A 133,027-nucleotide genomic window follows, 5' to 3' on the forward strand; every position below is an offset into this window, starting at 1 on the left:
GATCACTCCGACAGCATAACACTTCAGTCATTGTATACCTACTCTCTCACCCTAAACTTGTAGCGATCTTTGTATACTTGTACTACTACTGGGGAGGGTTGATTTTAACGTTTTTACGAACAACTTTCATTTCCATGCTGTCGTAGCGTGTGGTTGATATTTGCGATTTTGTCACTTACCAACCTGTTTCATGTTTTCTACCTTTAACACTATATCATTTTTAATCATGACGAAGTAACATAATTGAAGATTTTGTTTTGTTTTTGCTGCTTTCGACTTCCATAGTCAATAGCTCTATTATTCGAATTAAATCCAGTTTGGGTCCGGCATGGCCAGGTAGGTAAAGGCGTTCGACTCGTAATCTGAGGGGTCGCAGGTCCTTGTCGCACCAAACGTGCTCGCCCTTTAAGTCGTGGTGGCGTTATAATGTTACGGTAAATCCCGTTATTCGTTGGTAAAGAGTAATCCAAGAGTTGGCGGTGAGTGGTGATGACTACCTGCCTTCCCTCTAGTCTTACACTACTAAATTAGGAATGGCTAATGCTGATAACCCTCGAGTGGCTTTGCGCGAAATTAAAAACAAACAAACAATTCCAATTTGACAAATTTTCGTTACGCTGAGGCTAATTCGCGTGCCTTGTAATTCATTTTGAGTGTGGTAAAGTATATTCTTGTAGAAGCGTAAAATCTTTTAAAGTGTTCAGCGCCATAGATTATTTTGATCGTTTTATGTCGTGTTGTTGACAGTTCGAGAAATATGTTTTAAAACATCATTTCTACACATGTATCGAATATAGTGTTTGTTTGTTGAAGTTATGTTTACATTATAAGGTAGGATTGTGAGGTTCAGATATTATCTAATATATTAAGAACGAGGAAAGAATGTCACGTGTAAGTATTGATTTCAAGCAAGAATCTTAAATTGTAGTATATTCGCCTTAGGTGTTTTAGTATTGTACGATTTTGCTTATAAAGTTTAAAGACTCAATCTGTTGTCGCATATCTCAAACTAGGCAGGGTTATGTTCTCTCTAATTATTCTTTATATCGGTCGTTACATTTATAGAACATTTTTGAGTGGTTTTTGGCGTCAGCGCTCTCCAGATTAGTTTAGGCAAGTAAGTTGTGAGATGCCTGTATGTTTTCGATGCGCCATACCTGTCAGAATGCTGCACGGCGGCGCATGTACCCAGCTTGAAGGGCATGTTGTCCAGGAATAAACGTTCTTTAAACACGTTGAATAATTTTCCTTCGAATCTTTTATAAAGGCTTTTAAATTTTCACAAATTTTTCATTGTCTGACCGATTGACAACAGCGCCACCGCGCGCAGCTTAAGTCATAAACCAAATAGTCAAAATCAAGAGATGCGGGGCTGAAAATAGACAACCCAATGCACTGAAGACTACATTCTCATCTGATTCACGATTAAAACAAAATATGTTTCCTAACTTTGCGTATTTTTGTTATAGTTTTAATTTCGGTTTTAAGTTTTTTTCCGAAAACAAACAACTACACACTTAAGGAACGGCGACCTTAATATAGTTTCTTTTACCTCTCCATTTTTCTTAATTTTTGCCCTTTTTTGTGACTCAAAATGTTTCTCGAATTTTCAAAATATCAAAATTATTCCTGTTACTTTTAGGTACTTTATAAAACTTACCTCTGACTTAAGTTCTTTAACTATTTATCGTGGTTTTCTACAGTTGTCACGAATCATGATGTGTCAACGCCCAAATTAATCTATAAATTAGTTTATTTGTACGTAATCTGTGTGTTTGTATAAATCAGTTTTAGTAATTACCTTATTTCAACTAGTTATAGAGAGCAAAAACGTATTAAAAATGTATGAACTTTGGGCTGTTACGTTTGCATTTGCTTGTAAATTTATTTTCAGGCGTCCTTGCATTTGCAAAGAGAGAATAAGCGTGATTGGACTGTGTATTAGAGTTAAGTGTACCACCTGTTTTTGCAGGCACTTCTTATGATTGCAACATTGTAGCTTGTTTTAATTGTATTTTTTATCCTTATGAATGTGGTTTTAAGTTTACTTTTAAAATATTAGGGCTGCTGTTAACACTCTCCTGGCCTGGCATGCCAGGTGGGTTAAGGCGTGCGACTCGTAATATGAGGGTCGCGGGTTCGCATCCCCGTCGCATCAAACATGCTCGCCTTTTCAACCGTGGGGGCGTTATAATGTCACCGTCAATCCCACTATTCGTTGGTAAAATAGTCCAAGAGTTGGTGGTGGGTGGTGATGACTAGCTGCATTCCATCTAGTCTTACACTGCTAAATTCAAGGCGGATAGCGCAGATAGCCCTCAGTAGTTTTGCGCGAAATTCAAAACAAACCAAACAAACACTCTCCTTTAAAAAACTTATTACTTTGGTTTTTTTGCCGCGGCTTAGAGGCATTGGAATGGTTCTGGTTTTGTTGTTATTGTTTTCAAGTACAAACGTTTAGCTCATAGTTCCGTCATCTCTTGACTGATTTGAGATCTAATGACAGTTTTAGATTCAGGACGTCAAACAGTTTTGAAAGATGTATTTGACTACGCCCTTTTCCTCGGCGATTACTCAATCCAGCCGTACAATGATTTGAATTTGACGGTAGGTTAGAGATTATGATGAGTGATAAAATCGAATCGGGTATACGCCTACGCTTGATATTGATGACACACAAAAATATAGCTAATAGAAAGGAGGGAAAAATGTTTCGTTGATTAATTTATTCTAAAAGAATGTCAAGTAGATAACGCACCATACGAATGTTTGTATAACGCTTAGCTAGCTTTAAAACACCCGAGTATGGGGTGATATTATCAGTTATATCAGTGTTTGATAAAGGAACTTAGTGTGATATATAATAACTTTTACTCTTTAAGATTTATATCTACGTATGAATTTTGGGTAATTCCCAAGCTTCTAAGGAAATGTAGGTTTGAAGAGGTGGAGAAATATTAATACAGGTAATGCAGTATAAAACTATACGCCAGGGGTCGGCAACCTGCGATCCTTAGTCCCCAAACGAAGTATCACATCCACTCGGGTCGCGGTGGTCCTAAAAAGGAATTCAAGTTTGTAACTCTATCTCAGGCCTGATTTCGAGCGACAAACAGCATTAAGTCACCCACTAATCACTGTGTCCTTTGTGACATGAATATTACTTTAACATTATTCGTAGTTCATTGTGTTTTATTACTGTTGCCTTCATTTATTAACTACAGAGATGAATGTGGCTCTATTCACTCACAGACACGGCCTCTGGCCCTGTGTAGAAAGAGGTTGCTGACCTTGCATTACGCTAGTAATTAAGAAGCAACGTGTAGATAGATATTTATCAGAATTTTTTTAATTTCATAATATTTTTATCATTTATTTCCTGCTCTTGGCAGTAGCCTTTTAACCCTATCCATAATGAAAAACAAATGTTTTTTCGTGAAAACAACATGTAGAGGTGGCTGAACTTTGTACGATACACATGTGAAACACTGTGCAAATCTTGAGTTATAACAGCGTTTTTTGGCAAAATGACAGTGATAACGTGGAAGATATGCAGAAATGTTAGAGGTGGAAATTCAATTTGTTATATATATCAGTTCATTATATTTTATAACGAGCAGTTTTAATATTGCAATCTTAGTCTTCGGTGTTGAAGACTGGTAACATTTTACCCTAACCGCTCCCTGTCGTAAATTTAATGATGTGCCATGTAGTTCACGATAATTTGAAATCTTAAATAACGACTAAGAATCTGCTGTCAATGGAGCGCTTATATGCAGCTAAAATTGATTTTAGCGCGAGTTTTATGAAACTTGAGTTTTGTTGAAGGGTGTAATTTTCTTAAATTACACAGTTCATCAATTTATGTAAAATATGTACGTGAAGATTCTATATTGTTTTATTGCAACTCTTTTTCAGCATTATGTTTTAATTGAGATAAAACTAACTAAATCAGTTGTTAGAACGTTAGTTTTACACGATTATCGAGAGAACAAATATTTTCATACAGCCACATCTGTCGTTGGAGCAAGTAAACTTTGTGTCAGGTTAGATTTTCAATATTTCAAATTATGGCTGTGTAAAAAAAAAATTCAAGTTTACCGTTTATATCCTATTTATATTGATTAGGAGGTCTTTTATATCTGATTTCAAATCAGAGGTCAATAAAAAAGACCTGGCTGCAGTGATTTTGGGAGACAAAAGGCAGATCTAAATATTTGTTCACAGCGACACGAAGACTGAAATTACAGGATTAAGGTGTGACGAATGTAAAGGAAAAAAAAAAAGTTCAGGTTACATGATTTTTATCACAAATGTTTGTTCCACACTTAGCCAGCTTCTTGCGCTTGAACTTATGGTATTAGTACCAGCTGTATTGCGTTAGTACATTAGGGCAAGCGACTGTCGTTTTGCAGTAAATCCCCAAACAAAAACGGTCTTCTCACTGTTTATGTTTCAGTGAAAGTCTGTTCGTATTGTAATGGTTGAAATTAGTAATTATAGAACGTTGAATATTTTTAAGAGAACACAATCTAGCACAAACAGTATACAAACATTTGTAAACAATGCGTAGCTTTCCATATGACTTTCCAGCGTAGTCGTTATTTTGAATTGAGTTAGTTATTGGGTGATTCAAAAGAGTTCTATTTAGATAAACGTCACACGCATTTATTAACATGCTTTAATAATTCCCACAGCGTTGGGTCTACTCCACTTTGAATTAGCAGTGGAATCAGTGTACGTTTATAAACGCATTCTTCTGAACTATTTGTGTCTCAATTTGCTTATGAATTCTTTAAATTTTTTTTTTTTTTGTTACAGGTTAAATATAACGTGAGTTAAATACATTTACATTCATAAAATGTCCCCGATGGTACAGCGGTATGTCTTCGGATCTACAACGCTAAAATCAGGGTTCAATTTTCCTCAGTGGACTCAGCAGATAGCCAGATGTGGCTTTACTATCCTCTTCAAAACAAGAAACGCAAAAGGGATATTTTTGTTATTTTAAAGAGAAATATATGTAATAACGTTACAAGCTCAGAGTATGTGATGTTACACGTTTTAAGGTACTGATTGTCAGACCAAAATGACAATAAAAGTTGTGCACTTTGAAAACAGAGGAAAACATCGGTTTTTTCGCCAAAACGCATTCGTGTCCAATAAATTTGTTTGAGAGATCTGCATGTTCTGCAAGTGCAACATGTGCAAACTCCTATAAAAGTGACGGGTTCTCGGTTTCCCTTAGCTCAGTGTTAAGCCACCGACACGCAATACAGTTACGCCAAGACTGACTGAAGCACAACGCAACAACGCCATTGGTCGGTGGAAGCAGGCGAATCTCGATCAGATGTTGCCAGAGCTGTGAATGTCCACCCAAGCACCATCACAAGGCTATGGATTCGTCACCAACATTATGGATCAACTCGTGACCGTCCACGATCTGGCAGGCCTCGTGTGACCACGCCCGCATAAGATCGCAACATCCGGTTACGTCACCTTCCGGGATAGGACCATCACTGCGACGTCTACTGCCTCAACCATACCAGGGATGCGTAGGATTTCCGATCAGACCGTACGCAACCGTCGACGAGATTCTTAGGCCCCATGTGCAACCCATCATGGTGAACGTGAACGACGTTTTCAACATGATAACGCCCGTCCTCACAGCCCGACTCACCACTGTCTTCGTGAGACACCACAACATCAACGTTCTTCCTGGCCCTCCAGATGACCAGATTTAAACCCCATCGAACATCTTTGGGACGAGTTGGACAGACGTCTGCGACGGCGACAACCTCAACCGCGAACTCTACCTCAGCTTGCAGCAGCTTTGCAGGCTGAGTGGACAGCCATTCCACAGGATGTGATTTGTCATCTCATCGCTTCCATGGGCAGAAGATGCCAAGCAGTTATTGATGCTCACGGGGGGGCATACTTGACGTTGACGTTGAGTGACGTTAAACTTCATCTAGTGAGCGTGGACTTCGCCCTTGCAGACTTTGGATGTTCAGCAGTGAATGTGCAAAGTTTCACACATGTCATACATACATACCGGAATAAACTTGTTAACAATTTGTCTCATATTTTGCCTTTTGTTTCTTTTTTTTTTTTGAAGAGTATATAAAAAAACACAAACACATAAGAATGTTTAAAACATAGCTAATTTTACTACCTACTTCTGGGGCCCTCTATATTTTTTAGAGAAAATTAATAACTACGCCAGATTTATTTGGTGAGTTGTTTACACTAACTTTAACTAACATGAAAAATAACATAACATGTTACAAAATATTGGCCCTACTAGTGATGCATTGCGCAAAAACAAGTTTGTAATTTATAGAGTAAATCAAAAATGTCAATGGAATGTACTCAGTTTCTTTTTATTCCTGGTATGAAAACTGTTAAATATTAATATAAACTTTATAATTTGTCGTTGTAGTAGGTGTCGTTTGTGTGTTATGTATTTGTGTTGAATTTAAAGTTTTAAAATGAAGTTTCGAGATAGTTTAAAATCTAGTGAATGAAATCAAAGTATATGTATGTAGTAGTGTGTCTGCTATTGTGAATGCCATATCCTGTGCGGATGAAGCTTTTGCCCGTTACAAAGGGCTCAACAAACCGACTGGGATATGTAGATGAAATAGTAGAGGAGCCATTTGTATTGTAATTCAACTTCGTGAACAACTCAATAGTGTAAACTAGAATAAATAAGCGAAGTGTAAATATTATTAATTTATTTACTTAAAAAACAAAATTATAGTAATAATTAACACTGTGTTATATATTGTTAACACAAGTTGTTTATTATTTTATTACGTTTACTTGAAATAACTTTGCTGTCACTCAGAAGAGCCGGTGAAACGGCAAACTTGTCTTATAACCGGAGCAGGCCGAGTAACCACGGCGTCAATGGGAGAAAACTGCGCTGGTAATTTGAAGAATTATAAGCGAAAGCAAAGAATACCTGTTATCTGTCGTAACTATTGTCAGCCTGGCCTTTCACAAAGAAATAAGTAAATCGGAACCATGTAATTGACATGATAAAAAGCAATGGATACGATGATGAATAACATAGTGTTTTACCTTTTATTACTCTGACGGTAGTATTTCTGTGTATGTAACCTGGTTTATGCTCTAATTTCATTTTAAGTGTATTTATTACTATTTTTTAGAATTAAAATATAAGAATGTTTCTGAGAACTGAGCGATTTTCTATGCTCCTCAGTATCGATGTGACTATGGTTTTTCAATAAAAAAAACTTTACGTAATGGCGTGAATTGAAGTGTGTTGTGTTATTTATAACAGACATTTGTTTAAAATATTGACTTCTATATTGAACATATATTACTTTATGCTCTAATTTTTGACGTCGATCACAGTAACACGACAAAGGTTTGTTGTTTTTTTGATACCAAGCTTAGACTTGGCAGCCTTTTCATTTACTGGCCCTAAAATATACATGCTTATAGTCTGTAGGAAACTCTACCATGAATAACTGTCACGTGAAGTTTCGCGTTTATTTGTAGAGCAGCAGAAGTTCAAGCCTTGGTTGTGCAAAGTGTATAGTGCAGTTAGTTTTGAAATTTCTGTAGATGCATTTGTTATTTATGGAACGAGAAATTTAAAATATCTTACGGTGTTCTGAGAAACATAAACGGCTTTACAGTTACGTAATAAATGATTTATTTGTTGCAACAGGTGCAATTGGCAAAATTAATTTTGTACCTTTAAGAGCAAATTAAAATCGCAAGTGCTGAGGTTACTATTGCTCAAAGGTTCTTGGGAAGGCAGTTAATATGGTGTTTCCATGGTATCTATTTCGTTCATCCTATAGTGTTAAGTTACATTTTAAGTCGATCAAAAAGCTTTACGTATAAGAACAGGGCTACAGTAGAATTAAATGGCTAGCCGTATAAAGATGTGGTATTATCGCAAACATATATTTTAAACTAATATTTTAATCTAGTTTTTAAAATACACGTTTCGATGGAAAGTGAAACAAGTAGCAGGGTGAGGTGGATTGAGATTTATGTAGGTGAATCATGCATTGTGTGCACTGGTAAGTAAAGCGTGTCACGTTTAAAAATCAATATATGAAACGTCATCCTACCATTTTAAGAACCGATCAATACAGGCGTGAGAAACAGTAGCTTGAACTGCAATTTTGCATGCATCTCCGATCTGTGGTTTTTGTCTCTAGGAATAAATTACGTCATTAGAGGGAGGGGATTCAACCATTCATGGAGTTTCACATAAGATCAGGACTACAGCTTTTCTAAGAGCTCAGGTTATTAGGCCCTCTTGTGCGAAAAGTTCTTTTTACTACATATGTATTCTATAGAACTATTGGTTGCAAAACCAAACGTTTCATGATATGCTTTAAAGGTTTGTTTGGAAACAATTCCAGTTTATTTTAAGCACGTCAAAAGTTGTATGAAAAATAAATGTGATTGATGAACAGCCCTTTAAAATTCACAATTTACAAGCACCTACAAAATACAGTGCAGACTAATGTGATTTGTAATTATTACATTCTTTTGTTTCTATCTGCATTTTGAATTTTCATTAATATAATTTTGTATAGCTTAAATTTCACATCAGATTGTATTTTGAAATCCAGATCAGTTTTAATTCATGTAAAGAAATGAAAGAACAACTTATTTCACAAGTTTTGTTACAGTGAGGAAAATATTGTGTTGAACTGTGTATAAAAGCCAATTTTCACTTCACAAGTTGTGTAAGGGTAAATATTTTTAAACATTGTTTTATATAAGTTAGGGAGTTAAAATTAATTTTTGTCTGATATCAGTTATTCTACACAAACATAGTTTGTAAAGTGGTTAATAAATTATGTAAATGTCAGTAGATTTAGATTGTACAGGAAAATAAGAATCTAAGCCACTTTCAGTGTATATACAAGTAGGAAGAAAAAAAATCTAAAATTAATAAACATATTTTACTGAAACCTTAACCAATTCTATAAATTTGATACAAATTGATTGTCTATTATTATAAAAAAAAATGATGGAAATGAAAGAGTTTGCAAAATGCAAGGGGAGTGAAATGGAGTAAAAATTAAATGTGTATATTTATATATGTTTTAATGAACCATAGATTTGGAAGAAAAATTGTTATTAAATGACCAGTGTGATAAGATATGAGATCAATGGCCCTTTTTGTTTTGCAAAATTTGTCTTATGGGAAAAAATATAAAACTTGAGAAGATTCTATTATGAAAAAATACATTAATATTTAAAGTATTTTTGATGACATCATCTGTGAGGACTAACAGCTATATTGTTACAGTATAGCAGACATAAGTTATATCTCCATGAAGATCATTTGTAAGTAAGCTTTATGTATATTTTAACACAACTTTGAAGATCATAGACCTCAGAGTTCAATGGAACTGTTCTTGTTGATAAGAGTTCAATTTGAGCCCACAGAGCTATTGGCATCTTCTTTTAGTTAAAGTGGTTACTACTGTTTTATATTAACTTGAATAATGTATGAAGATATTTTCATCAAACTGAAAATGCTGTTTACAATGGATAGTAGATCATAACTGCTGAATAGGTTTTAAAATACTACATTAGTAAAATGTAGAGTGTACTTGTTTTCTTTATTAAAGTAGTTTGAAATTTTTGCACTGAGAGCATAACTGAGGTTATAAATATTGTATAAAAATTATGTGTATGTAGATATTCTAGTTTTTATTGTATTTCCTGACCCAGAACTTCTGAAAGTAGTTTTATGTTATTGTGAGGCTATTTTTGTTTTACAATATTTAATTAAGATTGTTTTATATATATATAAGATTAAAAATAGTTTTTACAAAATTTCTTATTGATATGGAAAAACTTAATTTTAAGTGTTCATTATTTTAATTACTTATAAAAGCTAACTACCTATGTAGATCAGCATTAGAATCTAACATAGTAATGAATATTGCTAATTTCATATTTTATCTTCATATATGAAAAATCATATAACTTTGTAATGATTAAAATGCATTATTTGCAAAATTTAGTTAAACACCATTTGGATAGTAAAACATTTAGTTTAAATCTTAAATTGCTGTCTTGTTCTATACCCAGTCTTAAGTATATTTAATGTTGCTACAGTGACTTTTCATATTGAAAAGAAATTGTAAGTTCACAAGTTTTATTATCTGTAAATGTATATGTATACAGTCAAGAATTTTAATTTGTTTAGGAACCAACTCATTTTAAAATGCCTTATTTTTATGTTTTGAATATACAGACTTATAACACAGATAAATGTAAAAGTTTTTTAGAATGCATTATTGTACAATATACTTTCAATAATTTATGTATTGTGTTACTAATCACCACTTTAAGTTTACCAAGAAATGAAAATGCTATGTATTGTATCTTGTGAGAATCCACAAATGCAAAGTTTAGTGACAAAGGCTGTATATGTGCTCTAGGTGACAGTTATATGTACACAAGGTTGCTTTCTTGGCGTATCTAGACAATTATTGCAGACCTAAAACAGCTAGAGATGAAATGGGTATCCATATGAAGATATACCAGTCAAGCCATTGAATGAATAGCCTATATATTTCTGTTTAATTAATTTATTGAAACAGGCATTGGAAAACTCATCTTTATAAACCAGACAGCTCTGTGATTTTGACATGACAGCTTATTAGAGCATTTTTGAATGAAAAAATATGCTGCAGTGCTTATTGTCAAAATGCTCAGTCATGTGATAAAACATGGTCAAATGTGGTGACCTGGACTGTAACAGTGTGGTGAAAGTCCAAGAGTTTTTTAATGTACTCAACCTCTGTGCAGTGTTTAAGTTGTATTGTAGGTATTTTTGTATCTACTTGTAATTTTCGTGATGGTGAAGTATTGTACATACTTATAAATGTAATCTACATACTGGTATTGTATGTATTTTAAAATGTATTTTAGTTTTAAAAAGAACTGTTTTTGTATTACATACTAAATATCAAAACAATAAGCTCAGTAAACTTCAAAAATTGAAAGAAGGAAAATATAATTTAATCTTAAATCTGTAATTGAGACTTTCAATACATTAAAATTGTGGAAGATGATTTTTTATTTTTTGACATATTGGATACAAAATATTTTTATTGGATTTTGCAATGGAAAATGAAAGGAAAAATGTTATATTTTCAATCACAAATCATAATTTAGATATATTCTGCTAATAGAATCAATGTTTTCCAGCAAAAGCTACTTTCAAGTGGTTTTAAATTATAAGTTTATATAATAACTGTTATGCTTGTCTTTTATAAAAAAAAATTTTTCCTCAAAAGATTATTGTATCAATGCCTGTAAAAAGTTGATTGTATTAGATAAATGCACTTTAAAATAAGCTCAAGGTGTGTGTGTGTGTGTATATAGGTAGTTCCTGCCTGCAGTTGCTTAACTATACTTTCTCAGCAAGTAACCATAGGTAGGCAAATAAGACAACAATAATAATGCTTTTAAAGAAGTTACTGTATTGAAATATTTTGTGTTTTTACAAAATGAAATATTTGCTTACAATTCAAAAAACAAAAACACAAAACAAACCATGCAAGAATAAATTAAGTGAATTTGAACCAAACAATTTATAATGTAATGAATTCATGTAAATACAATCCTCATATGTATTTATAGTATTTGCATAATTCATACATCAGTAACTTTGAATTATATTAAACTATAAAGTTGGTCTTGTCTTTAAATTATATGTTCAGTAACATTTTAATCTATCATTAGGTGTTTGAGAGAGTCACCTAACCACTGAAGTAACAAATATAAATTACACTCTATCCTGCTTTAACTTGAGTTTGAATGTTAGATAAGTATTGATTTCAGCTTCATATATTCAGGATGATGTGTTAATGGTGTAGTTTGAGATTTGAGTTGGCAGTATCAAAATTAATAATAAATATATTTCAAAATGAATAGTAAATATACTAAGAATATGTGTAGTTGCTTTGGAGTGTTTGGACACCTTTGGTATTTTTAAAGGTTTTCAACTTGTGTTGCACATCATCAATGTCCTAGTTGCAAACATTCCCAGATAATTTTAATGATAAACTTCAGATCCTGTTATTTTTTTGTATCATATCAACTAAGGTAGTATTTGTGTATGTATTTCTTGTGTGTGTATGAGTGCATATGCACCAGACTTTTTCTTGGATCACCTTTAATTTATCAACATTGACATATTTACTTCTTATTGGACTCATTTACTTTGGTGCCTTGTCTTTATTGGGATTATTAAAGATAACTGAATTTGCTGTATTGTAGTCATTAATATCTAACTAAAAGTGATGAATAGATAAATCTATCCTGTAAAGCATAGTTTTTCCATAAATATTTGTTTATGAAAACCAGTTTGACCATAGTGATAATAATGTTTTACTCATCAGCAAAATAAGTACTTAAAAGCTTCCTGATTACATTAAGTACAAGTTGATTAAATCTGAAAATGCCAAATCAGTTTAATTTCTTTGAATATTGTGTCTTCTATTAATAGCACCAATAAAATATGAGAATCTTCACTGTTTTGTAAACTGATAACTGTAGCTACTTACATTTCAATGATTTTAGTTTTGTACGCATTAACTACGCTTGTATTGTGCACTTCTTTGTACAGAACAAAGTATTATTATTTCTTATATTTTCTCAGTGCCAACCCAGAGCAGCTCCATGAATTTACCATGGACTCTGTAAACCAGTCTGAAGTTTTTTCACCTACAGGTAAACCTCGAGTACTTATGTTTAAAGATGTCACCTTAAATTCAAGTAAGATACAAGTTAGCAGATTAATATGATGACAAAAACTTGCATTACTTGTATTCCTAGTGATAAAAAATAACTCTTGAAAGTTAATTTAAGATAATAATTATGTTAAAGTATTGTATATTTTATATTCATTTAGTAGTGTTTTTTTTGTGTTTTTTTTTGCACATTACATCAACAGAACTATGTGAAATAATTATAACCAACTGATGTGCTTGATGAACAAAAGAAAATTTACGTTTTAAGAGTTCAAAAATTGGATTCAGGTAACAAACTTTGTTCAGGTATTGACAAAAGTCCATGGAACAGTCCAGTATGTTTGGTTATTAGCTATTGTTTTGGTTTTGTCTTCAATAGTTAATGCTTTTTCCATTCTTGGAATATTTTGAAAGAGTGATTCTTGAAATATTATGTGTATAAAGGCTTGATTTTCTGTTTGTTTGTGCTAAATTAATATTTTTCTTAGACATAAATGTACATGCATTATAATAATTGTAAGTTATTGTGAGATTCATTCTTGATACATATATAGATAAGAAATGTAGTACAATGTTATAATTTGAAATTCATTTATTTAATTTTTGTGTTTAAATTGGAAGGTTTCCGTGTATTATGTATATAATTTGTAGTTGTTTATTATATTTTAATTTTTTGTTATTATTTTTTCTTCAGCAAGCCAAAGAGGTGCCATTCTATCCCCTGTGCGAGCTAGAACAATGAAAGAATATGATCAGGTTGGTTACTTCAATTTGTATTTATTAAGTTGTTTTTTCTATCACTTTTCATATTTCTGAATAAATCATATTTGTTTTATCCTACAACTTTCAAGGTAAGTGTAAAATATTTGTACATGTTTTAGAAGGTGAGAAATGCTGATTTTATTAAATATTTCTTTTTTTTTTCTTATTACTGCTTTTTGATATATTCTATTTTCAGTTTACTGGATATTGATAACAAAGACATGAAGCTGATTGTTAATAGAAAACAAATTTTTGTGTTAAGCTTTGTTGTAATTACTTTTCCTTACTCTAAAATGTATCAATATCTGGATGTGAAGGAGTCTCCTTATTTTGCTTTGATTATCTGAAAACACATTTGTATTCTTGATACTGTATCAAAATTGAACTTTAACACTAAGCTTTCAATGCTGTGTGGTCTTCTCTGTAGCTTATAAGGCAAAACTAGTTATATAGTATTATAATTTATAAGTAGTGGAAATGTTTGCTGTCTTTTGTTTGTTTTATATGAAGTATGATTTTGACAGTTTTGTTTAAATATTTTGATTTCAAACTTATTTAACTTTTTACAGCAAATAGCAGACCTCCGGAAAGAAAATTTCAATCTGAAATTGAAACTGTATTTTTTGGAAGAGAAGATGGAGAAAAAATATGATGGTGATGATAAAGAGCTCCATAGAATTGTGAGGATATTTCTTTAACTTGTCAACATAAATTGAATAGTATATTGAATATCCATTTACTTATAGAAATTTTAAGTTCAGTTTTATTTTTTAGAAGAAGAATTTTAGAAATTATATATTCTCAGAAGTTATAACTACATTTTGGAAATATTTCTCAATACAATTAAACTTTAAATATGGGTGACAGTTATTTTAAGATTTTTGAAGGAGAGAATATATTTTAGAGTACTCAAATGGTCATTAGGATATTTTGCTTTCTAGGAAAAGGGACTTTTATGACTTATTTCTCATATGCCAGAAATAGAATAATAGTGTTTTACAAAATATTTTATGTTAATGAGGAATAATTATCAGTAGCCATGTAATTTTAAACTGTATTACCATATTGTAAAGAGAAAAATACTGAAGCAAGATTTTATGACATTACTGCTGGGTTAAATTTACTAGAAATAGAGTATATACACAATTTGAAATAAGTAGAAAGAAAAAAAATAGCTTTGTATATGTAAGTTTTTATTATTTAATCTTAGTTTCTTACACCATGACATGTGACAAACTTTTAACACACTGATTTGTAGGGACCTCTGTATAATCTACAGATGCAATGCATGCTATCAGTAATCAAGCATGACTTACCATAATTGTATTACACTTGCATTACTTGTTACTTGCCTTTACATGTATAAAACTGCAGAATAAATTTAGCTTAATTAAACTAGAATGAAATCATATCAGCACTGGAACTTACCATGTGTGTTTTATTTTGCACAGTATCAGTTTTATAAAATGATTAGACAGCAAAACACTATAACATATGTGATTATAATTTTGTTTTCTTTTATTTGAAATTACCATGTTTTAGTGTAAAATAATCTTTGACAGACTCAATATTATTGACAATTGTTATATAATCAACTTAAACCGGATCAAGGGTATTTGTAAGTTTGTGGAAATGCATTGCATTTAATATCTAATGTTAAAGCTACCTTATCTTCTAGAGTCAAATCTGTTGACTCTAAACATAATACAGTGTCACACAAGAAAAATCATGGTTACAAAAGGAGTAAAAAAAGTTAAATACTTCAAAGTTTGTTTACATTTTGTATTAGTGCACAGATTTTGTTTATTCTCATATATGCTTTCTTGAGTAACTAGACAAAAAGAGTGAGACTTGCATACAGTATTATGACTAATGCAAAATCTTGAAAAGAGAGAGGTGATTATAGAGTATTAAAACTAGTACTTAAATTCTTGGCTTACCAAAATGATGCCTTTACTGGAAGCTAAATATTTAGACCCACAATGACCCTATTGCCATGGGTATCCTTCACTGCACATGACACAAAATTTTAGTGCTTTACTTTCAAAATTTTATTAAACTATTATTTGTTTGTTATACCAATTAAAATAGCATAAATTATTAGCTAATAATCCATATTTTAGTAGCATGTAAGTTTCAAGTTCTTAACTTTGCAAGGCAATATTTAAAAATCCTGAATTTTCCTAGTGTGACACATGTGACATATTTTCTCTTAGCATGTTATTATCCCTATTTTACCCACCAAAGTTAATGACTGCCTTGAATGCATTTGCAATGAATTTGGTTGCATGGGTTAAAAGTTATAAAAAATTTTGATGTAAGAGAATTTGTCTAGTTTCTGCATGTTATTAATCTGTTTTGTTGGATCTGTTATTTAATTAAAATTATGGTGCATTACTATCATCAGCATAAAATTTATGATTAACTCTCTTCAAAAATCAAGAGCAAGAAAAACAAAGATTGGTTAAGTATTTCTATTTCTGTTTTGTATCTTTTTTTTTTATGTATAATTACAAGTGTAACCAAAATGTAAAATAGGGATCCTTTTAAGTTAAGTAAAATAAATGATTTTAGTATAATAAAAGTTTCACAAATCAACATGCAAGCAGCTTGTAGTAGCTTGAGAGTAATGTAATTTGTTAACATAATGTGAGTTGCACATACCTGTGTGGCTTACAGCTTATAGTGGTGTGAATAGTAGTTGGACACAATAAAATGTAATTATAAATAGATGCATACTGTTAAAAACCTAGAGATAATTATGATAAATGAATGTAATTAACATGTTATAATTTGAAGTCATTTTAGAAAGAAAAAGTTTTTTATTTAGATTTTTTATGTGTGATTACAGGGCTGGTCAAATTGACTCATTTCACTTTGAGATAAGGTAGAGAAAAATAACAAACTATTAAGTTTTACTTTAAAAATTTTAAATGCATTTAAGAGGTTTTAGGGATTACACAAAAGTAGTATAAAATTTTGAGGTGAGTAAAGTATTTTTAATCTTAACATAATTACTTTTCATGTAGAGTATTCAAAGTAAGTACTCTATATTCATGAACAAATCTTTATTTTAATAAGAATACTTGAATAAAAAGTGTATATTTTTTGTATTTGAAAGATTGGCAAATTTTGTGAAGATATATATACTCTGTATTAATTGAAAAAAGACTTAATTTAAACAAGTACAAAGAGGCCAATGGTTGGTGAATCAGACAAGTCCATACTGAGCAAGTTATCATTAGAGAATAATAGTTTTAGCTGGGGACAGCTCAATTTTAGGATTATAAGAAGGTCATAGACTCATGAAATATTCTCATTAACCTGGACAAGTAATATCAACTTATGCATTTTATTATCTAAAAAGATCACAGTAATAAACAACAATAAGAAAGCAAAAATTGAAAAAGTAATAGACTAGTTATAAAATTAACTTGTATCTAACCTTGTTTTTAATGTTTCAGCTATCTAGTCTAGGTTATCAAAATACACAAAAATGTCTTTAATGGGTATAGTAATTTGTTTGTTTTCTTTACTTGCATTGAACTCTGCATTTTTATTTGTAACTTTTAAAATTAATTCTCAACTGCTAAAGATGAAATATGTGGACATATTGTAAGTGGCATTTTGTTTTGTAACTGTTGCATGTACATATCTTACACTGTCGTAAATGTATTAATAGAATCATTTACCAAGTTCGTTATTAGGTTTTATCCTAGACATAAAGATTGAAGTTGAGGGGTTTCATTTTTCCTATTTCACAACTAAATATAATGCAAATAGAAAAATGTATATACACATAAAGTTAAGATTAACTTTATTAATGCAGGCCAGTGTGATGATAGAAATTTGACTTGGTAATAATTTATATACAGATGGTTTTATGTCATGGATGAAAAAAAAGCATTATGATATAGTATTGCTACAGATTAACTGTTCAAGTCTTAGTTTTAGAGACAGTTGTTGGAACTAAAATATACAAAGTTATTTATGGTAAATTAGTATTAAGTATTAATGTCTAAAATAACTTTAAAGTTATTTTGTTAAAACTAGATGTTTACATTATTTTTCAGAATATAAAATTGCAAGTTGATGTAGAAACTTTACATAAAGAACTAGAGCAGAAACACAAGCTTTTACAAGATGCTTTGTAAGTATGTTTCTTTACATACTAATGTTTGTTTCTAACAAAATATTTAAGTGCATTTTTCAAGAAATCTGTACAGTGCTTCATGATTATTATTAGTTTCACAATATGTAAATGCATCATTGAATTTTAACTGTTTGATACAGTTGTTAAAATGAAAACTGTTACCCAGTTCTTTAGGTTTAAATTTAACAAGAAACTCAAAACATTCATTTTAGAACTTTGAGGTACACCTGATACTTGTATATTGGTAACCTTGTGTCTTCCTTGAATATTTTTATTTTATATGTGTTTCAGTTAATGGACGGTTTACATGTAGTTTTTTCCATTTTGTAACAGTTAAGCATTCAGTCCTTTGTGTATGTATTATGAATATGTTGTTAATTTGTATTTTTACTACACTAATTTTGAACTGAATGTGTGCCACTATTTTCTGCTTGTATATTGCTGTAATACATTTTAAATATCATCTTAATAGCCTAGCATGTGTAATAATATTGGAAAAACTTGATATCTTAATCTGTTTTAAAATAATGTTTTTTACAAGCAATATATGTCAGCAGGGTTTAAAATTTACCATAGAATGGTTGTTTTGAAAATAGAATGTAACTTAATGTGAATGAAGTGGGTTACCAACTTGTGTGCATGTAAGTTCCATGACTGAGATTTTCCCTACATATTAAAGTAACTTATTTTGTGTGTGTATGCATAATTGGCAAGTCATAAAATTAAATGCCATTTGTTGTCTACAACTGGCAAGAAGTGATGTCTAAATATTGCTTGTGATCAATCAGAACAAACATGAGTAGTGGTGCTGAACTTAATATACATACTACCAGATGAACTTTAACAACATGCTGTCATCCATGAAGTTGAAGAAGAGCCATGTTGAAAAATAAAAGAACACATCGATGGATTTCTTTATGAATACTATTGGAAATAGAGGAGTAACCATTTAAAAAATAGTGAATTAATAAAGAATTTGACATGATAACATGATCCATGTGCATGGAACATAAAGATATGTATTATACTACCAGCAATTGTTTATGACTGTGTCTAGGCAACTGGGAGGTATATGTAATTGGCTAAAAGGTATGACCTAAGAATACTTGCAATGTTTTTTGACTGATATCTATTTATTACTGTCTGAAAGTTTACCCTATGTGAATAAAGGCATACTTAATTTTATAAAGAAAGCTAGGCTTAAGTCCACACTGCCATTTTTGCTCAATGCACTGATTTTTTCTGTATAATTATTTTCAAATTTGTGCAAGATTTTGTGTATTAAAAAGAACCTACAGCTGTCTTTTAATTCTTTATATGATTTAAACATTCTTTTCTAAATAAGACACATTTTCCTTCTTTCTTCATGTAGGCCTACATTTATATTTGCTTGCAAACTACAGTACTTGTACTACTCAGGTAGGTGGTTTTCTCTCAGTTGCTTCTTAGAAAAGCAAGTAAAAAATGTTCTGGTGTAACTAAAATGTTAAATCTATTTGTGGCAGACACAAGTACCTTGTTATGTTTTGTTTTTGGTAGTTTCAAACCCTGCATAACTCTTTGTAAAATATTTTGAGATAATTGTGGTATGATTTTGGTTATGATTTTATTTTGTGATAAAGTGTTTGATTTTAATTTTGTGAGGGGACTTAATTGGTATCTTAACTCTCATGAAATAATCATGCTTATTTCAGGAAGAGGCATATTTACAAAAATCATTTGTGGAAAAGCTAATTTTATGTGTGATTTTAAGATGTTTCTCACATATGAACACCTTGACTGTTTATTGTATACATTATGTTGCATTTCATTCATAAATAATTGCAAGCTGTTCAGCCGTTTTGTAGGGATTATAGTTGTGAATGGAGAGTATATTTGGTACATGTATTTTCTTAACATTTTGTTTGCTTTTCTTTTGCAACATTACAAACTTAACTACTGTTAACTTATGTTTATTTTAATAAATTCAAAACTAAATGTTGTCACACAATGTTATGATTTAAAATTATTAATTTTGTTTTCTTGTATTAGCATGTGCTTGGAAATAAATATTAAATATAAACTAGTTTGTAAACTATTATTTATATTGAATTTTACAAGAGCATAATATTTGACATGATTTCAGTCTGCTGCAAACTTTTGATATAATGACATGCTTATAAGGTTGTAAATTCAGTGTATGAGGTATTTAACATTGTAAATAGTGTTATTAACCATCACATTATAATGCCCCACAGCTAAATGGGTGATTATATTTCAACAATGAAGTTTACTATCATGATTTGGAAATTTTTTGTATCAAATGTCAGAATCACCATGCTGTACAGTTCTGTTAATATTTACTAACCTTTTTATAGTTATGCGTGTAGTTCTAATGTGGAAAAAATTGATTGAAATTTGTAGTTTAAAACTGTACATGTTTTCATATTTCTGTTTCTTCATTTCCAGGCATATAAATAATTACAAAGATCAGTGTTAATACATTTATTGCTCTGGTTAACTGTCTAGAGAAATAAGTAAAGCATATAAACTTTATTTATTAGGGGGACTTTAGAAAAGTTAGAGCAAAATCACAGGAGAGAAATAGAAGAACTAAAGGAAACAAACAGTGAAGAAAAATGTGACAAGGGAAATTGATAGCTTTAGAAAAGTAAGTCATTGCTTCTTGATTCCTGCCTTGGGTTTATTTTCTGCTAGTTGTTTTGGCATCACTTCATAATTAGGAAAGCTGAATATTTTGGTTTTGATGCCTTGAATAAGCCTTTTATTTCAGATTGATTGACCCATCCAGTGGCTCAGTGGGAGGTCAGAAGGCTTATACTGTTAAAACCAGATTTTAATACCTGTGAGCGGAAGAGCACAGAATGCTCATCATGTAGCTTTAGGCTTAACAATAAAATAAGAATTTTATTGATTGGCAGGAATGTTATTTGCAGTTACCATTTTTTTTGTACTAATTGAACCCTGTATAAGTAAAAAAAAAACAGTTGCTTTACAGCCTTGAAAATTGTTAACAAAAAATGTCTGAATTTGCTTGGTTAAATGATGTTTGAAATCTAATGTAATGTATGATTACGTTTTTTTTAAATTCATAATTAAACATTGTTCTTCTGGTTTTCTTCAAAACTCAGATGAAAACATAAAAAAAATTACACTCACTCACGTATTATTGTTTATAGGTAAGCTTTATTGACATGACTTAATTATATTTTATTAGGAACTCAGCTTGAGAAACAATTTAGAGTTAAAGAAAATGATCAGAACAGTGGAAGCTTATATGCAAGCTTTGGTTTGGAGACAAGTCAGGTAAGGCTATGTAGGAAAGGAACTACTGATTAATTGTTTTAAAAGTTGTTTTTGTAATATATATTTGTGTGTAAGTTACTTTAAGTGAATGCACATTTTATTACTTGATTAAATTTGATTTTTTGTATGTGTGTGGTAAGAATATTCTCTCATCAGGGAAAAACTTTAGTTGATGTTAAAAAATTGAAATGCTATTTTGTTTTAACATCAGTCTTAACTCCTTTGGCCAGGCATGGCCGTGTGGTTAAGGCATTTGACTCTTAATCTGAGGGTCATTCACTGGTTTGAATCCTCGTCACACACCAGGCATGCGCCCTTTCAGCAATAAGAATGTTATAATGTGACAGTCAATCCCACTATTTGTTGGAAAAAGACTAGCAAAAGTTGGCAGTGGGTGGTGATGACTAGCTGCCTTCCCTCTAGTCTTACACTGCTAAATTAAGGATGGCTAGCACAAAATAGTCCTAGTGTGCAGCACAAAATCAAAACAAACCATATTTAACCTTTTATACAGGCTTGATCACTTAACCAAACTTACAACCATCATGTAACCAGGAAACTGTACATAATATAACTTTTAATGGAGTAAGTGTACCTTTATGAAAATTATTGAGCTTTTAGTAAACATTACTAGTCTTTTACTTCAAAAATATGGTTGATTTGAATGGGATTAAAATGATTTTTTTATCATACACCTTTCATATTTATTTATTAGAATCTTCTAAGTGATTGTCACAATATTGTCAACAGTACTTTATATTTTACCTGTTATCTTTAGAATCTTATTTTCTTTGTTTTCACTTATTTTTGTTTTATTGCTGTGTGTGACTGTATCTAACTGATAAACCTACATAAAGTTAAAATTCACTTGACAAACATATATAGCTCAAGTTATATTATTGAATTAGGTGTTACATGAGCTTCTTGTGTAAATATTTGTGGAGAAATTGTATTTGATTTATTCATTTGTTTTCTTACCTAATACGTTTTCTTGTTTACATTTTAGTCACTTTTATGATGATAAATAAATTTATTTTTGCATGAGTGACTTGTTCTCATTACATCTGAAGTCTTGATAAAAATTTTTTTAATTTTGGTAGGACTGCTGTTATTACTTTACTGAATTTTTAGGTATTTCAAATATTCAACAATTAACATACATGGACCATGTTCTATAACTATTATAACATAATTTAAGTGGTTTTCACACTAAATTCAAGTGTGTTGAAATAATTCCCTCAGTTGGTTGAACTGAAGTTGATAGCAGCAATTTTTAATCTGTATGCCAGGTAATTCAACAGTTGTCATTGAAAATGAGGTATATTATAAATAAATAAACTAAATTTTCTTTATGTGCTAATAATTAATATAATAGTATAATTATCAACATATTTTAAAAGACAGTATGTGATAGGAGGTATGGCATGTAGTTTGTTTTTTATTTAGAATTAAGCACAAAGCTACACAACGGTGTCTGTGCTTGCTAACCATGGGTATCAAAACCTGCTTTTTTAAGTGTGAGTTTTCAGATGTACCACTGTACCTCTGATGGGTGGCATGTATTTGGATATTTTGTTCTATATCTAAGTTGTTTTAACAAAACTACATATCTAAACACTGCATAAATATTTAATTCTATTTTGATGATTTTGCAAAATTATTATGGATATTTATATAGTAGCGTATTACATGATCATGTACAAAATTGTATGCACAAATTCATTCATTGCTTTAAGTACATAAATTAACAATATTTGATGTAACTGAAGGAAGACAGAAGATGCAATTACAAAATAGAGTATCACCACTACAGTACAATTTAATAGCAGCAAATAAAAGAAGCTGTTGGTTTGATAAAAGAAAGGTGTCTATTAATTTCCTAAGAAACACTATAAAAATTTTTAATTCAGGTTCTATAAATATAATTAATTTACATTGTCTTATCTTGATCAGGTTTTAAGCTTTGTGTTTTCATTTAAATCTTTTAAACATTAACTTAGATGTAGTTCCTGCATTTCAAGAAATCTTAAGTTTTTATAAGTATTATATTTTTATAAACATTGTAACTGTTAGTTTTGTTTGTGTCCGTTAAATGCTAGTTTATATTTACTTTCTAGTACTTCATTCCTATGTTTTGTTTTACTCTTCTTATTTTATGTTTTATTCTTATGTTGTAATTATTACAAGATTCCAGAAGGTGTTAGATTTTAAAGCATTGTTGTTGTTTGTTATTAAACACAAAGCTACACAAAAGGATAACTGTGCTGTGCCAACAACAGATATCAAAACCCAATTTAAAGCACTAGAAGTCTGTAGAATGACTACTGTGCCACTGGGGAGGCAATTTTAAAGTGATGCTAAACATACTTTTACCTGAAAAGTCACACCGATTGTGATTTTTTCATCCATGAGATTAGTTTTGTTTTTACCAGTATTAAATGCTGTAGTCAAAGTTTTACTTTATTTTCTATGTAAGTGTTTTCACTACTTTTAGGTTTTCTCTCTTATTATTATTTCACAATAATAATGAGGTTACAAGAAAAGAAACAAAGAATTCATTATTAAACTTTATTATATAAAATATATTAATGTGAAGCTTCAGTATGTGCAATTATTAAAATAATAGACTATATACATATAGCTTGTATGGATTCTTGCAATGAATGAAAGTAAAATAAAAATAATCTTTGCAATACCAGTAGGCCAAGCAGGTTGTTTCAGAATCTGTCTAATCTATTAACCCCCTACAACATTGTACAATTATAAGCAAAAGCCATTTGGTGTGCCTAACCTAACTTTATTACTCTTTGCACTGGGAAATGAAGACTGTATTTATTTACTTTCACAGCAACAAGTGCATGCTAATGATCATGATATCAACAACAATCTTATAGTACTGCATGAACTAACTGCCTTTGGTCCCATCCAAGTCTAAACATGTGCACTGATTGGTTGAATTTAAAAATAAAAATAATAAAATGGTGCAGCATAAGTAATGTGTTGTGCAATCACAGTGCTTCATTCCTGAAGAAACAGAAAGAAGTGCTGAATATGACAGTAAAATCCTAGAAACAAAGATTGATTTTGGACTCAAATACTTCAAAAATAGTTCTAGATTCAAGTTCTATTCAGCACAACATTACACACAAACAGAATGGGAAAAAATACTATAGACCAGGATGAAGTTTTCAGTTGCCATGGTGACCTGTCACCCAGGAACTATCAATGTCTGATTTATGGTTATTCTTGTGAGGCAATTGAAGGCTTGCATGAGTCACCAGCCTCTTCACCATACCACCAACTCCATTGCATGAACTTTTCCCATGTCTGGTGGCAGAAAAATGCCATTCAGTGGACAACTGATAATCTTCAAAATAGTATCATAGATTTACAAGATTTTTAAAATTCTTGTGGCACTGTGCTTTTTGTGTCTGATTTACCTTTGTATTTATTATATTATGAATCTTAAACTCAGCCATATCTGCATAACTGTAATGCATACACAATATATTTGCATTGCCATGTGATCTAACTAGTTATGCCAATAAACTTGTTCAGAAATGAATTAATTCTTTCATGTTTCTTACAACTTAATTATTTAACATTGTGAAAGGCTGGTTAGAATATTTCAGTGAGATTCATAAAATTCTGACAGGTATTTTTCAAAATTGTATGGATATATTTGCACACAGTAACACACCTGAACTAAATATTTTTAAAAATAAAAATCGTATAGTCAGATAATACTTTAAAAAATTATAACTCAAAAAGTAAGTTGAATACCATCTTGAGTTTTTTTTTTTGTAGATCCTATTCAGAGATGTGAGAATATATGGTAAAAATCTGAAAAGGCTGAATAACTGGTGACATGGTAAATCTGTAGCCTGAAGCAGGGCTATTTTTAGCTAAATCAAAAAAAGTTGTATGCAGCTAAATTTTTTTACAGATCTAACAGACTTTTAATTACAACAATTCCTGATTTATCAACTGATATGTTATAGGAAATTTGAAAAAAAAATTCTGCTTTGTTTGATATTAAGTCTTAGAGCTATGGCTTATTACATAAACCAATGTTTTTAACGACTTTGGGTTTTCAAGTGATTTTACAGCCTCACTATGAACATCCTAAGAGAGATAAACTTGGTTTAAGACTATTTTTTTTTAATTATCTGAGATTAATTCAGTCAATGTAGCAAATTTCAGCTTTCTACCACCATTACTCTTGCAGCTTTAAGCAGCCAAAGTGGCCCAAAAATGAATTTGCTGAAAATAAAAAAAATTAATTAAATTTTACAGGGCTGTATATCAGAAACTGTTAAGAGATATTGATATAATCTTTGGCAATTTTTCATTATATGGGTAGATGAGCACATGTGAATTTTTACAAGGCATTCTGAGGGGGTCACCTGGAAAATTTTCCAAAATCTGGATGATTTGACATGGAATGACCCACAATGGGTTTATTGTAATACATGCAATGAAAAAAACAAAAAAAAAGGCTTAAAGCTTCAAAAACTTGAAACATCTTAAATGGATCACACAATATTACTACCAATAATGATCATGATATTTACACTTTATTTGGTGGGTATATTTATATAATGTTTCATTTTTCATATTGACAATGTTGATGTTATAGACTGGACCATATTGCACAACTTAGACTAGAGCTTGCTTTCTCAGCAAGCATTCTGGAAAAGAAAAATAAACAACATGAGCTACATTACATGTTAGAGCAAAAATGTTCATAATGGTAAATTTTATGAGTTAATTTAGAGCTTTCACAAAATTCTTTTATGTTTCAGATGCAAGCAGGATATTTTGCTTAGACTGCAGGAATTAATGAAATGAATGAATCAACAAATAAGCTAAAATAACAATGGGATAAATTTAGTGGAAGAGATATAGAAGTGAAGAAAACTTCCTGTGCAATGGTATCTTGAATTTTATTTGAGTTAAACTGATTAGATGATTATAATGAAAAGGAAGTTAAAAATAATAAAGTGATACTCCTTTATACCAAAACAAGAATTTTTTCCATAAAGTTGTTAAAATCAGAAATTCTGATTTATGTGTTGTATGTTAAGATGCTATTGGTATAAATGATTCTTTGTTGTAGAAAGATATTTCACATCTACCCTAAATATAAAAAAGGACTAATGGCAACTTCATGTATAAAAAATGAACTGAAAACTTAAAAAGTTAGCAACATATAAAATTTGGAGACTGAAGAATAAGAAAAGATGTCTAATCATGTTTTCTAATAAATCTTTTGAACAGAATGTTGGCAATAACATAACTATGTAAGAGGATAAGTTCCTTTACCAACAGATACAGGCTTATTAGAAAAAAGTCTTAGATGATTAGTTAAATAACTATAGTAGTTACTTTACCAAACAAACTTTGTTTGTTGTGTAAATTAATCATCCTAATGGTGTAATGTTTTTTCTGTGGTGTATTCATTTTATTGTTCACATAAAGTTAAAAACTCTTGCATGTGGATGATAGGAAACAAAATAATTTTTTTCAGGTTTCATACATATATTTAAGTAACCAAAAAATAACAAGTTACTTCATTGATACCATAGAATTCAATTATAATTTATCAAGTTTAATAATTAAGCTGTATTTGTATCTAAGAAAATATGAAATCAAAAACACACTAAAGACTCAACTTACCAGCTAAAAGGTTTGTTTTGAAAGACAGAGAGGATGCTGTTATATTGAAAATAGCTGAGAAAATCACTAATGGGACATTCAGATTAGTTATTCACATGTCATATATAGAAGTGTATATAAGGGACCATTTCCAAAAACAGAAAGAGGTGAGAAGAGGTCACTGTGTTTGATTTGCTAAATATAGCAAGAGCTAAGCAAATAGAAAAGATAAAAGGTTTTTTATTTTATATTGTAGCTTTTAAATGTTAGTAATTCAAGTGTCTAATTCATACAAAACTACATACTTTGTATTTTAACATCACAAACATCTAATCTGAGCCACTACTGCATTCGATGTTTAGATGTGTTTAATATTTAATTTCAAATTAGGAAGTTAAATAATGTATAATATGAAACTTTGGATCATAATTTGCAATTTCATACAAAATTTAAAAAAATAAATTCATAAAATAGTAGTTCAATAAAATTTTGAATACATGTCAACAAGTGTGATGACCCATCAGGAAAGGGTCAAGAAATAGTGATGTAAGTAAAATAATTATCCTAATATAGTAATTTCCTGTGGCATTTTTCCTTTTTTTAAATTTTATTTCACATTCAATTAAGAATAGTAAAGTGGGAATAAAAAGCATAAAAATTATCTTAATTTTGAGTAAACTTCAACTTCAAAAAAATTTATTTCACCAATAATTAAATGTTTATATTTATATATTTAAAAAATGAAATATTCAGAACAACATGGAGACTCAAGGGTGAAGTAACAGCAAAATCTTGTATGTAAATTAAATTTGTTAGTGTATCAACTTAACACAATACAAAATTAAAGGCATTTATAGTGATATATATTTCTGCAGCTTCTACAACTAAGATTACAATAATTCGGTTACCACTAGTCACAAGATGGTATTAAAGAGATCAAGTTACAACACAAGCAATGTTGAAACAGAAAATTAAGGGTTACAAAAAAATAAAGAACCATGAGCATTACTCACACTTTAGTTTAGATTCCTTATCTCCTTTCACACTAAACTGAGACACACCTTGAATAAACTCTAAATAAAAAAAAATCATTAAACCAGTAATTACTTCTAATATTTAATTTTTCTTAGTCACATACTTAAATTACACTGTGGCCTGACAAATCATTTACATGTGAATGTTCAAGTAAGAGAAGATAAGTGTCCTTAAAACTTTATATATATTTTTTTATTAGTCATACTGTGATATAATATCACAACTATTAACGTTAAAGTCATGTGTCACCAACTTCAGGATTATAAGAAAAAATAACAGACAAAAGAAACTTCTGTTCATTCATTTATTAATTAATAATGTGAACAATTTCATGGAACTACAATATCTTAACATCTGCAAATCACCAATTAGGAAAAAAGAAATACACTAAAGATGTTTAACTTATTTGTGTTGTAAATCCAAAGATTTTCCAAACACTTTCCCAGCAGGGAACTTAATCTTTTGGAAAAATAGTCAATTATAATCACTTTGTGGATATACCACCAAGAAGTTATTATACATGTGAACCTACTTCTTTACAACCCATTTGTTCCTCCATTATAAAATGGAATAAATTGCAGACATTGTGAAGATCATCATTGTTTTTAGTGCATAAAGAACAGCTAACAGAAAAGGTTTTCACTTCTAAGAGCATTTTGCCTTTATAGCTTATTTATTAAGGTAATTTTAAAAATATAAGTTGAAATTAACTACTTGCTTATGATGAGGTAATCTAGTAAATAACTGACACTTCCTTTGTCTTTTAATCCTTTATTAACTATATGTTAATTCAACTATAATTTTCCAAAAACTTGGTGAAATATTCTGTAATCCTGTCCTGAAAAAATGAGCATACCTTTAAAATCAACTTCCCCATTACGGTCAGTGTCAAATATGTCAATTACTCTTTGCACCAATGGGTTTTGCTGAAGTTCTGGTAAAGACATAAATTCATCCACACTGAGAGAGCCAGAGTTGTCCAAATCCAATTTTCGAAATCTTTTCCCAAGTCTCTTGATTTCATCAGCATCAACTAAAATATATAAAAAAAAAGATCTTTAATCTATATTCTATAATAATAACAAAAAAGTATGTTACATGTTGGAGATTTCACAGGGATGGACTAGTATGCACTATCTTAAATTTCAGAAGAGCAAAAGATGTTTTTACAGGTGCTTGAAAAATCAGAACATTTTCCAACAGAGCATTTCTTAATTATTATAGCCAAACTTTGATACAATAAAGGAGCATATAATTGATGCTTTATTCAAAACATGGATAATGTTTCAGAGATTAAGAATGTGCATAGTTTTAACATGCTTTCAAATTCAATTTATAAAGCTACAAATAAGCAGCTCTTAGCTAAACACACTTAAACCCAAATGTGAAAGATGTTTAGAAATTATCTTGTGAAGTCTCAACTCTCTTTTATATCTAAATTCCATTGTTTGGCAATTGATTGACCAAAAGAAAATCTTGCATTACTGATGTGTTATATGAATGATGGAAAGGGTGCAGATTTGGTGAACTCAGATTTTCAAAAAGCTGTTTACAAGATACTACAAAGAAAATTAGCTAAAACATTATTGCACTACAGAGTATTTAACTGTATTAAAGGTGGTTGGATGAGAGAAGGCAAACATTGTTATTAATTCAAGTCTTCTCATACTGGATCTTTATTACTAATTTTGTGCCTCATAAAGATAGTGCTTAGGCCTTTCCTTTTCCTTAGACCAATGACACTGATAGGAAATAATTAATAAATAATTTAATAAATTATTAAAGTATCTTAACAACACTGAATTAAGGTTTTTAGCCCCACTGAAAATGTTTAAGTACTACAGAATGGCTTTGATAAATTTGAAAGTTGGGCAAATAGTGACAAATGACTTTTAACAATAGTAAGTATAAATTAATGTGTTTGGGCAACTATACTTTAAATCATGTGCTCACTGTAGACAAGAACCCACTCGATGGTGTGAAAGACTTAACACAGTGATTCAAACCATTAAAACTGTACTCTGTTCCCAAAAGTAATCAAATTTTAACATGCATTTATAGACACTGACAACAAAACAACCAAGGTAATTATCTCTTTATATACTTAAGAAAAAGAGCAAGTGATGATCTTATCAATTTTAACAGACTATGACTTATCTTATTTTAGATTATTATACAAAGTGATCATAAGTCTACAAAGTTATTGGAAATAGCCTTATTACATTTTTAAGATTACTCAAGTGATTGATAAGGTTTGCTGGTTTCTTTGTGGTGAATTCTGAAGAGAGTAGGACCCAAGTTAATAACTGTGGAAAGAGACAGTTGTACATTTATACATGGTGATTAGCTTATGGAATGAATGTTATGAAGACTGGCACTTTACAAAATTTTAAACAATTATTTCCTGAAAAATAAAAAATGGACTTTATTTTTCTTAAAGGAGGTGAGGTAAAGACAGTCTTGAAGGATTGAATGATTGCTTGTTCTCCATATGTTATACAGTAAGGTACTGCAAAAAACAGCTCACATATACATCATTCCAATTTAAAGATTCTGTCTAACAACAAATTCTTCTTTACAAAATGCAAAATATGTTTACACCTAAAGTATAAACATATAATAAATACAAGTTTAACCCTGCCTTCAGTATTTTCATAATTTGTTAGGAATGTCAATGATTACTAACAATGATATTCAGTCTAGAAAATGTGGAAAGCCTAGCCACCATGTGAAGATCCATAAATTAACAGAGCATAATAATCATAATTGCAAACTCACTTTTATGAAATGTTTGACTGGTACAAAAGAGAATAAAAATAAATGAAATAAATCTAATTTGCCTCTCTGGAGGTCAATCAATAAAAACTATGAATATGAATGACATTATATGTCAGCAGTGTGTATACATGTGCAGCACTCACAAAATGTGTATATATTACAGTATGTGTGACAGTTATGATGTAAAGTTATAATTTTCCTAACTAAAAATGTTATTTCTGATAGAGACTTAACTCTACTTACAAGATTAACTATTCCTGTTCAGTGCTGCCCTCTGTATGAAATCTTTTTCTTTGTGCATGCCACAAGCCTTCCACTACCATCCCCATTAAAATTGCAAGATTCCAACATGTCTCTTGTGCAAACCACCACACATCACATCCTCACAAACAGGAGCACAAAATGCTCATGTGACTCCCTCTACATTCCTATACCAAACTATCACTTCAAAGTTTGGCAGAGAATGTCAACACTGGAACAAATGGGAAAGAAAGGTGGAAAGTGTGAGATGAGTACCTATCAAAAAACACTTTCAGTACAGGAAAATTACAACTTCCAATCTAACACTTACTTCTTCTCACAAGATTATCTACAGTCCCACACTATGACGGAGGAGGGGTGGTCAGAGAGAATAACAGAAGTACACCCGAAAAGCATCCAAAGGATACCCTTGAAAATGAGAGATTCAGGTATGAATATCAGAAGATGGGGAAAGTATCACTTCTAAGCCAGATATACTTTTTACCCATTTGTGAAATTTGTGGAATATAAGGGTGGAAAATGTGAAGCACATCTGAGTAGGAGTTGATTAGTTTGGTATTTTATGGTGCAAAGCAACCAGGCAATCTGCACCAAACATCAGGTAAAGTGTTAAAATTATTAAAATTCATAAAAAGGAATCAAGATAAATAAAAAAAAATTCATTTCTGAATTAAAAACATAATCAGCATTAAATTCAATTTTTATATCTAGTTTACAGTAGTAAGAGAGAAACTACAGTAATACAAGTTATAAAAAACTTTCTGTAGCATAATTTTAATTATAATAACTCACCAGTATGACTAACAGGTAAGTTTAAACATCAGTATTAGTCACCTGAAGTTGGCCTTTCCAGTCCTGGTTTCGAGTTATTTGACATTACGACCATTTTCTAATTTCATATTGAACTAGTTGTACTTTAATTCGTAAAAAGGAATCATATTAAAAAAAAAGGCACAGTTAATGAATTAAAAACTTAAATGACATTAGAAAGGTCAATAGCCTTTAAAAAACTAAAAACATTTGTAAGGTGTACAGTGTCACCATCGCCAATGACACTGTCTAACATTATTAATAAACCTTGGGACAAAACGTCTAAAATGGTGCCATTGTTGAAAGTCATAATGACAGCAAAACAGTAAAATGTGGTTTTTTTGAGACCTGAATGTCACACAGAGAACACATTAGTGCAGTCTCAGATAAAAGAAACGATGAGTTAAAAAACTGTGCTCAATGCATAGTCTAATTCAGACAACTTCCTCTTTCCAATCCTTATGGAAGCAAGATGGCCAAAGTCCAATAGAAGGTTTTATTTGAAAAAGCTTGTTTTCACATTGCTCATTCCAAGTCGACTGCCAACTGTAAAGCTAGTAGAGAATTAAGCAAGTCTATGTGATTGAGGACAAGATAAATGGCATACAGTTCAGCAGTAAACAAATAAACTGTAAAGAGAATCCTGTGTGCAACCACTGAACCACAACAAACCATGGCAGAGCCCACAGAGTCACCTGATTTAAAACCATCTGTATAAACAGGAATGAAAGAATGGTTTGAGAAATGTTCAGAAAACAACATACAATACTTCCAATTGGGAGTATTTACGTTTCTCAGATGATTTAATGAAAGGTCACATTTGAGGATTATAATAAGCCATGGTGGGATGGGCTGACCAGTGGATAGAGCAATGTTATCCAAGGACAGACCCAATTCATCCAACTGCACCTGGATACTATGGCCAAAATGAACAATAGCAGATCATCTGTTCTGAAAAAGCATCACCCACTAGGGAAGGAAAACATAACCCCAGGTGAGACACTGTGGTAAGGATCAAAGTTTAGAAGCATACAGTAAACACAGTTACAAATGGCAGAGGTATAGAGGAGGTTCATGAGACTGTGTGTAAGCTCTGAAGTGATGATGAATGGGGTCCAGCATCTTCAAGGCCAAAGTCCTGGCAGAGCCATAGATCAGTATCCAATAGTCTAGTTTTGATCGAATAACAGCACAATACAACTTTAGCACAGAACATCGACTTGTTCCCCAAGTGGTAGAAGAGAGGACACTGAGGATGTTCAATGCTTTTGTACATTTGACCTGTAGCTGCTTGATGTGTGGTATATAAGAAGAATAGCAAGAGAAGCAGGAGATAGATGGTGCAGCATCTTGTAGTGCACATCATCAGGTCCGGCCGATGTACCACCAGATCAATGAAGGGCCAGTTTGAGTTCCACCAGTGTAAAGAGGCAATTATAGTCATAGAGGCAATCAGCTCGAAAGGAAAGGTAATTGCTCTGCCTGAGGCTTGATGGCTAAGAAGGTGGAGGATGAAGCAGAAGTGCTAGATGCCCAGCAAAAGCTTCCACCTAGAGTATTGGCAATGCTCCAGGCATCAGCTACTTCTTGGCCATCAGAGGGCAAGATCAAGAGGGGAACAGAATTATATTGTTCACTGACCATTCGAATCTTGTCCCATATGACTTTGGAACTGGTAGTAGAAGATATGCTGATTGTGAACTTAATCCAAGATTCCTTCTGGCTTTTATGTCTCACTAGTGACTGACTGTATTATACAGGCAGCTGCTCAATGTCATTTCTGTACAAAGAAAACTGCCGAAAGGTGACTGTATCAGCAGATTTCAGAAATGTTTCCTGTAAGGAAAGAACTACAGAATTGTCAGAAACAATCAGTGCTTTGATGTCATCCAGTTTCATTTTATTAAAGTGGCCATTGTTTATTTATGTGTAGGCAAATTGGGTGGAGAGCACTTCTGTTTTCGACCACATCTTTTTTCTTTATTCGAGGGAGGTCTGTCGACCATCACTGATTCTGCCTTGGGTCAATTTGGCAGGTCTTTGTTGTTGGAAGAGAATTCCAGCAACTGAGGACATGAACAAATGATTGTTTTGCATCTTGGGACAGGAGAAATATATATATTTGATGAAATGCCCATACCTGAAACCAAAGGTAGTGGACTTTGGGGTTTACTGGAATATATGTTAGGAATAGAGATGGGTGTTGACATTGATTCATCAACTTTTTAAACATAGAGGTCAAAAGACTTTTCATATGGTTTAAGAATGATTCTTTTGAAGGCACAGAGAGATCCATTTGCACTCCCACTATAGTAGTGGAACGAAGTGCAGCAGCATATGTCCGAGATAAAGTGGTGGACAGCAACTTTCCAGCCTCAGGGTAAGTAATGTTTTGAATCATCTTCAAATGCTGCACTTCTTTTCCTTCCAACCATTTAGGGCAAGAATGAAAGTAGGATGGGTGAGAGCCATTGCTATTCACATAACGAGGGTCCATTTCACACATCAAGGAACCACAACATGATGTCTTTGAGCGACTGAACCACTGACACTGCAAACATCTGAGAGGGTTTGAAATCTATGGCTGTACCTTAAATTAAGACAGCCTGTCATGATGGTGGTAGGTGGATACAGTGATATAAATGTTAAAATGAGAACATTGGTGGACATCATAATTCTATCTTTTGAGTGGAAATATGCCTCACTGTAGAAACTCCTTGGGTGGAGAAAACAAACAGAATCTTCAACTTAGGGATGTACTTTAAATCCCTATCAACAATAACTCCTCATGACAAATTCAAAGTAGCATGGGACATAACCTCAATGGGAATATCCCCAATCACCTTTGAATGTGAGAGAAGTTCATTGTGTTTAGATGTGGATGTTTCCACCAATGTCACCAAAGCAAAACTTTTTGACTGACTTTGGAGAGCCAGCAAGTCCTTTCTGAATAAAAAGGGAGCCATTTGCCCTAAATATTTGTCTGAAAGAGAATGTAATATGAGAAAATGAGGTACAAGTGTTACAGATGTTGAAGATTGCTGCTCAGAATCTTCAATACGTGGTTGTTCACATTATGGACCATTTTCTTCACTATTTTTTTAAAGTTTTTATTTGGGATATCCATAATAAAGAGAGTTTCCATGAAAATGATCCCACCAACTTTGGAGCCCTGTGAGAGGACACACTACAATGCCAAACAAGGACACTGCAGCAACGCCAGGGTTTCGTGAGCACTATACCCAAACACCAGCATCAGATACAATGTCCATAACACTTGTTGAGAACATCCAACACTGATACTTGGATAACCCTAACCCAAACAGACCAGCTGATTGACCCTAGGGGACCACCCCAAAACCCAAGTGGTGTGTTAGGGTTGGACCCCTCAAGCACCAAGATCCTATCCTCCCCTTCACGGGTAACCACACACGACAAACACGCGGGTGGATGTTTAGATTCAGAGAAGGTAAACTGAAAGAGCGGAACCTTCCCTAGGAGGTCCCCTCACCATGTACAGGAATCCACACTGAGGGGAAGTAGAAGAGAATATTGTAAAGTAAGTAAGTGAACCTAGCCAGTGAAAGATATTTTAGCTCAATCTCACAATGAGAAAGGTGGGTAAACAAGGATGAGCCTTTGGGTGTAGAGTGGCTAGGTTGTGGCAGAAAAATACTTAGTATGTCAACTACATTCAAAACCTCCTCATGAGGTACCAACTTCTCTGTGAGGGTAGGATAAGTATTACACAGTCTTCTCCTCAAACCTACGAACTGAGGATTAACAACTCTGGTTCCCAGATATCACTTAAGGATTAGCTCTGAGGTATTGATTTAGAAATTTAACATCTGGTATCAAAAACATGTCTATTGCATGGAAACAACCCCCCCAAATGCAGCATAGGCCAGGACTATACAAATAACAACCCCATAAAAAGAGAACATGGGACAGTCAAGGACAGAACTGTAACAGTCTTACATACCACAGTTGTGACCAATAAAACATACAGAGAAAATTAAAGGAGGAAGACAGATAACTGAAACCTGTGTGAGGACTTACGTTGATTGGTTCACTCTAATCCAAAACCTCTTCATGGGATACTGACATCCACATTACAGCAGGATGAAGGCTCCAAATCAAAGGGATGAACTGCATTCTGACATCTCACTCTGTTGTATTGGTTATCGTAAAGAGGAGGATATTATGCATCTTCGCCATCAGAAATCCCCACCTGTTTTACCCATATTGTTTAGGTTGTGATGGGCATATTTATGAAGCAAAATATTGCAAGGTTATACTCCATCAAGTGGTCATGTGGTACACCCTGTCTCCAAGGTGAGCATATGAAACCATGAAAGATAAAATGTGAGCCAATATGGATGGATAGTGCAGATTTAGAGTAACAGAATAGCTGGTCAGGCACAAATCTCACCTTTGAAGTCCATGGACTATGAGAAGAAGAAAATATGTTTTGAGGGAAGAAAATGGTTCAAATGGTAGTAAAGAAAGGAAATGTAGGACCACAGTAATATCTCAATCTAGAACAGCAGGACACCTACAAGGGTGACATATCTGGAAGTAATGTATTATCATGTTTACAAAAGAGGAAGTAAAATCCCTATCTTACTGGAAAAAATTAAAAATGAGATAAGGTCACCTGATACCTGGAAAGTAAGGAGACTGAAGACCCAAGTTGAAGAGCCAGCTTAGAAATTCCACCACATAAGCCATGGTAGGTTTTTCTGTGGAAAAATCCCTAGTAGTAGACCAACTATGGAATAACTTTCAATTGAATTGATACACCTCTAATAAAGATAGATGGATGAAATTACTAACAATGAAGAAACTCACTGTGTAAAATCAAATTGTCCCAACAAAGACCAGATAAAAAGACATGTGAAGATGCAGAATATGAAGAATGTACGATAAAGTAAAAGAGGGATGTGGAGTAGAATATCAGTCACTGTAAGCTTGTAATTCAAGGCTAATCTGACCAATAAGGAACAAGTACAACTTCAATTAACTTCAATGAAGCAATGAGAAGCACTTTGTAGTTGCATGGTAAAAAACAAGATTTAACATTCACAGATAAAAACACTGAAATGAAATGGGAAAATTAGATGACTTAAAGTAGAAACAACCAAATATCTAAAGATATATACATTCTTTTTGTTCCTAAAAAAGGTTTGTGCCAAATTATGCTTGTTTGAAAGATACTAAAAATTTAAAGAAAATATATTTTGCCAAAAATAACATTAGCAAAACTACTGTTACCTAATCTGAACTACTTCCATTTTGAAAGCTTAGGTCCTAGATGACTGATAAATTTTTCACACTTTCTGCACTGGTTTTTAAGATTTGTAACTGGCAAAATAAAACACCCAAATAAATTTGCAAATAAATATTGAAATTGAAAGTGATCAGATATATACAACAGAAAATATAATTTACATTGTAAAATGAAAAGAATTACATTAAATATTTTTTTCCAAAACAGTGTTTCACAAAAATAAAGTGAAAAAAATATTAAAACAAATTAAATAGTATTAGATCAATCATTCTCAAAACCAAAGATTCATGGTTTTTTCATGCTATTTTACAGGATTAATGGTATGAAGGAGATACAAATTTCTGCCAAGTTTTACATCTCCAAGTCAAGTGACTTTTATATGAGGTCATCAAGAATGTGATCTGAATTGGTTCCCAGTTGAGACCATTAATGTTTTGTTTTGAATGCTGCAGTAAAAAATAAAAAATGTTGGAAAACTATGCATTACTGACTTTCACCTCACTTTGCCTGACAATGTCAATACTCAATATAGGTAGTCAAAATCAATGTTGGACACTGAAGTCCACACTATCCTCTTAGTTTGTTCCCTAAACTAGCATAGTATCTTCATGGGACCATGAAGTATCCACTTTCTATTCCGTGTCATTGAGTGATAAACTGACAGTTACCAACTGGAATTGTGGTATGAATAGAAAGGAAAAGAACCAAGTTAACTCATAATCAAATAACACTGGCACAACAGGTGATACACATAGTTATTATCCATATACTTGGTGAGAAGGCTAATGTGAAGAGGTACGATCACATCAATGGCAAAATTTGCCACAATAACACAGTCTATACTAACCCAACTGATGACCTTCTCGAGCAATACTGGTGTCTCCTGTAATTTTTATCTAGCAACTTGTATGTTATTCCTATTATTACAGTTGGGTTACCAACTGGAATGTTCAGTTTCATTCCACAACCAAGATGGCTGGATTCTATGGGAATCAAAGAGTATGTGCTCATCCAGCAGCAGCAAAACTTGGCTCTCACCTTGCCACTTTCTTGCAGATGGTCTTGAACTACAGTTACCCATAATTTGCCATTGTTTTCACAGGTTAAATAAGTTGCAATACATTTCCTGAGAATAACCTCTCTGAGGCTGCTCACTTTCACAGTTTTTTCCCACACCTTGGACAGAGTAATCCCTCAGGGTCAATTCTAAGAAAAATTGAGCAACTAGACAGAAGAGAAAGAACTGTTGTGTTCCTGTTATCGATTTTGTAAGGTTTCTTCTCAATGGCCACCTACATTATTAAAATATACTGAAATGGAATGTGAGTTTTCCTCACCTATTTAAAAAAAAGGATTTTTTATGATAAAGATCAAACCATTCTGCCATTAAAGACCTGTTTTTTGCTGCCAGCTGTTTTATAGTTCCATCATAAAAAAGCATTTTTGCATGGTTTGTTGCATATAAAATTCATTCCTAAATCCTAATGATGCAATGCAAAATTTATGATTTTTTTTATTCTTATACTGTAAATAACTAAGCAGCACCATTCAAAAGTAAAACCAATGTTTCACCTCAGCATTTGTTTGCACACATACACATATATTTACAAGAATTTTCTTTACAAACAAATGAACAAATAGCAATTTTCAAATACAAGTATAATTAAATTTTATACTAGTACTCGTCATATTACAAATCATCAACAAACTGAACACTTGGTACACATCAGAAATGTCTTGTACATAATTTTACAACCAGGCTGAACAATCAACCCATCTAGTCAATCCATGATTTATCACACCTAAAACTACAATGAGACAATTTAATGAGAAAACACTTGATCACATAAAGATACAAAGTAGAGTTTTGATACGAGGGATATTGTGAACTTCCATATCCAATTCTGAATTTATAAATTAGCATTTACATCAAAGTGAGGTCAAACAATTCAAGGTCAAAGATCTGACTGTCATATTTAGCTGGAATACAAAGTGCTTTAAAACTTATGTTTTACTGTAACATTAAAAAATACATTGGTAATTTTATGTCATTGCTTTGTTTCTCTGGGAGTAATTTATGCCAAATATTTAAATACCTCTCACATAAAGACAGTTTGACCTTTAGACACGAAACTTGGCTAAACTTCGTATTTCTATAGCAAACATAACCCTATTGACTGGTATCCACATTTGAAGAGGTCAAGTAGAAACATTCCAAGAGTGATTGATTTGACATGAACTGATTAACCCAAGTTTTTCTAAGTTTCATGAAATTAGTTATATATTTCCACTGTTAGAAAACAAACCAAAACCACAGGGTATTAATGAAACCCCTGCCAAAGTTAGAAAAGAGTTATAAAATATAAAATCTAATAATATTATATAAAGAGCAATAGAAAATTTAGTTGAAATAACTTGAACTTAAACTACTCACAGTTGGAGCACATCTCCATTGGAAGTGATGTTTCATTTCCCTGTCAAAATAATAAATTACAATGTACATAAACTCCAATTAATATAAAAACATTGTTTTGGAAATAACTTAGGCACATCACTGCACCTGAGTACTTTATAATATACAGCTTTTCTGGAGTTTAGAAAATGTACAATGAAATTTCTTTACTGCTTGCATTCTTTTTGTCCAAAAATACATCATAAAAGACAATTGAAATTTGTGTTACTAATAAAGCTAAATTACACTGCTTCATTATGAGGTTAAACAACTATTACTTATTTTCTTCAAAGAAATTTTAGTTTCTTTTAGCAGAAACATTGTTAAGAAAAACACGAGAAAAATTTGTAAACATATTAAAAATTACAGTATTATGCTCTTACCTAATTTCTTAATTTATTTGTATAGCAGAAACATGTACGAGTTCCTTGATACTACTACATGCAACTTGAATTATAACAGGCTTAACAGGAAAAAAAAAAAATTCACTTCGTACAAAATACAACTTTAAATTAAAATTACCATCCATAAAACATACATTACCAGAGATCATATGGAAAGCCCCTAACTACACTAATCTTATCTAGTACTTCCACTTCATACACATTGATGGGTGGTTAAAATGGAAGTTCAATTTTTCCAAACAAATACTTAATACATATACTTCATACATCTCATTAAGACTACTGTAATAACAAAAACAGATGAAAAAATTAAAATAGTTTACACAGTTAAGCAGATGTGTGTTAAATCACTAATCTTACACTTTCATTTCACTTTTAAAAAACCTAATAGTCAGTTGTAAAAGAAACTGTGAAAAATAAAAGAACATAACTGTCTCTCATTACATAATCAAAACTCTTGAGAAGTGATTATATGTTTATCAATCAACATAATAAAATAAAGTTTCAATATTGCTATAAAACAATAACAATTTGAGATAATAATACAAAAATTACAATATGGTACTAATTTTAGCCTTCTATAAATAGTCTAAATACAGCATTATTTGGGTATATTCAGGCAATTTTTATAAACTTGGCTCTGTGTCCATTTCCACTTCCTGGGGAGTTAAAATCATTTAAAGGTGGTGCCACAAAAATTCTTACAAACTGATACAAATTGGCCACTTTGTATATGCTATTTGAAATAGTCAGCAATGAAGGCTGATTTGTATTATGGGATACTGTACTTGGGCCTTTTGTCTGATTTGAGAGTATGATATTGATGATTCTTTCCTCATCTGGTACAAACATTTTGAAAAGCTTCCTATTTCTAGTCTATCAGCAAATGAAGTCAAAACAGAAATGGAGAGGAATAAATAAGTTGAATAACAAATGTTATAGTCAATAAAAATCTTGATTATTTTTCACATTTGTTTTCTTTTGATTAGTTGTCCATGTCTAACTTGTTCCATTCATAACCTTTCCGGAACCTATTCTATTGTGAATACTTTAAACCTATCTGTTGGACATCTGTGTATCTGAATACCACTACTATAAAAGAATAAGATACACAGGTTGTTACATAACACTTAATATTAACATGAGACTATTCAATAATGGTAACAATAGAAGAAGGAACAGTATTGCTGTAAATAACATTATGTCCTTCAGAAATGTTCTTGCATGACCATTCTTAATTAAAAACTTTAAATGCATCCTTTCTGTTTCAGAAAATCATTAATTCTGATCTTAAAATCTCCAATAATTAATACTTGTGATGGTAACTCATTTCAGAAGCCAACATCAGTGGTTGAAAAAATAAGTCTTAACTGGATCCTAGCTTCTGATCTTCAAATCTTAAGCATATTGCCTATCAGCCTGTTGTCTTCAGGACAGAAAGCAATGAAAGCAGATCTATATCAGTTTCACTCAGATAACCTTCTATGCTATAATATCACCTCTTACCATTCTTTTTTACAAGATACAAAATTTAAATTACGTTAATGCATCCCTGTAAAGTAAATTTTTCCTCAGTCTTAACTTTACCCTCTATATATAGCAACTCTTCCATCCAAGTTATCATCCTAAACTAAATTTAATATAGAATTACCCCCTATATTTTGTTACCACTATCACTACCAGTTGGCTCACAAATTAATGTGCGTGTATATACATACACACACACAAACACATATAGCTCCTCAAATAATGACACAACTACACGAAGCCTTGCAACAAGATCTTTCACTTATAATTATATGCTTGGATTACTTTTATCATACCAAACGCTTGTTATGTGTTAATAATAAAATTAATATAGTTACAGTATACAACTTAAGAACTTAACTTAAAGCTAATCTCCATTTGTAATTTTATGTACTCCAGTAAATTATTTAATTAATCAAAATAAGAAATGTGTATCATTTATGTTCTTACAAATTATGAATCGTATTTAATTTACAGGACTATGTGTCTATACAATGTGTATAAAACAAGTTTACTGTGAAAACAGCTATGAAAACAAAGGAAACTTAGTTTTCGCTTAGATATATATGAAAAGAAACAAATGAAGCCAAGTAGTAGTTGAGTAACTAATCGTAATATAACCCTTAGTGATAAGTAAGTGATGTAACCTTATACGTGTTAAGGTTATTTTTAAGCTTAGTGTTAGGCTTACCATTTTTTCTAGGTCGTATTTGAGAAACTCTCACGTTTAAGTTCCAAAACTTGACTTAATTATATTGAAACGTATAAACTAAAATAATAGACAATTTTATAGTTCTCGTAAACTAAGCTGTTATGAGATTCAGAACAGCCAAATTAGCTGACCCACCAACAAATCATCACAAAAACACTTTACACAATAGGTAGCGTTGTAGAAATATTTGTCATTAAAGAATTAGATAAAAATGCAAGCACGGTTGTTTTGTTCTTTGACTAAGTTGATAAATAGATTTTTTCTAAGTTTAATTCGTAAGTTTATTTTACATGTATATAATTCTATAAATGTGTGTGCACTGTAGCTCTTGCTAGCAAAATAACCATACGACTTGCATGTATTCTAGTATTATTTATTATTTACTGTGTGAGCTGAGAGTCCTCAATTTGTTCACACGTACTTATTAATATATAACAGCGGCCAAGAGAAAAATCATTTGTTATACAAACAGTGACTAAAAGAATTGATATCAGAATGCGGAAAAGACAATCAATATTAATAGATAATAGTTTGAAACTATTTCCTTGAAGAAGAAAAAAGTAAACTCTATACTTATTTTATAATTATTGTGTAATGATGTTTGCAATTCTAGTAATGATAGCATAAGTATAAACTACTTGTTATTTCGCTGCTTTTTTAATATCAGTATTAACATTAACATACATGTAATCGTACACCAAAGCAGTCAAGTGATAAGTAACAATATCCTGGGTGGCAACATACCTTTTCTTTGCTCCAGTTACAGTAAGGAAGTATAGTTCACCTGCAACAAAGGCATTATAATAATGACAGAATAGTATTGCTATGTCACTATTGGCAGAATAGATGACAGAATAGATGATACAGAATTGTATCAAAATTATTGGGTTTGGAGTACATACAGTGTAATGCAAGAGGTTATTGTGTTAGATTCCTTGGGGCGGAAAAAATAACAGATTAACGGTTCTTGGTTATGGTAATGAAAATTGTAAGAAGAAAAAAAAATAATCTTAACATAAAAATGACCTTGCACTTAAACATTTGATTCCATGAAATCAATGACAAATCTTCAGTAAAAATAATTATTTAAAAATTTTGATTTTTGTGTAATGTTTACTAAAAGCTTCTCAGTTTGTGAACATACACATAGGGCATTCAGAGTTATGATATACTTAATTCCTGGTTCCATGTTGGTAAAAAATGTCGACTAAAATGACTAGCCCCAGATGCATAGAGTTAAAAAGAGCTATTGTTTTTTGTGATACTTTGATACTTGTTTTGAAAATTAATAGACATTTCTTATGGAAATTACCATAAATGATTAAACAATCAGGTAAGGAGAAAAGTGGAGATCAAAAGTCAGAAACGATTTTCTTTGACAGTTATTATAGCCTTCTAAAGGTCACATGAAACCAGTGCCCCCTAAATGCTATCCTAATGTTACCGTTTTATTGAAAATTGATTAAACATTTGATATTTAAGCTTTCAACATGTAAGTATTTTTTGTTTCATATTGTCTATGGAGAGTAAATACATTTAATGGATACAAAAATGATAAAACCTTCATATGCAAATCCGTACTTTTGATCCCCTCGAAAATCGCTCTGTCAGCATAAAGTGTTTATTGTTACTTATTACATACTATCCGAAAGCGTATCTGTCTAAAATATTTGGATTTTCTCTTTAAACTTTAAAAGCAGACAAAAATTGGTTTTCACTCAAATGAATCCCTGTCTAAAGCTGCCAAAAATTGAGAAAAAATCTAGCGAAAAGCAAAATAGTTAAGTAATTCAAGAAGATTAGGGCAAACAGTTTCAGCTGCTGTTTTGTGTAACCAATATGGAGGAGAGTTTATAATACTCACTTTACACAAGGTAGAATTTCATTGTGAGGTACCAAAATAAAGACCGCTAAATATAACATCAAAATGTCTATTGGAGATTCAGAAACGGTAAAATGGGAAATAAGGTAAAATTTCAAATGAGAATTATCAACTGGAAAAACACCCATCAAGAAGACAAAGTGTAGTGGAAACATTTAATGAAACAGTTATGAAGATCTAGCTAACTAATAGTGGATGTAGATTGGTAGAACCTATATGATCAAAGGCAGTTAATCTTGTAAAATCTATAGCTACATTCATTACCTGAAATTCGAAAACATACTGGCAAACCAAACTAATTGTGTTGTTGAAATGTTATATATAATTAAGAATGGAGCGACATTTTCAAATCATGGCTGACCTACTGAAACAAGATAACAACACAGTTACTTTTACAGAGAGAGAAGGGAGGCGAATACGAGAATGCATAACTACATCCTTTATATGTAATCCATTGCATGGCAAGGAGTATGACAGTATGTTCAGCATAAGAAATCTTATTATTATTAGAGCGGTGGCAAGTTTTAAATATTTTTTACGATCGTATATAACAGGCGTATGTAGTGTAATCAAAATACGAATTAAATTAATCATCTTTATGTATGGAAAAAGGCATCTGAGAGAGCAGTAGAAATTTGCAAATATCAGAAAAGAAAAAAATCTCTCACACATTACGTTAGTATGAGTTTAATTAAAATACACAATGCTACACAACAAAAGTAAAGGAAAGTAATAAATTATAGAAGGGTATGAATATGTGTGGTATTCTCAGGTTCAACTGATTTCCTCGAACACTTTAAAGTAGGTACACTTTATAATAGATGGATAGGCAAGATAATTGTGAAGTGAGTTTTATTTCAACTAAGATAACTGAGTTTAACCAAAGGAGTAAACAGACTGAGTTTTATATGTTACACAAAATGAAAACAATCCTTATTAATGTCAAAGACACAAAAAAAGGTGTATATGTACTTACGTTACGACACTGGACAGTTGACTCTTACTGAACCTGTGAATTGATTAATTGATGTATTTTCAAGTTTACGGATTACTTTCTGACACTCAACTCACTTGGGATCTCAGGTGGTATTGTTTAAAACCAAAGTTTCTTAGTTAAATTTACATACAGTGACTAGTGCTACTCAAGGTACTGCTCACCCTCATTCAGCTTTGAGGAGATCATAACCTTTAGATATCATCTGCCCTACTAGTAAAACATAACGCTGTCATCAATATTCTTACGCAACATGTAGCACTGCAGCATCAACCTCTGATTGTTGAGCAGGTATTCTCGATTTTATATCTAGACAGCAATAAAGGAACAGTTGCAATTAGAAAGAAACCAACTTAATTGGTCTCTGGATCGTGTATTATGCGTAAAATGTATAGGTTTATAACAAAAAAAAACATTTTGAAACATCTACATTAAAATGAAAAGGTAGAAATGCATGGCTGACCAACTGAAAGAAAGGAATATCACAGCCTGTATTTTTCCTTTTTCTTCTATTTCAGGCTTGTCCTAAAGATCAAAATAAAGATTAGCTTTAAAACCAATTGTATTTACACTCATAACACGGTCAAGAAATATATTAACTTTCTCTCACCCTTGTAAAAGTTCGGTTGCAAGATGGACGACGCAGCCCTTAAACAAAGAAATAAAACTCACGATTCAAAATCTTTTTAAAAATGATAAAAATGAAATAGTAAGAAATATAAGATTATTTATACACCACATATACATATTAAAACAACTTTAGACAATAAGTTCGTTTGTTTATAAATTTCAAGCACAATTACTTAAGCGCTATCTGCGCTAGTCGTCCCTAATTTAGCAGTGTAAGACTAGAGAGAAGGCGGCTAGTCATTACCACCCACCGCCAACTCTTGGGCTACTCTTTTACCAACCAATAGTGGGAATGACCGCACATTATAACGCCCTCATGGCTGAAAGAGCGAGCAGGTTTAGTGGAACAAGGATTCGAACTCGCGAACCTCAGATTACGAGTCGAACGCCTTAACCTACCTGGCCATGCTGGGCCCTAGATAATAAAATAATAAATATATAAACTAAAACGCAACATTAAAATATATTGCAAGATAAAAAAAGACATAAAGCACTGTCGGACATTTTCTATATGTTTTGGCAGTGATCTACATCACCATTATTAGAAAAAAGCAAGGCTGTATTTCTATATAAATGGATAACATATTTATAATTCATATTAATCGTAAAGAAACGTGTTTTTTTTTTTTGTGGGTGTATGTGTTTTCATACAACAAAGCCACATCGGGTTATCTGCTGAGTCCACCAAGATGAATCGAACTCCTAATTTTAGCATTGTAAATCCGTAGACTTACCGCTGTGCTATCGGTAGGCTTGAGTATAAGTAAAAAAAAAATTAATGGTTCTCAAGACAAAGTAGAATAAGATGATAAATCTTGCATCAATAGGATACCCTATGATTGTGTAGACGTGTAGAACTTTCAAATTTAGAATTAATGAACATAATAATGTTGTACATAAACGTGAAGTTAATGATTCAGCTTGTTGAACATGTAGTGAGCACTACTTATTCTGATAGTTGATATTATCTTCAATGGTTGTCATTGTTTTGGAATTTCGCACAAAGCTACTCGAGGGCTATCTGTGCTAGCCGTCCCTAATTTAGCAGTGTAAGACTAGAGGGAAGGCAGCTAGTCATCACAACCCACCGCGAACTCTTGGGCTACTATTTTACCAGCGAATAGTGGGATTGACCGTCACGTTATAGCGCCCTCACGGCTGGGAGGGCGAGCATGTTTGGCGCGACCGGGATGCGAACCCGCGACCCTCAGATTACGAGTCGCACGCCTTAACACGCTTGGCCATGCCGGGCCCATCTTCAATAGACAACTTCACGACGATTTTGTTTCTCGTTATACAAAAATGACTTAATATTTGGTACTTATTTATTAATAGTACGTTCAGTATAAGGTAACGTTCATGAACCAGTGTGATCGTGAAAAATTGTGTCAAACTCAATGGTTTCTCTGTTTTAATTTCGCGCAAAGTTATACAAGGGCAGTCCGCGTCCCTAAACTGGCCGTCCCTAATTTAGCAGTGTAAAAGTAGAGGGAAGTCAGCTAGTCGTCACCACCAGCCGCCAATTCTTGGGCTACTCGCTTTATAACGCCCTCACTGCTGAAAGGGCGAGTATGTTTGATGTGATTGGAATTTGAACTCACGACCTACAGATTACGAGTCGAGTGCCCTAACTTCTTGCCATGCCGGGCCCAAAGTTAATGGAATTTGGAGAAAGGACCCCCAGTAGCCTAGAAGTATTCCGGCTTGCAAAGCTAAAAACTGGGATTTGTTTGCCGCAGGAGGTAAAGCACTGAGGTCCTATTGTTGAGATTTGTGCTTAATTACAAAGAAATTCCACTTCAATGAAAACCCTCATTTAATTTTTACGTTTTATAACAAGACAAAATAAAGCAAACATATAGCAAAATAATTTTATTTTCAAAATTTGAAATAAATTATTTTCGATATGTGCAATTAATATATACCATCATGTTGAACTATAAAATTACACATCTACTGCTTTCTACTTTTACATGGAATTTACGTACATAATAGTAGAGACGCCATTTTTTCTGGTAACATTAAATTTATAAATATATTTCAGAATTATTTCCAGTATTTCTGTTTACGTACAAAAAATACTGCACTTAAATCATTCAGTAAGTTCCCTGGTGGGTGAAATATAATTTTGTATACTCAAAACGTTTGCATCCGAGGGTCGATTCCCCTCGATGGAGGGAACACGGATAATCAATAATGTGGATTTGCGTCAAAACAAATAAACCTTCAATAAAATGTTTTTCATTAGTCGAATTTCATGTCAAGCTAATCGCGGGACATCTGCGCAAGTCATCCGTATTTTACAAGCAGTAAAATTAAGAGAATGCATTAAGTCAACATCACTCATCACCAACTATTCAGTTTCTCTGGTCGAAAAATCACTTCATAATTCTCCCGCGACTGAAAGGGTAAGTATGTTCTGTGATGAGATCCAAATTTGTGAGCTGCAGGTTGCGAGTGGAGTGCCCAAATCACTAGGTCGTCAACAAAATTTTTAAGATACTCGTTTTTAAACATGGATTAGGCAAAAGTAACAAAATGTCTTGAAGACAGGCATGGAGAAGCGGGTATATTTACAATAAGAAAAATGTTAAACATTTGAGATTTATAAGTGAAGTTGAAGAATGAAATATGTGTTTTATGTTTCTCATTCTGATTGTTTGTTTTGAATTTCGCGAAAAATTACTCAAGGACTATCTGCGCTAGCCGTCCATAATTTAGCAGTGTAAGAGTAAAGGGAAGGCAGCTAGTCATCACCACTCACCGCTAACTCTTGGGCTACTCTTTTACCAACGAATAGTGAGATTGACCGTCACATTATAACGTCCCCACGGCTGAAAGGGCGAGCTTGTTTAGTGCGACGGGAATTCGAACCCGCGACACTCAGATTACGAACCGAACGCTTTAAACCACCTGGCCATGACAGGCCCAGGCAGTAGCATTGTTTATATTGGGGTAGATCGGAATGTTTCCTTTTATAGCAATATGTATATAATGAGTGAGCTACAAGTTCTGGGAATGTATGTAAATATCATAGCAATGTGTTTGAATTTCTTGTTATTCTATTTTTGTTTCTTTCTAATTACGTAATAACTCAAAAACCAAAACACAATTTCAAACGGAGTATATGCTTTTATAGATATTATTAACAACTCGTAGTAACTAAAACAAGTCATAATTCTTCGATAAACGATGTTATCATTACTCCTGGTCCGGCATGGCGAGGTGGGTTAAGGCGTTCGACTTGTAATCTGAGGGTCACGGGGGTCGAATCCAGGTCGCACCAAACATGCTCGCCCTTTCAGTCGTGGGGGCGTATAATGTGACGGTCAATCCCACTATTCGTTGGTAAAAGAGTAGCCCAAGAGTTGGCGGTGGGTGGTGATGACTAGCTGCCTTCCCTCTAGTCTTACACTGCTAAATTAGGGACGGCTAGCACAGATAGCCCTCGAGTAGCTTTGTGCGAAATTCCAAACAAAGCTTTGCGCGAAATTCAAAAAACAAAAAAAACAAAACAATCATTACCCCTTGAAGTCAGCTTTCGCACAAACATCTTGTGTTCCTTTAAGAAGCTTAAATCTAGGGTGAAACAGAAAGTACTAGACAATAATAAATAAACAATAATTATTGTAAGAGGAACTTTTAGCCAGTGCTGTAATATAGGGATGGTTCAGTTGTCATATTTACTGTCTTGTTTACATTGTTTTTGAAGGACTGATATTAGTCATCCCTACATTTACTTCCTTTTTAGAAAAGTTTTTTATGATATTTACGTATCCAAACCAAAAGAATGTTTCTGAGAAATAAAAAGGCATTGCAACAGACTTGCATTTTTATTCAAGGGCGAAACATTGAGATTGTAAATTAATTTTATGACATATTTACCGCCAACATCAAATGAAGTATGAACGAAGACACGAGCTTCCATGAATGAAATTCGGCGCATGCGCCTGGCTGACAGGCAACGAAGCATGTTTGCTTGCGATCAAAACATCCTCACACATGCACGCGCAGTAATTGTAAAACAAGATTCGTAGTGTTAACAAGTATACAACTTTAAAGTCGTGCCGTCATTCGACTGAATAAGCTCATGTTAGTATATTGCAGTTCTAGGCCCAAAGTATGCTGCGACAAGTAAGGTTTCAGATACATGATACAAACGTGGCTGATACTAAAGCCATCTACTAAACACAATCTATTGACAGGTTGATATGTTACTTCTGCGAAGGTCGGCGACTGTCTACTGCTACAGTTCAAACTCGCTCTTCATACAAGTGGAAAACTCAACCGAAACGAAGCAGGAAGCTTTTAAGTACAGATCTAATAGCTTGTCAGTGAGTAACGAACAGCGTGGTTCTATATGTTTCCGTATGCCACGATTTAACAGAGTCTTTTCTGACACTATAAGAGACGAAGTGTGATGGGACACTTGGGATTTTGTCACTTACCCTCTCTCTGGCTATTGGCGTGGCTGGCAGTAGCGCCAGGGCATGCATTGAAAGATTTGTGCTATTCTGCAGGTGGACTGGCAGGGATCGTGGCTGCAACTTTTATAGCCACAGTTTTATTTTGTTTCCTAGCAGTTGTTGCAGTATGGTATTTCTGGAAACGTAGAGAAGGTAAATTTTGGTTATTTAATATCAATGAAAATATCTTAATTGGTAAAATAATAATATTTTTTAGAAATAAAAATATCGTAGTTGGTAAAACGATAATATTTTATATCAATAACTATATCTTAGTTGGTAGAAATAAAAATTATAACAATAGAAATATGTTAGTTGGTAAAACAATAATAGTTCTTCCCCGCTGATACAGCAATAAGTCTTCGGATTTACAACGCTAAAATCAGGAGTTCAATTGCCCTCGCTGGACACAGTAGATAATCCAATGTGACTTTTTTATAAGAAAAACACACAGTAATATTTAATATCAATAAAAATTTATTAGTTGGTAAAATAATAAATTTAAAACGTTTCTGATGACGTTCTGGAGTTTATTTATTTTGTATCGAGATATTAGCTTCCAATATACGTTACAAAATAAAAATAAAAATGCCATAACAGTTCTAGTAATAGGTAAATGGTACCACTGAGTAAAATTCATACCAGTAAATTACTGTGTAATTTGGATTTTGAGATGCATATTTTTAACAAAGTTTTGAGATATTATTAAATTATTAATTGGTTTTAAAATACGTTACTCTTCAGAGACGACCAATAATATGTTTTCTGCATTCGTCGGTTCTGATTCAATGTTCATTTTTTTTTTTTTGGCAAATTATAACAGCTGAAAATAGTTTTACGACTGCTCACTCAATGAGCAAGACGATTACAGATTCAATGAAACTTTATCACAGTATGATTTTCACTTGTTCATATTCAGCATTAACAACATTTCTTTCACTCTTGATTTCTTTGGATAAAATGAGGTTGAAATCTGAGAGCATTTGGAAAGGTCACAATAAAAAAAAACACAGAAAAAACCTTTTCGAAATAAATTTAATAAACAATTTAAAAACTAGGTGACAACATTTCGTCTACGAATGTTATATATAGTATCAAATGAATTGTTTGGTTTCGTAATTCAAAGCCCTTTCAGCCGTGGAGGCGTTATAATATGACGGTCAATCCCACTATTCGTTGGTAAAAGAGTAGCCCAAGAGTTGGCGGTGGGTGGTGATTACTAGCTGCCTTCCATCTAGTCTCACACTGCAAAATTAGAGACAACTAGCGCAGATAGCCCTCGTGTAGCTTTGCGCGAAATTCATAAAACAAACAAACTCACATGTTATGCTCAAAATTATGTCATGTTAATTTACAGTAATTCAGAAACTTTCAAGCGTGTCCAGAACGAGCGCAGGAATTTAAAAATGGCTGCTATTTTGGTGAAGCATGTTAAATGTAAACATATTGTATAGACACCGTATTAACACGTATATACACACACACATTACTTACAAGAAATAAAGAGCTTTACACTCATTAAAATGACTAAGTCCATACGCGTAATTATTGGCCCGGCATGGCCAAGCGCGTAAGGTGTGCGACTCGTAATCCGAGGGTCGCGAGTTCGCGCCCGCGTCGTGCTAAACATGCTCGCCCTCCCAGCCGTGGGGGTGTATAATGTGACGGTCAATCCCACTATTCGTTGGTAAAGAGTAGCCCAAGAGTTGGCGGTGAGTGGTGATGACTAGTTGCCTTCCCTCTAGTCTTACACTACTAAATTAGGGACGGCTAGCACAGATAGCCCTCGAGTAGCTTTGTGCGAAATTCCAAAAACTAAAAAAACCATGCGTAATTATTGGGTGGAGGGGGTCCTGAACCTGCTTCTTCCTCCCAACCCCACCCCGTGTCGCCCTTGAGTTTATTTAACATAAAGGAAATGTAATATCAAGCATGTTATAGAGATCTGTAGACTTCTGTAACAATGCTATTATAGTTACCACGTATACACAGGCTTTGGTGCAAAGTAGTTTGTTGCATCAAACCAGTTTTAAATATGCTGTCCTATTTTAACTTCAACAAATTCTTCAACAAAATCGTAGGATTTATCTATTTTTATTTATTTAAAGCCTTGGAAATGTGATGGTAAAAATTAAAACATTATTACCATGCCAGTTCAAAATCTTAAAATTATGGAAATTTCATCAATATTTTTTCTCACATTGTCTGCTTTAAATCTTAATGTTCTGTAATTTCATGTTCGATCCCAGTAGTTATAAGTCCATCTTGTTTGTAACGTGGATGATTTCATTTAACTTTCTTTTTAATTTGTGTCAAGAAAAACTCATTTCTTCACAAGTAATGGCGATAGACAAACTAAGTAGAATTCTAAAAATGACAAATATGTCAGGAAAGAACAATATTGATCTATTCTTTAATACCTTTTCCGATACACATTTCGGATTTTTGAATACTTTTATTCCCTCATTGTGATTGAATTTGGTTTGGTTTCAGTTTTGCAAAAGCTAAACGAGGACTATCTGCGCTAGCCGTCCCTAATTCAGAAGTGATAGACTAGAAAGATAACAGCTAGTTTACACCACCCACCGCCAACCCTTGAGTTACTGTTCTACCAACGAATAGTGGGAATGACTATCATTATAGTGCCCTCAAGGCTGAAAGGGCAAGAATGTTCAGTAACAGGATTTCGAATCTGTGATCGGAAGATCTCGAGTCGGATGCCTTGATCACCACGCATTGTGATAGAACCTGAAATTAACCACACAGATCTTTTGCAGGTTGTTTTATTATCTTATAAGCTTATTCGAAGATTTGCACATTGTTACAGCAAGTCTATGGGGCTCATTTTCAACTTATCGTTGGCAATACAATACAAGAAACTGAAGAATGTGCCTTGTTCCTGTAGTTACTGGAATCTCTTTTCGGTGGATTCATTAACCATGTCAACATTTTTAGTAAAAAACTTACTTTGAAGTTTCGCGATGGACCTTGAATATAGGTTCGTTGCAACTTTTAAAGGAAAATTTTCTCTTTTTTTTCGTGAGCGAATCTGTCATTTAAAAAAATAATCAGTGGTTTACAACAGCAATAGCAGTTGTAGCATTACTTCTCAACGATAAGTGGAAGCAATTATTGATTGTTTATTTGGAATTAAGCACGAAGGTGCACAAAAGGTTATTTGCGCTCTGCCCACCTCGAGTATCGAAACCCAGTTTCTAACGGTGTGAATCCAACACTGCTATGCTACTTGGGGAGTAAGTTAAAGCAGATAAGTACAAGTAAATGGTTTGACACAAGTCTAAGGAAGTCGTTGCCTTTATGCAACTTTTGAATGCATCTTTCAATGAAAGAATTGCAAAAATATTGCATTTTATGGTAAAACAAATTTTGAACTTAACTCTCTAAATCCGTTTCTAAGGCCAATACTCTTGCCATTTATGTCGGTTTTATTCTCGTACCCGTAATATTCTAAGACAAGCGCAGTTTCCTCATGTTTTTGGTCAATATTGCTTGTAACCTTCAGCGAAATAAATCCACGAGAATTCTCATTGATATTGATCTCACCAACGTCAATTGTGGATGTTTCAATATCACTGAGAAACATGATCTATTCTGTGTAGCTTGTATCTGGACACAGTAGAGGAAAAATCGAGCTGTACTTGGAATTTTTAGCAGCAACTAACATGTTGGTCTGGATATTGTTGGACAGCAATTAAATCTGTATATTCTGTATGTTATTTTCAAGATAGTGTTATGGATCTATTGCAAAGCAGTTCTACTAATATGGTTTTTCAGGACAGGGTCAAACATGATTAGATATTTAGCCAACACCATCAGACTTTCAAGTTTGGGTGTGAAGATATTCTCATGACTTCTTCGAATATCTATTTTGTGTTCCATAAGATCCTTCTCGAGTTTTTCGAGTACGAATTATGTACTTCTTTAATTAGACAAACATTTTCCTCGTCGATTATTTGGTTCATTTTCAGTCGAGATTATTATTATTTTTACTGTTGCAACATTTTCAGATGACCTGCTGACTTTTTGATTTAAGACTGACCAAAAACTTAGAATCCTGTTTCCATTTTACGACAATGAAAAGTTAGTTTTGCCGGAAATTTTTTAGCAAAAACTTAACACTAAATTCTGTGTTGATCTTATTGTGTTGATACATCTTTCTTCATTGATAATAACACTTCAACAATTTCACTTTTTTGGGGGGGCAAGTCAAATGTTTGCAGCGAATACACTTCAATTAACAACTGTTGCACCTTTGAATTAAGTTTTTGAGAATTTAACTGGATCATCCAAATCAACTGCACAAGCATTATCACCTTCTGTTTACTTTTACACTTTAGTATTATCTTTCTTTTTGAAAGTTGAGATCTCTCCAATTTCTGATAAGGCGTAACCAGCAAATTATAATATACTGGTCACTAATTTCTTGACCTTTTCTAACTACCATATTTACACTTTATTTTATGGTTTCCTTTGCAAAACCAAAAAAAACAAAACGAAAAACTTAGGAATGAAGTCATTTTGGTTTTCCAAATCTGCTTTCCTATTGCGATCTACATAATTAGAAAGACGTACTTTTTGTAAGCTATGTTTTTCATACGTCGAACATTTAACATTTTTGGGTTATCCTTATTTTACTTGTCATATATTTTATATACTTCTCACGCTATAAAATCATTTTATAAAAATATTTTCATACTGTGATATAGGTTCAGATTGGGCTTGTGGTAGAGCCCTAAATTTTGGAGCTGGCGATCCGGATTCAACTCTGTACAATATCGCAAAATATTCGTTTCGCTTTAAGCTATGAGTGAACTATAAGGAAAAAAAAGCAATTTTTTAACACGGATTGGCTACGTTGGTAATGTGTGTTTTCTTATAGTAAAGCCACCGAGGGGAAACAAACCTGTGATTTTAGCATTACAAATTCGAAGACTTACCGCAGTACCAGAATGAGACTGGCTACCTTCCATCTAGTTACTAATTTAAAATCAGGGAGGCAGAGAAAGCCTTAGGTAGCTTTGGTTAAATACAAAAACAAAAGTACTGTGATTTTCCTAGGAAGAAAAAGAAAATTATAATTTCTCAGGCTTGTATATTGCTTATGTACTAAAGTGATCTAACTCACAGAATATCTTAGAAATCCGAGTTACGTATTTTTAATAGTTTTATTCTGCGCGCTTCTTGAAAGAAAACTTATACAACACAAGGAAGGAAAGAGATATTCTGTTCCTGTTATTTCTGGTTACTTGCAGCAGAAGTGCACAACCACGAGAAACATGATTTGTTTGTTTATTTGAAGTTAAACACAAAGCTACACACTGGATCACAGCTCTGTAAGTCCGCAAACATACCATTGTTCCTATCGTGCTACAGTTGGATAACTGCTTACTTCGTCTCTCTAATGAGGCCAGTCCTAATCTTACATACAGTATTAAAGATTAATATGCAGAAATTAAGAAACTAAAAATTCTACCACAGGGAATATTAACCGACATGTCTGGTAAATAGAAATATGAAATATACTGCTTATCCTCTTAAAATCGACAGGTACCTTTACGAATTTTACATGAAACGTTTTTGTAAGTTTTAATAAAGCTTCTTAAAACATGTTGAATTCCTTGTAAATATTTTTTACATTCATCAAATGAGTACATTCTTTTGGTAAGGAAGTGATATTTAATAAAGAGTTTCGTTATACTAGCTAGGTTCAAGTGGAATACACTATTTGTATTGTTAGGAAAATTTACACGACCTCTAGAGAAATGTGATTATGTTAAGTTGAATATAAGACATTAATGTGATCACGGATATCTTATTTTTGGTTGTGGTAACATTATTATTAAATGAAAAATTACAGAGGCACTCGTTAGAAGGCATACCTCCGCTACTCAGTGTTAATCATATTCTGTTCTAAAAAATACGAAACTGTCCGTACATCCGAAGTTACCTATTGTTACTGACCATTTTTGATAGAACAACGAGTATTAATATTCATCATAGATCCATCAAGTTTCATTAAAATTCTATCGTGTTTGACCGAGTTAGACAGAAAAATAGTGTGAAAATCAGTCTCCATGTCAATAGACAGTTTGTTTTTTTTTTTTTTCGTAAACGTATTGTGACTTTGACATTTCAAAAACCAACCACTTCTAACTAGGTCATATTCCAACTGTGTACCAATTTTTATCCAAGTCTATTCAGCCGTTTTCGAGATATTTTGCTGACAAACATATATAGAGGTGAAAACAACCTTCGGTGATTAAAGTAACAATTAGATGGCCCACGGATTTTTTTTTTTTTTTCAAATCTTGCGCATTATTTGTAGTATCATTACACAATACCTTCTGATATTCCGAATTCCGAATAGAAAAAAAGGACGTTTTAGTTAGCTTGATGAAAATGACCAAACTGTCCCTTTACCTGCTAAAATACTATTGTAAACTAATGTTACGATTTACTGCCTCATATTTTTTACGAAACGTCAGTTGAACTGTTTGGGAGGTTGGGCAAATGTTCCTACCCTAGAGCATTCATTGGCCTGCACGTGTCTCTGCATGTTGAACTGTATAAGGAAATATACTTCATTATAAAGTTCTGTGTGTTATTAACATTAAAGCTATTTTTCCTTACAAAACGTTTCTTTGTTTTTTACTTTCACGCAAAGCTACACGAGGACTATGTGCTCTAGCCGTCCCTATTTCAGCAAAGTAAGACTAAAGGAAAGGCAACTAGTCATTGCCACCCACCGCCAACTCTTGGGCTACTCTATTACCAACGAATAGTGGGATTGACCGGAACGTTATAACGCCCCCACAGCTGAAAGGATAAGCATATTTGGTGCGACGGGGATTAGAACCTGCAATCCTCATACTGCGAGTCGAATGCCCTAACCACCTGGCCATGCCAGGCCTTTTATAAAACGACTTTTCGGTTGTGCATCACATTTTGTCTAAATACATTAAGGAATTTGAGGTGTGGTACCACTACGTTAATACTAGGATTTCGAAACGTTTTTAATTTGATCAATTACATTGTACTAAGTCATTATATCACTGTATCGTGACATAAATACTTGAGAAAAACGCATGAATGAAAGCAAATAAGAATATATAATAGGTAGAACGTGTCGAAATTAGATAAAATATACACAATTGTGGTATTTCATTTATTTCACATTCTTATCTAACCACATAATACTTGGCCATTATGATATGTTCTTTCTACAAGTTATTTTAAAAGTTTACCTGTTAATACCTTCAACGTTTTTAATTAGCTATCCCTGTTTACGTATTTCTTAGCAGCAAAATCACTTTATAATACCTTTCCTTCAACAGTTTGCATTCAACATCCATGTTTTGTTTCGTTCTTTTGCAGTTATTAATAGACAAGCTGAGGTACCTGTCATTTGTCCAGGTTGAAAAAATGGCGAAATGGATGTTATGATAAATAATGCAAAATAACACAATTTAATTATAACATAACATGTTATTACATTATTCATTATTACTTCACGAAAATGCCAGGCATGGCCAGATGGGTAAAGGCATTCGACTCGTAATCTGAGGGTCGCGGGTTCGAATCCCCGTCGCACGAAACATTCTCGCCCTTTCAGCTGTGGGGGCGTTTTAAAGTGACAGTCAATCCCACTATTCTTTGGTAAAAGAGTAGTCCAAGAGATGACTAGTTGCTTTCCCTCTAGTCTTACACTGCTAAATTAGGGACGGCTAGCGCAGATAGCCCTCAAGTAGCTTTGCACGAGATTCACACAAACTTCACCAAAAGTTTTACATAAGCTTCAAGAACTCAATGTGTATGTACTTAAAACATGGTGTAGACTGTGCGACGATCAGAAAGACGTAGTGGCGAAAATAGTGGTTGGAGATGTTTTTATCACCCTCTTTCGACATATAGCTCTTTAGGTACTTTGATAATGTTTCATGTGATTAATTAATTGACTGTAGAAATGTCTTAGAAGCAGAAGTTTAAAGGTCAAGGGGGAAAGTTGAAAGTGGGTATAACTTTATCGTGGCTGTTGGAAAAGAAACTTTAAGTGCGTTTATATATTATTGCAGTAGTGGCGGCTATTTTTTTCATTGCAACCTTTCATAGAAAGTGTTAGCGCACTCTCTGATATATATATATATATATTTAAGACATTTGTGTACCCTCTCCCAACACTGTGTGTATATTGTGTTCTAGGAAATTTAATAACATTTTCTTTTGGTGTAAGGATGTGGCGCCATCTAAGAATGTAGTTAACTTTCACTTACGTCAGATATAATAAATGCTCAGTATCAGCAATAATGTGTGATGGAGGGAACTATAGATTACCAACAACATACGCTTTATCCCATACTATCATCCCACAAAACTTGGTTCAGACTGACCCAGCGATCTAGAAGTAGTTAGATAACGGACAAACAAACAGACAGACACACAGATTTCTCTGCTTTATGTGTAAAGATTTAACTAAACTCAATAAAATATTGAAAATGTGAATAAAACTTTAGAAGTTATACAGAAATTTTATTCGAAACTCAAATAAAAAAGCAGGTTCAAACATATTTATTGCTCGTGCATTTTCTTCAAATTATAAAAATGTAACATATTTTTATTAATATGAAACGACATAAACAGTACTCTTATAAATGGCATTTAAAAATAATTTTGATAATATAGCATTACACAGAAATTTTGCAATAGGTAAAAGCTTTTAGATTTCAACACTATAGACGCACAAAGATTAACATTCATCCTTGTTTATTTGTTTTGAATGTCGCGCGAAGCTACACGTGGGCTATCTACACTAGCCGTTCCTAATTCAGCAGTGTAAGACCAGATGGAAGACAGCTATTCATCACTATCCACTGCCAACTTTTGGGCTACTCTTGTTACCAAGGAATAGTGGGATTGACTGTAACATTACAACGCTCCCACCGATAAAACGGCGAGCATCTTTGGTGTGACAGAGATTCGAATCCGCGACCCTCAGATTACGAGTTGAGTGCCTTAACCACCATATGGGGCTCATTTATTCTTCACAGTCACTCTTAGTAAGCCTTAAACCTATAAATCTAATACTTTTGTTGCTTATTTCTTATTCTTTGTTCATCTTTATTTTCACAAGCAATGCAAAAACGGACATCCGTTTTCCCAAATTATATTATCCTGCTAACAGAATATATAGAATGGTGATATTTCAAAGCACGGTATAACACGAAGAATTATCGACTTCATTTTGGAAAAAAAATCTATACGAAAGTTCCTTGTAAATAACGTTTACAATATTTATACATTCAGAGACGAAGGTTAACCAATCGAATGACTGTATCCTGGACAAAAAGAACTACGTAAAGCTGACTCTGAGAAACAAAAATGACTCAGCTAAGTATAACTCTGACAGACAAATATCCGTTTTTCTTAGTGTTTCTTTTTATATTTTAAATGTAAGATATATCAGCCATTCTATATACATAACACCCGTTGTCGATTAAACCTTCATCGTTAGTCTCTCTGGAATACGACGTAGTAGCTAGACTCTACTTGTATGATTAGATGCATGAACAACGACTATTACAGTGTAAACTATCATAGATTAAGTAAGTGAAGTGTAATTACTATCAATTTTATTTAAGTCATTTACAAATCAGAATTAGGATAATAATTAATAGCACAATATACTTTATCTATATTTTATTTCAACACCATAATTTATTGTTATTATTATTATTTGAATTATCTGTGCTTTTGTTTAGAAGAGCATTTGAAACAGCAAGTTGTCCTGTTAACTGCTTGGAAGCAATGATTTGAAAATCACGATTTTCTATTGATACAAAAGTGTAGGAATAAGTTGAATCATTGTAGATTGAAAATATTTAGAATAAATAACAACTACAATAACTAATATTTGTAATTGGAATAGATAAAGTGTAATCACTTAAGTCGTAAGGAATTTAAAGAGGCACCTTAATGCACCGCTACTTTGTTTTTTAAATAATCACATAACTGATACAAGCTACTGCATAGAATAGGTGAAACATTGAAAGTCTGAAAAAATCAAGCTAGACAATATCCTGTTTACAAAGATATATATCAAGGTCAGCTCCACCAGGTTCTTGTCCTATAAGCCAGAGTCTGGTGCTAAAGGTTTTCATACCCTGTGTATGCCGTCCTTTCAACGGCAAGTGGGTAATAATGGCTTGGGTTTTAAATACATAAAAAAAAATCGGACGACAGTCGATTACTATTCCTACCATGTAAATTAATTGTTGTACAATACTGAATTAAAATACGACGTCCAAAGCTTGAAGAGACTAATAAACTAGTAAAATATTTCTTTAACAAGTAATTTAAGTAAATTATTACATATCAGCATATTTTACTGAAAGCGAACTAGTATCCTTCCCCGCAATTATAGCCAGCCGAAGTTCCAAAATATGCAATTCACATAACGAAATTTATAAACCTAGTCACTGTCAACTCTGTGTTAAACAAGTAAAATAATCGCCCCCTATAGACCTGTAGTAACCAGTGGGAAGCGATGCAAGATAATTATTTTTTGTTACTGTTCTAAACAACTACACGTACAGTCCCAGAGGGAAATCGAAAGTTTGAAGTCATCAAAACCTGTTTATTTTAGTTTATTTTGTTTTGTAAAACAACAAACGACATCAAGACTTTGTTAACAACGTGCAGTAAACAGTTAAACAGTACCTGTATATGAGGGTACAACTTCTTTCGTGGACTCTAAATACCAGTACCACCGTCTATGAAAAATATTAATTCATATATAAAAAAAGATTTGTTTTTTATGTTCACACTGGGTAACACTTAACACCACATAATTATAATTCTTATATAATCATTGGATTCATTGATAATTTTAAAGGTTAAATAATCTTCTGCGTGATATTATTTACATATATTTATACATATGTGAAATTAAAAAATTACATCCAAATGAAGCCAAATAAGCAAACAAAATCATAAGGAAGGACTGCGTTAAAACAGCAAATCCCAACCTCAGATTAATTATACTATATTGTATATGTATATATAACAAACCATTTCAGTATATGATATTTAAAAGGTTCTTGGTTTCCGTTAATAGCCGACCTTAACCCTTAAACAACGAGAATGCTGTAGGTAGCAGCATCAATTGATGATGGCTGCCGTTTAAGGGTTAACTTTTGTTTTACTAGAATGTTCTGGTTCGTTTTGTTTCATGATTATACTCTAGTAGTTTCTCGAGATGGAATAAAATATTTATACTTTACCTTTCTGATAGTGATGCTAATATATTCTGCAGCGTACTTTCATGGTGTTTTCAGATATTTATTTCACTCGGTATTGAGGTATGTTGTAGCCAATCTGTAGTTTAGTTTTTATTGATGTGTAATTCCACAGGTGACTTTTTTCATTTTAATAGTATATTTAATTATCGTTTCTAGGATATGACTTACCTCAGGCTTTTGTACCTGAATTTTTTTTTACATCACCATCCCATAGAATGTATCTGTGTAATTTACGTTGGTATGACAAATAAATGTTAAGGTCGTGAAGTAGTGACATCTGTATTATTTCTATGTCAAAAAACAAAGATAAAGATTTAGATGTATCTATTACAAATATTATGTCTATAAACTAGTATTTAATTGAAATTAAACAATACCCTAATATCTTAAATTTAAGTACCCTTTGGTTGAAGTAGACCGTAGAACTGACTGTTGCTTTCCTTTGTTTACTCCGATGCTGTGCCAAACGTGACGTAGAGGTTGACTTTCTCGGACTGTGAATCTGAGGATTCATGAATCACGATTGTTGCCACAAAAACGCGTTCCGCACTTAAATTACTGTTGGTGAGCTATAGGCATGATGATCACACAACATTATTTGATCGGTCAAGCGTAGCTCAAGAGTTGACGGTGGATGCTCTCGACTAGATGTCTTCCCTTTAGGCTATTAGTTCAAAATTTTGGACTGTTACGGACTGACAACCCTCGCATATGTGTGAGCGAACATTCTGAAACAAAGCTATGAAACTTACATTTATGAAAAGTTATCGTAATGTGTTCTTCATCAATGTGGAACAGTGTGAATAGTTTGAGAGTATCATAAGTTACATTTTCAACTCAAAAACACAAACAAACGAACATCATAGAGAAATAACATAATCCTGGTTTTGCATATATCTAGACCCAAGTTTAAAATTTCAAAATATTTTTTTGATTTACGATATGAAGAATTACTTACAAGTTTTGATACTATGGTTAACTTTGAGTGAACATTTCAACGTATAATCAGAATTGTACCGCATTTGAAGGTATTACAGATTTTCAATGCTTCTAGTTTACAGCATTTTATCAAATTGTTTTCATTGTGGTATCGTTTCATATCTCTCTGCTTTTCTTAGTTTATGTCTTTTATTCACTTATCTCTCTGTAACTCCGTTTGTGCTTTTTAAGGTTCCCGCTTTTTCTATATGATTATACAAGGTAATCCAAAATTGTTTTTTCCTCTTTTAGAATTTGGTAATTAAATAACTAAAGAAATACAACGATGTAATTTCAGCATCTTGTATCCCAACCAAAAGAGTTTTTATTGACGTTTTACCGCGTAAATTGGCAAACGTGCAAGAAAAGGCTCAATACAATGGATTAGTAAAGAGGTTCAGACACAACTTTAACTTAGACTTCTACCTTTAGGGTTATGTAAGAGACATCGTATATCGCACACCTAGAGCAAACATCACAGAGCTAAAAAAACAGGGTGACGGGCACCATCATTACTATAACCGTGTACATGTAGCAGCGAACATGAACTGAAGTCGAATGTCGTTACTAATGGTCACACGTAGAAGGCTACTAACTTGTCAATGAAAACTGCATGATTGTGTTTTTTCTGGTTACTTCATTATTAAATTCTGAAATAGAGAACATAATTTTGGTTTTTATTTATTACTTGTTCTCTGCTGCTTTGCTTACATATATTTAATATTTATAATCGTGAGAAGAAAGAAAATTCAGAACTTTCTTACTTAAGCCGTCAGATTTTGTACACTTAAAAAAAAGTGAAAACTTACGATCGGGCGAGATCCGAACACTTGATTCTGCTTATCAGACAGATGCATAATGAATATTAATTTTTAACCTGAACGGTACAATATACGAAACATAGATGAAATACCAGAAAAGAGACCTCGAAAGTTTCGGGATAGTTTTTTTAAAATTAATATTGAAGTATTAGCCATTGTAAAGGGAAGTAATTAGCAGCACCAGCTGCCACACAAGCTATATCTGGCTTTTCAGCCGAATAAGGAATTGGCCCTAAATTGTATATGTTGCTAACAGCTGAAAGTGTAAAACTTGTTCAGGAGCATACAACAGCTCGGGTCCTTTAATCTGTAACCTGTCACATAGATCATTAGTCTACACATGACCCCAATAGCCAAAGAATGCTTATCGTTTTCACATCATATTGTATGTTTGTTTTTTTGAATTTCGCGCAAAGCTACACGAGGGCTATCTGCGCTAGCCGTTTCTAATTTTGCAGTGTAAGACTAGAGGGAAGGCAGCTAGCCATCACCACCCGCCGCCAATTCTTGGGCTACTCTTTTACCAACGAATAGTGGGTTGACCGTCACATTATAACGCCCCACGGCTGAAAGGGCGAGCATTTTTGGTGTGACGAGGATTCGAACCTGCGACCCTCGGATTACGAGTCGAGAGTCTTAACCAACTGGTCATGCCAAGCCACCACATCATATTGAAAAGGGTGGAGACGTTTTGTTTAAATATGCATTGAAAATACATCATTGTTTGTCTTGTTTATACGTAAAGCAATAATGTTGATTAACTTAAGAATGTATTTAATTACATACTTAATACGTAGGTTTAAATTATGACTATCGATAACTTAATTTTTACATTTCTTGCTTTTTCTTTATCACTTTTATTCTGACTAGTTTTTGTCATTTTTAAGTTAATTTCGGTCTTATCTTTTTGTTGTTTCTCTTATTTCTCAGTATGTCTTTTCTTTTCTCCTTAGAAACGTAAACTGTTTGTCAATTTATTGAAAAAAAACCGGTTAATACTGTTGTATAACTTACTTATGATTACATTTCAATCTGAAATTACATGAAATTAAGAAAGTAGCTAGAAACTTAACAGACACAGCTTTGTTTAGGCGTTAGTTAGTATATCTAATTTTTGCCCAAACATGTGGTTATCTTGGCTTTCAGAGTTATCGATTGTCTCACTCTGTTATCTAGTTGTTATTGTGCATACTCCTACATTAGGAAACATTTAACCAATGGATGTACATAATGTACCAAATATCTATGGAAACTATGCTGTATAAGAAACAGGACCGTCAGTAATGTAATTTGACAATCACAAAGTGAATCAAGATTAACAGCCTATCATAAAGTAAAATAAATGAAAATACAGTTTAACTTTTGTTTAACGTTTTTATATTTTTCTTTATGATGAATATTATAATTTATCCGTATGTAAACAAGGCACATTTGGAATAGTTTGATTTATGATTCCCGCAAATTTTTACGGCCATCGAGAATTATTTTGTTTTGTTTTGAATTTCGCACAAAGTTAGGAAACGTTAGGAATAGGAAAAATGAGATTCTAAGATATGCATCTTGATGTGAAAGCTTCGTGTTTTGTAGATCAGCTTTTCTCGATGGCTTGAGGTGCCCCCCGCTAGTACAGCGGTATATCTCCGGATTTACAACGCTAACATCAGGGGTTCGATTCCCCTCGGTGGGCTCAGCAGATAGCCTGATGTGGCTTTCCTCTGAGAAAACACAATTAAATTACTTATTTGGCCCGGCATGGCCTAGCGCGTTAAGGCGTGCGCTTCGTAATCTGAGGGTCGCGGGTTCGCGCCCGAGTCGCGCCAAACATGCTCGCCCTTCCAGCCATGGAGGCGTTATAAAGTTAAGATCAATCCCACTATTCGTTGGTAAAAGAGTAGTCCAATAGTTGGCGGTGGTGGTGATGACTAGCTGCCTTCCCTCTAGTCTTACACTGCTAAATTAGGGACGGCTAGCACAGATAGCCCTCGAGTAGCTTTGTGCGAAATTCCAAAAACCAAACCAGGTATTTGATTTTGACTTACACTGACATGAGAAGAGATTGTCTACACCCGAAACGTCATTGGGAACTAAATTGTTTCTGTTTGTTTTGTTGTTTACTGTGGTTTTTTTTATTTCATTCTGTTTCTTAAATACTGCTATAAAAGAGTTTCAAACTACGAGATTATTACCTCAGTCTTATATGGATCGAGTTTCTACGCTTTTATTTTCAAAAGTACTTATAATTTTTAAAGGTCCGTACACTAACTACTAAACTTTCAAACTGGTGAACTTATTACACATCTTTATAATACATCATTATAATACTTATAATAAGTATTACTAAATGCAATCTCTTGATTGCTTAGCATAAGTATTGTGGTATTCTCCCGATAGTAGCAAATTGAAGTTCTGAAGAACTGTTGTACTAGCTTTTCCTTCTTACCATATGCAACTCTGATACTATTAACAGAACTGAAAGGTATAGATGTATGTCAATGCTATATCTCGGAAGAACAAAACTATGAAAGGGTGGAGTTACTTAAACAAAAACGAAACATGTACAACCCCATAGTTTGGATATCTGAAGTATTTCACAGTCTTTCACCCGGAACACATCTGCATTTTCATGGCCCAAAGCCTGCATGAGTCATGAAGAACAAACACTTAGTTGCCACAGAAATAATGCACCTGCTATTTCTCAGATCTTTATCATTAATGACGTCATGCTATTCTATCAGAACATACTGTATATTCAATAAACAGTAATGGGAAATTGACACCTTTACAAGTTAGGGGTCGTGGATGCAGAATTGTAAACGTGTGGAAGTCTAGAATACCTGAAAAAAAAACCACACATATCTTCAATTGAAAGAATATGGCTTTGTATTATTCTTTGAAACAATTTACAATCCCTAATAATATTTTTGAATCGCCGTTACAAGTCTAATAGCATTCATCTTTTTAAAGCATTTTTTTTGGGGAATTTCGCATAAAGCTACTCGAGGGCTATCTGTGCTAGCCGTCCCTAATTTAGCAGTGTAAGACTAGAGGGAAGGCAGCTAGTCATCACCACCCACCGCCAACTCTTGGGCTACTCTTTTACCAACGAATAGTGGGATTGACTGTCACATTATACACCCCCACGGCTGGGAGGGCGAGCATGTTTAGCGCGACGCGGGCGCGAACTCGCGACCCTCGGATTACGAGTCGCACGCCTTACGCACTTGGCCATGCCAGGCCTTTTTAAAGCAAAATATATAAATAATAGTTATAAAGTTACAGAAACTCTGCTTATTTGTTTAATTCTTGGGGTTCCTTGGCTGAATATTCCACTCAAACTTTCAGCTTTTAACATTAACATTTATAAGGAGTACCCTTTTTGTGGTTTTCCCTAATATAAAACAAAATTGTTTAACGCTGAATTTCTTCTACCAAACCTATTACAAAAAAACAAACAGTACAATAATTAAACATAAGATAATGATTGAAAAAGATTTGATACAACACTGTACAGCCATTAAAATAGTAATTTTAGTTATACAATTATTATAACTTGGCGTGACTATACACACGTAACAAAAGTGTTTGTGTAATAGTTACACATAATTAATTCTCAAACAGGTAAGTCGTTGAGAAAAACAACTCGCCTCCTTTCACTCCCTTTATGTTGAAATATGCTAATACTATTCGTGGTATTCCTGTTTGGATAAAAATAAACATATATTATCCCTAAATATCAAGAATATCAAATTAGCAGCTGTATGTTATGTAAATTATTCACGTGAGAAGCTAAGCTATTGATTCTTATCACTTCTGTTCTTTCCCTGACACTCATTAATCATTCAGCTCCAGTAAACTGAATCAGAACTTCGGAAGCCATAACTGAGTTTCGGAATCCTCATGATATTGAGCAAACATGCTAAAGCCAAATAAATGCCAAACAATTAGCAGTGTGTATTTTTGTTCTACATTTTTGTTTTGTTTTGAGTCCAGCCTGAACTGTAACACATCTACACTTTAATTTCCACATACATCTGATAATTTAACAAAACATTGCAACATGTTCGTTGTTTTGTCGTAATACTCTTATGGGTGTATTGATTTACATTTTAGTTCTGTCTGCCAATTACTCTATCGGTCTGGAGTAAAACAAACAACAACACAGAATAATTAAAACATCAACAAATTTTTTGAAATGCGTATTTGAAATATGTGTATTTTGAAAATCGTTCAACAAAAGGAAACACTATTTTTAGGTTGTTCTTCTCTTAAATGTTAACATGAACAAAACTATCGTGTATTTCTTACAAACATTTATACATGCACGTATATCTCATATATTTCTCCTCATGAGACTAATTTCGAACAATACTTGTGGCAAATCTACCAGTTTCTAACATTATAAACAAGATGAATCATTGTATATTTTATCCTTATAGAATTACAAGAAACAAAACATCAGCCGAGCTCAAGAGACATAGAACAAAAAGAAAAGAAGGAAGGTATATGTCGCATTTTCTGTAACATTCAAATCTCTGGGTTATGTAGAAATATAAGCTGTTTCCTAGGTTATCGTATCATTTTAATGTGTTCAGCAGACAGTTCCCTGAGTTTCCAGTCTGGTGCACAATACAACAGGAAGAACAGTCATAAACGTCCACTCTTGGCAATACATCTTATTTGCCAGCCAGGTCAGAATATCTATAAGAGGTCAACTGACCTATAGAAATTAAGAATGCAAGTAGGGCCAAACTACTTCACCAGTTTGTCAAGTAGTGTCACCTACATGTTTGGAGATAAGGTTACTTTACAGTTATCACAGAAGGTTATTATTTTAAACCACAGTACAGATTGTACACTAGAATATATAAGGCACGAGTAAACAGAATTATATCATATCAAAAATTCTTAAACTGTAGTTGTCTAAGCATTATGTATACTTCTTAAATTGTTCTTACACAACAAGATATCTAAACTATGAATCAGAGTAAATGTGGTCATCCAGACATTATGTATACTTCTGAAATTGTGTTTACACAACAAGATATCTAAACTATGAATCAGAGTAAATGTGGTTGCCTAGGTATTATGTATACTTCTTATATTGTTCTTACATAACAAGATATCTAAGTTATGAATCAGAGTAAATGTGGTTGCCTAGGTATTATGTATACTTCTTATATTGTTCTTACATAACAAGATATCTAAGTTATGAATCAGAGTAAATGTGGCCATCCAGGCATTATGTATACTTCTGAAATTGTGTTTACACAACAAGATATCTAAACTATGAATCAGAGTAAATGTGGTTGCCTAGGTATTATGTATACTTCTTATATTGTTCTTACATAACAAGATATCTAAGTTATGAATCAGAGTAAATGTGGCCATCCAGGCATTATGTATACTTCTGAAATTGTGTTTACACAACAAGATATCTAAACTATGAATCAGAGTAAATGTGGTTGCCTAGGTATTATGTATACTTCTTATATTGTTCTTACATTACAAGATATCTAAGTTATGAATCAGAGTAAACGTGGTTATCTAGACATTACCTTTGCTTCATGTAGCCTTGTCGACAGTTTATTCTTTGGCGCAATTCGATCTTCTTTAACGTGAAAGCTCTTGGAAACCCATAATAAATGTTGTAAAAAGTGAACAAAAACAATTAACAGCATTTCCATAGATATTATCATATATCATAGATTTACCTTGACATTATCATACATTTCTCACGAGTAAATTCTCTTTGTACAACAACTTCGAAGGCCAAGCACCTGTGAAAAATTACTCTTAGCTGTCTACGTACACCGACATACAAGTACAGTTGCAGACGTGCTGTCGTTTTTAGTATATATTTTAATAGAATCAACAATCATTTAATAGAATATTAAATGAATATCACAATTTTTTTTACTTATCTCAATGTCTCTTTTTTTTCTCTCCTGGTTACAGCATCTTAGATCATCGGTTTAACTTAATGTTCACGTTGCATAAGTTCAATACATTAAAGTTCTTTCACTTAACTTTCTGCTTGGTTTATAAAATTAAACTGATTTAAGTCGTTGATGTTCAGCCTCTGTATCTCTGACATTATTGTGGATTCAAGTGGTCATTCTTGTCTAATTTCTCGTCACTGAAGAGTTAATCAAAAACTCCAAACGTAAATGATCGTAACATAAAATGTTAGTCCTATATTGAACATAAAATGTTAGTCCTATATTGAACATAAAACGTTAGTCCTATATCGTAACATAAAATGTTAGTCCTATATCGTAACATAAAATCCATATTTCGTATGTGATTGATTAGATACACTCAATAACAGTAACAGATTGAGCTCTAGTTTGATTGCTGTTAAACTCAAATCCGCACAATGGGCTACCTGTGTCCTGCCTACAACGGGTATTCAAATTTTAATTTTAGTATCCTAAAGCACGCCGCTGAACCACTGGGGCAACTACTCGCAAGGAAAATTGTGTATTTAAAAGGTGTTTTAGAAATTGCACACATTTCAAAATAAGTAATAAAACATCAAAGAGAGTTCTTTTCATGTTCCATACAAAAATTAGCGATTGATAAAAAAAAAATTATTTGTGTAGGCTGAAGAAACAGAGACCTTTTAGAAGAAGTGATACTGTAGGAGATAATAGTAACATCTGCCGTACGATATGAAGAACTCTCTCCAATGCTTCACTATCTAACTATACTTTATAGTGATGGCTTGTTAGTGTAATGATAAATAGAAGACTAGAAATATTGTAACTGAAGGTACCAGTTGACTTGGAACAGCTACATACTCTTACCTAAATGAGAAATAAACTCTCTCGGAGTATGTTTAGAAAGGTCGAGAAATCCAATGACGTATAAGTAAACCTCCAAGTAACATGTAATCACCGATGTTTTACTGCAAGCTATAGATACATTTACCTATCATATCAACGAGTTTTATAATTCTCTGTAGTTTAATTGAAAAACTTTGAAACCTATAACGACTTCTTGCTTATGGTAAGATGACATCTTATGCGTTATAAAATGAAGGAGACCACTTGGTTTTGTTTGTGTTTATTAACCCTTACTTTGTTACAGAAACATTATAATAATTATTATTAACATTTCATTTGTACATGAACACAAAAGTCTCACAAACATCTCACTAATATTGTCAGCATTTAGCCTGGTCAGTGAAACTTTACCTGTCATACTGAGGACAATATAAGGTTTGTAAACATGGCTAGTTACAGTAATAATCCGAAAGTAATAAAAGGTTAAAATAACAAAAAAACATTCAGAAAAGCCCATTTCTCTTATTGGAGAACCTGGTCTCTGTAATTATAATCCACACATTGGATTGCACTAAGATTACTCCATATTACAATACTTACCTTCGTTCAAAAGAATGTGGTCTATGCATTTACAATCAACACATTGGATTACACTAATATTATCACTCCACACAAAACAATATTTGTTGTACGTTACACTGATTTTACTGAAATACAGCATGGGAAAAAATATATGTTTAGTTTTACTATAGTTTGATAACGTTTACCTCAAAACGAAGCCTTATTTAAGCTAAAATCTAGAATGATATACTTTGATGGCACAGATATGATATTCATAATATGTATCATCCTATGATGTGATTCTATAAGAGTATTTATGTTATCGATCAGAGCTCCCGAGCGAAAGTAAATAAGAGTCTATAATAATATGTCAACACACTATATCTTTTATATCCAGTGCTATTGAAGCCTTTTGTCCAATACCGGTGCTTTTCAGGCAGACTGGGATACGACAGATATGGTAGTGGTCTTCTTGACTTCTGTTTCTATTGGTTAATCGTTTGCTAACTACTATTAAAGGGTGAAATTGATTAAATTAGTACGGTCCGGCCTGGCCAAGTGGTTAAGGTGCTCGGCTCGTAATCTGAAGGTCGCGGGTTCGAATTCGCATCACACCAAACATGCTCGCCCTTTCAGCCGTGGGGGTGTTATAATGTGAAGGTCAATCCCACTATTCGTTGGTAAAAGAGTAGCCCCAGCGTTGACGGTGTGTGGTTACGACGAGATGCCTCCCATCTCGTCTTAATCTGCTAAAATAGGGACGGCTAGTGCAGATAGGCCTCGTATAGCTTCGTATGAAATTCGAACCAATTAAATTGGTGAAGTGTAGTTTTTAATTTTATTATTGTTTATGTCACATTACACAACTAGGAGAAGGGTGTTTCAATATTGTAATTCATCTGTTTATTAGTTTTACCACCGTTTACTGTTAATAATTATATTATTGAGTTAACTTGCTCATTATTAATATTATATTTGTATTGCTGTGTATTTTCTGAATATTGGATGGTTAAAGATTTATAATACAGAATGTAAGAAAGAAACATAGTTTTGTGCTCTTGTTTAATACAGAACTTTTTCAGCCCAGATATGAACGATTTTTATGGCCTATTGTATTTCCAGTTGATGTACTCAACTCACAATCTCTTGGCATGCGAGAGCAAATGCAAGGTGGAACTGGCAAATACGCCTTTGATAACCCGTACTTTCGACATGACGAAATCAAAGGAATGACACGGGGATTAAAAGGTAAAACAAAAGTTGTACTTTTTATTCTAAAAAAAAAATAAATTCTTTTATGACGTTTTCTTGTCACGCATTTGAAACAAGTACAAACTTAATGCTGCTTGTAGAGTAGAAAAACTTGTGAATTTTGTTTAGTAACACTAAATACAAAGGTATAAGGCTTATACTATAAGCTAAAGTACATACAATTTAGGATTTTTGTATTAAAAGATTACTTTACAATCAAAATACAAAAGGTAAGCCGCGTTTAGTTGTTGTCTTCTTAGAACAGCGACAGTTATATAGCTATAACCACTTTTGTATTGCAACGGTAAAAACTTAATACATCTACGCTTGGCTTCGTTTGCATACTTAAATAATGTTTCTAGTGCAAAATAGTCTCACATTATTTTTATGCAGCGTTTTGCAAGTGACGTATGTAAAAGGCGAATAACAACTAGCTAAAGGATACTAAGGAAATGATCCTCATAGTACTTAAGAAATTATTGACGAATAATGCTCTGTAAAATCCCTCTAGCGGTTTAGAAGAAAATTAGAAGTTCATTGAAACAAGAATTTCAGTTTAGATGGGTAGAATTAAATGTCAGGTCACTTCACAATGAGCTACTTTGTGTGGTTTGGTTTGGATTTCCCGGAAAGCTACATGAGGACTATCTGCGCTAGCCGTCTCTAATTTAGCAGTGTAAGACTAGAACAAAGGCAGTCATCACAACCCACCGCCAACTCTTGGGCTACTCTTTTATCAACGAATTGTGGGATTGACTGTCACTTTATCACGCCTCAATAGATGAAGGGGCGAACATGTTTGGTGTGACGGGGATTGGAACTCGCGACCCTCAGGTTACGAGTCGAGTGCCTTAACCACCAGGCCTAATGTATCTGTAACGTATTTAACGTTTTGTACTTGTGTTCGATACACTTTTGTTATTAAAGGCCGTAAAGAGTTTTCAACCTTGTGTGCCCGGTTGTTGTTCTGAGATTATCAGGTTTATGCCCCGTTACTGCCGAAAGGAAAATTTGCTCTCCGCTCTTTGGGACCGTGCAATCTTTATAAGAAAGAAGAATAAACTCCACCACCCGATTAGAATATATAACCCCACTCCAGTGGCACAGCGGTACTTTTATGGACTTATAACGCTAGAAACCGGCTTTCTATACTCACGGCGGGCAGAGCACAAATAGCCCTTTGTGTAACTTTGTGCTTAACTAAAAACAAATATAATATATAGCTCACAAATTGGGGCTCGTTCGTGTTGACAAGCTGTCTTTCTTCTACTCTATTACTTGAAATTTACTTTGTACATATAAATAAAGGTTAGAGACATAGCAGGATGTTCTTAATTAAACTTATGGTAAAAGGTTAAAACTCGCATAATGTGTAAAATAATTTCTGTCCTGAGGTCTTTTACTTTCTTCGCTTCATAAATACTATGTTTGTTTGTTTTGTTTTGAATTTCGCGCAAAGCTACACGAGGGTTATCTGCGCTAGCCATCTCTAATTATCAGTGTAAGACTAGAGGGAAGACAGCTAGTCTTCACCATTTCCTGCCAACGATTAGTGGGATTGACTATAACATTATAACGCCCACACGGCTGAAAGGGCGAGAATTTTTGGTGTGACGGAGTTTCGATCCCGTCATCCTCGGGTTGCGAGTCGAGCGCCGTAACCATGGGGCACAGAATGATCAAAGTAACCTTGAAATCAAGCATTAAATAACTATATTTGTCTTGTGTTCGTTTTCCCAAGAAACTTGTTTCTTGAACGTCTGATTCATTTAGCTTTAGGCAGTTTTCCGCGGCTCTAAACTAATAGGTTTTATTTTTGCTGACACATTGTTAGATATACAAGTCTGTCTGCTTCTCCTTGGACCTAACCATTAGCAAACTGGAAGAACAACAAATGAGTAAAACTAACATGCGTAGAAACACAAATCATGAACCACCTTGATTTAGAAGTTAAATTTAATTTAAAAAAAATAGAGACAGGCAAAACAGGAAATTCCAGATATTGTGCTGTTATAATTTTGAATCCGATACCTTAAAATGTTAAATAATACTCAAAACAAAAACTCTGCATGGTTTATTTAATAAGAACAGAGGAAAACTCGTTTTTCACGTACGAGGCATTTTTTTAGCTCTTATATTTTGTATTTTAATTCACAATTTATAAATTGTACTGACAATGCTATGTATTCAGATTAATTAAAACTGTTAAGTGATTACTGTCATTGACGTTAGGTGTTTTCGGGTTTTTCTTTCTATAGACCAGGAAGAGTCAGGCTCGCTTGGATCTCTTCCTTCGACGTTAGGTGCTCTCTTTCGCGAGATTTGGGTGATCGTATGTAACCTGTAAGGTCAGGTGCTCTTTGACCTCTTCCTCCTTTCTTGGCTTTCATGATCATGCAGCGTAGGTTGATATGGCTACTTTAGGGTCAGAGTGGTCTGAGTTTATTCTGACCCTTTTATATACTAAAATATACTAAATATACTAGTTTCGTATATTTATCGATATTATTTGCCCTATCAATAGGAAGTCTAGTTTCATGGTGACCTCTTTTTCTTTCTCCTTCTTATATATATGCATATATTAATTATTATTATTTTTTATTTTAATTTACTTTTGTATTTAAAATATATGTTGATTGGGGAGAGATGTTTAGGACTATCTTCATCATGTATGCAGTACCTATATAGCTCGCATAATAATTAATTTTTCATCCAATTTTTTTATCAAAATAAGTTATTGTACTGCGTAGGAGTCTATCTATTATCGTTGGTATGTTTGAATATTTGTGTATGAGTTTAGATGACGTTGTTCTGAGAACTCTGTATGTTGTTGTGAGGAGTGTGTTTTGGATTGTTTGTTGCTTGGTTTTGATTATTTTGTCACTTACAGTAATTCAAGTTGGAGCTGCATAGTCGATTACTGGTCTAATGTATGTTTTGTACATTTTTAGTATATTGTCTGTTGATGCTTCACTGTACTTGCCAGTTAGATTCTTAAGATAGTTTGTTCTTCCCCAGATTTTACTTTTAATTTCATTTAAATAATTAATCCATGTTAATTTTGAGTCATAGGTTAGACCGAGAAATTTTGACGATGTGGCAGTTTGAAATAGTGTTCCATTCATATATATTTCCAGTTGTACTTTTTTGTGCTTTGTCAGTTTGGTAAGTACGATTAGTTGTGTTTTTGCTGTATTTATTTTTATTCTACATTTTTGGCAGTATTCACGTATTCTATGTAATTGTGGTTGTAAGTTTGTGCCTGTTATTGCTGATGTTGGAGTACTTTTCCAGACTGCCACATCATCAGCGAGCTGTGAGAAGAATTCGTGATTAGGATCTTTCAGTGGCATATTGTTTACATACATGATGAAGAGTATAGGGCTAACCACCCTCCCTGACGGACACCTGTTTCTGGAGTGAAGTACTCAGAAAAGGTTCCCTCATTTATTCTACATTTTCTGTTTTCCAAAAAGTTAGATAACCAACGAATAGTTCCACGCGGTAGTCTCATTTCATGCATTCGGCGACAGTGCATTGTTTTTTATTAAAGCTATCTATTATCTTTTCAGTTAGTCTGACTAAGTGGTCAGTTGTTTGTCTAAATTTTCTGAAGCTATTTTGTTCTTCAGGCAATTTAGAGGTTATTTCCAAGTATGTGGAGAGTCTATTACTAATTATGCTTTCTAAAATTTTGTCTACACAGCTGGTCAGGCTGATTGGTCGGTAGCTATTAGGTTTATTGGCTGGCTTTCCTTCCTTATGGAACATTAATATATTAGCATGCTTTCAAGAAACTGGTGTGCATATAGAGGATAGTGATAAGTTGAAAAGTGCTTTTAAGTGGTCAAACAACTTCGGAGTGCTCTTTTTGAGGAGGATGACTTGTATCTCATCTTCACCCGGAGATTTGTTTTTTTGTGTTTTTTATTGCTTCACAAGTTCATGTATAGATATATCTTTAACTTTAGGTGCGTAGAGTTATGTTTGTTTGTTTGAAGTTCGCGCAAAGCTACATTAGAGCTGTCTGAGCTAGCCCTTCCTAATTTAATAGCAAAAGACAAGAGGGAAGGCAGATAGTCATCACCACCCCACCGCCAATTCTTAGGCTACTTACTCTTTTACCAAAGAATAATGGGATTGACTGAAACTGTATAACGCCCTCACGGCTGACAGGGTGAGAATGTTTAGTGAGGCAGGGATACGATTTCTTGACCTTTAGATTACGAGTCAAGCATCCTAACAACATGTATGTAGACTTCTGAACGAATCTGATAGTCCTGTTTTAACGATTACAAAGTTAAACCTATTCCATAATACGTGATACTTACCAAACACCACCAGTATGTTACATATTATAATAAATCTCTGATGGATCTCCGATTTTTTATGTAACGTACACTACGTATCAAGGTTTCGGATATCTCGAAATTCAGTTTCAATTTAGAAATTAATTGAATATCAATGTGTATCAAATTTATGATATTTGCCAACAAGACTGATTCACATAATATTCTTTCTTAACACAAATATATTTTAATATACAAGATCAACACAATTTATAATAATGGTTATTACAAATAATTATTCATATACAGACATTTTGCACTTTCACAAACGATATTCAGTCTTATATCTGGTATGGAACTGAATATTTTAACAATAGTCCAAGTCTACGAAGCGCAAATTACTTTAGGCTGATCCATAGATGGACTTCGCTTGACGGAAACGATAAGCTAGCTCTGTTTTCACACTAAGATGTTTTTTTTCATCTGAAGTTATGCGATAACTGAGTAGAAATACTGACGTCTGAAGTTGAACGGTTCATAATGTTCGAACTCCGTAAACATTCCTGGTCAAATATCCGTAGTTTTCCGATTAATAAGCGTTAATCACGATTATAGCTTCCTAGACTTCTAGCACGCTGGCTGTAGCGACCAAACTATTCTACTACTGCCTTTTGGCACGTCTTGCGATAGCTAAATTGTATATACTTAATAGACAAGGTTCTGGAAAGTTAAAATAATATTCTTAGATAGGCTAGTACTTTCATAAAACACATATAGTTTATTCTTGCATTCGAAAATCTTGCACAAATTTAGAGAACAGGCGGCACTTGCGCAATACACATTACATGCATTACACTGAAACCAACATAGATATCAATATAAGTGTATAACAGTAGAAACGTTACACCTATCTCCTTAGATAAATTACATATATATATATATATATATATACTTGTTTGTTTTTGAACTTCGCGAAAAGCTACACAAGGGTTATCTGCGCTAGCCGTCCCTAATTTTGCAGTGTAAGACTAGTAGGAAGGCAGCTAGTCATCACCATCCACCGCCATCTCTTGAGCTACTCTTCTACCAACGAATAGTGGAATTGACCGTCACATTATAACGCCTCCACGGCTGAAAGGGCGAGCATGTTTGGTGCGACGGGGATTCAAACCCGCAACCCTCAGATTACGAGTCGAACGCCTTAACCCACCTGGCTATGCCAGGCTGGCAGCTAGTCATTATCACCCACTGCCAACTCTTTTAACTGCTCCTTTGCCAACGAATAGTAGGATTGACTGTCACATTATAATGTCCCAAGGTTGGGACGGCGAGCGTGTTTGGTGTGACGGTAATTCGATCTCGCGACCTTGAGATTACGAGTCGAGCGCCTTCATGCTGGGCCTTATATACATACATTGATCAATACATTAAATACAATACATTCTCAAAGTATTACACAATTTCAAAAACTTTGACAGTACATAACCCAATCAAAACAAGTAACCTAATGCTTGTATTATTTTATAGCACATGAAAGTGTTTAAACACAAATGTTATCGTTTTGGCTTAATACAATCAATAAGCACACGACGTGTTCTACAAAAGCTGGCATAGATTTCAAAGAAGCAACAGGAATTTTCTAATTGGGTTTGTCGACAGGTGTGATAACATTTACAAAATTGAGAAACATCTTGTCTAATTTTTGGCCAAAAGATTTGTCTCATAATTTTGTCACGTGTCTTGTTGACTTCTAAATGACCTCCCATTTGGAATAACAATTTGATAAACAAAAGCTCAGCCCTCTGAAGCTGGTACATTTGGTGGTCTACATTTTCTCATAAACATAACATTTTTGTAAAAAAGAGTAACTATTTGGAATTTTTCCAACATTACAAACTGTTTAACTTCAGGGAATTAACTTAACATGTTAGTATTTCTACAGGGACATTAGATATTTTCCTCGGAAAAAAGTGACCTAGTAAACCGCGTGAAGCCAGCGAGAAATAGAGCTAGCTCGCTTTCCCCAAGAGAAGTATAACTTTGTATCAACATAGAATTAATTCGCTATCCGTGAGTCGTCGATAAAAGATTCTGTTCCAGACCAAATAGAGTACTCGATATGGTTTGTAAAACATTTACGTATAAACTATTATTGTTATATATAAATTTTATTGTTGTTTGCATGTTAAAATATATTTGTGTTAAGAAAGAAAAATGTGTGTATCAGTCTTCTTGGCAATTATTATAAATTTGATACATATTGCAATTAACTTTTAATTGAAATTAAGATTCCCAGCTAGCTGAAATCGTATTACGTAATGTACGTATGCACGTAACATAATAAATCGGAGATTCGTCAGGGATAAGTTATAATACGTAACATAAAAGACACCAGACTTAGCGTTTTGTTCAAAATACTAGTATCGGAAACAATCACTAAAACTCAACAGGGTGACGGTACTCTAATTGTATATAAAAAAAAAAATGAAGAAATTCTCACACAAAACCCTAGCACATTATCTGTCTGAGATGGGGCTCTAAAGGATTATATTGGGTTGAGGAATAATTCGTGAGCGTTTTTTCAAGTTAAAAAAATATATTCATAAATGAAACGCTTTCGCAAAATATTTCATGTCATTTGGTAGATAATTTTTTGCTCTAATAGATGGTGTGTTTGATTTTCATATGTCTTTAATTTTTGCTTTCATTTTCAGCTCATTAAATGGAATGTCAAGTGGACAAAATCGAGCATTTTCGACACCATCTGCTTTTCGTATTTAATTTCTTGCAATTTCGTTTAAAACAATGCATACTATATACCCAGGTATTACATGAAATAAAGTTTCATAATAAATGTTTTGGGTGTAATGTGTTCATGCATTGAAGTATTGTATAGTCTTGCATGTAATGCTTGAATGAAATTATTTAAAAACGCTCACGAATTATTCCTCAACCTAATAGATCCAAGGCGCAAAAGCACATTTCCATTTGCAATATTTAAGACTACTGACTCCCACCTCTCCCTTACGTACATGTTGACGTCATGCCCTTGCCCTTCTTTCATTTTTGCACAGATTAACGAAGGCTATAAAACTCCCACCCCTCACATTTCTCGTCTAATTAGAACAGTGGTTCCCAACCAGGGGTGCTCGCACCCCTTGGGGATGCGAGATAGCGTTCCAGGGGGTGTAAGATAACATTTATAAAAATTTGTTTTGGCCACCTTCACCTTTATTCTTAAATAAATAATTACTGTGAGGGGTGCGGGGCATAAAAAAGGTTGGGAACCACTGAATTAGAAGGATGTTTCGTATGATCATGCTTGATTTTTGACTTTTGTCTCAAATTTTCATGTTTTTAAAACATTTGAAGGACACCACATATTTCAGCTTCGACTGTAAGAGTTTTTAGATATATATAAACAAATTAAAAAGATAAATGTTTCAGGTTTAACCTCGGCAAACTTTCTCCTTTATTTAGAAATGCTGTTCGTGGCCTAACGAATAGCGGGCCGCATCTCGATCTGAAGATCCCTATTCGTTTACTATTGCCGCAAAATACTAATAATATCGTAGGTAAGGGAGCCCATGAGATAGGGCTGGATATTATTTACCAGCTGTCTCCCCTCTAGTCTGTCAGCTCAAAGTTAGGGACAGCTAGTGTTTGTGATATCATAAATATTTTCCTCATTGCTCAAATTTAAAATAATGGAAAAGGTTTGTGAAAATCCAATAACATTTTGCCTCATGTTAGATAACATGTTTGTTTATAAATGTTGTAGCAATTACCATAGATAAAATAAAATTTAAAAAAACTGTACATTCTTTAGTGATTTAATTTCATTGGCTGATCCCATTCCAATGATTTAACTGGGGCTGCTGAAGCTGAGATAGAACGAACCAACAGTCCACAGCTACACTAACCGTAGGCCACACCCATTTGAAGCGTTTCCGTATTAAACTCTACAGAACAGTACAATTATAAAATTAGAAGATCAACAACTAGCTGGAAAGATATACCGTTCGAAATATTTTTCATTCGATGTAATGAACTAAATGTAATGTACTAAAGATTGTGATAAAACAATGCTCACACCTAGCACTGATAACTGTGCTGTTAGTGAAAGTGTGAATCATAGCTTTGTTTATTTCACGAAACGTCTGCAGGTATAGTAGCAAAGAATAGTCACTTCAAAGACAATGTTGTTAATCACACAAATTTAACCATACAGATTGTTCATAAAGTACTATTATATGTTAAATTAATCAATCTCCACGAGTAGTAAACTGTACCTTTATACATTCCGTTTCTTTCTTCAAAATAAAAACTAAAGTGCATGTTTTTACCTAAGTTAGTTTAAGTTGCTGAAACAAATCTTCAGTAAAAACATAAGCCTTCGGGCTCTGTTTATAATACCAAAAATAACCAAACCGTGACAAGCAATTAAAGACTATGTGTCAGCAGTTATTTTAAACTAAGTAGTTTTATGCTTAAGAATCATATTCTGATATTATTTTTTTAATCTGAGCTGGGTACGGCCCAGTAATTAGGGTGCTGGACTGTAGAGTTGAAATTCAATAATTCATGTTTCCTACCGCCAAATAGTCCTCCGCTGGACAGCGATAAGTCTGTGTATTTAAAACGCTAAAATCATGGGTTCGATTCCACTCGGTAGAAACAGCAGATAACCAGATATAGCTATGCTATAAGAAAAACACACAAACACACGCCCTCAAATAAATATACATTTACTTTCAGTTGGGGTATTACAAGAGTGACAGTCAACTCACTCTTTGGCCATGCAAGAGTAGCTGTCTTCCCACTAGTTTATCATTCCATAATTAGGAGTGACCTAATATACACGTTTTAGTGTATATTTGTGCAAATTCAACAAAACATTTTTTTTTATCCGTTAAATTATAATCATATATTCCTGAGTGTGTATGTAATGTTTCAGATTTTGGAGTTGTGTTAATAAATATATAAAAGTTTAACCCAACGAAACGGAGAAATAAAGTATAATGAACTGTAACAAGGATTTACACGACATTTTATAAATATGGTGATTTTTATATATATATATATTTTTCTTTTTCAGCTGGGTCGGTGTTTGATGAAGTTTATACTAACAAGGTTAGTAAAACTGGATATGTACAAAAGAGCTCTATAATATTTTCTCAGCTGACTAAGGGTATATATAACTTTATTAAATATGTAGCCTCTATATTCCTGTTGCTAGCAGTCAGCAATATTATTACAAAATTCGGTTGTGTCGCGCAAGTGTTTTGACTTATTATTAACAATGTTTTAGTAAATGTTTAAACTTTACAGTAACCTAACATAATATTAACAATGTTTTAGTAAATGTTCAAACTTTACAGTAACCTGACACAATATTAACATTGTTTTAGCGAATGTTTAAACTTTACAGTAACCTGACATAATATTAACATTGTTTTAGCAAATGTACTTTACAGTAACCTGACATAATATTAACAATGTTTTAGTGAATGTTTAAACTTTACAGTAACCTGACATAATATTAACAATGTTTTAGTGAATGTTTAAACTTTACAGTAACCTGACATAATATTAACATTGTTTTAGCAAATGTTTAAACTTTACAGTAACCTGACATAATATTAACAATGTTTTAGTGAATGTTTAAACTTTACAGTAACCTGACACAATATTAACAATGTTTTAGTGAATGTTTAAACTTTACAGTAACCTGACATAATATTAACAATGTTTTAGTGAATGTTTAAACTTTACAGTAACCTGACATAATATTAACAATGTTTTAGTGAATGTTTAAACTTTACAGTAACCTGACATAATATTAACATTGTTTTAGCAAATGTTTAAACTTTACAGTAACCTGACATAATATTAACAATGTTTTAGTGAATGTTTAAACTTTACAGTAACCTGACACAATATTAACAATGTTTTAGTGAATGTTTAAACTTTACAGTAACCTGACACAATATTAACAATGTTTTAGTGAATGTTTAAACTTTACAGTAACCTGACATAATATTAACAATGTTTTAGTGAATGTTTAAACTTTACAGTAACCTGACACAATATTAACATTGTTTTAGCGAATATTCAAACAGTAACCTGAAACAATATTAACAACGTTTTAGTGAATTATTAAACTTTACAATAGCCTGACACAATATTTACAATGTTTAAACTTTACAGTAGCCTGACACAACATTAACAATGTTCACGTGAATGTTTAAACTTTGAAGTAGCCTGACATAATATTAACAATGTTTTAGCGAATGTGATAAACAACATTAGTCACTACTAATGAAGATATGAAATATATTAGTTCATTTTTAATTATCCTGGCTCACTGTTAAATAATGTTTTAGCACAAGTTACAGGCCATTTTGATTGAAACAAAATTTTCAAAATGTTACAGTAAGTTTTAATTAACATTATTGCAGTATTCTGGTATTATCCTCATTCCACCCTCTCCCCTTCGAGTGGCACAGCGGAAATTCTGCGAACTTAACAAGACCAGAATCCGCATTTCGACACCTATTGTTGGTAGATCACATATAGTCCGTTATATAGCTTTGTGTCTAAATGCAAACAAATCTCCGATATTTTGTTCAAACTTAAAATTGTTGTAACTCATTATGTAGGTTATAAGAATTTTTATTATAGGCTTAACAATATTAAACAGTTTAAAGTTAACTTAATCTAGTTCACACCGAAGCGGTTTTTGTTGTTCAAGCACCTAGTAACATAAATTAGCACAGCGATCAACCCCACATTCGTTATTTCTGAGCTAGTCTTACGAGCTTTGTTATTGTTGAAAACATCTCACCGGTACTAGATTTAGTGTGGTGCGCATTCTTCTGTTGACTTATACGTTCCTATAACAATTTTAACGTTTCTGCATTAAACGACAAAAGCCAACGAATCAGTGAACTCGTAAGGTCTAATATTAGTGATAAAAGCCGTTTTGTACTAGATTTTCCCGAATGTTTTCATCCTTAGTTCATTGTGGATTTGAAAATAGAAGCTTGGAAACTTGTAACGTTAAATCTACTTTTGACTGTTATATGTCAATGCCCAGAGGCTTTTCGTTCGTTACTAAGGTTTATAATCTCGGTTGGAAATGTAAGCTGTTTTATATGTACCAGTTTTCTTTCAGACGTTTAAGTAACTGTTTCCAGTTCTTGGATATTTTTATTATTATCATGGTAAAACAGTTATATGTGTGTGTGTGTGAGACCTTGTTTTAATTAGCATGCTATGGCTAAACACAGCTTCGTTCTGCAAATGAATCTTCGTAATAGGTTAAACGCCAATGTAAACGATGTTTCACCTGGTGGTTAAGTGGGCGTTCTACATTTAGATCACGTTATTTTTACCATTGGCGTAGATTTTTTTTACACCCGATGATGGGGGGATGATTTTTGCAACCACTTATGTGGACTGTTCAATTTGCAAATTGGTAATCTTGTTGCCACGATACTTGCATGTATACTTAGGCCTACTGACTGATACTTACGAACTATTGCTTAGATCGAAAAGCTAAGAAGAACACCTATATTAAAGATGTACATTTCGGCTACTGAAAAAGCCTACATCTAGGCCTAATTATGTAATTCAATTGGTAAGAACACGAGAATCACAAGAACAAACACACAATTTGTAGGCCTGTGATGCAATAAAACAATTCAACAGACCAAACTGTAGGGGGGATGATTGTATGCACCATACCCCCCACCTAAAATGAAGGGGGATGTATATCCCCATCCCCCCAGGATCTACGCTCCTGATTTTTACACATTTTTCATTTTGTTTTCTGTAAGCTTGGTTTCAGCGTCTTAAATAAGGATATTCAACGTTTAAAAACTGCCAAAAGCAATCATCCGGACCTCGCAAGAACGAAACAATTAATTATTGGTCTTGCTCATACATTTAATACTTTATTAGTAAATTTTGGTTTTGTAATATAATACACTCTTATCTTAATAATAAAATATAATCCAAATCTAAAGTTAGTTTTTAATGTTCTTTATTTGGTTACTTATGTCTATTTTGCCTATATTGGATTACAATTACAAGTATAGATATTGTATATGATGTTGTACTTTCTTTCGCCCCTAAAGCACATCAAGAAATCCAATTATTACATCTTTCTTTACACAACAAATAAGTCAGGTCTAAAACGAAAAAACAGGACAAAGTTTCAATGATTAAAATGCCTTTGAAAACAAACGTTACAAAATTTTAAAACTCAATACAGGGCGGACAGCAAAACGTTCGATAAAGGTGGGAAAAGGCATACCGTGAAACTGGGGTATAAAAGGGGGTTTTCTTTAAAAATAAATAAAAGGGCTCTTTTCTGTGTTATTTTTCCTGTTCTTATCTTATATTAATATAAAATATGAGTAACAGTTTTATCAACATTTACAATATTTTAAAACTTTCACAGATCTATTTACATACTTTTAATAGAACCAGATTGCCATATTACCCTTTGGACAATATTTAGGTATCAATAGAACTCATGATATAGAAATAACATTTATGTCAGTAATAATTATGGTAACTGCTGATCTAATGACAAAAACAGTGTAAATCTTAGTTGGAATATTTTATCCAGTTAACATGTCCTTATAATAATAAAAAGTGGGAAGGAAACTGTGTTACTATTAGTATTTGAATAAAAACAAACATTTTAAAAAATAAATATAATATATTTTATGTGCTTTTCTCTAATGGTATAAATCATTATTGCTGTACCATGTGAAATTTCTTTGTTTTAATTCCCACTTTACTACAAATTATACAAAAATTACTTTTGTGACTTCGATTTACATAGTAGGATAATATCAATAATAGCCTTTTGTTATAGAACTTCTTGTTTCAGTATACCTATGAAATAACCAGAACCATGTAGTGTACTTGTCTTTAAAAGAAAACATACGACAATGCAGTTCTTATAAGGTATATTTTTCTTTCACTGTAGCCTAGCCAAATACATAGTTAACTCTCAAATTGCCCTTGCCAACCAGCAGATAACAAGAACTCCCTTTGTTTACTAAATAAAATATTCAATAATATTTCTGCGCTGATCATTTGCAGCAACAAAAATTGCTGGTGGAGAGTTCTGCTTTCCAAGTAACCAATTTGTCTTCACCCAGTAGCACAACGGTATGTAGTTTGTATGTTGCATAAATACATAAAACATCGAACAAACAAATATGTGTTCCATTTAATGTATGTTTTTCTCACATTTTTGCGTAACGTCTCCAAACATACAGAACAACTAAAAGCGAATCCTGTTTCACTCATCTTTATACAACAAATGTACATTTCTCATTGTCGTTATAGAAAGCCCCTTCAGTGATACAGCGTTATGCCTACGGACTCACACCGCTGGAAACCAGGTTTCAATACCCGTGAGAGGCAGAGGATAGGTAGCCCATTGTGTAGGTTTATGCTTAATTACAAATAACCAATCAATCTTGGCTACACTGATTCTATCTTTAGCCTTCTAAGAGCACCGAAGCTCCTCTCAGCCTTATCAGAGGCGGCAGAGACATTTAACAGTAACCTCACATGAGTCTAAATCTGCTCCCAAAGGCCACGGACATTAAGCAGCAAGTCACTCAAAATCTTCGAGACTTAAAAACTAGATTTGTTAGTGTATTTTGAGATAAACATGGTTAACTTCACATGTAAAACCTTTCTGGTGAAATCTGAGGTTTGATGCACAACTGTCAGTCTCTCCAGTGAGGAGAAATTTCTCCAATTTTGCAAGATTTTTCAGGCTTCTTTGGTCGAAAATGTCTCTGAACTACACATCTATAGCGTCTAGGACTTGTTGGAATTATGTTTATGACTCAATACTGTTTGTTTCTGTTTGTTTGTTTTTGAATTTCGTACAAAGCTGCTCGAGGGCTATCTGTGCTAGCCGTCCCTAATTTAGTAGTGTAAGACTAGAGAGAAAGCAGCTAGTCATCACCACTCACCGCCAACTCTTGGGCTACTCTTTTACCAACGAATAGTGGGATTGACCGTCACATTATAACGCCCCCACAGCTGAAAGGGCGAGCATGTTTGGCGCGACGGGAATGCGAACCCGGGACCCTCAGATTACTCAATAATGTGATACTACAGAAATAACTGATATTAAATCTTACTGAAACCCCGATGATTCGATCGCTTTTCTTTTAATGTTTTTTTTTTTACCTTCACACTTAAAATCTTGACAAAATTGAAACATTCTTCAATATTATTTAAAAAAAAATTACACAATTTAGGTAATGTCTAGCGTGGAAGTTTTTATGAAAAGTAAAGTTCAAATGACAGCATCTTTTTAGATGTTTTATGTAATGTATTAACCGTTATTTCTTTTCTTAAAGCATAACACACTTGATCAAGTGGTCTCACTGATGTGGCTTAAACGTTCATTATGACATTAGAACAATCGTCATAAAATTGAACGCAATTTAGTATAAACAAATACGAGTTTTATAATGCCAGATGTGTTGTCAAATAAGAATCTTCTCATGATAAGTGACGAGCTATTGTTGTAATCCGATGAAAATTTTCTCATGACAGTTCGATAAAGTGACAAGCTATTGTCGTAAGGCAGTGAGGCTTTTCTCACGACAGCTTCATAACGTGACAAGCTGTGTTCTGTTGTGAGTGGCTATGCGCTTGGGCTCAAGTCTACGAAATAGAGCACAAACAAGTTAGTTTCACAAATATATCTGACAACTTATATTTTTTCTTGATTTGCAGGATAAAGTTTTTCCTTTGAAAGTCACGAAACCCAGGATATCCAAACCGAACCAGCCATCCGATAACCCTCAAAAACAAAGAGCAGTGGACGATACTTGTGTCGGCCTGGTATGTTACTTTCACCTAGAAGTCTTAGAAATCCAAAGTATCTCGTTTTTCTACACATATCTTTCCTATTGTATTGTTCATTTATTTCTCGTCATAAACACAATAATTCTAGATTGTACTATTTATCCAGGTATGTGTTCGGAAGTCTTACTTCTCTTTGATTTCAGTCTCTTTAAAAGCTGCCATAGTTTCTAATACTTTTTCCTACCATTTACGCAGCATCACTATTTCACTATCCTTTATATCCAAACTTGTGTTTACCTGTTATTTCTGTATAGCCGGATATCTGTCTAGATCTCTTACACGTCCAGACAATCATTTTTAATTCGTTGGTTTACGCTCAGAGAGCCTAAAACAGCAAATTTTCATGTTCTGTCAGTCTTTTTAACATGTTATGTGTTGTGAAGTACACATCCTTATTGCTACCGTGTTCTGTTATAAACTTTAGTAGTGTTGCATTGTTGGACAGTAGTAACATGGGAGTGTTAATTTTGTCTTAATATTAAATGTGCTATTTTATTAAATATTTTTCAGGAAATTTAATATTTGCTGCAATTTCTACTTGGATGAAAAATGTATATTTGTGATAGTTTTGAGTGTAACACGTGTTGTTCGCTATTCTTTGTGGGTTGTTTCTTTTACAAGATTGAGGTTACTGAGGACTTACCTTAAACTAATATAAGATTATGCATTTGTATACTTTCCATGTTACATAAATAAGTATTGAACATACGCAATAAAACTTCCGAACTTAAACCTCATATAGAAACTAGAGCGAGTTTTGGTGCCATTACGAGGACACGACTTTACTGGATTAGGTTTCAATATCTGTGGAAATATGAGAGACGGAATATTCGTTAAAGACGTTCTTAATAGAGGTCCTGCCAATGAATCTGGAAAGATCAAAGCAGGTAAGAGAAATCGTCACCCTTGTATCTCATAATTTCAGTTCCATATGTTAAAGAACTGACTGCTATTATTATGAAGATTAGAGCGTGAAAAACAATGTTTTCATAAATGGTTAAGGGCCCGGCATGGCCAAGTGTGTTAAGGCGTTCGACTCGTAATCTGAGGGTCGCGGGTTCGAATCCCGGTCGCACCAAACATGCTCGCCCTTACAGCCGTGGGGACGTTATAATGTGACGGTCAATCCCCACTATTCGTTGGTAAAAGAGTAGCCCAAGAGTTGGCGGTGGGTGATAATGACTAGCTGCATTTCCTCTAGTCTTACACTGCTAAATTAGAGACGGCTAGCGCAGATAGCCCTCGAGTAGCTTTATGCGAAATTCAAAACAAACAAAACTGTTTTTCTTTTCCACCGAAACATGATGAGTTTCAGTTGTACATTTTCCTTTTAACTTTATACACTAAATTATTGTCCATTTTTAAGCGTTGAAATTATTGCTTATTTTGTGAAATCTGTGCCCAAGAACGGTCATGGAACATTTTGATATTACGTATACGTCCAGCCGTGTTTGTTGAAATGCTGAAAAAATACGTAATGGTCATATTTTCCGTCAATATGATATAACTTGCTTTATTTATTGCATAATAAGATTTTCTGAAATCTAAAAATTACATACGAAAACGTTTCTTAGTTTATGCTTAAATAGTTCCAGACTTCGGTCTACAACACAAATATATTTTTGCATTTTGAATAATGTTCTATATGTTACCGGCAAACTTCTATTGTTTTGTAACAACATTTCAACCACTTACTCAAAGTAAAAATAAAATGTTTTCTATGTAATTAACAATAACACACAGTTTTAAGTATTTGAATGCAAATACGCTAAATACTAGCCATTAAGATTTTATTTCCATAAATAACATGTTAGGTTTGTTCGTGTTCTTTAAAAACCTTTGTGCAAAGCTACACGAGGGCTATCTGCGATCGCCGTCCGTAATTTAGCAGTGTAAGACTAGAGGGAAGGCAACTAGTCATTACCACTTATCGCCAACTCTTAGGCTACTCTTTTATCAACGAATAGTGGGAGTTACCGTCACATAATAACGCCCCCACGGCTGAAAGGGCAAACATGTTTGTTGTGACGGGGATTCGAACCCACGACCCTCAAATTGCGAGATGAGCGCTCTAACCATCTGGCCATACCAGGAATTAATCATATTTTGACATGTTTTTGTTTCATAATTGTATGAATATATATATATAAGAAATTATAAGATCCTTCTTAAGAGCTTCCGTATTTCGTTTATTGAGGAACTGAAGAAAATGTGAGTAATAATTCTTTATAACCTTGAAATGTTCTCACTACAGTTCATTCTTTGCTCAAAAGATGTTACACTTGTACATTAATTTGCTCAACTCCGCTCACGAGGTTCAATCAACTGCTGTGCTTCTGTATCTATGTGAAAGAGAATAAATGCTGTTTAGTCTTCCGAATACATGTTTTATTTACAAACGTTTGTGATCGAATCTATATGTGATCAGTAACGAATATTTTAGATTATTTTCTATTTCATGATTATTATATTGTTTTCAAGGCACATGTTTATTAACAGCTTCTATCGCTGAAGAAAGAACTATATAATACTAAATATTAGTGAAACAGATTTTAATATAAATATTTAAAAGCAACAGATTTCTTTATTCATCAATTGAAGTTTTAGATTTTATAAATACCAACCAATTAGGTACAAATTAAAGATATTCCTACACACAGGACAGATAATCAAACTCAAGGAACGAACGAGCTTACTAACAAATAGTTCTGTTGTATTTATTATTTATATGATTTTTTATGCAAACCATGTAGGCTTTAGAACACATATGTTATTTATATCTTGGAAAACGTGGACCAATGATTAACTGTGGGGATCGGATGATTTGTGCTTCGAGCCACGACATGATAAAACAGACTCTGCTCTTTTATGTGTCAGAGCATTAAAACTGTTGTAGTCAGTTCTTCTATTAGATTAAGAATGGCAACATAGACACCTGATGCTGATTGATTGCACTGTTCCCCTCTACTCAATATTTCTAAATTAGAAATAACTATTCCAGAATATAAGGGGGCCTCAAAGTGAACCACGTGGTCCGGCATGGCCCGGTGGTTAAGATACTCTACTAGTAATATGATGGTCGCGGGTTCGAATAACCGTCACACCAAACATGCTCGCCCTTTCAGCTGTGAAAGCGTTATAATGTGCGGTCAATCCCACTATTCATTGGTAAAAGAGTAGCCCAAGAGTTGGCGGTGGGTGGTAATGACTAGCTGCCTTCCCTCTAGCCTTACACTGCTAAATTAGGTACGGCTAGCACAGATAGCCCTCGAGTAGCTTTGTGCGAAATTCAAAACAAACAAAACTGTTTTTCTTTTCCACCGAAACATGATGAGTTTCAGTTGTACATTTTCCTTTTAACTTTATACACTAAATTATTGTCCATTTTTAAGCGTTGAAGTTACTGCTTATTTTGTGAAATCTGTGTCCAAGAACGGTCATGGAACATTTTGATATTACGTATACGTCCAGCCGTGTTTGTTGAAATGCTGAAAAAATACGTAATGGTCGTCTGTGCTGAATCTGAAAGATCGTTTTAATAACCATATAGAAATCCTATTTATTTTCAGAGTAACGTTAATTACGATTTACGTTCAGTTGTGTGCTTAATACTTTATCAATGTTTGGTTTAACGCATGTTTAAATAATTTTTATTTTGTGGTTACTTATCCTTCATGGCTGTAACTTTATCAAAAAAATGAATATATTGATGAAGTTGAATTAGAATTAGAAAAAAAGCTTTGAAATATATTTATGCTGTGTGGTCATGCATGGCCAGCTGGTTAGAGCGATTGATTCGTAATCTGAGGGTCGCGGGTTCAAATCCCCGTCGCACCAAACATGCTTTCTCTTTCAACCGTGGGAGTATTATAATGTAAGAGTCAATCTCACTGTTCGTTGGTTAAAGAGTTGGCGCTGGGTAATGATGAAAAGCTGCCTTCCCTCTAATCTAATATTGCTAAATTAGGGACGACTAGAGCATACAGTTCTCGTGTTGCTTTGCACGAAATTAAAAGAAACAAAACATTTTATACTATGTAGTCTAATCCTATCATGTAATGCATTATTATGTTCTTCATTGAGGTTTTCTTCTCATTTGTAGGATGGCATTCCAGCTTTAGGAAATACGTTAATTTATCACCTATCCCCGCCTTCCAATAATTTGTCTCACTAATAACTTACCTTATTACTTACTTTCATTTTGTTTGACTAGGAACAACCAGCCCCTTGTGTCTTAATGTAGGGGCCCGGCATGGCCAAGTGTGTTAAGGCTTTTGACTCGTAATCCGAGGGTCGCGGGTTCGAATCCCGGTCGCACCAAATATGCTCGCCCTCCCAGCCGTGGGGGCGTTATAATGTAACGGTCAATCCCACTATTCGTTGGTAAAAGAGTAGCCCAAGAGTTGGCGGTGGGTGGTGATGACTAGCTGCCTTCCCTCTAGTCTTACACTGCTAAATTAGGGACGGCTAGCGCAGATAGCCCTCGAGTAGCTTTGCGCGAAATTCAAAAACAAAGAAACAAGCACATAGTAGATATTAGATATGAAGCGTTTTCAAAATAAAAAAACCATTTTGAATAACTCATAATATCATTCAAATAACGTTAAAAATAATTTTATTTTAACGCATTTTATCTGTAATTGATATCTGAAATTTGGTAACACCGGAAAAAAATCCATTATATTTGTATAAAGCTATACACATTATAACATTAATTCTGCTCCAAAGAACCATCCTTTATCCAAATAATAAAAACTTCATTACCACGTCATACTACTGTGCCCCTGTAACTTTTTCTCGTATTTGCTCTGTAGGTGTGACACTCTTCATTTTGGTTCAGTAATTACTTGAGAAAAATGTACATTTGCATTTATGGAGGTGCTATTATATTATGGTCTGCAATTTTGGATTTTTAAATTAAACTAATTGTTAGATAAATTTCAATGCATAGAATGTGTTTTATTTTGTAAAAAACTTTAGTACGAGTGATCTGTATACTTAAGGGCTAAAACATTCTGTACTCCTATACTTTCTCTTACATAAGTAAGTAAACTAGTAAAATAAAGGTTTGGTTTATTTTGTATTTCGCATAAAGCTACACGAGGGCTATCTGCGCTAGCCGTCCCTAATTTAGCAGTGCAAGACTAGAGGGAAGGCATCTAGTCATCACCACCCGCCGCCAACTATTGGACTACTCTTTTACCAACGAATAGTGGAAATGACCGTCACATTATAACGCCTCCATGACTGAAAGGCTAGCATGTTTGGTGTAATAGGATTCGAACCCGCAAATTACGAGTCGAGTTTCTTAATCACCTGGACATGCCGGGCAGTAACAAAATTATCATATTAGTGCATTGTATTTACGTTCACTGTATTACAGTTTTGATTATGCTGGTTTTTTTCAAACAAGTAACTAATAAGTATATATTTCCTTTAAAATCGTGTGACTGACACACTTAATGATTTTGTTCTCTACCCAGGTGATCGAATTATAAATGTGACAGTGTCATTCACCAGCATAGTGTACGAGGATGCTTTGACCATTCTTAGCTATGCTTCCCCTTATGACGTACAACTGGAAATAGAGAAAACGTCAGAAGCAGCTGAACCTATGGTTGGAACTAATGCAGGTCGCCGTCTAGGGTCATCTAGCTTCAACCAAGAGGGTCAAAGACTCTTCCATCCCTTGTATCGCAGTCAGTCTATTGATGACCTCACAAGAATTGGAAAGGACCCATCGTTTTCTCACGGCCTTGCACCGAAACGTTCTCATACAATTGGTTTATTGACACACAGACGAAATTCGCAATTTACTAGCAGAGAAACTGAATTGATGAATAAAATTAGTAGCCGTTCAATGTCTGTAGTAACAGGTTCACTGAACGAAAAAATGTTGGCAAACGTAACAAGAAAAAATGAACATTTCTCAAAGCAATTATCTACGAGATCGTACCAAAGAAGCAAGAATACTTTGTTTCAGGAGAAAGAAGATGTCGCTTTTTCCAGAGAACGTTTTCAAATGTCCCAAACTCCATTTAAAACTTATGCAAATAAGGAAACAAAATCTGACGATTCTGGCTCATCTGTTCAAAATACCCTTTCTGTATTATGTTCAAATTTCATTTCAGATAAAAACAATATATCGGGAAATTCTCCTGTTAAAAAACAAAGATTAATTTCAAACAAGCCAATTCCTACCAACTTAAGTGGAAATGTAATTCGATCATGCATTGCAGAAAATTCTTATGCCGAATCAAGCAACCTGCAATACTTGAAATCTTATCAAAATCACAACAAGTATTTGAAAGACGATTGCTCCCAAACAAGATCTACAGAAAATATAAACAGTTTTACACAACATGCAGAAACAGAATCGTCATTTATTACTATAAACTCTGAAATTTACAATGATTCTTCTAATGCTGAAGACAGTGCAGGAGTGAGCGTCAAATCCTCTTCTCTTGAAGACTTAACAAACGTCGAAGAAACTTTGAATCAATCTTCTACTCTGCTAAAGCGTGCCATCTCTACAGATCTTAATCAACGATCAAAAAGTCAGAGTAACATTCCTAATCAAAATAAAATCTACAATAACTTCAAACTTGATTCAAATAATATTAAAGATAATACCTTGTTACAAAACATTTCATCCACAAATGATTCACAAAATGTGGTGACATTGGAACGAAATAGTAACGTTGGTTCAATAAGCCATACGGAACATATTAATGTTTCTGCAACAGTGAATGAAACAATTTTCACCCAAGCAGGAACGTCAATGCCACATGACGCAAATCTTTGTAAAGTAACTGAATTGGATCAAACAAGTGAGGAAGAGAATGATTTAAGCACTAAAGCAGTGCCTCACGGTTTGATCAGTTCAACGACTCATCTTTTAACCGTCACTAACGAAGTTACGTCAAATTCTTCACATTCTAATGATGAACGTACCAAAGGAATAGATTCCAGTGTTGAATTCCACATACCCAAAAAACAAGTAACTTTAGATAAAAGATCTTCATACATCAGTAATCAGGTTCTTAATCCAAGTTATCCTAATGATAAGGAAAACACAAATGTCTTAGGAGCTTCCCAATTAACTTTAACTCAACAATCACAACATACCCAAAGAAGCTTTGCACCAGTTTCAGTTGATATTCCTGTTATTCCTCCTGTTATTCGGCACGATCGTAGACAAGTTCCTCCTTGCGGGTCTGTTGTCAGTACCATAGCTCCTTTAACTCATAGAAGAGAAACCTTTGAGATCAGCAAAGACGAACTTGACGACGTCATGATCTCTCACCAAGAGTTCATAGTAAATCAGACAAAAAAACAGTGATTTATATTTGGCAACCACTATGTAAGATGATAAAATATAATCAATTGTAATTGGTGGTAACCAAAATTAGGAAGAAGAGAGCAAACGGAAATTGTGAAAGATTCAAGAAATAGTATTCTGAGCGGCATCACAGATCAGATGTTTCAGATCACATTTAAAAAAGGAGTAGAAAAAATCACTAAAACATTGACGATTTCTGACTTTTAACGTCTCAATATATTCCAGGAAGGAGGTCAAGTCCTTGTACAGAATCACCAACCTTCATTTTGATATCCCTCTAAATTCATTTTAGTGCTGCAAAATGCAACGCTACAACTGCTTTCTTTGTGTTTCATGTTTTAACAACAAAATTTTGTTATTTCCAGATAAATGTGACCTCTTTGATTCTTTGCAAACATAAGATAAAATAGCTGAGTACATGCTGAATAGACTTTAAAACCTTACCTTTGGTTGGGCTTCTTGATGGTGATGATGGATAACATACGTTACACAAGGTTACTGAAAAGTGTTAATTTAAAAAAAAAAAGGAAACGTGGATTGTTAGAAAAGTGTTCAGAAACAAGTTGAACCAAATTCAAAATATTATATTCTTAAGCCTACAAATAGAGACTAAAAAAAATAAACAAGCAAGGTTGGAAATAGTGTTCACATTATTTTCTCAAGCTTCAAACTCTACAGTACACAGAATCGGTACCGTCGTTTAAGTAGAAAAATTTACTGTAGTAATCGTCCAGTACTCAAATGTTCTGAGATATAGCCGCGGAAATACACGTATAGACAGCAAACTCGAATAAAAGTGAACAGTAGGGACTCGAGTAACGAGTGTGTGTGTGTTTTTCTTTCAGCAAAGCCACATCAGGCTATCTGATGAGTCTACCGAGGGGAATCGAACCCCTAATTTTAGAGTTATAAATCCGTAGACTTACCGTTGTACCAGTGGAGGACTCTCGACTGACGACATGCAACAGAAAAATCGGAAACCATTTTTGAGTTGTAGTTTCCAAATAACGCCCATGCTAGGAAAACATTGGAATTTTTTATGGTGGATAGTGAAGAAAAACTTAGAAAATTTCGCAGCAGGACAATATTAAGGATATTGAGTTAAGTTTAAAAATACTCTCTCAGTTTTGTTGTTTTGTTTTTTGCAAAATTCCTGTGTCATCCCTAACTATATTAGATATCAGTTGCAAAAACATTTCTTTGCTTTGCAAACGAGAAAGGTCTAATAATGATAATAGCAAAACATTTCCTTTCAGTGCATGAATTTGTTATTGTACATTATTTTGTCTTTAAACATTTGTAATCATATATTTATAGATTGATAAGTTTATTTTTATAGTGCCTGAATTAGTTAACGGTACTTTCAAAAGAACTTTCCAACCGAGCAATTGATATGTGAATCAGAACGTGATTTTTTAAGTTTTTATACTCTATTATTATTGTTTACTCATTACAAAATATGTTTTTCTTTTCGAGCTTTTTTTTAGCTAAATTCTTGCTTTTTATATGTGTTTTTTCTGTCTATTTATTTATTCTTTTGAAACATACTTAAAACTTTGTTTTTTCCACAGAACAAAACAGCGAAATCGAATTGATGTAATCGTTCTAATCATGTTATAACGATAGCAGGAAATACAAAAAAATAAGTAAATGTTATTCTTATTATTCTACAAGTAATGAAACTTAAGTTCAAGAAAATCTGTTTATTTTACCAACGTTTCAACTTACGACTTATTTTAGTTACAGCATTTAACAACAACAAATTTTGAAGACGGCTTAATAAAGGTTTTTATGGTGCTTAAGGTTTTTACTTGTATATTGAGATTTTTACCCTAATATTCTCTATGTTGCGTAAAAACTAATGTACGTTATCATTCATATTTTATTTTTATTGGAAGTTCAAAAAATCTGTTTATTTCTTTTACTAATAAAGCAGAGAACAACGTTTCGATCTCCTTACGTCATCTTCAGGTGAAGTTAATTGTACACATAAAAAGACTGTACTTAAATTATTGTGTTTAAAGAAGCAACATGTCATAGTATATGTTATAATGTGCCCTCTAGTGACACAGTGGCAGGTCTGCAGACTTACAACGCTAGAAATCGGGTTTCGATATATGTGGTGGACAGAACACAGTTAGTCCTTTGCATAGCATTGTGCCTAACTACAAACAAACCTTGTAAAGTTTAAATTGGATACAAAATGTTTTTGTTTTTTATCGTAGATCGAGATATCCTGCCAGAAACACTTATTATGCTAGGTAAACAGATAAATAACTTACTTTAAGCATAATGTTTTAGTTGTTCACAAAGTAACTAGAAATAAAGCGTAAACGTTTTAAAAAACATCCATATAACGTATACCAGCACTGTATGCACTGTTAGCACTATATGTTGTATAGTAAAACTACATAAAATTGTAATTAGTACTGTATATATTGTTAATAGGATACTATATGTACTAGCATTGCGTGTATTGTTTAATAATGTCTACTAGTGCTATACAAATTCTAGTTAATATTTTTTTATAGTTAGCACTATACGATATTCAGTAGAGTTATACGTATTGTTTAGTACTACATGATATCTTATATCATCTATATATGTGCTGTTTGTACAATATATAAATTATAGCTGCCCCCCAATGGCTCAGTGAGCTTAAAAGCTAAATGTTGGATTGGCATGCCATAAATACCCCATTGTGTAGTTTTGTGCTTTACAAAAAAACAGACAAACAAATATAATAGCTAATTAAGCACGAGAGCAGCCTCCATTTAAAGAGCTGACTTACTTATTTTATTTTTAAATATTGTTTTATTATTGTAAATATATCGATTTGTTGTAAATATTGAATAAATTGCGTTAGCAGATAATGTCAAGACTCAATGTAATTAATTAGCACTCTGAATGACTTAAAAACACTTTTTATATATACATAAATTCACGAAATATATCTTCAGAACGTAATTTTGTGGCCTCAATATTTCGCTATTAAAATTTCGTTACAAGCTGTCGATATCGTACAAATTGCACTCTGGAAACACACATCGTGATTGTATTTAAGTTTATAGAAATGTCTCGTAGTAAATTATAATTTACATTAAACAAAATTACGAATAACACTATTTAAATACTACTCGAAAACACTGACTAATAACATAACTATTCTGTCGCATAACGTGAGCATTTACCATGCGTATAAACCCAATGAATTTGGCACTTAAAATGCAAAAAGATAAAAAGGTAAGTATAGGAATATCATAGTATTATCAAAACTTATATTTAATTAAGGACATTCTACAGGGTGTTCGGAAAGTCACTGTGCAGTTTTGTAATCATATTTTATTCAGTCTATTTCAAGCCAGCAGGCCTGGCATGGCGAAGCGCGTAAGGCGTGCGACTCGTAATCCGAGGGTCGCGGGTTCGCGCCCGCGTCGCGCTAAACATGCTCGCCCTCCCAGCCGTGGGGGCGTATAATGTGACGGTCAATCCCACTATTCGTTGGTAAAAGAGTAGCCCAAGAGTTGGCGGTGGGTGGTGATGACTAGCTGCCTTCCCTCTAGTCTTACACTGCTAAATTAGGGACGGCTAGCACAGATAGCCCTCGAGTAGCTTTGTGCGAAATTCCAAAACAAATAGTCAAGCCAGCAACTGATAGCGGTGTTTAGAAACAAAATAAGAAGGATCCACGCCTGTATTGTTGCAAACAGGGGTCACTCGTGTGCAAAATTAATAAGAAAAATAAAAAATGAAATAGGAAATTATTATACTGGACAGACATATTACACGTTACCGTTAAAGTTATAAATGGATTATAATAAGAAATAATGTAGTTCTTTAGGAATATAGTGGTGAAAAAAAGAAATTATTTTTATCTTTTTTTGTTGTTGTTGTGTGTCAGTTTTATTTTAAGATACGCAATAAAACGGACATGTAAATATTTTTTATATTTCGTTAAGTATCTGAGACTTGAAACTGATTAATTTGGAAAAGTTTAAATGGAATTATATTTTTTTTCTTCGTGGTATAAAATTCCAAACTTCGTTGGAAATGCACAAGAAGGAAGGTCAAAGGCAGTGAAAGAGTGAAATCATGAGTAGAAATGCTTTAAAAAACCAACTAAGCGGATAAGTTATTTTAAGTAAGTCTAAACGGTGCTTCATAGCAAACTAGACTAAGACAGTATGGTTGATCTTCAGTACGTTATGTTAAACGATTTTGGAGTCTTCTTACACCGTTACAGTGCATGTTGTCATGCCCCGTTCACTCTATTTGACCATTATGCATTTTGTCGATCAGGTAATTTCAATTACAAAAGGCTTAGTCGAAGTAGTGTCATGTCTGAAGCACACTCCCTCCTCCCTCCTGTGTTCCATAATAAGTCTAGTGCAATGAGGGCAATGGTGTGCCAGCGCTCCTTTCTACAGGGTAGCCCGTCAGTCTCTACCCATCCATATGTTATTATGTTATATTCAATTACGCACGTATTATAAATTTGTTTCTTTTTTTCAGAGAAATATGGCCGATGTAAGCCCATGTTTAGGAAAATGTCTCACAGAACATGGTGTCGCATAATATTATGCAGCGAGAATGACGGACAGCATACAGTTACACTGGATACAGAAGATATATGGATGGGTAGGGACTTACGGGCCACCCTGTACAGTGCAGTTGCATAGTAACTCTATAAGCACTGCATCCGATAACATGACTGGTATGTATTATTACGAAATGACATGAATAGTCGTTTCATTCTTGAGTTGCTTGATTATACAACGGCTGAAAGGATGTGTTATTGAAGCAGCTACTACACACATGACTTGTGCTGCTTGTCCAGATGAAATCCTTCTCAATTATGCAATCACACTATTCATTGGTAAAAGAGTAGCTTAAAAATTGGCAATGAGTGTTGATGACCAGTTTTCTTCTCTCTAGTCTTTCACTGTTAAATTAGGGCTAGCTAGCGCAAATAACCCTCACGGACTTTTGCGTGAATTTCTAAATAAACCAAACCATGTTATTTTATTAAGAAATATGTATTGTCACTGGTGGCACAAAATCTACATAGAGCAGTTTGGACATTGGATGTTAATGAATCCTAGAACTTATATATACTCACGATCCTTAAATCAACACCAGTGTATTGCGATGTTTCCTCAGCACACTTGATGAACTTCATTGTTCATTGTTCTTGGCACAGCATGTTTAATTAACTTGTTTAAAACAGTTTGTTTCTAGAATATTTTTTATATATTGAGAAATACAGGAAGCTTAAGTCTGAACAATGGCCTAAACATTTTTTTCTGATCGTTTAGTTTTAATTATTTTTAAAAGATAGCCGGATAATAGATGGATACAAACTAACACCGATGTCAAAGGTATAGGTAAAGTTCATTGAAAATGTAACAGCAAAAGGACTCACGCGAGACATAACTTAGAGACACTGTCTGCCTCCCAAGGTAGAAGGACCAAGAGTGTTTCACAATCTCACATGTTTAAACAGCCACACACAACATCCTGAAGTATGAAAAGGTACACAATCTCACATGTTTAACCAGCCACACACAACATCCTGAAGTATGAAAAGGTACACAATCTCACATGTTTAACTAGCCACACACAACATCCTGAAGTATGAAAAGGTACACAATCTCACATGTTTAACCAGCCACACACAACATCCTGAAGTATGAAAAGGTACACAATCTCACATGTTTAAGCAGCCACACACAACATCCTGAAGTATGAAAAGGTACACAATCTCACATGTTTAAGCAGCTACACACAACATCCTGAAGTATAAGCAGATGTTCTAGTTCTGTGCTGAAAGGCTATTTTGACTTGAAGATACGGTCGGGTAAATATCCAAATTCTGGCAAACAAAAATCCACTAAAGATTCTGGTTATCTTAGACATTCTTATGCAATGGATATTAGACATTAGATAATATCAGTTAAAGTTTGGCAAATAGCGATTTCAAATGTGTGAAATCTGATCCAGTTTGCCACAAGGGTTCTTTCACTAAGTCCTACCTTATTCAATGAATACACAATTGATCTTATCAGCACACTGGGAGGCCCTGTAGTGACAACATGAGTAATTTTACAAACACCTCACGCAGCAATGAAAAAAGTAGAATGTCTGTAAGAAGCCACTATAAACTTCTTCTAGTGGACGACAGGCGTAAACATTTCTTCCGCTAAACTAGATGAAACCTCTTGAATTTTATCTACTAAATCTGATACAAACACACCTCATTTGACCTTTAAACCTACAGACACAAGGGTTCCAAATACGATATCTGTTATATTTCTAGTTATTGCTGATTGGCAATGTCTACATATCGAATTAACGGGAGAATTATTAAGGTATCTTAGTCTTTTACGATATACTGCAGCTCAGAAAGTGCAGCATATGAGCTTCACCAACCTCATAAGATCAACACTAATAACCAGAATGGAGTATGTAACTCATTTCTGTGCATCAATAGGCAAAGTCAACAATGGCCAAGTTTTAAAGGATTAAGAATACAGCAATAGGAACAATCAAACCATTTGGTTAGGTTCAAAAAGCATCACTAGAAGACAGGAATCCTTTTCCAGCCAAATGCTACTCAATGACACTGTAACCACTATATCAGTAACTGAGAAAAATAGATAGAAGATTTGTCTATTTTTTAAATTTCGAACAAATTTCTCGAGAGTTATCTCAGCTAGCCATTCCTAATTATCAAGCGATAGACTGTAGAGAATGTAGCTAGTGAACACCTCCCACCGTCAACTGATTGACTGTTCTTTGACCATCACATTATAGCCCTCTACGAGTAAGAGAGCGAGCATGTTTGGCAGTGGATTTCGAAACCACAACAAGCACATTGCGAATTGTTAAGAGCAGGTGAATCGTTAATGCAGAGACGTAAATACGTAAAATCATGGGGCGTCACAGCTGTACAGCGGAATGTCTGCTTACCTACAACGCTAGAAACGAGATTCCGAAACACGTGATTGGCCGATCACAGATAGCCCTTTGTTTAGCTTTGTATTTAGTGCAAACAAAGTCATAGGTCAGTGAGGACAAGAAAATGAAGATTAGATATATCCACTAGAAAACATCAAGCAATATACAATCAATGTATTTCACAATGCTGACAAGTCCCGACCTTGCTCTCCACATACTGCTGCCAATATTCAATGCGTTGAAATTAAAAACCTTCCATATGGACTCACTGAAGCAGAAGCTAACATTGACCATAATAGCGGGTAGCTCAGTCAGAAAGGGGCCCGGCATGGCCAGGTGTTTAGGGTATTCGACTCGTAATCTCAGAGTCGCGGACTTGAATCCCCGTCACACCAAACATGCTCGCCCTTTCAGCCGTGAGGGCGTTATAATGTTCCGGTCAATTCCACTATTCGGTGGTAAAAGAGTATACCAAGAGGTAGCGATGACTTTTATATTCTTTCTAGTCTTACACTGCTAAATTATGAATGGATAGCGCAGATAGTCCTCGTGTAGCTTTGCGCGAAATTCAAAACAGACCAAACCAGTCAGAAAGAATGTGACAGCATGGAAGTGTGAATAGTGTTTGGATGGTCAATGGTAAAATCTGCTCTTTCAGAGGAGCAAAACGTCCCGGCATGGCCAGGTGGGCTAAAGCGTTCGACTCGTAATCCGAGGGTCGCGAATTCTAATCTCGGTCGCACCAAACATGCTCGCCCTTTCAGCCGTGAGGGCGTTATTATGTGACGGTCAATCCCACTATTCATTGGTAAAATAGTAGCCCAAGAGTTGGCGGTGGGTGGTGATGACTAGCTGCCTTTCTTCTAGTCTTGCATTGCTAAATTAGGTACACTAGAGCAGATAGCCCTCGAGTAGCTTTGCGCGAAATTGAAGAAACAAACAAACATAGGAGAATGTGTAGCATACGAGAGAACACATTTGTCTGGTTGGTTAGTAGAAGCGAAGAAAACAATGTATCTTCTAAGCCTCTTCACCAAACTGGAGACAGAGTTTATCTGAAGAGCATGATAATACTTTAGAAAAGCAACAGTGGCTTATCATTCAATAAGAAAATAAACTACATAGCTGGTGAGTTGTGGGCCACGTATGATCTCTGAATAATTGCGATAATGAAGTAACAGGTAGAGGGAACATAGAGGAAAACACAGAAACGTGTTCACATTGGTAATTAGAAGACTAAGGGAGTAAGCAAGTGAAAGTACAAAAATGGGCGGACGAAACTATATGGGCAACGTAACTACTACTTAAATCAAATTGAATTAGAAATTATAATTAGAAGAATCTTTAAGAGATTATTAATGAGAGATATGCTTCCGCTAAGACCGAAGACAAATATCCCAGCGTGGAAATCGAAACACGGATTCTAGTGTTGTAAATCCGTAGACTTACTGTCGCCCCATCGGAGGACTTCCAATCGTATAATAGTAGTAATATGGTAATATAATATTCATTTTTGAATACCTGGTATTGAAAATGGAAATATTACAAATGTTATACGTAATAATTCATAATTCGAATAAGAAATAAAGTAATAGTGTGTGTTGCAGGTCAGTCACCTTACTGTAGTCGGTGGTCTGGGATTAAGGACAGCGCAATGTTATCTCGACTACAAACCCACAAACAAAGTGTTATGGGACTTCATAATTACAAGGACTAGACTGTGTTCTAGACTCCTCTAGTATATATGTAAATAAGTAGTTGCAAGTATAATGTTTCTAATGCGTTACAAATTATGATTTTTTTACCAAATAAAAATAACTAACTTTTTGTCTTACTAAATTATATCGCAGGAGTTTAAAAAGAACTTAAACAAACTTTCTTGATAATACTATAAAAGATTCTTCGTTTGTTTCTCTCTTTGAACACATCCTCTTTGGTCTAATTTCCAGACTAAGTTGATAGATGGCACTCCAAAGTAAAAGGCAAATGCTGCATGGTCAGTCCTAACACTTGAGACACGTACTCTGTATAGAAATTAATACAAAATAAACTACAACGATGACTGAAAGAAAACATTATCAAATAGTTAATATCCTTACAATTACGTTTCGCTATGTTAATAGTATAGATCCGTTTGTTTTGATACCTCTGTTAAAAGGCTTAGTTAATAAATAACACATAAAATAAATATATAATATTTACTCGAATATAAACTCTATATAGAGAGTTTCGAAATTGTTTGTTTAAAAGGAAAAGGTCTTATAACCTTGAGTTCGTTTCTCAATAGCAGTCTTCCACTTTGATATATTTGTTTCGTACCAATCTCTATTTATGACAAGAATTTTGTTGATATGCGCTATAATTTAAATATTAAATTCTCGAATGCATCGATATCTTAAAAATAAATATAATGTTTACCTTTCAAATAATAGACTATTCTACACAAGGGCTATTTTCAACATAATATCAATGAAAACTACATCACACTGACGAGAAACTAACTTCTTAAATCATTGTTTGGGATGTACGAGATAGTATTTTGTAAGACCAAACATTTATACTTGCATCAGATCATGGTTCGTTGTATTGGTAGTCTTAGCTTTCCTCGTATAGTGATTTTTGTGGATCAGCAACGTTCGAAATATATTCGTTGGTAAGAAGTGAATACCATATTGATAGTCTTGAAATGTATTTTCATAAAGGGTCTTAGAAATAACCCAGTAGGCAATTATCTAATTTTATTAAATAATTTTAGAGGTATGCACGCTCCATTATATGTGAACAAACAAACAACTGGTTGATATTTTAAATCATATACGACATCATCATTGCCGTAGTATATTGTTAATCCGGAGTACACTAATAATAAATTCGTCCTGTTCACTAAGATAATATTAACATGTTTTCTATCATCTGTATTTAATAAGGTCAGTATTTAATTTTTTCTTAGACCATTTTCAAACCTGGTGGTTTAATGCCCTAAACGGATATTAAAATTTAAAAGAAGATAAACTTAAATGGATGACATTGAGTTTTATATGGTTAGTTTTTCTGTACAAAAACTGGAATACGTTTGAATTAAAGCTCAGCTAGATAGAAGAAAATTTTATAAGTCTTGTTATTTTTCGAAACAATGAAACCAGTTTAAGACTGGCTTGTGCAAAAACCCGAGACCTTGGAGAATGGAAAATTAGAACATGACATAAGCATAGAGAGTATGCTAGTATTTGGGTTATTTTTCCAAGCACACAGATATTCAATGTTAATAATGAAGTGCTCTGAGTTACTCTCTTCTATAACCTAGTTTTAGCTAACTATATCTGAACTATTTGAACTAGCATGCTGAAAACTAACTTAAAATTACTATTCAAATGAACTAGATTTACACGCCGAGGCCTAACTTGAATTACTACTTAAATGAACTAGGTAAACACACCAAGAACTAACTTGAATTAGCTGGATTAGCACACCAAGGCCTAACTTCAATTACTATTTGATTTGTCTGGACTAACAAATCTAACTCCGCGTAATTTATACACAGAAAACAAAGACACAAAAAAATATAATAAAAACGCGTGAAGAACGATAGGTGCTCATTGTTAACAAATTCAGATATTAACGTGAACCTTGTGTGGTTCAATAATACTTTAATTGTTTGGATTAATCAAGTTGCGACAAGGCGAAGCGACCAGGAACTTAATCCAGTAAAAAATGTATGAACGACCTTGTAAGGCACCGTGGTGCCATAATATTTTAAAGAAGACTTGTAGCCAAAACGTTGAGAATAAAAGATCCTGTCATAAAATTTGTTGTCTCATTACTACCTTAATATCTATTTGTCAAATTAAATAATAGTATTTGAATTATCTGTCGTAACTCTTCTCTCGTACATAGTCTTGACGAATTATTTGAATGTTGCCTGAAGGACATCCTAATTTTGTCTGTCTGGCCTCGTTAACTAGATACAGATTGTCTCTTTCATTTTCATTTTGTTTCCATTTACCCCTACATGAAATAAAAAATATCACAAATACTGCTCGAAAACAATATGCATAGTCTGGGTTTTCTTTCACCACGGTTCGTCTCTAAGTCAATTATCTTATGTTTTTATAAAAAACAGAAACCTCAGTATCGAAAGAAAATATTTTTAATGGCCTTTAGGTTTTCAGTAACATTTGTCCACAAGAACTGAAAAAACAAAAAAAGCCGGCGTACGTCTCTCCCCTCGCTGTAAAAAACGTTTTTGAACTGCTCTTGACTAAAAGCTGGCCCCCTGGTCTCCTTTCTTAAAATACTGGGTTCTACCACAAAATTTCAATTTTTAGTTTTTGTTGTTAGTTTTTACGTGGTAAACGCAAGAAAACAGACATAAGTTCAGTCATAATGCAAATGAAAATAGTTCTTGATAACCTCTAGAACAGCACAGCTGTCCACGTAAAGTACTGTTAAGTTCCTGAGCACACAGGAATGTGAAAACACTAATATTATCTACATTTAGATGAAACTCCGGATAATTTAAACATGATCCTAACAGTAAAAAAGTACAATAAAAAACGCATGAACAACAATGTGTATTCATTTCTAACAAAGCAAAATATTAACGTCAGCCTTGTATGGTTTAGTACTGATCATACCTGAAGAAGACAAAGGTGTAGTATGTTCCACCATCAATAAAACTTTTCCTCATACTTATAAATCGTTGTTTGCCTACTTATTAATATGACAAAATTTCAGTCATAATATTACAAAGTTTCGTCTGTTACGGTCAAAGTTTAAACTGTCATCCGCGAAGATGAAGCTGCATTGTGTTGAGATTTAAGTAATGATGCAGAAAGGGTTAAGTAACAATATGGCGAAAGTTAAGCTTCAAACTTGCAATATTTAAGTTACAATGCGACATAGTTCAAGTGACAATATAACAAGGTTTAACCTGAAATATGATATAGATTATGCCATAAAGTAACAAGATCTCATTTACAGCGTTCAAAGCTTAAGCAAAACTTGGACAAAGTTAAAGTTGCTAACTATCAAGAACTAACCACAATATGATAATATTACAAACGTTACGCTACATCGATCAGGTTTAGTCCACAATGTGAGAGTTTGGTTACAATCTGACAAAGGTTAAAACACAATGCGAAAAAGTTATAAGTAACAAAGTCATGATATGGTAAAGGCTAACTCTGAATGTGTCAAATATTAAATAATAACGTGAAAATATATTTAAGCATAACATGATAAATAATACCACAATTTGGAAAGGTTTAAACCACTGTGTGATAAAGATCAAACCACAATGTAACAAAGTTTAAGAACCAGTGCACCAACAAATAAAATACACCTTGTCGTGGTTTAACTTACCGTATTACAAATTAAACCACAACATGAAAGTTTAAAACCAAAATGTAATACGAATTATGTTACAACGTAGAAGGTTCGAAGTCATAATATGACAAGAAAATAAACCATAATGTAATAAAGGCTAACAAGTAATACAGAATTGTTCAAACCAGAATATGGAAATAAGCAAGCCACATTGTAAAAAGATTTAAGCGCAGTATGGCAAGGTTTAGTCACTATGTGAAAAGGGCTAAGCGACAATAAGACAAGATTTAAGCCATAGTATGATAAGTTTTAAGCCACAATGTGAAAAGCTTAAGATAAAATATGACAAAGTTCAAGCTACGTGGCAAGGTCTAAGCAACAGTATGCTAATGTTTAGCCACAATGTGACAAGGTTTAACCTACAGTATGACAATGGCTTTTCCACAATGTAACAAGGTTTAAGCCACAGTATAATGGTTTAACTACAGTGTGATGTTTAAGTCACAATGTAGCAAGGTTTACGCCACAGTATAATGGTTTAACTACAATGTGGTGATGTTTAAATCACAGTGTAACAAGGTTTAAGCCACGGTATAAAGGTTTAACTACAATGTGAGATGTTTAAGTCACAATGTAACAGGGTTAAGCCACAGTATAAGGGTTTAACTACAATGTGAGGATGTTTAAATCACAGTGTAACAAGGTTTAAGCCACAATATAATGGTTTAACTACAATATGAGGATGTTTAAGTCACAATGTAACAAGGTTTAAGCCACAGTATAATGGTTTAACTACAATATGAGGATGTTTAAGTCCCAATCTAACAAGGTTTAAGCCACAATATAATGGTTTAACTACAATATGAGGATGTTTAAGTCACAATGTAACAAGGTTTAAGCCACAGTATAATGGTTTAACTACAATGTGAGGATGTTTAAATCACAGTGTAACAAGGTTTAAGCCACAATATAATGGTTTAACTACAATATGAGGATGTTTAAGTCACAATGTAACAAGGTTTAAGCCACAATATAATGGTTTAACTACAATATGAGGATGTTTAAGTCACAATGTAACAAGGTTTAAGCCACAGTATAAGGGTTTAACTACAATGTGAGATGTTTAAGTCACAATGTAACAAGGTTTAAGCCACAATATGAGGATGTTTAAATCACAGTGTAACAAGGTTTAAGCCACAGTATAAGGGTTTAACTACAATGTGAGATGTTTAAGTCACAATGTAACAAGATTTAAGCCACAGTATAATGGTTTAACTACAATGTAAGGATGTTGAAATAACAATGTAACAAGGTTTAAGCCAATATGTGAGAAAACTTAAGCCGCAGTATGACAAAGTTTAAGCCAAGGTGTGAGGAACTTTAAGCTACGGTATGGCCAAGTTTAAGCTACAATGTCAAAAGGATATCGCAAGGTTTAAACAACACACTGTTGTCGTTTATTAATTTAATATGTCTGTGGTACAATATCATTTAATATGTCTGTGGTACAACATCATTTAATATGTGGTACAATATAATTTGAAATAGGAACGATTAAAAGCTCACTTAAAAGTCAGAAACCAAATTAGTCTATGTATTAAATTTTATATATCAAGGTTGTAACACAAGACAAACATACAAGGTTAACACTAACTTGCTAATAAATTATATTTTTAGCAATTAAAAAAAATGTATATATATATAGAAATATTCTTGTGCTCGCAAGGTTTACATACTAATTTTGAAAACGATTCAAGTTCTGAGCACTTACGTTACCACCACAATAAACAATATAAAATAATTACTATTCGTCTTCTATTTATACGAGTTGAAAACTGTTGTTGTTTTAATCTCACTGTTAATTTGTAGTATGTAATAAACAAAACAAAACTTGCAAGTAAACATCATAAAAATGTTTCTGTTCTGAAGCTCGGACCTATTCAGCAAGTCATTGCAGTAATGCGGTACAGGCCTGCCATCTATTATCCTAAATTAAAAACAAATAGAGACTACACAGTTCATGGATTATCTTATTCTTTTATGCACTTTAACCATAAGGTGTCAGAATAAACGTTTTCACAGTAGTAATCCAAGAAGAGTATTTCAAGATTAATCAGTTATGTTGTTTTAGTAAAAGAAGTAATTCTTGAGCGATCAAGTTACGTAAAAATTGTAGCTTTATAAACATAGAATACATGAAATAAAACATGATAGATTAATATTTCAACATTATAAAACATGAGGATAGTTTAAAGGTATTAATAGCTGAAATGTGATTGATTACTTCTCATGTCTTTAAAAGGTACCAATAAACAATAATTTTCTTTTCATCAACTCCAGAATTTTCCGGGCATCATTGTATTGTAACCTATCGATTAAGATGAAATCCTTGGCAAGTCATCTTCTTCCGGTTTGTAACGGATAGCGTCATCTCTCGGTAATCAATATTACTATATACACATGTAAATATATATATATATACACACACATATATATATGTATACACATAGAGAATTTCTGAGACATGTATAATATTTTAATAGTTTCACACGATCGTAGGAGGGAGGGGCAATTGCTCCCAACTTCTGGCCTGAATAGTTTTTCAGCCAAGAGTCACCCAAAGTGTTTAGGCAAAAACTTTGCACACATAGATAACTTTTATACTTTCCAATTGATTTTGCTTTTCAAAAAATATACATTACCCTCACACAACATTTCTAGCCATAACATACGCTCTGCGGAGCGGGCATTCAGTGGCTTAAGGCGACTGAAGAGGTGCTTGCGGAGAAAGAACGACTGAATAAGTTGCGATGATAGCTATTGAAAGTGATTACACAAGATGAATCATTAAATTTGTAATGGACCGTATCATTGTTATCTTTGGGAGGCAAGAAGAGAGGGAGAAATTATTCTAGGACGTTTGATTAACAATGAACTTTTTTTTCTCAAACGTAGTTCACTGTAATATTTTATAGACTTTCCTAATATTCTTTGAAATTGTACCGTAATGTAGTGTATAAGTGTACTTATAAAGTTTGTTTGTTTTTGAATTTCGTCCAAAATTACACGAGGGCTATCTGCGCTATCCATCTCTTATTTAGCACTGCAAGACTAGAGGGAAGGCAGCTAGCCATCACCACCCACCGCCAACTCTTGGGCTACTCTTTTACCAAAGAATAATGGGACTGACCGTCACATTATAACATCGCCACGGCTGAAAGGGTGAGCATGTTTGTTGCAACGTGGATTCGAAACCGCGACCCTCAGATTACGAGTCAAACGTCTTAACCCTCCTGGCAATGCCTGGCCGTAAAAACAAATGTCTACCTCTTATTCCAACATCAAAAAGATCATAAAAATTATGTTATCAGAAACCAAGATGTCTTTAACAATATGTTTCACTTTACAGAAGAGGTTAAGATGGCCTCACTTAAATTCAGCCCTACTTCTTCTTTTGTTTCACTTGTAATATAACAATTAAAAAAACAAACAACTATAAATGTTTCATGTTTTTAAAAAAACCAGCTGTCTTACACATGAGATTAAATAATGCAACCTTTATTTTGTGTAACTTATTTTTCTGAAGTTTCTTTTTGTTCCAGTGTAATTATTTTCTATTTCACAACTTTTCTCCTTTCGAAATATAGCTTAAATACATTCTATTAAAATATCATGACAAACGTTATTTTATTTGTTTGTTGTTAAGCCCAAAGCTATACAATGGGCTATACAATGTGATGATCCCATCACAAGTATCGAAACCTTAGTGTAATAATAAACCTTTTGCATGAACAATCCAAGTACTATGAAAAAAATGTTACATAATCTCTAAAATAACGTCAGAAAACATTAGAAAGTTCAGAATGAATTAGCTTTTCATAGTTTTACGGAACGCCCGCATCTTTACATGTCATCTGAGCCTCTTACTAAACAAAGGTATCTTACTTATATAATAAAATGAAACTCCAAAATTACTGTTGCAAATTCCATACTGTTTTTGAATACAATTTATTATATATGTATATATATATATATACTTTTTATTATTAACGAGAAAAAACGTTTGGTGTGAAAGTGGCCAAATTTTCTTCAGCTCCAGCTACCTGGAGAATGCCACTGTAGTAGCTACCTGGAGAATGCCACTGTAGTTGCTACCTGGAGAATGCCACTGTAGTAGCTACCTGAAGAATACCATTGTAGTAGCTACCTGGAGAATGCTACTATTGTAGCTACCTGGAGAATGCCACTGTAATAGCTACCTGGAGAATGCCACTATTATAGCTACCTGGAGAATGCCACTGTAGTAGCTACATGGAGAATGCCATTGTAGTAGCTACCTGGAAAATCCCACTGTGGTAGCTACCTGGAGAATGCTACTGTAGTAGCTATCTGGAGAATGCCACGGTAGTAGCTACTTGGAGAATGCCACGGTAGTAGCTACTTGGAGAATACCACTGTATTAGGTACCTGAAGAATACCCCTGTAGTAGCTACCTGGAGAATGCCACTGTAGTAACTACCTGGAGAATGCCACTGTAGCAGGTATCTGGAGAATGTCACTGTAGTAGCTACCTGAAAAATCCCACTGTGGTAGCTACCTGGAGAATGCTACTGTAGTAGCTACCTGGAGAATGCCACTGTAGTAGCTACTTGGAGAATACCACTGTATTAGGTACCTGAAGAATACCACTGTAGTGGCTACCTGGAGAATGCCACTGTAGTAGCTACCTGAAGAATACCACTGTGGTAGCTACCTGGAGAATGCCACTGTAGTAGCTACCTGAAGAATGCCATTGTAGTAGCTACCTGAACAATGCCACTGTAGTAGCTACTTGGAGAATGCCATTGTAGTAGCTACCTGAAGAATGCCACTATAATAGCTACCTGAAGAATACCACTGTAGTAGCTACCTGGAGAATGCTACTGTAGTAGCTACCTGGAGAATACCACTGTGGTAGCTACCTGGAGAATGCTACTGTAGTAGCTATCTGGAGAATGCCACGGTAGTAGCTACTTGGAGAATACCATTGTATTAGGTACCTGAAGAATACCACTGTAGTAGCTACCTAGAGAATGCCACTGTAGTAGCTACCTGAAGAATGCCACTGTAGTAGGTATCTGGAGAATGCCACTGTAGTAGCTACCTGGAGAATACCACTGTGGTAGCTACCTGGAGAATGCCACTGTAGTAGCTACCTGGAGAATTCCACTGTGGTAGCTACCTGGAGAATGCCACTGTAGTAGCTACCTGGAGAATATTACTGCAGTAGCTATCTGGAGAATACCACTGTAATAGCTACCTGGAGTATACCACTGTAGCTTCAGATTCTGAAATACTCGCTATGATTTACTCCTCAAACTGAAATCACGGTAAATTTTTATAATATTACCAGAAAAATTAAGAGATTCACAACTGATCAGAATATTATAATAATGTGAACATTTACAACTAATTGTGCTATAGTGTTAGCAGACTTTAATATAATCGTTAAAAGTTTTTCCGTTCCTCATTTATTTAGGGTTTGCCAATTTATAAGAACTTGGGTAGAATCGAGGACTTTAAGAGCTAGAAAAGTTGGAAATTAATGTCTCAAGAAAAATCTGGATTGATCATTGTGGAAAAATACTGAATTAAAACTATTATAGAGTTTGTTGACTGTATATGTAGGGATGACCTAGGCACTCAGTAGGTATCAAAATATTCATGCTAAAAATCAACAGTGACAAAGAGTTTTACTTTAAAAAATGGTTGTCACTCGCTTCATTTGTTTCTCTACCCAATCCTACCCTTAAAAGGTAAGAAACTATCGCTAAGATACAAAACCGTAAAGTGACTATTTTGTTCATATTCTTCCTGTTTCAGCAGTCAAGATAATCTAAAACTAGCTTATCACTAACCTCAGTTTAAGCCTAAGTCCACTCTGTGTATATATCAGCAGTGCACGATGTCATCGCTTAAATGTAAAAACTAGTTGTAATTAAATTAAACAAACAACATAATTTTAGTGTAAACGATGTTGCCATTACCTCTTGAAATTAGCTTTCTTACAGAACACCTTAGAGTACAACAACCCTTACATTATGTATGAAGTGAAGAGGAAAAATCAATATACATAATATTGAATTTTATTATACATGGTTAGGTGAGAAAGATGTCACAAAATATGTGATAAAACATTTTATAAATGTAAAATTATGCCAAAGCTGCCTTCCCTCTAGTCTTACACTGCTAAATTAGGGACGGCTAGCGCAGATAGCTCTCGAGTAACTTTGCGAAAAATTCGAAAAACAAAACATATATTTTCACTATATGTTACATTGTTCAAAGTTAACCAGACTTCGCCAACTTCTCATTCTAATCAGATACAACGAGAAATCGAAACAAGTTTTTAAATAAACATAACTAGAAAAAAACAACCTTATTTAGGTTATCTTTATTTGGACAGGAGAGTAGGATGTCACGAGGAGCAAAATGAACTTTCTCCAAGCCTCGGGCTTTCTCGAACATACCGGGTTATCTCGTGATCTATAGGGGTTCCTGCTAAATACGGTTGCTTAATCAAATAGCTCCAACCAAACATAATGTTACGCGATGAATTATAGATGATTATATAGAATAGGAAGTGTTAGCATGCTTATAATTATCTATACCTAAAACATTGTCACTGGAAGTATAAATTTAACGTTATAAAGACTCAACTTATCGAATAAGTCTTTAAGAAAGAGAACAAATTTACAATTATTTAATTGCCTATATGTATGCATTTTTATTTGTTTGTTTAAAGATATTCGCACAAAACTACGCACATTAAGAAAGACAGCTAATCAACAGCAATCAAAAACAATTCTTGAAATACTTCTGTCTGAAAAAATATTGAGATTTAACCGTCACTTGTATATCTCACCTAAGACTACAGTTTACTTTTGTTGTTTTTTTACAGGAACAAGCCACGAACCATGAACGAGGAAGCTAACTATTAAGCAATTGATGACCGTGCACCGATTAGTACCGTGAAGAACACAATAGCAGTTGTGTAGATTCGTGAAAAATTGTGAATATTTTTAATTGTAAACATCTTTATTCTACATGAAACTCATTTCAAATGTTTATAATTTTTAAACATAAGTTCAGTCAAACTTAGTATATTGTGGTGGTTAACGTTTCCAGTGTGACGGAGTCACTATTATATATTTATCTTAATACTGATGTTTGTTTCAGATAAATACATATTTAGAAATGCGTGTAATTTATACTGTTAAATGTTGTTGCGCAATTCCCGCCTATCCACTAAATGTGTAGAAAATTCTCGATTGTACTAATCAACAATGGATATGTGTATGTAAATTATAGTACTGTTGTTTTAACTGAAGTTTCTGGAACCTCGTCTAACGTTCATAAAACGTAATCAACGGAGAAACAGTATATATACTGCTGGCCAAAATCGTAAGGCCAATGAACATAAAGAAAAAATATGCACTTTGCGTTGCTAGACTCAACCACTTATTTAAGTAGAGCTTCGAAGGATGAAAATAAGAAAAGGGAAAATAAAAATATTTTTTTTAGCATTTATCAGGGAAAATGTAAACACTATGAAATTAGCTTAAATACTAGCTCGTCAAAAGTTTAAGATTATATCAAAACGAAGCGTTAATCTGTAAACACGTAACAAAATTTAGTCATTTGTGTTCAAGCGCTAGCGTTGTCAACATCTTCCACTGACATCTCCTGTGTTACATTAGGTAAAAACATGGCAAAGGCTAAAAAGTTGACAGAGTTTGAACGTGGCAGAATTGTTGAGCTGCAAAAGCAAGGTCTCTCTCAACGTGCCATTGCTGGTGAGATTGGGCGTAGTAAAACTGCTGTTGTAAATTTCTTAAAAGACCCTGAGGAAAACGGAACAAGAATTTCAAGTGGTCGACCTAAGAAAATTTCGTTGGCGTTGAGCAGGAGGATTCGATGGGTTGTCCAGCAAGACACCAGCCGATCGTCGAACCAGATTAAGGACCTTACGGACGCAGAATACAGCTCAAGAACAATAAGACGGCATCTACGAGAGATAGGCTTTAAAAAACTGTAGACGTCTTCAAAGGCCACGCCTTCTTCCACACCACGAAACAGCTCGGTTAAACTTTGCTGAGAAGCACCAAACATGGGACGTAGAAAAGTGGACGAAGGTTTTGTTCTCTGATGATAAAAAATTAATCTAGATGGTCCAGATGGCTTCACATGTTACTGGCACGATAAGGATATCCCGCCAGAGACATTTTCTACACGACACAGTGGAGGAGGTTTCATCATGATCTGGGGTGCTTTCTCCTTCCATGGAACAATGGAGCTTCAGGTTATACAGGGGCGTCAAACAGCAGCTGGCTACATTGGCATGTTGGAGAGAGCATCCTTATTGACTGAAGACCCTCGCTTGTGTGGAAATGACTGGATCTTTCAGCAGGACAACGCTGCAATCTACAATGCCTGCAGGACAAAGGACTTTTTTCATGGCGAATACTGTGATTCTTTTGGACCATCCAGCGTGTTCGCCCGAACTGAACCCCATTGAAAATGTTTTGGGGTGGATAGCAAGGGATGTCTATAGAAATGCACGTCAATTCCAAACAGTGCATGATCATTGTGAAGCCATCTTCACCACTTGGAATAACATTCCAGCCAGCCTTCTGCAAACGCTTATATCGACCATGCCAAAACGAATGTTTGAAGTTATTCGCAATGACGGCCGTGCAACTTACTACTGAGACCTCTTGTTGGGCATTTCCTACCCAGTTTAGGACTTTTTTTTGGTATGGTCTTAAACTTTTGACCAGCTAATATTTAGGTTAATTTCATTGTGTTCACGTTTTCCCTATATAATGCTAAAAATGTTTTTTATTTTTATTTTCCCTTTCCTTATTTTCATCTTTTGAAGCTCTACCCAAATAAATGGTTGAGTCTAACAATGCAAAATGCATATTTTTCTTTATGTTTATTGGCCTTAAGATTTTGGCCAGCAGTGTATTGTTGGTTTGCTTCAGTTGGTATACTATAAACCTTGGAAGCTATAACTGTGATTAATGCTTATTAATCAGGAACTTCATTTATCAACCAGGAACGGTTATAGATTTCGAACATTATAAATTTCAGAGAATTAACATTAGGCGTTAATAACTTTTTACGAATGTCAAGGAAGTTCCAGATCAGATAGAAGACTCGGTATTGTTTGTAGGTTTGTAAAACTTTTGTGTATAAGTTATCGTTTCCAATAACAGTTTGTCACTAGCCTTATTGTAAATTGTAATAATGTTTGCATCTAAAAATATATTTGTATAAAAAAAGAAGATTGTGTGTATCGATTTTGTTGATATATCTATACAACTGATTAACTTCTAACTTTAAATTAAAATTTAACTCCATTTTAGTCTACTGCAAATTGTAATACATAACATAATAAACTGGAGGCTTGTCCGAGGAAAATTATAATACATAACATCAGACTACAAAAACAAAAATTCTTAGTTCGCAGTCGTTGCAGCAAAAGTATGTTCTTCAATATGAGGAAGTGGATTATTAAAAAATGAGGCCAGATTACAAAAACCAAGAATTGGAGGTAAAAGTTGTTGAAGTTCTGCTTTCGCCTTGCTTATAAGATCAAAATTAATGATAACTATACGTAGATAACCCATTATGTAGTTTTGGGCAAAATTCTGACACAAGTAAACATGTTAATGATTTCATTTTGTAACAGTAAGAAGTTGATAAGATTTCGTGTGGTACACTTATACCTTCATTGTATTTATATTGACTTTATATACTTTATAATTAAAAGTGGAAAGAAAATATGTTTGCTTGTCTGAATGGAAACTTTCAGACATTTCTTAGAAGATATTCGAAACACATACGACTAATCATCTGGCAGGAATATACTAAACATACTAAATTCTTTAGAGTTTAGGAAAGAATAAGAAGTGTGAGAAACAGAAAACTTGATTATCTCAATAAAGGTGTCTACAAATTATATATCAATAGATTATTTACGATTCTACCAACGGCTGAACTATTCGTATCTGAGATAACAATAATTTAGTTTTTAAAAATTTTTAAATTCACTCCCATTTTGATTCTCGTTTTTTGTTTCTTTAATTTCGCGCAGAGCTACACAAGGACTATCTGCGCTAGCAGTCCTTAATTTAGCAGTGTAAGACTAGAGGGATATCAGCTGGTATCATCACCCATCGCCAACTCTTGGGCTACTCTTTTACCAACGAATAGTAGAATTGACCGTCACATTATAACACCCCCATGGCTCAAAGGAAGAGCATGTTTGGTGTGGCGAGAAGTCAAACCCGCGACCCTCAGATTACGAATCGAGTGCCTTAAAGGTGAATTTTCAACAAATTTAATAATTGCCTTAGAAACTGTACTTTGGTTAGGTAAAATTCCTGTGTGGTTGCCATATTTTTAAACACTTTAGTTTTTGAGTAAAAATGAAACAAAATATGCGGGTCCTCGAACTCAAAATCCTCTCGGTCGTTTGGCTGTTTCCGTGACGTTTTACAACTATGACGTAATAGTTGCCAAACACGCTTCGTTGCGCGCCGATCATTTTGTTCCTTTCAGTGCTGGTGTTTTACATAAATCTATCGGTGGTTTTTCGGATTACATACTTTGTGAGACTACTTTTTGTCTTGATATTGCTACATTATGTTTGTTTTATGATAACATGGTTTACTGCGTGGCTTATGGTTGTAAAAATAGTTCGGCATCGGAAATTTTGGTGTCCCAGGACAATTCCTATGAAAAAGCCCTAACTCAATCCATCTAGTGCACACTTTACACAGAATTTACCTTGCAAACAAATTTCTAATTATAATTTACTTGATATGTATTTTAATAAGTTATAATTGTTGCTAAGTATAACTTATAAATTATCGTATACCAAAAAATAATAATAATTACGGTTTTGTGTATATAATTTAATAACATCTATTCCTATCTGTGGCATAGCGGTACGTCTGCGGACTCAAAACGCTAAAAACCGGGTTTCGATACCCGTAGTAGGCAGAGCACAGATAGTCCTTTGTGCAACTTTGTGCTTAATTCCAAACAAACAAACAATAACAGAAAAATATAGAATTAAAAACTTTATATGCTTCAAACTCTATAAGTTTCGGTGGAAAACATTCCACAATCTTCAAGAGACCAGAAGGAACAACGGAATGTTCATTTGAATACAAGCAGATTTATAGCTTCTATTGAAAATCATTTTATCTATAACAGTTTCTAGATATTTTCTTGCGTTTAATTCATTTCTATACAAAGAAACATAAACAACGATATAGGCTTTGGGCTGAATCCATTATAGAAAACATTCTTCTGTTGGATAAAATAAGCCGTAAGATATAATAATATCGAGTTGAAGAAATAATATTCGAGTATGTTGTGATGCTAGCAAAGTAAATCCTTGAAAAAGGCAAAACTAGTCAAGTAATTAACCGTAAGTTGACTTCTAGGAAATATTTGTTTTAGTTTTTAAAGCGTTATCTCAATACCATTTATAGGTAGTGCAAACCACGGCTGGAAGGGTGAGCATGTTTGGTCCGACCTGGATTCGAATCCGTGACACTTAGATTATGATTCGAACGCCTTAACCCACCTGGCCATGCCGAGCCCAAGACTGGTATTAAACTTAACAGACTATTTCAAGAATATTGAACGTAATATACATTTTCTACCAATAGGAAGTTTCATGTGTTTACGTACATCACTACTAAAGACTTTAACAGATTTGAAATCTCTCAAGGATTACAGAGATAATAAAGTGATTCAAAATTTTATCCACCTACATTGTAATATAATAAATTATATAACTGAAATATCCAAAGTTATTGAATTGACAAAAATTAAACTTTTAATGGAAGCTATTTGACAAGGAAGAAGGCCTGGTATGGCCAGGTGAGTTAAGGCGTTCGACTCGTAAGCAGAGGGTCGCGGTTTCAAATCCCCGTCGCACCAAACATGCTCGCCCTTTCGGCTGTGGGGGCGTTATAATGTAACGGTCAATCCCACAATTCGTTGGTAAAAGAGAGCCCAAGAGTTGGCGGTGGGTGGTGATGACTAGCTGCCTTCCCTCTAGTCTTACACTGCTAAATTAGGGACGGCTAGCGCAGATAGTCCTCGAGTAGCTTTGCGCGAAATTCAAAACAAACAAACAAACAAAGAAAATACGATTAATCCCTTCACTGGAGTTAACACTTTACAAATTACACCCACAAGTAAGAAAATATTTAAATTATATAGACATTGTTATTTGGCAAAAAAATCCAAAAACTGACAAACTGTAGACTATATACAAATAAAAAAACACAGAAAAAGATACTTGCATGTCTAACCAACAAAAGAAAACCGATATTACGTAATCTGATGTTTAAACCATTTGTTTTACCTAATGCTGTTGAAAATCTATCAAGCCACCATTTACCAGAAATCCAACTACGTGTATTGATTATTAGGTTGAATTTTACTGTTTCTTGGAATAAAGTGAACTCTGAAGAAATTGTTTCAGAAATAGAACTAACCCTTAGTAACGTAGTGAACCTTACTCAACGTAGAGTTGCCATTAGAAACATAAATTATTGAAAATAGGCGTAGCAAATTATATATAACTTATCAAAAACAGAACATCATGCTCTGAAATTTATACAACAAATGAATAATACAAAGGTAGAAAAATTATTTTTCTTGGCAATAACATTACAATGAAGAAATACGTAAATTAGTGTTTGATAGTAAGGTCGTATTGTAACGAAAAATACAAAGATGGAAAATTTGTTATTCTTGACAAAAACAATATAATGGAAAAAACACATAAGTTAGTGTTTAATTTTATCGTTGTAAAAATAAATTAGTTAATGTTTGATGTACACAATTAAAACACAATCCCACAACAAGGGTCCCAAAAAACTAAAATAAAGAAAAGTAAATGTTTCTCCAAAGAATATATATATAAGAAATATCATACCTACCACTATTATCTTTCCAAACATTTATTATATATTCAAATTTCATAAAGATGACATGCCTTTAAGACATGTCGTTTTACGCAATAATGGTACAACTTATTTCTTAGACAAACATTTAACCAAAATATGTCCACTGTGAAGGATTCCAAGGGCTTTGTTTCGACATAAAATAAACACCAAAGACAAATACATGGTAACATTTTGTTTAAAAGCTGATTTACAAAAATTCCAGTTATGAGAAACTAGATATTCTATAAAAATATCACTTTTATAATGAAACCATTTTCGGGTTTCGGGTATCGAAACCTGGTTTTTAGCTTATGTTTTGCTGATATCACACATACTAGTTTGATACTACGCATTGCTGAACTAACCGCACCGAGTAATATTGCCACTATGGCTGGCTGATACCAGATAAGCCAGTGTTGGCATCGCGATTAGTTAAGACTACACTTGTAAGTTTGACAATGCATCTGAATGAAACTACACATGTCAATGTTGCCACTTTAGGGTATTTAAACCATACTTGCTGTTACTGACAATTCGGGTTAGTTAAGCCCAAAAGAACACAGAATAACCCATTGTGTAGCTTTGTGCTTAATTACAAACAAACAATCGTAACATAGAAAAAAATAAGAATCAATAAAAGCACAGTTTATTATAGTGGCGCCCCCAGCGGCATGTCTACGGACTTACAACGCTAAAAACCAGGTTTCAATACCGATAAAGCGCAGAGCACTGATAACCCTTTGTACAGGTTTGTGCTTAATTACAAATAACAACATTCTAGTGGTAGGTTAAAATTATAATCTTGTCATTCAGCCTAGAAACAGTGAATGAACTTCGACTATAGTTCTATAACTTAAAATAAGTAAATAAATGTTTCTTTTTGAGCAAAGGATAAATTGTTATGAGTTATAACAACTAATACATAATTTGTAACGATACTATGGTTACACGCAAACATGTGAGATACATTGACCTAAGACAAAGTTAATGTAATATAGTATTTAAATTCTAATTAAATCAATAAAATAATATTAAGGGGCTTGACGGTTTCAAGGGGATTGAGCAGTCGATTCTCAATCTAGAGGTTTCGAGTTCGAATCCCATTTATTGAATATGCTCTTTCCATACAAGTGCTGTGAGGAACAGTTGCCGAGATATAAAAATTCTTCGTTTACAACAATACCAGCCTACCCCAAACTAGCTGTGGTTTACAACAATACCAGCCTACCCCAAACTAGCTGAAATTTAGTTATTAAATAGAAAAAAGTCAAACACTAGTACTAAATCAATATTTTATACATTGTTTTTAAATCTTGCCTCTTTTGCTTATGGCTTTGACAGCGTTCCATAATAATAAGTCATAACTAATATTATTTCCAAACTGTTTGACATTGTTTTATTTCCACCTAAAACACGTTTAATTTAGTTGTTACATACCTGTATGCAAGACATAGCGAACTCGCTCAGCACCGAACTTCAAATTGTACTGGGAAAAGTGTAACTGGATAGCGTTTAGAGAAGATACGGAAAACAGGCTGTTTAGAAACAAACAACTCTCTTTCGTTTATCAAGTTCAAAATTAGGAGCAGTTAGTGCATACGTCCCGTGAAAACACATTACACGAAATTTCTGAAACTAAGAAATAACTACAGGCAAGTTGTACTAGGTGGGAAAGGCAACATGCGTTTAGTACAAACGTAAGTACAAATAATAGACCATACGTCTATTAGACTAAAAACACTAGCTTATAATAAATCAATCTTAGCGGTTTGGGCGCGTGGCCAAGTGATTAATTTGCAAAACTGTTAATCTGAGAGTGCTATATTTGTGTGTTCTAATGCCACAAATAAATAAATAACATAAGTTCGTTTGTTTGTAGTTAAGCACAAAACTATATTACAGGTTATCTGTGCTATGCCAACCACAATTATCGAAACCCTGTTTCAAGCGATGTATTATCCTGCATGGCCAGGTGGTTAGAGCATTTGGCTCGCAATATGAGGGTCGCGGGTTCGAATCCCCGTCACACCAAACATGCTGGCTCTTTGAGCCGTGGGGACATAATAAAGTTACGGTCAATCCCACTATTCGTTAGCAAAGGAGCAGTCCAAAACTTGGCGGCATATGGTGATGACTAGCTGCTTTCACTCTAGTTTTATATTGCTAAATTAGGGACGGCTAAGGCAGATGGATCTCGAGTAGCTTTGCGCGAAATAAAAACAAGCAAACTAGAAAGTAAGCGATGTAAGTCCGAAGACATGTCTCTGGAGGGTAATAAAATAAGAACGTTTCCTGCTTCAGTTGTGGGCTGATTATAAAGATCGACATTTAAATTCCATTATTTCAAAAAGATCGTATTTGTCAACATATGCTGCGGTGTTAAGTGCCTGCCTTCTCTGTGATGTAAACTAGCGCTGATAGGTAACAATTCTATAGCTTTGCGAAAATATTCGAAAAAATATAGCAGTCCGACATAAAGTGATAAGTTAACAGAAACTCCAACTGAGAGATCTGATTCAAGACGGTATGTGAATTGTTAGTAACCTAGCCCTCCAATAGTTCAGCGGTATGTCTGCTATAATACGGGTTTCGATACCCATACTTAATTACAAACAACAACAACCAGTAACCTAAATATCGAATATCTGATAATATAAATCCTATAAATTGAGACCTGCCATAACCTCCTGAATAGAATGCTTGACTCACTTTCTGCAAATTATGGGTTCTCATATCATCGAACATGCTCGTTTTTTTCAACTGTGAGGGTGTTATAACCTGATGGTTAATCCCACTATTCTTTGGTGAAAAGGTAGCCCAAGAGTTGAAAAGTATTCTTGATTAGTTGTTTTCTCTTTGTCCTAGAAACTGATGGCCCTCGTGTAGGTTTGCGCGAAATTCCAAACAAACCACACTATAATTTGGAATGGCACTAAAATCAGAAGTTTGCTGAAATCAAATTCAAACTACGACAAAACCGGTAGTATCAACGCTAGAATAAAACTAAACCGTTATTCTAATATCACTAAAACACAATATAAAAACAGTAGCACAAAATCGGCAGTTAGTGGTCCAGTCCTTAGAAATCAATAAACAATGCAGCAATATGAATTGATGGAATAATAATAAATCAATAAATTATAATAACAATTATAAATGAACATGTACGAAGTCTGAATTGCTAAATCAAAATATTATACTATATTTCAAACTATCATATTAAAAACATGATATTGTTAAGTCTACAGCTGTAATAATAATAATAAAAAATATATTTATCAGTGGTTTGGCACTACAAGTCGTTAAGTTGTAAAAGGAAAGTTCGTTTGCTTGTTAATTTATACTCGCGCAAAGCTATTCAAGAACCGTGTGTGATAGCTGTCCTAGGTTTTCGACTGACAAACTATAGAAGGAAATCAGTTGTTATCAGTTGTTAAACAATACTCACCGCCAACTCTAGGGCTACTCTTGTCTGACCGAATAGTGGGATTTCAATTATTGTATGTTATACTTTTAAGGTTAAATCCATCATTTTGTCTTCCTTTTCTCTAGCGTCATATCTAAATAATAAATATAACTCTTTTTATTTTTATATATTCCAATATATTTAATAAAAAATGAAACATATAATGTTCTTGTTACATTTCGAAACATTTTAAGTACAGAAAATAACAAGCCAACAACCACAAATAATTTGACAAAATACTATGTTTCTGTCAAAACCACATTCCAAACAGTTTATTTTTGTGGCTTTAATGACACTTTCAAAACTAATTGGTGTTTAATGTATGCTACCTATTTTTTGCAAGATATATTTATAATAAGACATTTTATAAATAAATGGTAAATTTTCTCTCAACTACATTGGTTTATAAGTCATAGGGAATGATTGGTCAAACATTAACTTCAATTATCTAATGCTATAATTTCCAAAGAATCAAAAACGATAATTAATGGATAGAAAATAGTTTTACGTTAATAACTAAAGTCAGTGTTGCTTCATATCGAAAGATTTGTCCTGAAAAGGATGCTTATAATCATGTTTAGCTTTATAAGTAAGTTAAGTTTGAAGAATCTATATAAATAACAACTGATTTTGTTACCTCTTCATCTAGTAGAGTTTGTCTCTTACTAATTGCATTTAGTCTATACTTTTGCTTGATCTCTTGCAGTTTATTCCTGGCAGGAATCACGTGTATGATATTCAAAACCACTGACCATCTTGATAAATTTTGGTTTTAAAAAATATACACTATTTATGTATTTACTGAAGAATAAACCTTAATCTTCAAGTAAACATTCTATTGAAAATCTGTAATAAATAGTAAGCTATTCATTTATTATACTAAGTTATACTAAAATAAGTGTACCTTTTCAGGATAATAAAAGCATATAAAGTAAATTATTGGTTATAATAACTGCCTCATTTAAATAATGTATAATATGTGTGTTATGTTAATTATATCTTTGACTTCTGTAAATAATACAGCAGTTGTTTTATGGAACATCGTCTGTCTAAAATAACACTATCCTTAGTATTGATGACATTTCTGACTTATAGAAACACAATAAGAAGTATATAAGTGAAATGGTATATTATGTTAAGAACATAGTCATATGGATAAAGTCAAACTAGTGAAGTGCATGATAATTAAATAAGCGTCCTTTTCAGAATAATAATTGTAAAAACTATGATAAAATATAGAAACAAGTATTATAATCAATGTATATTAAACGTGTGCTAAATCATACAAAAGCAGTCAGCTGTTGGATCCCACAAAGATATTAGTTATATGTTTGTTCATTATTTTGTTGGAAAACATTTTCATGTAAATAAGTCCTCAATAAAGATGTCTTTTTATGTAAATCAGTATTACAAAATCTTTATTGTGAGAAACTTAATAAAGTGTTAAAAGAAATATTCTGTCCAGGAATTTTTATTACATTTTTCTAATAATAGTTTTACACGCAATTAGATTTAGACATTGTTGACATGTTTAGACAAAGCACTTGTTATGCTCTGTTTATAAAACCAGTACTCTTAGAAACAACATCTGTATGTTTGTGACCACGTGGTGATCTCTCTCTTTCCTAAGAGTTAAATTTTATCTAATTTGACAATTATCTTGACGTCATACAGTCTTAAGGTCTATTGAACAAGACATTTTAATTACCTAGAACTTCAAGTGAATGGTTAGTGTAGCTATTACAAATAATAATAAAGTTAAACAATAAGTCACTCATTTGTTACATTTAGTCAAGGTAAAATAAGTGTCGTTTTCAGAATGATAAACTAAGTAAAGTAAATTATTGGTTTGGTTATAATAACTGTCTCACTTCAGTAACAGATAATGTGTATATTATCATAAGTTGTTTCATTGATTTGTAAAAACGAGGTATCATACGTCCTATGGATTATTGTCTGCCGAAAGAACATTTTTTCAACAGTAAAACAAATTTGTTAGTAACACTTTCTTTCTATACAAACACAAATAATTGAAAAATAAAATGAAACATGTTGGAACCTGCATGTTGGATGTACATAAACACCTTTGTAAAACTTGTGGAAGTTCAAATCTGTATGCACTGTTAAACACTATTCATCTTTGTAAAACCATTCATCTAGATTCTAGAGAAACGTAACAACACAATCTACCTATTATAACAGGCCTTCTTGTATCAAATAATAATAGCATTCCTCACTAAGATAGCTGAGCTTTTTGTTTCAACATCGTGGAACTATGACGTGGTCATCTCTGACATCAATTTCGTCTGCTGTGATGGTTTAGATTTCTTTTGAATTTCACGCAAAGCTACTCGAGGGCTCTCTGTGCTAGCCGTCCCTAATTTAGCAGTGTAAGACTGAAGGGAAGGCAGCAGTCATCACCACCCACCGCTAACTCTTGGGCTACTCTTGTACCAATAAATAGTGGGATTGACTGTAACATTATAACGCCGCCACGGCTGGGAGGGCGAGCATGTTTAGCGCGATGGGGATGCGAACCCGCGACCCTCAGATTACGAGTCGCACACCTTACGCGCTTGGCCATGCAGGGCCCTATGGGTTTGAATCTCAATCCCACTTAACATGGCGTGATAATGTGACAGACAATCTGTTAGGAACAGAAATGCTTAAAAGTTGGCGGTGGATGATAATAACTAACTGCTTTCCCTCTAGTCTTTCACTTTTAAATTAGGGACGGCCACCGAAGATATTCCTCGTGCAGCTTTGCGCGAAATTCAACAAAAAAAACCCAACCTTTAACTTAAAAAAGGTTTTCATTTTTCCGTATATAAATGAAAAAGTGTTGGTAATTGTTCCGGTATCTACAAACACCAATAATTTCTGACAACAAGAACTTCACCATAAAATGTTGTAGTTCCTGAAACAAACAAGATGTTAGAATAAAAGAAACTTGATGACTGAAAAAAAAACTCGAATCAAAATGGAACTAAAACTCATTAAACTAGGATCAGGATCTTATTTAGGTGTTTATAACGTACAAAAGTGATTAGTCATTTAGTTAAAATAATAATTTAAAAACACCCTTGGAGAGTTCAGCTTCCCTTTTTAATTCAAAAACTTCTATAAACCTGCAATAGATGGCAATAGCTTAGTTATTATGGAATTTTATATTCACACCGGAAGAACACCACATACCTATTTCTGTGTATATAAAAACACCACATACCTATTTCTGTGTATATTCGTTATCTTCATCTAAGAGTATCGGATATCTTTGTAAGTTTTATACCACAAACATAAGTTGAAGGGTAATATCACTAATACTATCTCTGAAAGATTCAAATCAATTTGGAACCAGAAAATTTCGTGAAATAGGAGGGTAAATTTAATGTGCTAATAATAGGGTTTATGGTATAATGGATATATGTAGTGTGGTAATTAACTCTGAAGGTTAACTGTGTCTGAAAAGTTCCAGCTCTATCACTTTATTTTTTAACATACTCTATGACATCAAGAGGTCAGAAATTATTAACTGGTGTCAAAATAAAAACTACAGATTAAATTTAAATGTCTATCTTCCAAAGGGGTAGAAAAGGATTTTTTGTTGTTTTGAATTAAACACAAAGCTACACAATGGGCTATCTGGGCTCTGCCCCCAACGGGCATTGCAACCCAATTTCTAGTGTTGCAGGTTCGCAGATATACCACTGTGCCACTGGGGCGCTAGGAAAGGAGAAGTGAAATCAATTTTATTATGTATAATTAAGAATGTTACCGTAAAACGTACGTTAATATATATTATTTACTTCATATATATATATAGGCTGCGAATTACGGAACTGGCGAGTCAGTTTCAAATCGGTGTACTAACAAAATATTCCCTGATACTTAATCTCTAGTATGTTACATGAGAGATAGTCTGTCCATTAGCGTGGATAGTGAGACAACGGCAGTTAATCTGAATGTCTTTGTCATGAATACAAATAGTATATACAGATATACAAGTAGGTCATTGCTCGTTTGTATATACATATGTATAAGTAGGTGACAAAAGTTAATAAATTATATATGTGTGTGTGATCACATGAATTGTGATACCTATTGTGTCTCTACAACGTTTTCTATTTTACATCATAATTTGTAACTGTAATATCTCAACTATGGATGCTTTTTCACAGAAGTTATTTAAATCAATAGAAAAAAATCCTTCACTTATTTAAAAAAATTAAAGTAACAAGTTTAAGGAAACGAATAACTGAGCCAATTGTAAAAATTCATGAAACTCAGTGAGGTAAGTATTTCAGATATGACAAAATTAAAAACGACCCCGCTACCACTATCATATTTTAAATAGCTCAGGGTAGAAATACAACAGTTATAAAAGTAAGGAACTCATGAAAATTCTCAGAAAAGGATATCACTTTTCTAAGATTATTTAAATGATGAATCCACAAATGTGTGTCTTAATTGGTTCAAACGACTGTTCGAATAATAAATCTCTCTCTGATTGGTTAATCAAAAATTAGATATCATTTAGTCCGTATCTGCCCTTAGATAACCATTTCTTGTCTGACTGGCATCATTATGTTCTTTATATAATGTCTTAATTTCTGGAATATGTTTGCTCTCGAGAAACTGTATCTTACTACTTTGTTTAGTGCTAACAAAATAACTTCTGATGGGTTTAATCGCAAAGTTATTTATTGTGTATCTCCAAATTTTATTTGGAATATGCTACGCTTGCTTTATTATTTTAAATGTGTTATTTTGCTTGAGTTTGCTGTTTTACCAGTAGGAAATATTTTATTCTCTCATGCGTCAAACAAACTTCAGATCCAGGAAAACAAATCCTGTCTTACACAAGTTATATGTTTTACAATTTATCATTCGTATACAAGCGCGAATTTGTTAGCCTTCTCATTTTAGTTTATATTACATTTCGAGAAGGGTTTTTTCCCCCGTATGTTTCTTAAAATTAATTCCTGGCAGGTGGCAGGAACGTGCAATGCACGCGGTAATCCACACGAACATAGCGATGCGTAACGTGTATAGTAGGCACTAACATGGGATATATAAGCTATGTTTTTGACTAGCGGTTAACAGAAGTTAATTATAGTTAATCTTTAATCTTTTTATAAAGTTTAATCTGGTTCAAGTTGGATGCGCGTGAAAATTGAATTATTTTAGCAAAAAAAGAATGATAATTTATTTCATTATAGTGAAAGGAAAAAAATGAGCGACGTGCTATTTGCTGCGTATATCTCTCACCTTTTATTTTAATGAGGGTAAAAACTCATTGATGGGGGAATGACGAAACAGAAACGTGTCTTTAAAGTGGCAGCACTTTAAAGTGGTAAAGCATTGTTACATAACCGATGTATTGCAGCTTAGACATTTAACTACAGCAACAACTCTAGCTTCTACCCAATCAGGTACGTGGTTTGAGAGACGACATATCTGGATGAAAAATTTCGTAACATTCTACAGGATGAAGGAACAACATATAGTTCAAGTTTCACAATGTTCACAGTTGTTTGATCTGAAGCACAGGTACCACAGGTACAGTGAGAGAGAAAACAGTACTTGGGCTACAATCATAAGAGATCATAGATTTTACTAATTAGTAAAATATGTATAACCATACCAGTTTCAGGAAAATGAGTTTGTTTTGTTTTTCGCGATTCGCAATAAATTCTTTTTCGAGAAATTACTTCACGTGCACTGAATGTTAAATGTTGACGGTTACAGACGTATTGATTTTTACATTATGACAAGTATTAAAAAAGTGCATGTGGATAACATTCCGTCTGAACCTGATTCTTTTTGTTTCTTTTATTCCGTCTGGTTTTAAATTCTGGTATTACAAAAAAACACGTGATCGAGAAATTCCATGATTCTCATGTGCTTATATTACTACTTATTATATCAATACAATTGAAAAAAAATTTCTCACGTTTTTGTTTACCGAACTATTTATGCCTAAATTATATGACACTTCCCTTGTATAATCATATAATATGGTATCTTAGAATAAAATTAGGTTTAAAAACCAACAACAAAAGTCCACGTTTCACAAAACAATAACAAGTTCTCCGCGTAATCACGTTACAAACTTCTCTCGACAATAACGACTAAAATAAATAAACCTTTCTTGAATTACGATATAATGTTGACTGTCAGTGTCAAAAAAGTGGTAAACATAAATACGTTTAATATAGTTGACTAGTTGAAAGTCACTTTAGATATACGTGAATGTGATTCATTGCATTCTACAGGTTGATATGTGCAGCACTTTTCCTTTAATTACCATTACTTTATAAATATTATAAATGTTATCTTTAGTCATTCATTTATTTCTATTGTGTAAGTCGGGCAATTAACTTTGACCGTACTAAGTGATGCGCTTAGGTTATCAAAACTAGAATCGCATGTTTAACAGAGATAGAAAATCCATTTACTAATGCGATTGAATAAAACAATTTCATCATATTGGTGTGTAAGTCACTCCAGGTATCGATGCAGTACTCTTTCTGTTGTTACTAGTGAAGTTAATAGAACTTTAGTGTTTATTCAAAGACAAACTGACTATAATGTAAAAGACGTAGCATTCCCTCTATACAAATCACTGAGAATACAGTGTACAGTTTGAGCTTCCATCTAAGAAAGAATATTGGCTTATTCAAAAGTGTTCAGAACAGGGGTTGTAAGACCGAAGCATTATCTTATATAGTTAGGTTAATTAAGAGGCCCGATATGCCTAGATGGTTAAAGCACTCGACTCGTAATCTGAGGGTCGCGGGTTCGAATCCCCATCACTACAAACACGCTCGCCTTTTCAATCGTGGATGCGTTATAATGTGACGGTCAATCCCACTATTCGTTAGTAAAAGAGTAGCCCAACAGTTGGCGGTGGGTGATGATGACTAGCTGCCTTTTCACTAGTCTTACACTGTAAGATTAGGGACGGCTAGCGCAGATAACCCTCGTGTAGCTTTGCGTGAAATTCAAAACCAAACAAAAGCAGATTAATTAAGGTATATTGACTTACTTTCTTTCGAGACAAAGAGTTGGAAATATTTGCCATATTGAAGTTTAAAAAATTATATAGGACCAAGAGGAAAAAGTGTGAGTTTTTCTGATGTATTCTGGAGACAATAGTTCAAAAGGCCAGAAACTTTAGGTTTGGAAGAAACAAGCCACTCTTCAAGCAGTTTTATATCCTATAACATGGTGAATAATTTGTGTAATAAGTTTCAGTTGGTTTTACTAAAGTTCGATATTTTACAATAGTTTTGTATCTTACAGCGATTAATTCATGTAATAAGTTTCAGTTGATTGTACTGAAGTTCGTTATTTTACAATAGTTTTATATCTTATTGTGATTAATGTATGTAATAAGTTTCAATTGGTTGTACTGAAGTTCGGTAGTTAACAATAGTTTTATATTTTATAACATGGTGATTAGTTCATGTCATAAATTCCAGTTGGTTGTACTGAAGCTCGGTATTTTACAAAAGTTTCATATCTTATAGCATAGTAATTAATTGATGTAATAAGTTTCAGTTGGTTGTACTGAAGTTCGGTATTTTGTTTTAGCTACAGAGGGGAATCAAGTGTTTCCAGAAAATTGAAGGTGGATTTAAATTTCCATTATTTCAAGGGTGGGTATGTAGGAGAACCTAGATGGACTGTAGAATGTTTTTGTTTTGTTTTTTGTCCGTAACATATGACTCACTCAATGAGCTAGAAACATTCCTAGATATAGAGTTCTATCGTGCAATAACTCTGATTCTACCCAAAGGTTTCCCGATGCACATAGAATTTTTATGAGAGAAAGCGAAAGTCGTTAACCATATGTAGTTTTAATCCTAGAATTTCTGGTGTGGTTCATTCAACCCATTAGATTTTTAAATATGTTTTCCTAAAGTAGGTTATCAACACATAAATCATGCACACGTAGTAAACACGGTCTACAAAAATGACAATATTTTAACGAATTCTACGGTTTTGGTGGTTTTACTTCTTTCTTTTTCTGAGTTTTTTTTTACATTTCTGTATTTGTAAATAAGCAGATAGCTTCACAACTGGCTATCTGTGCAGTACATGTCACGAGTATCAAGACTCACTTCTTCTTTGTGGGTATTTGGGTATGATGAATTTTAGTTACCCAGGAGGGTCAGGTGCACAAGACCTTTTCCTCCATCCCTAACTTTCATGTCGACTACTACTGTGTTGTTGTTGTGGTGCTTTTGAGCCAGAGTGTCCCACAGTATTCCAGTCCTTTTCAGGACAATGTCCATGTATTGTCTTGAGTTGACCTTTTTTCCTTCTTCTTCTTGTTTTATATATATATATATATTACTATATATTGTATCAATACTCAGTTTTTAGCATTATAACCCTTCAGACTTTCCGCTGACCCACTAGGGAGTAGGATGAGAGCAGAGTTCTTTAACCTGGTGGGAAACATTAAATTACTTAATAGGGTATAAACTGTGGGCCCCACCGGGAATGAACCGTACACCAAAAAAAAAGTAGAAAACTCGACTTGTTAACATACGACGTGCCAAATATTCAGAACCTTCTATTGTTGTATCTAAAACTCACGAGTGACATGCTTGTGTTGGAATGCTTTTTTTCTCCATAATTAGCGCAGATAGCCCTCGAGAAGCTTTGCCCAAAATTAAAAAAACAAACAAACACTCCATAATTACATATTTGACACACTTACTATATTTTGTAGTTTGTTGTCGTTGTTGTATATCGTAAAGATATATTCTGTGTCGTTCTGTGCACCACTGAAAGACATAACAGTCTTTTGATATTTTTTTTACGTGTATATCTTTTAAATGGGAATATTGTTATAACGCTAAGTTTTAGTTCCAAAACTATTAACAAAACAACAATTCAACACATTCTTCTTTTTGACTGCTGTCAAATGATGTTATTATCTTGTAATAACTTTGTCATATTCCTGTAGTGAAGCCCGAAGTGCGCGTGACGAAAAGCGGTAGTTGCCTGTCAGTGTAATGTTATTCGCAAGCGTCATGACGTTTTCTAATGGCAACAAGCTTGATTAAAGTATCATACATTATACATAAAGTTTGCATTTGATGAACAAAACCAACCAGTTCCATATGTTTGATTCTGCATAATAGAGAAGTGTAAGCTAAATTACAAAATGAAATGCAAAATCAAGCTACCACCAAGACTTAGTGGGTAACTCAGTCACGGCTAACACTCTATAATTAAAAACTCGTTCAGCCCTCAGGGTGAGAAGAGATTTCGTCACTCCATAATTTTCAGGGAGTGCGTTTGAGATGTAATGCAACCTGTACGACTTTCATCAGTTCACACGTCTTGCACCGAACCTGTTATTAGCCAGGTGTCGTCGTGTTGGCTGAAAGCGTGATCATGAACAGCCATTAAGATCAGTTTGTTACCATCAGTAGATCCTCCAAGCGACCACATTCTAACCTTGTTCTGCCTATCAACACGTAAATTATTACGTCAGATGTTCAATACTTAGGTTAGCCAGTTAACAGAGTTAAGTAATAACATAAATTACCTTTAAATTCATAAACTTTCATTTGTCCACAGTAAATCATTTCGAGCTTCTTCCTCTTCCCTTTCTTCACAGAGATTGTGTTTTAATATTTTAATATTTTAAAATACGTCTTTTTATTGGTTTCAAACGTTTACCGCATTTTATTCGTTATTTATTTTTCTACGTTACGAACAATTTAAAAAGATTGTTGTTTTCTCGTGTGACTTAAAAAAATACAAAAACCGAAACGATTCGTGGTGACTTCTCGAACAGAAACACTTCAGTAGAAAGTGTCTATCTAAAGAATAAATAAATGTTCACAATAATTGCGAAGATTACGTGTGGTAATTACGGTTAGGTTAGTAGGTCAAGTTTATTATTGCTAGCTAAATACTTTCATGTATTTTGATTGACAACTTCTATCGAAGTGATGTACGGTTATGATTATTTTCAAATCTTCAGATATGTATTTTTAAAATGCTTCTACTTCTAATTTCTTACGTGACGAGAACGTAATATTACATTACTTTATGATACGAGTTAATGGAGTGAGGCTAGAAA

The 133,027-nt window shown here is 33.5% G+C and overlaps 3 protein-coding genes across 6 annotated transcripts; 2 read left to right on the forward strand and 1 right to left on the reverse strand.

Moving 5' to 3' along the window:
* Nucleotides 1-12,680: 12,680 nt before the first annotated feature.
* Nucleotides 12,681-20,325, forward strand: LOC143232527 (CDK5 regulatory subunit-associated protein 2-like). Its single transcript, XM_076468101.1, has 5 exons — nucleotides 12,681-12,753; nucleotides 13,468-13,529; nucleotides 14,105-14,215; nucleotides 17,609-17,685; nucleotides 20,232-20,325. The coding sequence occupies exons 1-5, from the start codon at nucleotides 12,714-12,716 to the stop codon at nucleotides 20,323-20,325; spliced, it is 384 nt and encodes a 127-aa protein (XP_076324216.1). The 5' UTR covers nucleotides 12,681-12,713.
* Nucleotides 20,326-23,741: 3,416 nt separating this feature from the next.
* LOC143252069 (calcineurin subunit B type 2-like) lies at nucleotides 23,742-42,111 on the reverse strand. 2 transcript variants are annotated; one of them, XM_076503687.1, is made up of 5 exons: nucleotides 41,901-42,111; nucleotides 39,261-39,300; nucleotides 28,544-28,720; nucleotides 27,666-27,725; nucleotides 23,742-24,321 (listed from the first exon to the last, which is right to left on the reverse strand). In XM_076503687.1, the coding sequence occupies exons 1-5, from the start codon at nucleotides 41,901-41,903 to the stop codon at nucleotides 24,281-24,283; spliced, it is 321 nt and encodes a 106-aa protein (XP_076359802.1). In that variant the 5' UTR covers nucleotides 41,904-42,111; the 3' UTR covers nucleotides 23,742-24,280. The 2 variants fall into 2 exon arrangements, with proteins under 2 accessions (XP_076359802.1, XP_076359794.1); XM_076503679.1 differs by having other exon boundaries at nucleotides 23,742-26,863.
* Nucleotides 42,112-49,401: 7,290 nt separating this feature from the next.
* On the forward strand, nucleotides 49,402-97,025 carry LOC143252083 (uncharacterized). Of its 3 annotated transcripts, XM_076503698.1 has the most exons (7): nucleotides 49,402-50,046; nucleotides 67,444-67,506; nucleotides 71,476-71,601; nucleotides 80,992-81,026; nucleotides 86,679-86,786; nucleotides 87,553-87,697; nucleotides 92,294-97,025. In XM_076503698.1, the coding sequence occupies exons 1-7, from the start codon at nucleotides 49,848-49,850 to the stop codon at nucleotides 94,150-94,152; spliced, it is 2,535 nt and encodes an 844-aa protein (XP_076359813.1). In that variant the 5' UTR covers nucleotides 49,402-49,847; the 3' UTR covers nucleotides 94,153-97,025. The 3 variants fall into 3 exon arrangements, with proteins under 3 accessions (XP_076359813.1, XP_076359821.1, XP_076359829.1); XM_076503706.1 differs by lacking the exon at nucleotides 67,444-67,506 and having other exon boundaries at nucleotides 49,404-50,046; XM_076503714.1 differs by lacking the exons at nucleotides 49,402-50,046; nucleotides 67,444-67,506; nucleotides 71,476-71,601 and adding an exon at nucleotides 73,904-74,005.
* The last annotated feature ends 36,002 nt before the right edge of the window (nucleotides 97,026-133,027 follow it).

Source organism: Tachypleus tridentatus, chromosome 1 (assembly GCF_004210375.1).
Source record: "Tachypleus tridentatus isolate NWPU-2018 chromosome 1, ASM421037v1, whole genome shotgun sequence".
NCBI classification, from domain to species: domain Eukaryota; kingdom Metazoa; phylum Arthropoda; class Merostomata; order Xiphosura; family Limulidae; genus Tachypleus; species Tachypleus tridentatus.

Bases quoted from the DNA above. Each gene is read 5' to 3' on its own strand.
- LOC143252083 (XM_076503698.1), top strand. From the start codon at position 49,848: ATGGGACACTTGGGATTTTGTCACTTACCCTCTCTCTGGCTATTGGCG. The intron at 81,027-86,678 runs GTTAGTAAAACT...CTTGATTTGCAG, and splicing joins ATGAAGTTTATACTAACAAG to GATAAAGTTTTTCCTTTGAA. The intron at 87,698-92,293 runs GTAAGAGAAATC...TTCTCTACCCAG, and splicing joins ATCTGGAAAGATCAAAGCAG to GTGATCGAATTATAAATGTG.
- LOC143232527 (XM_076468101.1), top strand. From the start codon at position 12,714: ATGGACTCTGTAAACCAGTCTGAAGTTTTTTCACCTACAG. The intron at 14,216-17,608 runs GTGAGGATATTT...ATTATTTTTCAG, and splicing joins ATAAAGAGCTCCATAGAATT to AATATAAAATTGCAAGTTGA. The intron at 17,686-20,231 runs GTAAGTATGTTT...TTTATTTATTAG, and splicing joins AAGCTTTTACAAGATGCTTT to GGGGACTTTAGAAAAGTTAG.
- LOC143252069 (XM_076503679.1), bottom strand. The intron at 27,726-28,543 runs GTATGCTCATTT...TTTTTTATTTAG, and splicing joins TGGGGAAGTTGATTTTAAAG to AGTTTATTCAAGGTGTGTCT. The intron at 26,864-27,665 runs GTGAGTAATGCT...CTATTTGCTTAG, and splicing joins TAAGGAATCTAAACTAAAGT to CTCTTGCTATATTTAGCAAA.